Source organism: Cryptomeria japonica, chromosome 9, assembly GCF_030272615.1.
Source record: "Cryptomeria japonica chromosome 9, Sugi_1.0, whole genome shotgun sequence".
Lineage (NCBI taxonomy): Eukaryota > Viridiplantae > Streptophyta > Pinopsida > Cupressales > Cupressaceae > Cryptomeria > Cryptomeria japonica.
Genome location: NC_081413.1, coordinates 663,546,762 through 663,690,940, shown reverse-complemented (window position 1 = coordinate 663,690,940; position 144,179 = coordinate 663,546,762). Strand labels below are relative to the sequence as shown.

The following is a 144,179-nucleotide window of genomic DNA, read 5'->3' as shown; positions in this document are numbered from 1 at the left end:
CTCATATGATGTTGGGAGAATGTCAAGCCTTCCATCTTCGGGTGCCTCAGAGAGGTTTTCGCCCTCAAATATGTCCTTTCTTTTTACTTTTTCAGAATCAGATAGCGCCACAGTGTGGTTTTCGCCATAAGACCCTTGTTTTGTTCTTATTTTCACATTTTTGCGACTAGAAGGCCCGACACCCTCACCGAAGTATGACATGTTGTTGAGTTCTATGGTGTATCCTGCCTTATGGTCTCCAGGGGGAAGATCATCTCGAATTCCAAGATAGTCGACAATAGCTTCGTCATTTTGAAATGTATCAAATTGTGCTGGTCCTTCATGATCCCAGTCAATGAGTTGGGGGTGAACAAGGGGAAGGTCATTAGTGTTTTCAGAATTTGCTGGACAAAGAGTGAAGATGTGGTTATACTCGAGTATGTCAAGGCAATCGTCGAGGTCATCGATGGCACTTTCCTCATCAGTTTCGATCGTGAGCGAATCCAAATTGTCATCACTAGTAGCGCCTTCTGGGACAGGTGTCCTCATCCTATGCGATTTCAACCTAGGACCTTGAAACGAAGACTGTGCGGGATCCTTATGGGTTGGTTCTTGACCAACTCTGAACTTTTTGTAAAATTCCTCCTCTTTTGTAGGTTCATCTGGCTCTCTAAATGTCTCGGTGAGCTCATAGTCACTGGAGGATTTGTTTGAACCCCATTCCCATTCATTGGAATCTGTAGAATAATAATCCTCTTGTTGAACTTCGGCAACTTTGATTCGCCATGCCTCTTTTGTTCTTTTATTGTGTTTCTTAGAAGTTAGAAAACCAAGTCCCTTTGAGCATTCCCTTCTTGTAGTTAGCTCAGGTTGTAAGGGCTCCATGACACCTTCTTTGCGTAACCCGAGAGGGCTTTTTCCATCATACCCGAATCTTTGTAGAATTTTGAAACCTTTGCCATAGTTCTCACAGGGTATAATAATCTGATTATGTGTGTCCTCTTCAATGTCTTTATAAAGCATTTTATATAAATTTTCCTCTTCTAGTTCGCCCCACCTTTGAAAGATGGTAGGATCCCATTTGAGTATCATGATGGATATTTGCTTGTTAGGATGTGGCCTCCCATATTCTTTTGGAGAGCTCATGACTTGTCATAAAAACATTGTCTGATTCAAAGTGTATTCTCCCATGCCTTTGTCTTGAAACTTGCCTCTAAGTTCACCTTGTTTGGATGTCGAGGGTTTTAATGACTCAGGATCAATGTAAGCCGAAGAAGGAGTAGCCTCACGATTACTAGGAATGATAGTCTTAGTATGTGACCTCAAGTTATTGCAATATATGAACGGATTTGGATCACCGTTGACCGTTACCTCGACTCCATTATGAGGAAAATTAATGCATTGATGGTATGTCGATGGGACTACCCTCATTTCATGAATCCAAGGACGTCCTAGCAATATGTTATATGTGAGATCCAGATCTAGGACTTGACAAACCACATCCTTTGTGACTAGCCCAATTCTTAGCGGTAAGGTAACTGTGCCCTTGGATGAACGCTCTTCATCATCATAGGCCTTGATGGTGATTTGGTTTGTAGAATTCACAGCTTTGTCAGAATATCCCAATTGTCTAATGGTGCTCAAAGTACAAATGTTTAGACCTGCTCCTCCATCTATCAGGACTCGCTTTATTCGATGTTTATGTATAAAGGCTTCAATGTGTAAAGTGCATTATGTGGCTGACTTATGGAGGCATCATCAGCTTCTGTGAATGTGAGGGAGTGTGGAACAGATAGGTATCCCACCATGGCTTGGAACTGGTCCACATTCAGATCAGTAGGGACGGCAGTGTCTCTCAAGATTTTGTCAAGGATAGCTTTATGAGCAGGGGATATGCGTAGAAGCTCAAGAATGGAGATGAGCGCGGGTGTCTTCCCTAACTGTTCTACAAGGTCGTATTCAGGCTTGATTGATAAAGGATTGGTATTCTTAGTGGAGGCACCTGGCAACGTGATCTTACCTTGACGGGTTGTAACATGACATTCAGAGGTAGATTCGGAGGAGGATCCTACACCCTTTAGGACAATCTTGGGTCTCTGAGAAGGATTCTCAGGATTTTTGTTCTTGATAGTAATAGTAGAAATATGATTGTCCATCGAGATGTGATTGATAGTAGAATCATAATTGTAAGGTGCTCTAGTGTAATTGGCTTGATCATCTGTGACTTTGCCTTTTCCTTTGTCGTGTTTTGGGAACGGTTCCTTAAACATCTCATGCTCTTGATTAGATGAATGTCCCTCAATCTCAATGTCGCCTCTATCAATGAGATCTTGCACAGTGTTCTTCAATCGATGGCAATTACCTGTCTTGTGACCCTTGCTCTTATGAAACTCACAATACTCATCATCATTCCACCAATTTGGTTTGACTTTTGGTTCATATGGAGGAAAATCTGGAACTGTGATCACTTTGTTTGCCACAAGCTTTTTGAAGACTGATTCAAGTGGTTCTCCCAATGGGGTGTACTTCCTTCGTGGTTTAGAAGTTGTTTGATTGTTCACCTGATTGTTGGTAGAACTTGATCCAGAAAAGACGAACTTTGGTCTCACTGTATTGGCATCAACAACGCCATCATTGACTGTATTCTTGTTCTTGTTCCAAAATTTTGGTTTGTCCTTTCCTTTAAAGTCCTCTTTGTTTTCCTTGAATAGCTTGATAACTCCTTGTTCAATTAAGACTTTTTCTGTTGCTAGGCCCTTTTCAATAACATCCTTGAATGTAGACAAACAAGCTTTCCTGAGATCATATCCAATAGCCTTGTTAACATTTTGTGTGAACATTTCTACCATTTGTTTTTGCGGGATTTCGCAAGAGCATCTGCTAGCTAGGTTTCTCCATCTTTGTAAAAATGTTGCAAAAGATTCTCCTTCCTTTTGTTTCGTATTGCACAAGGTAGTAACTGAGACATCTGTTTCAATGTTGTAAGAGAAATGCTGAATGAATGCCTCTGCCAAGTCGCCCCATGACTTAATACCAGGAGGTAATTGAGAAAACCATTCCATAGCTTGATCGCCTAAGCTCTGTGGGAATAACCTCATCAAGTATGTTTCTTCTGCCGCTACCTCAATGCAAGCTGTGAAGAATTGTCTTATGTGTGCCTTGGGGTCTCCTTTCCCTCTATACTTGTCAAATTTTGGTGTCACAAAGTGTGTAGGAAACGGAGGCATTGGAATGCTCTTATCGAAGGGATAAGGACATATATCTCTCATAGTGTATGTTGGTTTTGATGTACTCATGTCCTCCATTTTCTTTTGTAAATCTCTTATTTGTTGCTCCAAATTATTTTTGGGAGGAGATTGATTTCTTGTAGCATACCCCATGTTTGAAATGCCCATTTGAGGAGGAGCTTGTTGCATGTATGGATGATACTGATCGTAGACATGTCCATATGGAGGTCTATATTGTTGCGACATGTATGGAGCACTTGGCATAACTTCTTGTTGAGGGACCCCATATCTATTTTGTGCATATATACCATATTCAATAGGCCTTTCATTTTCCATTGTGTTGCCCCCAATTTTGACATGAGGTCTCCATGTGTCAAAATTTTGAGGATGTCCTTGAGTATCCACTTGTTTTGATTGATCCATTCCTTGAGCATGTAATTGTGCATAAGGCCTCCATGATGGTCTTTGAGTGTAAGTATCATATGTTTGAGCTTGTGTATGTGGGATTGCTGGCTTTTGAAGCAAAACTGATGGTGACTCAGGCATCACATTCGGTCCTCTATTTCCTCCACTATTTGGTCTCCTTTGATCCATGTTGGGTTGAATTTGTTGTGAGGGTCGACTTTCTATAAGTTGAGATAAGTCAAAATCATGCGGTATTTTAGCTCCACTTTGTGCCATCATGTGTAAAAAGTATTGACGATCTCTCCTCATTATCTCTTCAACCAATCTATTGAAATGAGGATTCATTATGGATTCTTCTATGTCTGCCGATAGTATTGAAGAGTTGTCCACATTGTCATTGTGCGTAGTATTGTTGTTTATAGTGTTTGTGCTTTCCACATTTGGATTGTGTCTATAAACATTCATGTCTGGTAATGTAGTGTGCTCAGGATTGTAGAATAGATCATTGTCATACTCATAAGAACTCATGTTTACGGATTCTTGAGCTTCTTTAGCTATTCTCCTAGATTTTTGAAGGCAGGTTTCAACCATGAACTAGGTGTTTGACCAATATGTGAGAGACTAGATGAAAAATGACAAGAGTATGGAAGACCAAGAATTGTATGGAGTGTAAATGAATCTTGAGGTGTACTTGCAATGTCCAAAGTGTAAGACCAAGTATGTAAGTAGTAGAGTAGGTATGACTTCCAAAGAGAGGATCGTTTCTCTTGATGAGGTAAGCTGACCTTGACTCTAAGTAAGACCAAATGAGACCCAAAGGTAAGAAACCTTGATGAGGGACCACTTAGCAAAGTGTAGTAGTATGTAGTGTGTTGAAAGAGTATAGTGAGGACAAGCAAGTGATCCTTTTGACTCAAGTTTTTAGACAAGTATGAATGTAAAATGAGATGTAAAGCAATGATGGACTGTATGAGACCTTAGGACAGGTTGAATGCTAGATGAAACCTGAAGAGACAACCTAGGAAGCTCAAGTATGCCGAAACCGATTTCCTTTGTTTGTTGGACTGCTAAAGTTTTCAAGTCCTGACACAGACGCCTCTGTATACTTCACAGACGCGATTACCAGACACAGACGCTTCTTTGTTTGTCACAGACGCTTCTAAAAACATAGACGCTATTCTGCCCCTCACAGACGCGCTTAGATGACGCAGATGCGGTTAAAACAGACACAGACGCGTTTCTGTAAACTTCGTGCAATTTTTCCAATCTGTGAAGTTGTTTTGTTGTGACCAAATCTGAATTGTTTGACTGTTTTTTGTGACAAGAGGACACAATGTTGATGACTCAATGTTTGCAAGTGTTTAGACTCCAAAATGACTCCAAGAAAAGTATGTTGTTTGATGTAAAATGTTTTGCATACACTTGAAAACACAAAAGACACAATGTTTTGTTGTTTGGTCTTGAATGTTTTGAATGTTTAAAATAAGTCAAGCACAATTCTTATGGCTGGCCAAGACAATAGTTGTTGATCCCACATAGGGTTTTACCCCCGAGGCTACGCTATTCAGAGTGGATACTTAGATGCTTGACCTCACTGGCTCCACCCTCGGCACTCACTTCTCGGGTCAGCCAAGCATCAGTCCCCATGAAAACTCCCCATGGTGAACTTTGTATCTCTACTAAGAACCGTATGTGTGTGGGCCGCTACCAGAGGTCCGACCTCCTGCCCCAACAACTAGAAGGATTTGGGCTTCTAAGACAAAAAGGTTCTAGTAAGGGCATCCGCTCATGTGGCCATACATGTGGCACTTTCAGCTCTGTAAATACAGAAGGCTCCTAGCCGGTAGGGGTTACGCCCTACAAATGATCAAATAAATTTGATCAAACGGATTTATGGGGAGACATAGTGTCGGTATGAACTAATCAGCACACGTTATCCATAGTTTTCACCATGAATACATTTGATTATAGTGGTTCGGAAGAGGTGGGTTTTCCTCACTACCACTTGGGTCGTTCTCTTCTCACTAGTAGTCCTAATGACCACACGGGAAGACAGGCCCTCTAAAGATTGAACAAAAAGAGCCTATTGCTCAAGACACAAAAGACAATGATTCAATTTTAGTGCACCAATGGAAGTGTTTGCTAATCTATGAAAACAAGGCACACAACAAAACTACAAAACCCTAGCTAAGGCCCTGCAACAAAATTATTAGTAGTTTGGGTTGTTTCAAATGATAACCCCTTCCTGCAAGCACACAAGTTAGGTAAATTTTAGAAAACCCAAAAGACTTTGTGAAAAGGGGCCTTCAACAAAAACGTTTTTTTTTTTGCCTCCAAAGCAAGCTGCACAAACCAGGTTAGCTAGATCTGCAAGGGTTAGCCGAAAATAAACCAGATCTGAAACCCTAAGTACAAAATCCGAAAACCCGAATCAAAGAAAAATTAAAATTTGCAAAATAGAAAGCACAGATGCAGTTATACCAGACACAGACGCGTCTGTACGACACAAACGCGGTTCTATAATGCACAGACGCGCTTGGATACCGCAGACGCGTTTCCCGAACATAGACGCGATAAGATCAAGCACAGACGCGATTTAAATTCACAGACGCGGTTCCAGAAACCTGCAAAAATAAAATCTGGCAAAGACACAGGCGTGATTCACGATATTGCAGACGCTTCTGAAACACAAAAACGCGATCCGAATGCTCGCAGACGCGGAAAAACCTAAAATGTCGTCGAAATTTGTTCGATCTGCAACTTCAAAACTGCAAAATCTGCAACAAAAATGTTAAATGCAAAGGGACAAGTGTCCCACCGGGCGTGCCAAAATGTTCATGGTGAAAATGGATAACAATAATAACAATATTGAAAGGCTAAATGAATTCAACCACAAAACCCTAGCCTAACAATCAATAAAGATCCACCATAACATATGAAGATTACCTAAGACAATGCAAATCAAATGAAATCACAAAGATTATACCATCACATGTCCAATAGAGTTTTGATCTCCATTGATCTTGCTTGATATATATTTGCTCTCAGATTTTTATATGCACAAGAGCTCAACAAAGAACAGAATGTGGTTGCAAGTAGGATTGTAGTGTAGTTGAGTCCTCCAAATTGTTGATTAGGCTGAGTGATTAGGTCATTAGGGTTTGATAATGAAGAAAGCATCTTCTTAAATAGAAGACATAATAGGAAATGGAGGGTTAAGATTGAGAGGTGTAAAAAGAGAGGTCGGCTAGGATTAGAGGGTAGGTAAAGGAAATAATAAAATAATGAAAGGGGTAGGTAGTGTAGGAATTAAGAGATGAATGCCATGTGTCATAGGTGGAAAAGGTTAATGAATTAATTAAATAAATAAAGATTTATTTAATTAATAGAAGAATAAGATAATTAAATAAATAAAAATATTTATTTAATTTAGGAAAGGGATAATTTAAATAAATAAATGTATTTATTTAAATGAGAAATAAGGCTAGAAGAGGATAAATGAATTAATTAAATAAATAAAAATTTATTTAATTAATAGAAGAATTAGGCTTAGATAATTAAATAAATAAAATATTTATTTAATTAGACATGACAATTTTGGGTGTCTACAATATATTATTATTATAAATATATTAAGTAGCAATTGTCACCTTGCTAAAAAAAAAAATAGTTAAAAGTATTCCCAATATTTATAATAGTCATATTCAAAGTAGTGACTATAAATTAATCTGTTTAAACAAAAACAGATTAAAAAGATTTAGAATAAAGCAATATACTTCAAAATAAATATAAAATAAATTAATATATTTATTTATTTATCATTAATTAAATTAAATATAATTTTAATTATAAATTACAAGCATCATATGATATAAATATTTTAAACGCATTTATGTATAAGATATTAAATATATTTTCATCTTTAAAATTTTACATTTAATAAAATTTTAACTTTTATTTAACAAACTATTTTATTCTATTTAAGAAGTGTATTATTTAATTCTAGATATTTATTAATGTATAACATTTATATCAAAATTTAAAAAACTTATATTAAAATATGTAAATTAAATTTTTATAATCTTTAACATTTTTTTTTTTTAATTCTGCAATTCAAAGACTACAAAAAATTGTCCCCAAACTTCAACATGTAAGCTCTCTACCTATATAGTAGAGGTAAACAACCTACCAAAATAGAAGCAAACAAAATAATCACAAATCCAACATGATATTTATAACAGAATTGTAACAGCCAACTCTTTATAGTTAAAAAAATCAGTATCACTTACACCTAAATACTGACAAAACTTAAATTTAATCTTCATCCTCTGCCTCATTCTCAACAATTTTGAAATATTGTATCTCATAAACATTGCATTTGAGATCCTCATTGGATGCTATCACTCAGAGCCAATCCCTGACATTATGCTTTTTCAAATACTTATTTGTCAAGCACTTCAAATATCTTTTAGAAAAGGTCGTCTCAGAAGTGACCCTAAGTTTGTTCTTTAACTTTAGATAAGAAATTAGAATAGACCTACTATGTTCGACACTATCTTCCCTCCTTTAATTAATATCCCATATCTGGAATCTTCTAATTCTAACTTTTGTTCAAAATGGAGTTTCCCTTTCTCTCTGCTTGAGATTTAATTTAATGAGATTTGACATTTTTAAAAAAAAATTATATTTTTTAATGGTGAAAATTAAATTTAATATCTACACAAATTAATAACTATTTAAAGTATTTTAGAACTTAATGATTATGCTAAGTATGATGTATCTTGCCATGGCAAAAACTAATAATACAATGAAATAGAAAGCATTTTTAAATCCATAAAAGGTGAACTGAAACGAACTAGAATTTGCAAAATTTTCGTTATTATATTACGCAAATTTACAATTTTTGACTGTCGGAGTCTCTGTCCCTCCAAAATTTTACAGCCAAAATGAGGGAGGTTACGAGGAAATAGCCAAAAAGCAAAACTACTAGGGGCTAGGGCACTGGTAGTGGACGGTGGACCAGTGGTATACAAAAAACAAGACAAAAAACTGAAACCCTTCATGGGTAACCCTAAGGATAATTTGTTCTAACAATACGCTAAATTGGGTTTCATGTGCAATATGATACTCTATTTTTGCAATGTGTTAATCTAGGCTCTAGGTGTAGTATTTTGTGATCTGAATATGCTAGTATGTGACAACATAATGCTAATATGTGGTATCTATGCACTAAAATTGGGTCTGTATACGCTATTGTTTAGTCTCAATGCACTAACATGTGGTATCAATGTGCTAAACTATGATTTGAATACACTAGTTCTTGGTTTCAATGCGTTGTTCTCTCTCTATGATACGCTAAACCGTTATGTATAGTCCCATGTCAAATATTTTGATAGTTTGAAGTTTAGTTTTGGCTGAATTTGAGTGTGTTTCAATGGATGATATTTTTGATTAATGATTTTGAAAACACAAAAGACAATGTTCAAGAAGTTGTTTTTGTTGTGTCCTAAATTCTAAACACCAAGTCTATGTTCAAGGCTTCAATAGAGCACAAATTTCCACAGGTTTGCACAAAGAAGACACTTCAAGAAGTTCTATCCTAAGGAGAATTGGCTTCACTACTATTTCTCAACCCACACCTTGGTACCCTTTCGGCTCAAACAACCTTGTCACCCCCTAAAGGGCGCTCATTTTTTTTCCTTTGCGAGAGCTAGTGGAATCCCATTAGGAGCCTTGCAACAAGTACTCAAAAGGAGAGTTCACACATACACTCAAGAGGGACATATGGTGAGTGTCTTCGGGAGATATTCTTCCCTCTCCCTGTACTAAGAGAATAGAAGTGTTCGAAGGTGAACTAGGTAGCTTCTACCTAAAAGAGGTGCTAGTAAGGACATTCGTTCGACACATCGGGGTATAAACTCAATTAAGAGGTCTCAAACCAAGGTTTGATATACTTGAAGGTACGAAGGAGAGTTATTACCAAGCACTATCGTTGACCTTATTTTTCATTGAAATCACTTTTATTTTAGAGTGGGTTAGATGAATTTGGCGTTAGTTGTTCCCACTTGAGTCGTTCCCCTCTCACCCAACCTTATGAGCTACTCAGGAGGGCAGGCCCGCTAAAGTTATTGCACTATTTGAAATTAAAAATTTGATGAGTCGGGTTTTCTCATCACCCAATGAAGGGGAAAGCATACTCACCTATCATCTCAGGCACATAAGACATGGTGCTTATTGATCCCTTAATTAGACTATGTGCCTTAATTAAACAAAGAAATGTAATACTCCCACAATTGCAAACAATATTAGTAGTTTCACATAGAGATCTTTGACTGTGTAATGTTTTTCAATCTTAGTCTTTGACAATGTAAATGTACCTGCAAAACAAAAGGGTTTAAATTAATCTCTGGATGTTAAAATTTTGCAAGAAGAAGTGAAAGCGCTAAAACAACTCATCTAAGTGCTAATATGTGCTATTATTGTGTTATTTTCTAAAACTGAAATGCTATTCTATAAAAGAGAAGCGTTAATCTGTGAAAGCTAAACACTAATCTATTAGAGAAAAGTGCTTATCTATGAAGCCATAACACTAGTCTGTCTATTAAGATAACCGGTGAACAACTGAGAGGGGGGAGGGGTGAATCAGTTGTTAACAGATTATGTGAATTAAAGAACATAAAACCTTATACTGGAATAACTGATAAAGGATTAAAGCATAATTGAAAACTAGAGAATCAATACCATGCAACCCTAACACATAACACCATGATTTGTACATGGAAAACCCAGAAAGGGAAAAACCACGGTGGGAAATCCTACCCACAGTTAGATGATACTTCTACATAAAGTATATGATTACAATAGGGGTCTGCACATGAAGGAAGGTACACTACCTAGAGCGCATTGTTCATCACAATGGAGTCTCACTGACTACAGAGATGTCAACCACCTCAAAATATTTGGACAACAATTCAAAAAGAAGAACTCTCGGTGATAGCATCAAACATGTCATATTACAGTTCCAGTTAAGCTTAATACCGGAGGTCTAGAACCTCTTATATAAACCCAACTCAATCACCTATGATCGACCAAATCCTCTGCACAAATGATCACTACATCATTTTCTCCTTCCCATGATCTACAATGAGATCTTACATATATTTACACAAACTCGGGACCTAACCAATTAGATCGGCCACCCAAATGATATTTCAATAGATCCATTACATGATCCTGAAATAAAATCATAAAATATGTCGGTCTAAGGCCAAACAAACATCATCCAATCAATAAAACATCCTGGAAGCGCATCTGAGGATCCACCGACACATTACATGAAAACTAGTCCATAACCTAGATAGCAACAGACCTAAATTAGATCAACACACACCAAAGCAATGACACCAATCAGTCGATTCACCAACACAATCACCATCAGCACCCTGAATCCCTTCTAGAAGTTGTTGGCATTTTGATGATGTTGTGATTGTCATTGATGGACACACACTTTCTTTGTGTACACTTTCTTGATGTATGAGTTATGCTCAACCAGTATTTGTTCCAACCGGTATTATGTATTATAGTCTTTAGACTATCGGTGTTTTGCAGAAGATGTTTACCAATCCCAAATTGACTAAAGACCTCAAGCAGTATGAAGACCTCAAGCGGTTCGAGAATCTCAAGCGGAACGAAGGAACAAAGCGATAGTTAACATTTTTCCAGTCTTCATTTTGGACAATCAGTAATCAGTAAATTGTATGAACTAGTATTACTCTATGATGAGTTACAAACCAGTATTTCTGTGATGAGTTATCCTCCACCGACACTTTGGCGGTGATTTTGTGTCGTGTTACCAAATGTGTCTAGATGCACTGAACCTAGGAACTTGTAATTCAATCCTATTGGACCAACATGAAATCAAACTCCTTTATAAGGACATCATGTCTAGGGTTTTAGATGATGATAAGGTTTTGTATGTGCGATCATAGAAGAGAAGATTAGGTCTGTGTGAAGAGTAGGAGTGTGGAGATATTGAAGACTAAAGTAATGCTGAAATGCATTAACAATGAGCTATCAAGGATCTAACCAAGCATACTGTGCTAGTATCTAGATCACTCACTTGTTGATTACTCACATTTTCGACAAGTATGAAACCCTTAACTGGGTAGGCCTAGCAAAGCCTTTGTAAATCCTCTAACAAGGTGGTTCACATCTGTGAATCTGAAATCCTCTCACAAGGTACTCTTTAACAGGACTTATCTCCTAATAGAGATCTAGATTCCTAACATGATCTGTTCTGGTGAAGAACAGTGTATGACCTTAACCGATCTGGTTTCTATTCTGCAGATAGTTACTTGTGAGTTTCTGCTCACCATGGTTTTTCCCATTTGTGTTTCCATGTCAAATATATTGTGTTATGGTAATTGTGCTTTTGTGGGTAAATGCTTTGTTTTCTATTTGGTTTGCATTTATCTTAACCGATTTATTTGTAAATTTGTCATACCGGTTATCTGCTAAATTGTTTAAATGTTTGAGTTCAACATTTTTTGGTATACTAATTCACCCCCCTTCTTAGTATTCATCAATTGGTATCAAATCCAATCTTTCTATAAGTCTAACCACTTGGAAGGAGATATGGGTGAATACACTATGAGGGAACTTACTCATCGTCTCACTCAGACTGAGAGAGCCTATGATGAACTAAAAGTCAAGTATAAAGGCTCTCTGGCAAAAAGAAGAGAGCATGCTGAGAAACTAATGGAGCTTACTGAAAATAGTTCTTCTGATGAAGCAGACATGGATGCCCTAGTTGAAGAAGTTGAAAAACTGAATCAATCTAATGCCAACCTGAAAAGGGAACTGGAAGGATTGACTATCAGAATGTGTCAAGAGCTTGAGAACCGAAGGAAAGCTGAAGATCTGGTAAAAGACAAAGATCATAAGATCTCCAAGCTGAAGCAAGAAATCAGTGCCCTTACCGCTCATCTCCAAGAAAGTAAAGTGGAAAAAGAAGAAATGCAAGGTGAACTAAACATGGTTATTTCTGAGAAAGCAACCTTGAAGGAATCCAATGCTTCTATTTCCAAACAACTTACTGAGACAAAGGAGATACTTGCCAAATTCAATCAAAGTACTTCTAAGCTAGAGCAAAAGCTTGAATCAGAAAAACCAGTAAAGAATACCAGTGGACTTGGTTTCTCCGGTTATGAGGAAGGTGAAACCTCTGGAACAAAAGATGTAGCATCAAAGAAGCAACCAACATCAAACGATAAAGGTAAGCAAAAGTTTAAACCTGTTTGCTTTAATTGTCTCAAGGAAGGACATACTACTAATGTGTGTAGAAATAAGGCCTACAATAATTTTCCTTATTTTCTAAACAATACGCCTAGATCCAATAGATTCAATGGAAACTGCTATGCATGCAACAAGTTTGGGAATATAGCATTTGAATGCAGGTCTGTTTTGCACAACACTGGGAGGTACCCTCCTAGGACTCAAGAAGTTATCCCGGAACCCATTGTGAACCGGAATCCAAACTAGTACAATGCCTATGACCATCAGTCAGGTGGTGGTGGCTATCAAGCGGCAACTGGTTGGAGAGCAACCTATTTGATCTATCATGGTAGTGATCACACTACTGCAACATGTAGAAGGAAGAATGGTAGTATGAATGATGGACCATGGAGAACACCTAGAATGGTATGCTATCATTGCAACAAACCGGGACACACTGCCAGAACCTGCAGAATGAGAAAGAACCTATCGAATAATATATTGATCACTCCAGAAGGGAAGATTTATGTTGAAACCATTCAAGTGGGAATGAGTAAAACATGGAAAAAGAAACCTGAAGAAGTGTCACAAGATGAACCGATTTCTACACCTAGTGTGGAAGTCTCTAAATCGGCAAACTGAGATTCAGAAAAGCTTAGGGGGAGCATATCGGTGAAATATTTGAACCCTCAGTTTATATTGGTAAAAGACCTTAACCGGTGTACATTACCTATCAATCAGTAGAAGATTTTGAAGCGGTAAAAGGCAAAAATAAGGTTTGTACCCTAGCGGTGGAGCATTTATTATGGTAGGTGAAAGATCGTTTAAAAAGGATTTTTGATGCCATTTTCACTTATCTGTTTTCGAGTGAAGAATTTTCAAGTGCAGAGCGATAAAGAGCAATTCATCAAGCGATTCAAAGTGAATTCAAAATCTTGCAGAAGACTCCAGAGATCATTTTTAATCAATCAGGTGAAGAACATCAAAGCGGTAATCCTGCAACTGAAGTGGTCTGTTGTGAGCAACATTGCAAAACCCTAAATTTCAAAGTGTGAAGGTATTTCTCGAAATTTTTGTCTATCATTTAATCATGGCTTTTGCATCGCACTCCAGTTCTAGTGCACCTATAGACTCAGCGGATTTTATCCAAAAGAAGATGAAATACAATGCCCTATCCGAGATACCTGTTGGAGTCATAGTTAAGGAAGATATTTCAGCTTATATTGATTGAAAATTGGAAGATCTAAAATCCCTAGTGATCCATTCCTAGCTAGATCTATTCTGTGGGGATGACAAGAAAATCAAACTGGAATACAACATCCTAGAGAGGAAGAAACTACACAATGCAGTTTATTTTCTTGAAGAGTTCACAGAAGATCACATCCGCATCAGCTTGAGGAGAGTACACGGTGATAAAATGTACCTCGAGCGGACGCATGATATCACACCAGAAGAAATTCATGTCATCACCGGTTTCTGTAACAGTGGTGAGGTGCCAGCTTTAAGGAAGTTCATCAAGACTAAAATGACTAAGCTCACCGGTTCTCTGAGTGACCAACGGGGAATGACTCTCAATCCCATCAAAGATGATTTGGTTAAGTATGCTTGCATGGTTATCGGCTACCGGGTGTTTTATGCCAGCAGAATAAACTTTGTCCCCGATGTTGTAGTGAATGTCGCATACAGAATGATTCAAGAAGACGCCTCATTTGATTTGTGTAACTATTTGCAGAAGCAGCTGCTATTGAACCTAAAGTCCATTAAATAGGATAATGCTTTAAGGTTCAGGTTCGGACAACTCTTAGTTGGCCTATTTTTCTACTTTCAAGGCTATTTTCCTGGAGTAGGTGATATTCAATGGTCTGTTGACAAACCGGTCACTAAGCAAATTAAGGAAAGTCTCCAAGTGGTGGGAACCGGATATCTTGAGGTTCTGAATAAATATTTTGATGAATTTAGACGGAAAATGAGCCAAAGGATGAGGATTTTTGGAGATATTGTAAAGAAATATGAAGATGACATTTGCTTTATCATAAAGGTAGATGAATGCGTAATGGAAGCGATAGAGCCAAGAAAGGAAGCAGTAGAACCTATGGGGTATGAAGTAATGTATGACATGTTGGATGGGTATGCCTCTACCCTGATTGCCACACCTTTAGAGGCAAAGAAAAAGCGAACCAACACCTACTTGGAAAGGGTAACACCGGTTGAAGATCCTACAGTGAAAAAGGGCAAGGTAGTGCCATTGGTATCAGCACCGATTACCTCAGCCAGCCCAAAAATGACCAAGCGGTCACCTGCCAAGAAGAAATCAGAAGTTGCACCCGATAAAGTATTTGAGAGGAAGTGGAAGACCAAAGACAACTCACCGGAGTTAGAGGATACTGTACCAGAAGTGCAGCCTAAGAAAACCAGGCAATCAAGCAAAAAGACTAAATCCACCGGTAATGCACTTGCATCGTCAGCATCGGTAAATATAGACATCTCTTCTTATAAGCCTCTGACACATTGTCAAAGGACCTTAAATAATATCAAGAGAAAGGTGTTTGATGACTTAAAAGAGTATTTTGATGATTTTTCTGATAATGAGAACGAAGGAGTAGAGCAGGAAATGATAAAATATATGTGTGTTAATGATCGATCGCCATCTGAAATTAGATCGGTGACACTTGATTCTTTATACAATTCTTTGGACAATAAATGGTCCATTGCCATTGAGAAAGAACAGGAAATAAGGGAGAAAATATTTGCTCAGTACTTTCCTGATGCCTCCAATTCTGAATTATTTGAAATTATAGACAAGAATAAAGGTCTCTTCTTCATGAGAAAAAGAAGACTCGGGCTGCTAGAAGGCAGAACCTCTAAAGTGGAGAAGGACACTCATCTACATGCCAAAGCCATTGTCCGACTACATCAAGTGTTTGAGGCAAACAAGAAGGCCGAACAAGAACCTGACCTATCCTCAGCCAAACCGGATGAGGCATTTGATGGTGAGGGAGAAAGAATTACATAACAGGTTGACACTATTGATTTTGATGCATTGGATGTTGAAGATGTCACTCCAGATGCAGAGAAGGAAAAGGCTAATAAGGAAAAAGCAGAAAAGGAGAAACTGGAAAAGGAAAAGGCTATTAAGGAGAAAGTGGAGAAAGAGGAAGACAAAAAGAAAGAGGAAGACAAAAAGAAAGCGGAAGATAAGAGGAAACAAGAAGAAGAGAAGAGAAAAGAAGAGGAGAAGAGAAAAGAAGAGGAGAAGAGGAGAAGAGAAAAGAAGAGGAGAAGAGGAAAGAAGAAGAGAAGAAGAAAGAAGAGGAGAAAAAGGAGGAAGAAGATAAGAAGAAGGAAGAATTGAAGTAAAAACAAGGAGAGGAACAAAAGAAGAAAGAAGAAAAAAATAGAAAAGCAGCAGAAGAGAAGGAAGTAGATCAAGCCAAACAAGCGGAGACTCCCAAGTCAACCTACGGTCAAGACAAACCAGTTGACATCGCTAGTTCTATTGATCTCCAATCTGCAGATGAATCTGAGCTCCTTCAAAGCATAAAGCTTGCATAGGAACGATTGGAAGCATTGAGGAGGAAAAAGGAACAAGATGTCATTCAAACTGTGGTTGATACTCTTACTAGTTTGATTCCCGGTACTAACCTCCCTAGTACCAATTCCTCTTTATCAATTATTAAACTTCTATGTACTATTGTATAGGACCAGGTCCAATACCTGGAAGAAGTTGTTGAAGCAAATGCAAAGAAGAAGCATGAAAAGGCACTCAACGCTGCCTTAGTCAAGAAACTGAATGAGCTCTAGTCTCAACTTTAGAAACAACAGAAGGATGTAAGTGTTGCTATGGATGAGGGGAAACTCCTGTTGAACAAAATCAGCCAACCCCATCTATTCTGCAATGATGTGCTCACCCAAAGAGAGAAACTTCAATCAGATTTAAAGGCATACATAAGCAACTTCAAGACGCCATATAATTCCTTCACTACATATGGGCAAACAGTTCATCATTTTCAGCTTCAGTCTGCCATGATAGAGTTAGAGATCAGCAACCGATCAAGAGATTTGCAAGACCTCCAACTGGTCTTATAACCCAGACTGCAAATTCTTTAGAGGTTCTTTCTCAATATGGAAGCCCTAACGGTAACTCAAGAGATGATTACCATTGATGCCATAGAAGAACAGGTATCTCAGATGCAGACCGAAAGTGAGGTTGCTACCTCATTACTTGAGTCATGGTCATTAGCCATGAAGACTTTTTTGCAGGATTTTAAATCTATTTTTGACAAGTTTCATTCCTTATTGTCATAAACATTAACTCAATTTTAATGATAATGAAAAATAGGGGTTATTTTGCAGTACTTTGTCATTGTTGGCAAAGGAGGAGTAGTATTTAAAATTTTGGTGAATGTTACCATTTCATGTATACTTTCATGTTACCTCTTTAAGGGAGTAGTATACGTTGTAATTTCTGCAAAAGGGATAGTGTATATGCTTAGGGGGAGTAATTTTGAATATGGCATATTTTTGTTTTAAAAACACTTAGATGTCAAAATTTTCCTAGGTGTTACCATCAATGCCAAAGGGGGAGATTGTTGGCATTTTGATAATGTTGTGATTGTCATTGATGGACACACACTTGCTTTGTGTACACTTTCTTGATGTATGAGTTATGCTCAACCAGTATTTGTTCCAACCGGTATTATGTATTATAGTCTTTAGACTATCGGTGTTTTGCAGAAGATGTTTACCGGTCCCAAATTGACTAAAGACTTCAAGCGGTTCGAGAATCTCAAGAGAAATGAAGGAACAAAGCGGTAGTTAACATTTTTCCAGTCTTCATTTTTGACAACTGGTAATCGGTAAATTGTATGAACCAGTATTACTCTGTGATGAGTTACCAACCGATATTTCTGTGCTGAGTTATCATCCAACAACACTTTGGTGATGATTTTGTGTCATGTTACCAAATGTGTCTAGATGCACTGAACCTAGGAACTTGTAATTCAATCCTATTGGACCAACATGAAATCAGACTCCTTTATAAGGACGTCATGTCTAGGGTTTTAGATGATGATGAGGTTTTGTATGTGCGATCATAGAAGAGAAGATTAGGTTTATGTGAAGAGTAGGAGTGTGGAGATATTGAAGACTAAAATAATGTTGAAATGCATTAGCAATGAGCTATCAAGGATCTAACCAAGAATGTTGTGCTAGTATCTAGATCACTTGTTGATTACACACATCTTCGACAAGTCTGAAACCCTTAATCGGGTAGGCCTAGCAAAGCCTTTGTAAATCCTCTAACAAGGTGGTTCACAACTGTGAATCTGAAATCCTCTCACAAGGTAGTCTTTAACAGGACTTATCTCCTAACAGAGATCTAGATTCCTAACAGGATATGTTCTAGTGAAGAACAGTGTATGACCTTAACTGGTCTGGTTTCTATTCTACAAATAGTTACTTGTGAGTTTCTGCTCACCGTGGTTTTTCCCATTTGGGTTTCCACGTCAAATATCTTGTGTTATGGTGATTGTGTTTTTGTGGGTGAATTCTTTGTTTGCTATTTGGTTTGCATTTATCTTAACCGGTTTTTTTGTAAATCTGGCATACTGGTTATCTGCTAAACTATTTAAGTGTTTGAGTTCAGCATTTTTTGGTATACTAATTCACCCCCCCTCTTAGTATTCATCAGAAGTTTCACTAACACCACTTATGCATTACATCAAAGATCTTCAATAAAGCTTTGTCGGTGAAACCCTTACCAGACCTACAAAGCAAGCTTACTAGAACATGAGATAGCATATGATCATCAAGTCAATACCAACTGACTAAAACATACTTCAGAGGCATATGAACCATCCATACAAACATATTCCATCATCCAGATCATACCAATGACAATCAATTGATAGTCTTCCCAATCCAATCCTTCTACCAGAAGTCGGTAAACAACCATAACAGCTAGTGTTGACATCAATGCAACACATAATCAATTTCATCATATGGCCAACAATTTCCCCCTTTGGAATTGATGGCAACACTAGATGTGAAAAAAAATCTAAGTGCCAAGAACATTCCAAACAAGTCTCCCCCAATGGAAGACTGCCAACAATCTCCCAAAAAAATGATATAGCAATGAAGCTCTAAACCAAAACTGAATCAAAAGACCAAATACCGCCAAACTCCCCCTAAGGAGTGCAATCAATCTGAAAAATAAATAGCAATGGTTTTTCACATATATTCCTCCCCCTTTGACAGCAATACCAAAGAATCAAACAGAATTAAAAAACTCTAAATCTAAAGGCTGACTACTCCCCCTGAGTAGTAGCAATATTTCATCAATCTGTAGAAAAATATAGCTCTAATAATTCATATCGGACTGATGCACATCTGCATCATTTAAGTCTCTATCGGAGGGGTAGAAACCCCCAATCTGTCTCTCCAATACTCAAATAATTCCCGGGACAAGGGTTTAGTGAAGGTGTTTTCTATCTATTCTTTAGTGTTCACATAAACCAATCTGACTACCAACTATCCTACACTCAAAAGATTATGCTTCAAACCTTCAACATAATAGACATTATCAGTGTTATTCTTACCATCCAATGAAATGGTTCCTCTTCTTTTGATCATGCATGCCTTGTTATTACCAAATCTGACTTGACCACCATCAAATTCTTGCAAGGTCGGAAACTTTCTTTTATCACCTGTCATATGATGAGAACATCCACTATCTATTACCCATTCATCTTTGTCTTCAACTTTTGTTGCAAGGGCCTTTTTCTCATTTATGACAATTCGTTTCGGATCATCTTCCTTCATAGCATAAAATACCCAGTCTTTTCCATTGTCAGATCCACTAGCTGAATCTCTCGTCGGTTCTTCCTCTGAGTCATCAGTTACTCCTTCCTCATCAGCATAGTAGCCTGATTTGTTTTTGTTTCTCCTGTACTTATGCTTGATCTGATATTCTGGGTTAGGCTTAAAATATCTTCTTGCTCTTTCTTCCAATTTTGAATTCCTTTCAGGACATCTAGATGCAAAATGACCTATCTTATTACATGCAAAACATTTGAAAGGAGATTGTCCTTCATACTTACTTCCTAACGAACCTCTAGTTATCCTTCTAGCAAATAAGGCTTCAAGTTTCTCAAGCTCTTCATCTTTTTTCCTAATCTCTTCCAATTCCTTTGCATATAAAACTTTCTAATCTTTCTTGTTGGTTGATGATGTAGATGCCTTAAATGCAGTATCAATCTTTGTAGCTCCAGGAGGACCAAATTCCTCAATCTCAAAAGAAGATATCTTCCCAACAAGAGTATCTATGTTTACAGAAGAATTGGGCATGGTTCTTAGCTCATTAATTCCAGTTATCTTCATCTTATATGTCGGTGGAAAAATCGTTAATACTTTTGAAACAATCTCTTCCTCGCTCAGAGATCCACCACAGCACTGAATTCCTAATACAATTCCATTTACCCTTTCCATGAATGCAGAAATTCTTTCATTTTCCTCCATCTTCAAGCTTTCATATCTTACCCGGTAACATTCAAGTTTTGCAATTTTAACAATAGGATCACCTTCATTCAGATTCTCCAACTTATCCCATATAGATTTTGCCGATGATTTATCTGATAGTCTCATGATTTGTTGATTTGATAAGGCGCTTAAGAGGGCTTCTCTAGTTCTGCAGTCATTTTCAATGTTCTTATCCAAGTCTGTCGGTGCAGGAATGCTAGATGTCGAATCATGAGGAGTGTAACCATTCTGAGTTATTTCCCAAATTTCTTTTCCATTGCATCACAAATGAGTCTCCATCTGAATCTTCCATACTCCATAGTTTGTTCCATCAAGCCTACAGTTGTCCTTCTAGAAAATAGCAATTGAATTATTAGTCGCCATAGGATCTTCCTCAAGCGGTTAAGCTTCTGCAAAAAGAGAACCAGGCTCTGATACCAATTGTTAGGATAACTGATGAGAAACTGAGAGGGGGGGAGTGAATCAATTGTTAACAGATTATGTGAATTAAAGCACTTAAAACCTTATACCGGAATAACTGATAAAGCATTAAAGAATAATTGAAAACCAAAGAATCAATACCTTGCAACCATAGCACATAACACCATGATCTGTACGTGGAAAACTCGGAAAGGGAAAAACCATGGTGGGAAATCCTACCCACAGTCAGATGATACTTCTACAGAAAGTATATGATTACAATAGAGGCTTGCACATGCAGGAAGGCACACTGCCTAGAGCGCACTGCTCATCACAAAGGAGTCTCACAGACTACAGATATGTCAACCACCTCAAAATATTTGGACAACAATCCAGAAAGAATAATTGTTGATGATAGCATCAAACATGCCAGATTACAGTTCTGGTTAAGCTCAATATCGGAGGTCTAAAACCTCTTACATAAACCCAACTCGATCACCTATGATCGACTGCAAAAATAATTATTACATTATTCGCTCCTTGGCATGATCTAAAATGAGATCTTACATATATTTATACAAACTCAGGACCTAACCAATTAGGTCGGCCACCCAAATGATAATTCAATAGATCCATTACATAATCTTGAAATGAATCAATAAACATATCGGCCTAAAGCCAAACAAACATCATCCAATCAATTAAACATCCGAGAAGCGCATCCAAGGATCCCCCACCAAGTTACATGAAAATCGGTCCATAACCAAGATAGCACTAGACCTAAATTAGATCCACACATGCCAAAGAAATGACACCAATCAGTTGAGGCACAAACACAATCACCATCAATGCCCTAAATCCCTTCTAGAAGTTGCACCAACACCACTTATGCATTACATCAAAGATCTTCAATAAAGCTCTGTCAGTGAAACCCTTACCGGACCTACAAAGCAAGCTTACTAGAACATGAGATAGCATATGATCATCAAGTCAATACCAACTAACTGAAACATACTTCAGAAGCATATGAACCATCCATACAAACTTATTCTATCATCCAGATCATATCGGTGACAATCAACTAATAGTCTTCCCAATCCAATCCTTCTACCGGAAGCCGATAAAAAACCATAACAGCTAGTGTTGACATCAATGACAAAACATCAATGCAACATAATCAATTACATCATATGGCAAACAGTCAAACTAGAACACTAATCTATCAAAGAAAAATGCCAATCTATCAAAGCAAAATGTTAATCTATCAAACAAAAATGCTAATCTGGATGACATATGCACTGGAACGGAAGTTCAATATGCCAATCTTAGTTGCCAAGACGCTAGACTAGGTCTCCGGATGTACCTGTCAAGGAAAACCTGCCAAGAAAGATATTAAAATTTGGGGCAGGGCCCCACGGTGGGCGTCAAAATGTATGCGGTGTAAAATATATGGATCAATCCATTTAACAATTGAACACAACATTCAACATAACATTACAAGAGAGATTAAAATTAACAAACTAATTAGAGAACTCCCTCAAATCGTCTCATTGTTCTCTATTCTTAAGGACCTTGTAGGTTTAGATGTTGGCTCTCAGATACATGATCTCAAGATGACTACCTAAAAAACAAGAGTGAAATGATGCAATTCTATAATCTGTTGGCAATTTGGAGGAGTTGATTATGTGTTGCATTGATGTTTTGTCATTGATGTCACCACTAGTTGTTTTAGCTATTTTCCGGTATCCATTTGGTCCCGGTAGGATGTTTGGTTTCTAGTTGGTAAGATCATGTTGATCTGATATACTTCGATATGCTTTGGTTTATGGAATTGGTTTAGATCTGCTATTCATGATACTCGAATATATGTTCAGTCAATTGGTATTGATTTGGTGATCAGATGCTATCGTATATGTTGGTAACCCTGGTTTGTTGATCTGGTGAGGGATTCATCGGTAGAGCTTTGTTGAAGATCTTTTGATACGATCAATAAGTGGTGTTGGTGCGGCTTCTAGTAGGGATTTGAGATGTTGATGGTGATCGTATTAAAGCCTTGGCTGATTGGGATCATTTCTTTAGTGTGTGTGGACCTAAATTGGGTTTGGTACTATCTAGGTTATGGACCAGCTTAATGTAACGTGTTATTGGGACTCCTTGATCTGTTTCTGGGATGACTTATGGTTGGATGGTATTTGTTTGGTCTCAGGCCAACATGTTTTATAATTATGTAATAGGTTTTATTTTTTGGTGGCCGACCTAATTGTTTAAGGTCGAGGGTTTGTATATATATGATATAAGATCTCTTTGTAGATCACGAGAATATGGTATGAAAACGAATAATGTAATAATCATTCATGTCGAGGATTTGGTTGATTATAGGTGATCGAGTTGGGTTTATGCAAGAAGTTTAAGACCTTTGGTATTGAGCTTAACCGAAACTATACTCAGACATAGGAGATATTATTATTGCATTTCATTCTTCCTTCTGGATTGTAGTCTGGATTTTTATGTAGTCAGTGAGACTCCTTTTGTAATGAGCAATGTGCTCTAGGATGTTGGCCTTCCTGCAAGTACAAGCCCCTCAATTTGTAACCACATACTTACTGCAAAAGTATTATCTGATTGTGTGTAGGCTTCCCACCATGGTTTTTCCCTTTACCAGGTTTTCCACGTACAAATCTTGGTGTCATGTGGTTGGTATCTATTCTCTAATTGTTGCTTGTGCTTAATTGGTACATCTACTATTTTGGTAATTCGTTTAAGTATTCTGGTATTGATCTTACGTGTTCTAGTAATAAAGTTTTAATTGCTTAATGTTCTGGTAATCTGGTGACAACTGATTCACCCCCCCCTTTCAGTTGTCCTCTAATTATTTGAATTGTCTAACAATTGGTATTAGAGCTCTGGTCCTCTTTACATAAGCTTAACCGCTTGAGGAAGATCATATGGCGTCTAACAATTCAAGTTCATCTAGTTCATCTGCAGCTGTCTTTCGGAGAGAAATTCCTAGGATTGATGGAACAAATTATAGAGTATGGAAGATTGAGATGGAGACTCATCTGAGATGTCTTGGTAAGGAAATTTGGGAGGTCACAGAGAATGGAGTTACGCCTTTTAATCCGGCATCTCGCAATCCTCCTCTGGCAAACTTGGATAAGGAGCTTGAGAATGATTGTAGAGCTAGAGAAGCCCTCTTATGTGCACTTTCTAATCAACAAATAATGGGATTGACTGACAATCAATACCAAAAGCTATATGGGACAAGTTAGAGACTCTAAATGAAGGTGACCCTACTATTAAGATTGCTAAACTTGATGGTTAGCGGATGAGATACGAAAATTTGAAGATGGAAGAAGATGAAAGGATTATTGCATTCATGGAAAGGGTAAATGAAATTGTCATGGGAATTCAATGTTGTGGTGGATCTCTGAGTAAAGTTTCTAAAGTTCTGAGAGCTTTACCACTGACTTATAATATGATGACTACTACAATTAATGAATTGACAAAAATGGCTAATACCTTTCTCAATAGGGATACCTTGGTTGGGAAATTGTCTGCTTTAGAGATTGAAGAATTTGGACCTTCTGGAGTTGTGAAGTCTGAACCTAGTTTTCATGCATTTACATCATCAACTACCAAGCCAGATTGGAAATCTTTGTATGAAAAGGCATTGGATGATATGAAGAGAGAAGATGAAGAATTTGAGCAACTTGAAGCCCTATTTGCTAGAAAGAGTACCTAAAGGACCGATAGGAAGTAAGTATGAAGGAAAATCACCCTTTAAATGTTTTGCATGTAATAAGATAGGTCATTTTGCATCTAGATGTCCTAAAAGGAATTCAAGATTTGAAGAAAGAGCTAGAATATCTTTTAAGCCTAACCATGGATATTAGAACAAGCATAAGTACAGGAGAAATAAAGATAAATCATGTTACTTTGTGGATGAGGAAGGTGTGATTGATTCTGATGATTAACCAACAAAAGACTCTGCTAGTGGTTTCGACAATGGAAAGGAAAGGGTGTTCCTAGCTATCAAGGAAGATAATCCGGTACTAGAAGAGAATATACCTGAAGTAAAGGCCCTTGCTACTAAAATTGAAGATAAGGATGAATGGGTAATAGACAGTGGATGTTCACATCATATGACTGGAGATAAAAGGAAGTTTATATCTTTGCAAGAATTTGATGACCATCTGGTTATATTTGGCGATGACAAAGCATGCATGACCAAAGGAAGAGGAACCATATCATTAGACGGTAAGCACAATATTGATAACGTTTGTTATGTTGAAGGTTTGAGGCATAATATTTTGAGTGTAGGATAATTGGTGGATAAGGGATTTCAATTACAATTCAAGGATGGAAAATGCAAGATCATTAATAGATATGAATTGGAGATTGCAACCGGTACTCAGACAAAAGGTAATATATTTCATTTGAATTCCGGTGAGAAGACATGTTTAATTGCACAAATTGATGAGAGTTGGCTTTGGCATAAAAGGCTATGTCATGTGAATTTTGATTGCATGGTAAAGATTAGTTCAACTAATGTAGATAGAGATATACCTAAGATTGTGAAGCCCTATAATCTGGTATGTAAAGAATGTCAAATGGGAAAACAAGTCAGAACTTATTTTAAGAGTATACAGGACAAATATAATGATGTTCTTGATCTTATTCATACTGATTTGTGTGGCCCTGCTAGAATCAAAAGTTTCCAAGGTGGTAGATATTTTATGCTAATCATTGATGATTATTCTAGAATGATGTGGGTTAGTTTTCTAAGGGAAAAATCTGAGGCTTTTGAAAAGTTTAAAATCTTTAAAGCTAAGGTTGAAACTGAGAAAGGATATAAGATTAAGTGCTTAAGGTCAGATCATGGTGGAGAATTCACATCCGATGATTTTAGTAACTTTTGTGAGAAGCATGGCATAAGGAGAATTTTCTGCTCCCTGAACACCTCAGCAGAATGGAGTTGTGGAAAGAAAGAACTTAACTATCTTGAATGCTACTAGAACCATGATGATGGAAGCTAATCTACTAGAGAGAAGCAGTGAGCACAACAGTTTATACATTCAACAGAGTTCATATCAAAGGAGAAACCGGTAAGACACCTTATGAGTTATGGTTTGGCAATACACGTACAATTAAGTACTTCAGAATCTTTGGTAGTAAATGTTATATCAAGATAGATGATTTCATTGGCAAGTTTAATCCTAGATTTGATGAAGGAATATTTATTGGTTTCTAATGAAAGAAAATCATATAGATGTCATAACAAAAGATTGCAGAGAATTGTGGAGAGCACTAATGTCAAGGTGGATGAGCAGAATAGAAGTCAAATCAGAATTTATGAGCAAGAACTGACAATAGGAATGATCATAACTGAACCGGTAACACCTTTACTGGAACAAAATGTTGAACTAGTTACTCTAGCAGTATCAAAAAATTCAACAGTAACTGAAGAACAGGGAAGAGAAACAGAGAGTCCGAAGACTCCTAGGTATGTAAGGTTGAATCATTCAGAAGATCAAATCATTGGGGATAAGAACAAAGGAGTGATGACAAGAAGAAGATTGACAGTTGATGAGGTATGTTTAATTTCTCAAGTTGAACCGATATTAGTAATTGAAGCATGTAATGATGAATGTTGGATGAAAGCTATGGAAGAAGAATTAGATCAGATAGAAAAGAATAACACATGAATTTTAGTTCCCGGCCTAAAAATAAGAATGTTATTGGAACTAAATGGGTTTTTTAGGAATAAATTAAATGAAGATGGACAAGTTATGAGGAATAAAGCTAGATTGGTTTGTAAAGGATATTCTCATAATGAAGGAATTGATTATGGTGAAACATTTGCACCTGTAGCTAGGATTGAAGCTGTAAGATTATTTCTTGCCTATGTTGCACATAAAAACTATAAGGTTTAACAGATGGATGAAAAGTGTGCTTTTCTGAATGAGGATCTTGATGAGGAAGTTTATATTGAGCAACCTGATGGCTTTTCACTTTCAGATGATAAAAACATGGTTTGCAAGTTAAAGAAAGTCTTATATGGATTGAAACAGGCACCTAGAGCTTGGTATGCAAGGTTGGACAAATATATTTTAAAACTTGGTTTCACTAAATGTAATGCTGACAGTAATCTATATTATAAAGTCATTGATGATGATATACTGATTATTGAAGTCTTTGTCGATGACATCATTTTTGGAGGTGAAGATAAGTTGTGCATGAAATTTTCTAACAATATGGAGAATGAATTTGAAATGTTTGTGATTGGGGAAATGAATTTGTTCTTAGGTTTACAGATTACTCGGACTGATAAAGGTATTTTCATCTATCATTCTAAGTATTCTAGAGAGATGTTGAAAAAAAAACTGGTATTGAAAATTCTAAACCAGTTAGTACTCCTCTGGTTACAAGTGATAAATTGACAAAGAAAGATGAATCAGCACCCATAAATCCTACAAGATACAAGTTTATGATTAGAGGTCTGCTATATTTGACTTGGACTAGACCAAATATAATGAATGCAATTTGCATTGCATCAAGATATCAAAGTGATCCTAGAGAAAATCATGAGAGTGCGGTGAAAAGGATTTTTAGATACTTACAAGGAACATCTGAATATGGTTTGTGGTATCCTAAAGATGATGACTTTACTTTATGTGCATATGCAGATGCAAATTGGGCAGGTGATATTGATGACCGAAAAAGTACTTCTAGTGGAGCTTTCTTTCTTGGAAAGAAACTTATTTCATGGATCAGCAAGAAACAGTCATGTACCTCTTTATCTAATGTTGAAGTTGAGTATGTTGTTGTTGCTACTAACTGTACACAAATTCTATGGATGAAGCAAATGTTGAAGGACATAAAAGTGCAATGCAATGAACCGGTAGTTATTCACTATGATAACTTTGTTGCTATAGACATGTCAAAGAATCTGGTATTTCACTCTAAGACAAAGCACATATATATCAAGTACAAATTTTTTAAGGAAAAGGTGGAAGAAAATGAATTTAGATTGGTTTATGTGAACACTAAAGAGAAGATTGTAGACATCTTCACTAAACCTTTGCCTAAATAATCATTTGAGTACCTCAGAGATAGATTAGGGGTTTCTGCCCCTCCGACAAAAAACTGATTGATGCTATTTGGCATCAGCCCGGTATGCATTATCAGAGCTATTATTCATTCTGGATTGATGTGGTGATGCTACTACTCAAGGGGAGTAGTTAGTCATGTGATTCAGTGGTTTATGATTTTTCTTAGATATTTATGTCATATCTTTGGCATTGATGTCAAAGGGGGAGAGATATTCATGTGAAAAACTTAAGGAGTTAAATACATTAGGGGTAGAAATTTGCAGAACTTAATTGTGATATCATCTAAATGGAGAGTATGGATCAGAACTTCATTGCTATATTCTTGTGTGGGAGATTTGGTTCACATTTCTTGGCACTTGGATGTTTTTCACATCTAGTGTTGCCATCAATGCCAAAGGGGGAGATTGTTGGCAATTTGGAGGAATTGATTATGTGTTGCATTGATGTTTTATCATTGATGTTAACACCAGTTATTTTGGCTGTTTATCGGTATCCTTTTGGTCCAGATAGGATGTTTGGTTTTTGGTTGGTAAGATCATGTTGATCCGGCATGCTTTGGCTTATGGAATTGGCTTAGGTCTGCTATTCATGCTACTCAGATATATGTTCAGTTAGTTGGTATTGATTTGGTGATTGGATGCTATCTTATATGCTGGTAAGCCTGGTTTATTGATCTGGTGAGGGTTTCACCAGCAGAGCTTTGTTGAAGATCTTTTGATACTACGCATAAGTGGTGTTGGTGCGGCTTCTAGTAAGGATTCAGGATGTTGATGGTGATCGTGTTTGAGTCTTGACTGATTGGGATCATTGCTTTAGCGTGTGTGGACCTAAATTGGGTTCGGTACTATCTAGGTTATGGGCCGACTTAATGTAACATGTTGTTGGGACTCCTCGATGTGTTTCTGGGATGACTTATGGGTTGGATGATATTTGTTTGGTCTCAGGCCGACATGTTTTATAATTATGTAATAGGTTTTATTGTCTGGTGGCCGACCCAATTGTTTAAGGTCGAGGGTTTGTATATATATATGATGTAAGATCTCTTTGTAGATCATGAGAATATGGTATGCAAGCGAATAATGTAATAATCATTCATGCAGAGGATTTGGTCAATCATAGGTGATTGAGTTGGGTTTATGCAAGAGGTTTAAGACCTCTGGTATTGAGCTTAACTGGAATTGTACTCAGGTATAGGAGATTCTATTATTGTAGTTCATTATTCCTTCTGGATTGTCATCTGGATTTTTCTGTAGTCAGTGAGACTCCTTTTGTAATGAGTAGTATTCTTTAGGTTGTTGGCCTTCCTGCAAGTGCAGGCCCCTCAATTTGTAATCACATACTTACTGCAAAATTATTATCTGACTGTGGGTAGGCTTCCCACCATAGTTTTTCCTTTTACCGGGTTTTCCGCGTACAAATCTTGGTGTCATGTGGTTGGTATCTATTCTCTAATTGTTGCTTGTGCTTAATTGGTATATCTACTATTTCGGTAATTGGTTTAAGTATTCCGGTATTGATCTTATGTGTTTTGGTAATAAAGTTTTAATTGCTTAATGTTTCGGCAATCTGGTGACAACGGATTCACCCCCCCCTTCTCAATTGTCCTCCGATTATTTGAATTGTCTAACATAATCTATATGATGATGTGCAATTCTAAATTATCATTATGACTATGTTATGAATGCAATGAATGTCATTGATAAGTGTAATGATTCTATTGATATGCTAAATTATGATGCTAAGAACTATGAGAATGTTGCTAATGATGCTAAGATTGCTAAAATTGCTAAGAATCCTAAGGGGGCTCTCATGGCTGAAAAGAGAGCTATTTATAGATTTTCCAAAGCCAAAGTTGAGGTGGCATGAATCAATGGTGAAGATTTGATCTGGAGATATCAACGGTCGAAAATGAAGGAGTTGGGGAGGAGGTTGAAAGATAGGACATTTGTCATCCCTAGAGGGACAAGTGTCAAGGAATCTCCAACAAGTTCCAACAAGGAAGCAAGTGGCAAGGAGATGAAGGACATGTAGCAAAGATGTCATGTGTCCTCAAGAGAGGCTAACCAACCCACAAGAGGTTAGGATGAGGAAATTGGAGGAGATAGGGTTATTTAAACCCATGGTTAGGTGGGATGGGTTAGGCTAGAATGTGGTTAGGTTAGGTAGTTAAAGGTTAGGACACATGCCCAAATTTTAATTTAAAATTCAAATTTAATGATAATGAATAATTAAATAAATGAACTAATTAAATTTGCCTATTTAATTAGGAAAATAGAAGAATGAAATAAGGTGGGATTAATTAGAAATAATGAACTATATAAATAAATTATTAAATTCATTTATATAGTAGAGGAATAAAAGAATTTAATTAATTAAATAAGTTCGCATTTTATTAATTATCTCTAGACCAATTTTTAGTGTATTAAAGACCAATATTTGATTCATGAATTTTATATGATTAAATGACCAATGGATAATAACCTTTCTTTCACTAATTAAAACAACATGAAAAAGAAGAGTAGCAATACAACAAGACAAAAAAGAAGATTACTGCAATTGAATGGAAGGTGGAAGGAAGCATCTAGAAGTGGAAGAGGGAAAGCAATCATTGTCATAACTTCAAATTACATCTTCATGAGCTTGAGAAAAACTATTACAATAATTAATCATCCAAATGTCTCAACTTACTATTAGATTTCATGACATGGTGGCCCTTCAAACAAGGGACACAATGCGTCAAGTTCTTGCCTATAGTGTTAGTAGAATAGGGGAGAGAGAGAGAGGGAGAGAGAGAGAGAGAGAGAGAGAGAGAGAGAGAGAGAGAGAGAGATGTCCAAAAGGGGAGAAAAAGAAAGATATGGAGAAATGGAGATAGAAAGAGGGAGATAATGAGAGAGAGAGAGAGAGAGGGGGGGGTAAGGATATAGGAGGTGATATATAGAGAGAAGTAGAGAAAAGGACATAGAAAGAGAGACAGAGAATAAGGGAGAGATATCTAGATAATGAATATAGATAGAGGGAGAGGGGAGATTTTAAGAGAGAGATAGAGGGGGGAAGAGTAAGAAATAAAGATAAAAAATGTTAGGTAGAGATAGAGATAGGGAGGGAGAAATAAAGAGTTTGTGTGTGAGTGAGCGAGATAAAGAGATATAAATAAGGAGGGAGAAACATGGTGTGTGTGTGTGTGTGCGAGCACGCGCGCGTGCACACGTGTGTGATAGGGAGGGAGAAACATGGAAAGAGAACAAGATGGAAGACAGAAAGATGGAGAGAGATAGAAACATGGAAGGATAGAGGAAGGAGAGACGAGGAGACATAGAGAGATGGTGCATAAATAATATAATTATAGTGAATGTGATTATTGCACTCTCACTATTATAGAATATAATAAATATAAATATAATATTATTGTTAAAATAAAGTTACATTATAAAAATAGAAATAAAATATAGAACCAAAAGTTCTTTATATAAAATTAAATCAAACTTTTTTTATTTAAACAATAAGACATTTTTTAAAAATATATAAATAATAAAATAAATAATAAAAAGATTTAAATGTTACTATTAAAATGTATATTTTGAAATCAACATTATTTGTGAGAAATTATTAAATAATTTATAAAATTATTATTTTAAATTTTAACATCTATACAACCTTGTCTTAAAATTTTGATTGTATTTTATGTTCCAATTATATTTTACATATAAAATATTTCATGACCATCATATTTAGATCTTATTTCTTCTTCCAATAAAAATTTAGGCCCACTTCATTATCACAATTCTCTTACAACGATATCATTAAAAGGGTCATATCTAAATATAATGATATAGCAATAACTTGTGATCTAATAATAGTAAAGTATCAAAGTAGAATATAGGTATTATAGGGATGGGATCATGGGTATATAGACCAAAAAAAAAGAACTATTATAATAAAATCAATTATAGATGCATAAATAAGGGAAAAATTAACAAACAAATGTAACAAAGATAAAACTATTAAAAAACAATATAAACATTTAAAAAATAGTCAAGAAAAATGAAAAGTGTTGTGTATACATTTAATTTAATCAACCTAAATAACATAAAAAAAAATTGCCATTAAAATGTAACTTTTTATTAAAAGCAAATATTAACTTCTTTTTTTTTTAAAAGGGGGTAAAGATTTATTCAATCAAATACAAGAGAACAAAACAAAGGCCTCAGACCCAATAACAAAAAGGATCTCAACACAAACCGCCAACAACACCTCTACATAATCTTGTCATCCTGCATTAACCTCTCTAAGGTCTCAAGATAATTAGAAGGTAAATCAGTCCTCCCTCCAATATCCCAACCATCTGCATTCTCTGAAGCCCCCTTTGCCAAACAGTTAGCCACTCTACTCCACTCTATGGAGATATGCCAAAAGGAAACAAAATCCAAGAGACTACACAGGATTAAAATATGTTTAACCAAGGAGGCTATATGCCAACTAACATCATCCAATTTCTGCTTGTTCACCCTATCCACAACAATCTGAGAATCTGACTCATAAATAATCCTCCTCCAACCTAGAGAGTAACCTTTCTCAAAAGCAATCTTAATAGCAAGGGCCTCCATCAAATTATTAGAATGTTGACATTTATAAACAGAGAAGAACAAAACATCCACTCCACAATTACCTCTACCAATACCATCGATACCTGCATGTCCTGGGTTCCCACGAGATGATCCATCTGTATTAATCTTCAAGACACCAACAAGAGGAGGTATCTACCTCCCGTCTCTACAAATCCTCTGTTTAACATGACAGGGTCTTTTGCTAGCAAAGTCGCCCAATATATTGACCCCCAAGTTCAAATTCCTCACAATAGTATAATCATCAAGATCAACATTCTCAGACATATCACACTTAGCAGAGATAGTCTCTTGAAGCATGTTAACTATCTTCTGCCACACCTGAACACTCCGCAGTTTGGAGTCACCAAAAATCCTATGGTTTCTTTCCAACCATAGATTCTAGATAATAAAAGCAAGCTCAATAGCCCAAGCCACCTGAAGAAAAGAAGTCTCCATTAAAGGTTTGGCCATACTTTCCCAAAATTCAAATAAAGAAGTAGCATGAATAAAGGCATGTTGCCATGCCTCCCACCACTTGTGCCACATCTCGAAAGAAAACAGGCACTGAAAAAACAAATAGGATCTGCACTTTGCGCTACTTAAACAAAGAACACAAATGGAGGGTCCCTAAAAGCATCTCTTGTGAAGGTTCTCCCACATAAGGCACTTCCTCTGAGCAACCAACCATAAGAAAAAATTATACTTAGGCCAAGAATAACTATTCCATACCTTCTTCCACCAAGGCACATCAGCCAAACCATGCAAATGCCTGTCCAACAAAGCATAAGCTTCAGCAACTGTAAACTTTATTTTTGGATTGGGACCCCAAGACAGAGTGTCTCTCTCATTAAGGGGAACTGCAAAGCCTTCCTTCCAAGATTCTAGCCAACTCAATACAATCCTTGACAGAACCACCCAAGGGCCACTTGTGTGGATCCTTCCAACAAATCATCTCTAACTAACTATTACACTTAATTGTTTTAAAATTCTCCACATTAACCCACCTAGCATTAGTTAAAATATTACAAAGAGATTGAAGCTGAGGGAAGCTAGAAAGAATAGGGGGGTGTCCATCCCAAGATTCTTGCTAGAAAAGAGCATTAGAGCCCTTACTACAAATCCAGAAAAGGCCCTCCTTATAAGTTGTGCTCCTTTTTTAAGAGTTTCCCAAATACAATATCCCCTACCCGTCAAACCAAGACACGACACATCATTGCTATCTACACCTGGAAAGTACTTTTAGGTAAGAATCTTGGCCCAATCTTGATCCTGACCAGTGCACCACCTCCAATACAACTTGGCCGCTAAGGCCTTACCAGCCAAACCAATAGACTAAAGACCAAGGCCCCCAACATGCATCACTCTCTAGACAAAATCTCATTTGACTAAGCCCCACTTAGAAGAAAGAAGATTTCTAGACCATAAAAATTGACGGGAAAGAGCATCAAACTCCCTTACAAAGCTCGAGGGAGTAACCTGCACAAAACACCTATATATGGGAAGAGCTAGCACCATAGACTTCAAGAACATCACTCTTCCAGCAGAACAGAACCATCTATAAGTCCATTGACTAACCTTGCTCTGAAACTTCTCCAAAATCCCTTGCCAAAATTCTCTACGCTAAGATCCCAAGGCCAAAGGAATCCCAAGATACATCAGGGGAAGAGAACCAATCTGAAATCTAAGGATCCCAACAATCCTGCTCTAAATAAGTCGAGGAGTGTCAAAGAAATAAATAGAAGATTTAGCTTCATTAATGCTCTGACCTAAGGCTTTCAAATAGACGTCCAAAGCTTTCCTAAAATTCACAACCTCATTGATTCTAGTCATGCCCATCAAAGCAGTGTCATCCACAAACTAAAGATGAGAATAGGGAGGTAGATCACAATTCCAACTCCAACCCTAAATAAGACCTTGCCTCACCTCAGATTTAATGAATCTGCCAAGTCCCTTAGCCCTGATGATGAAAAGATAGGGGGATAGAGGATCCCCTTGTCGAAGTCCATGAGAGGCGCTGAACAACAGAAGGTACCCCAATAATAAGAACTGAAAAGGAAGTAGAAGACACACAATTGAGAACCCAACTCACCCACTCTTCAAACTCGAAAGCTAGGAGAATTTTTTGTAAGAACTTCCAATTCACCCGATCATAAGCTTTAGCCATGTCAAACTTAATAAACATAGCCTTCTCCTTAGAGGTTGTCATAGAAAGAATAACCTCCATCGCAATCACAACACCATCTAGAATTTGTCTCCCTCCAACAAAACCACCTTGCTCTTTTGAGATCAAGGCACTAAGAAATGGCTTGAGTCTTTTCGCAATTAGTTTAGTAATAATCTTGTAAATCACATTACACAAAGCAATAGGCCTGAATCGATCCAAACTATTAGCCCCATCCTTTTTAGGAATGAGAGCCAGAAAAGTAGCGTTCATGGACCTTAGCATTTGTTTATTCCTATAAGATTCTTAGACCACTTCTAGAAGATCAAATTTTACAATCTCTCAAAACTCTTGAAAGAATTCAATTAGAAACCCATCTGGGCCAAGAGCCTTACCTTTTTTCATATGAAACACACTTTCTTCTGATTCAAGCAACATAATGGGGCGCAAGAGGACACCATTCATCTCAGCAGAGACCAGTTGGGGAATACAATTCAAAATGGCCCTTTCCTCCTCCACAACAGTGGGAGAATCCTTAGTGAACAAATTTGAAAAATAACTAACAAGTTCCCTAGAAATTTCCTTGCTTGAAAAGAGCTAAACCCCTTCCGAAGAGATGAGAGAAGTAATAGAGTTACCAAACCTTTGAGCTTTAACAGAATTATGAAAAAATGTTGTGTTTCTATCTCCTTCCTGAAGCCAATCGACTCTAGACTTCTGCTTCCAAAAAATCTCCTCACGCAACTCCCACTCTTCCAAATCCTTGAGGGCTAAGGATTCAACTTTACTAAGATCAGGAGTCATCCCTTGATCTCGAATTTGACGTGTAACATTATCCAACTCTGACTAAGTAACCATCCTCTGATAGTGCAAATTCCCAAAACATCACTTCACATGTTGAAGCCTCTTCCCAAAAGCATACATGGCCCTTCCATGAGCAGGCTTCCCTTCATTCCACCAATCAATCATAAGATCCTAGAGAGACAAATCCCATAGCCACATCAACTAAAATTTGAAAGAAGGGTTTTTGGAAATTCTATATGAGATAGCTGAGAACTTTATAGGCCAATGATCGGAACCCCTCCAGTCAAGATTTTTTGAGCTGGTAGACCACATGTCATCCACCCAATAGCAGGAGACCAGAAACCTATCAAGCCTCTCTGAAATAGCCTCTTCACCACTTCTATCATTCCATGTGAGAACACCATTAAATGATTTTACATGAATTAGGTTCAAAAGGGCAATATTATCCCTGAGCAAATTTGAAGAGGGGTCCAACCTGGCAATCCCACCACGCTTTTCCTCTAGACTAGTAACAACATTAAAATCACCAGCCACAATCCAAGGAAGAAAAGGAACCACGGATTGAACAAAATTGATTGGAGACCACGAACAAGACTTATCCAAGAGATCAGTGGGAGCATATATGTTGGAAAAAATGCACAGTTCTCCTATCTCAAAGCTAGAAGCACCCATAGAAATGGAAGAGCAGCTAGAAATCCACCACAAGGGAACCATCTTCTTTGGGTTCTAGAAGCAAGCAACCCCTCCTCAACTACCATGAGCACCTACTCCTTGCTAGTGGCCATGGGGCCAAACACGAGGAGCATAATTGAACAAACCATCCATTGTAAGCTTGGTTTCTTGAATAAAAACTATATCAGAAGAATGAGATTCAATCAATGTGCGAATAGCTTTTTGTCTAGGGATGCTATTCATACCCCTCACATTCCAAGAGATAACAATCATTTATGGGGTTGGGAGAAATGAGAATCAATGGTCTTAACAAAATCAGATTCCACCAATGTCTCACCAATCAATTTCACTTTTACCTAATCTATCTTCTACCCATTCTTTGAGGATTTCTCAAGGGGTTTTTTAAGTAGGCCCAAGCCCTATGAAACATTACCACCTTTGTTGAATGAGAACCAGAATCTATCACTGCACTACTAACCATCTAAACATTAGGACCACCTAAGGCAAGATCAACTCAATTTTGAGCAAGAACATGAGAATCTAGCTACCTCCCTTGTCCATCCTCCATAAGCATACTTAAGGTTTCTTGTCCTCCATCATCTAGCATTCGTGCATCCTTTGACCCATCCCCCGGGGAAAGATCAACGAGGATGCCTTCCTCCTGAATGAAACCCTCTAAAGCTTCAAATTTGTTAAATGTATCATTTTGTCCATCTCTCCAAGTCCTTTTCTGCCCTCTCCCCTTATTATGAGGCTTCATAAGAATAAATCCTTCCTTATCCGCAATCCCTTCGGCCATAGGTGCCTTCCCCTTATCCTCCTAGGAGTAGAACCAAAAGGGGCCTTTGAATCTAGAGTGGAAGAAACAAATCGACATTTCCTTTGCAAATGTCCATAATCATGGCATATACGACATCCGAAAAGGAGCATCTCGTAATCCAACTATTGGATCCAAGAGAAGGTTCCCAGACAAATCTTCACAAAGTCTAGTAAAGGGTTTATTCAAATCCACTTCAACACAAATTCGAGCAAAAGAAATTACCTTTCTTTCCAAAGTTTGCAAAGCCAAACCAACTGGTTTACCAATCAAGAGAGCAATCGAATGAAGAATATCACTCTTCCAGAATTCAAGCGGAAGCCTGGGAAGACGAATCCAAACAAAACTCTAGACAGAAGCTCCTCTACTAAATTGAACCCCGCATTCCATGGTTTGACAAATGATCCAATCTTGTTGAAAAAACATGGGCCTCCCTCGAAAGCCTAATGTCTATCTTATATGAATGAGAAGACAGCTATAAAGTAATTATCAGCTGTCAGCAAGATCTCCATATCTTCTTCAGGGTTCCAGACACGTCGTGCCCACACCTCCAAGACTGGTAGAGAGCCTAAGACCCATGAATTTACAGATTAAGATCTGACCAATATGATATATCATCTGAAACAATATTGGGCTGTATAACTAAGACAAGCCAATCTTGGCTCCTAGCCAAGTATCCATTCACTTTCTTGATGCGAGAAGAGCCAATAGCATTCAGACTCCTCCCCCAAACCCTTAGTTGCACACTCGGAAGAAAAAGGTACAGAAACCAGCATACGCTCGGATCTGGATTTGATGATTGAAACGATTTGCAAACATATATTTATTGCAAAATAGCATAAAGATAGGTCAAAATTGTTGTCAGTATTTAATCATTAAATCTGCTTCATTTTACTGGAATTATAAAGACAACACTTGTATACAAAAATTGTCAGGTTAGTAAGCAAGGGAGATAGGGGCAAGAGAAAGACACAATCAAACAACCCTAAGACAGGTTTCCACCATAACTTAGAAACATAAAATTGAAACAAATCTCCATTTGTAAATGGGCGTTGCATTCGAAAGAACATAAGAACGGAACATTATCTACCAGTGTCACAATTTGTCAGCTTTATTCAAGCCTCAAAAATAATCAAAATATGAATGTTACTTGTAACAGTATTGATGAAACATCATCAACATGCAGCTTTCTTGAGCTACTGATACTACAATTTCTAAGCTTCAATTATCAATATATCACATACTGTATGCGTCTGTGAGAACACCTGTTTTAGTATAACTTAACCATATCATGTTGGGTAGCACATCAATTGATGTAATGGCAAATCCTGTATAAGATGCTGTATCGATATGCTCCACTATAAGATGATGCACATGCACAATTGGGACAATCTCGCGTAGAGATGATAAAAGGGTAGTGTTGCTGACAGTAAAAAACATAGACAACAAATTATGCAGAAACCATGGTGGATATGAACCAACATATGAAGAAAGGAAATCTGATGTAAACAAATGCTCAAGCTAAATGCTGCAACAGCATTTTGTATATATATGACTGAATATGTGTAACGTAACAATGACACTGAATAATGTTATATATTCAATTGCATTTAACACGAGCATAGATCCCCCAATTTGTGTTTGAAATATTAACCATCTGATTTTTTTTTAACTGTAATTAATTGTCTCAGACATTCTTCTTCAAAGAAAACAAATGAACAAAATGTATAACCATCTAAAACCTCCAGCGTTCCCAAGAAAGCTTGTTAATGCTATACTAAACTAATATAATCATAGTGCTGATTCATTGCCCACATTTGTTTTGAGAAGTGTAAGCTACAGTTCTATAATGATTTACAATATGAATTTCAATCAAAAACAGCTCAAGACAAAGAAACAAAGAAGCCACTAAGGTGCAGCTTTGACAACTCAGGTTTTTATACTAACATCACCTAGCCTAAGAAGTAATCCTGGTGGTCTTGAAAGATGGTAAATAAGCCATTGCGAATCTAATCACCCAGTTAGTTTAGCAGAAATGTACTCCACAAATAAGCATTCCCCCCTTCTGAAAGAAACCGTATTGTGACATCACTAAACAGTAGCACATTATATATAGATAAGCAATACATAATTGATAATACAAACAGTGTTCCAACACAATAGAACCAGATACATGCAAGACTTCAGATTCAATATCATCGTACCCCTCCAAATAACAGATGCCCTGCTTTAGATGTAAAAATAAGAATATACATGTTCAACAAATTATGTGACATCAATTTTCAAAACTGCCTTCGTAGGAAACAATCATGCTCCATAATTCTTTCAGGATCTTGATCGCTTCAAAGGTGATCGGCTGTTCAAGTGAATATAAAAACAAAATTAGACACTGAAGATGGTATAAAAGACGATTGCCATTTTTGCATAAATCTTCAAAATAGATTCATAATCACCTTCGGTATCGTTCATGGATAGGGCTAGAAGCTCTGGCATAGCCTGGACTAACCCTCCCATAGCGTCGCGGATAAACAGGACTTGCAGCCCTACCATAATCAGGACTACCACTCTCTGCACGTCGCGCATTAATAGGACTTACAGCCCTACCATAATCAGGACTGTCCCTCTCTGGGCGTCGTGCATTAACAGGACTTGCAGCCCTCCCATAATCAGGACTGTCCCTCTCTGGGCGTCGTGCATTAACAGGACTTGTAGCCCTACCATAATCAGGGCTGCCCCTCACTGGACGTCTATCATATTTAGGACTTAAAGATCGATCACGATTTTCTGCAGAGCGCCCATAACTTCCCCTATCACCATCATCACGCTGAGCATACTCCACAGATATAACCTTATCTAACACCTTGCTGCTCAAGCCCAATAATAAGGTTATTCAAAGACAAACCAAATACTTCAAATTTTCACATTAATATCCTTTCTTTAACAATACTTAAGAAGCCAGAAAGCAAATAGCAGAAACTAAGCAAACTGTCTGAGAACATGACCTTCATAGCATTAATAGCAACCATCTAGAGGAGACATTAGACATTCTTAATTAAATCTCCTTATCACCCAAGTAATTCAATGCAAAAAAGATCTTGTCAATGAATATTCAGTAGCATGCATCTAACCAAATACCACAATTGCAAAAGATTTAGTTTACAAACTATAATGAGATGGTTTAACTAACCTGTTGTCAGTGGAATTCAAAGCCTTTGTTGCTTCTTTTTGTGATTCATATTGAATGAAAGCAAAATTCCTCCTCATCCTTACATTGAGCACCTTTCCATATGGCTCAAAATGTCTTTCAAGGTCCCTAACCATAGTATTAGCAGGATCAAAATTTATCACAAACAATGTCTTTGCTGGTTTCAAATTTCTTGAAGATCGTTTGCCATTTTCAGAGCGATGACTACCTCGGTCTGCTTGCTGTGAGGTACAAAATCAAATAAAAATGTGAGTAAATCAGTATTTAAATAGGAATAAATATTTCCTTACTTCATGTATCTAAAAATGTAATAAACAAATTCAATGAAAGACAACAGAGTGCTACAAGAATACATAAGGTTGAAGCTTTGTGCAGGAAACATCACACCTCTAAGGCAATCAAAAATGAAAATAACTATAAAAAAAGCAAATAAAACAAAAGAAACGCTAAGAACATATAGAGTGGCAAAGTTAATAGCTGATTATTCCTTACATAAGAAATACGAAGACTGTCACTTCCTAAATATCTAAATGAAACAACAAAGCAAAAAGAGAAAGAAACCTTGGTTCATAATAACTAATTTAAACCTGTGCAGGATATAACAAGACTATCAGATCAAATAAACCCAAAAGAAAAAACAAATGAGGAACCTTTGTCCACTCCACACACAGTCGACGTCTCTGCCTGCCAAATTCTGTTTTGTCCAGCCCTCTGATGGCATCCTCTGCATCACGCTCATCATCCATGTAGATAAAAGCAAAGCCTGTGAGAACACAAAACACTCAGAAAGGAAACAAAAATGAAAGCAATGACAGACATGGGAGTGATTGCTAATAAGCAATAAGAACATAGGCTTTGTAAAACAAAATACAATACCTGTTACTCATTTGAGCACAGATCTGCTGTGTTAAAGGACATCGGGAACATGCATTGCATGCTGTACTAAATGATCTCATTAAGCCTAGTCCATAAGTAAAGAAAATGCCATCCATCGGATAATTTCTTTTGATGGTTATGCCCCTTTCTGGATGCAATGCTCTCTCAAAGGGACCTATCAAATAACATATGCTTGGAACGGAGAGTTAACATGGCAAAAGAGGGATGGGAAGCAATGATCTCGTGAGGAAATGCAGGACATGTTTTGCATATCAACTTGGTTGATCAAGACTAGAAGCTTATGCTCTGGCACAAATGCATGATTAAAAGTTATGCACAGGGATCCATGAGCCAGGAAGAGCTTCGATGCTCTTTGATATTCCTGCGCCAAAGAAATTTTTAAGTACAAAGGCCTGCATTTCACAAATCATTTTTCTGCTAAAAGTTACATTTGTGACCGTGGTTTCAACATTCCCAAGCAATTTCATATATCTCTATATATAATATTCACATATTCCTCTGCTGCCCCTTCAAGGAAACTTCAATGCTGAGTCTATCTTCTACATAAGCTTAAACTAGAAGGAAAACTTCTACTTAAATTTTATTTTAAGGGTTAACATTTAAGATTCTAATAGAATGTATAGAATATGATGAAAATGGCATGGATCTTTTCTGCCTTTAACAAAGGTTAACAGTAGCTAAAAGCTTGGAACACATCAATAAGACATTTGAAATTTTAAAGGCTCACAAAAATATTGCTAGTCGTTCTCATACCATTACATTAGAACTCAAAGGATGTCATCTACAGTTATCTCCAGCCTGAATAACAGAATTTTGTGGAACCTGATGATCCTTGGTGACTTGGTGAATGACTTTCTATCAGTAAAAAGCTCAGAGATATTAAGAAAGAAAATGTTTACCTGACTTGACATCTACCCTGTCAACTCTTCCATATCTGGAAAACAAACGCTCAACCTCTGAATGCCGAGCCCCATACTCCAAGTTCCCACAATACACAGGCTTCATCTCTGTTACTCACTGTCTTCCTAAAGAAACACTTAAAGGTGTTCCCTGCAAACAAAGAACATCGCCAATATCAGTCATACCAGTTTATCTTCAGCTTGCACATGATACAAAATTCAAATTTTCAGCTCAAACAAGCTACCATAAGATTTAAGTACTCAAGAATTGGGGTTCCTGCATATATAGGTACTATGAATTTGTTTTTGCTAATTGAGTAAAATAAGGTGATATGCAACATCAGAAGCCCACAAATTTATCTTTGTAAAGACAACAATGACAAGCTAACGCTGGGGTCCCATGGGGGGCCTTCAAGGTCTATTTTGAAGGAGCAGAGGGTCTCATGAAGCCAAAAAAAATGCTTGAGGAAAAATAAGAATCTATTCCTCAACAATAACAGCCCCTACATTTTAGTTCAAAAATTTAAGCGGCTACAGTTGAGGTGGGGTTAGAAATTGCCCCACTAGCTCAAGCCTTTTCCCTGCCACTTGTCAATCATGTAGAATTTTTATATTCCCACCAATTAATTGTTTACAATTTTATATTTATTTACTCTGTTGAATTGAATATGCAAAATAATAAAATTCATGAGACCACCAGCTTCCATAAATTTAAAAGCTTAAACTAGATTACAAGATTCATGGGACCACTCACTTTAAATAATCCTAAAAAATCTAAGCAGCACCCACTGAAATTTTTTAGGAAACCCCAATCCATGGGACCCCACCCTAAGAAAGTTTCATGTAAACAACTACCAGAAGGCACCAGGATAGGCAACAATGAGAAAGAGGTTCACAAAACATGGACAGGCACCATTAAGAAAAATTAACAAATCACCAACTAGGAGTCTGCATCCAAAAGTTTGCTTCGAAACTGGCAAATAGGAGTTACTCAAAAATTTGCTTTGGAACTGACCTATCTTTTGGTATATCAAATGCCTAATAAACCTTGACTGTCTAATTGCTATTAATGCAGACTTATTATGTTAACCAACCATGCAAACCTAGATGAAAAAGTATATAAAATAAAAGTGCCATTTATCATGCTGCATGCATTCCAAACAGACTCACAAAAACAAAAAATGGCATAAGCACATGCAAAACTTAATACTTAATTTCAATATATTGCATAGAAGTATAAAGGAGATTAGGTATCAAAATTGCATGTGAATGAAATGCTTGATTCTTTAATGAGAACTATCATAGAATTCTGTATTGAAACTAAGTTGTAAAAACACAACTTTGTAGATTCAACAATCACCATATTATCTAATCTTTTAAATGTCAATCCAAGTATATATTATGCCAAAACATTTTCAAATTTTGTACAAGCTATTATTTTAATCATTTAGTTTTTAACTACACATATCACTTTGTATTAGTACACTTGGATTATATTAGTAATAACATATAGGCTATAGGAAAAACAGTTTCTTTTTTCCTTTTCCTAGATTTTATAAAAATCATTTTTTTTAATTTTTACAAATTGTTTGCTTTTCCATTTTTTTCTCTACATGACTTCAATTAACTCCACACAGTCAAACAAAGCCTGATTTCAAAGCTCTTCTTTGGAGAATCTACAACCAGAAATTACACACCACATCAGTCTCCAAAAGATCAAATTGTCAGAGAAGTCACCCTATCCCTCCGAATAGTGAGAGCCAGATAGCTCACCTCTGAATACGCTATAAAAGATTTAGCCTTGTCCAATATAAAACCAGTTCAAAACTAATACAAAACTACATAAAAACAAAAAACAAAAAGGGCAGAGTATATCCAAAAAACTCGAAGTGCCAATCCCTACACCCTTACACTTGTGGGAGACTTACCACCAAGACTCTTTTGGATAACTTCCCATGCATATCCCATCCATGTAGAAATGGATCTGTGATACAAATAGAACTTTTCTCTCCTTCATTCTCGCAGACTTGTTATCTTATTTTTGCAAAGTTACACAAGTTACTACTTCCTTAGAAAAGTTTGATTTACATCACTGGGTGCATGCGTCATGTTTGTTTCCTATTAATTTATTATTATTATTAAGATTACATATCAATAAAACAACTCCCCACGCACCTAGTGACCCACAAACACCCCAGTCTCGAGAAGTCCAGTTGATGGGTGGTGCGAATCGGGGCCCTATCATACCTAGAAGCCCTCATGAAAAACGGAAGAAATCCACAGAAGCCAAAGAAATCAAAATGAAAACCCTATATATCCATCATATAGCCCTCGAAATTACAGGATTATAAACTACTAAAACCACAGAAAGGCAAATTTTAAAAAAAAATCTGTACAGCCCATGAGCCATCATGGAAAAGGGTAAAACCCACTGAAGGCTCGGAAAGAGAGTCTAATAAATTAAGAAACATATAAATCTCGTCTGCAGACCGTCATGGAAAGGGAAGAAATCAAAGAAAAACTATGTAATGGAATAAAACTAGCCAAAAATTTTAAAAAACAAAGAAAACCCACAAAAGAGGCTTTCAGACAGAAAATTGCAAAATGTTTTAGGATTCATGTTTTAATTAGTTCTGCACTCCTAATGATTTTGCAGAAAATTCACTCAAACAATAAGAATAACATTAAGATGTATATAGTTAAATGGGATAAACTCAAATGGTAGTTCAGTGAAGTTTAATAGGGAAAATGATCAACAAATGCTTAAGAAACATTCAATGTTAAATTAGATAAACTATCAAATACAATTGAGAGTGCGGAATACCCCGATCCCCAGCCAACGAAGCCAACCTGAGTGACTTTAATTGTAGAAATACCCTTCGATCTGGCAAAAGGAATTTACCAATAAATAAAACATTTAAGAAACGTATCCATGCAGTAGATAAATTCTCACAAGAATCAAATTCAGAGATAATTTTATCAGATTACAGTCTCGCTATTCAAGCAACATGTTATAGGGAAAACCCAAAAAAAGAAACCCTAAACGAGAAAATTAAACACAAAAGCTTACTCACCTGGAGAAAACACAGCAATAAAATTGATCTCTGTGAAAAAATTTAAAACCCAGTTCTGTCCTTCGTAGTACAATTACAAGTTCGCCTGTAAACGATACAAAGAAACCATCTAAAATAATCAAATACAAGATTTGGAGTATATGGATAAAGCCTTTTGATATTCCGTAATTGAATGGAACGCCGTAACATACAGCTGCTCGTACAATTGTATGTATTTACCGCGTACGTCGCGTATATTCTATTTAAGTAAAATGGTTAGAGTATTGTTTTTTATTAGAGGGAAAGTAGGTTTTGAAGAAGGATCTGAAATCTTTTACAAAAAAGTTCATTTAGGGGAAGAGCATCAATAGTCGTCATAGCTAATTTCATGCACCCACAGATCTTAAATGGTACATCGGATTTTGATTTATTTTGTTTAGTTGTCTTTGTATGCGACTTAACTGCTTATAGCTATTGATTTGGCTTCTAGGTAATAACGATGTACGTTGTGGAATCAGTTGTGCGCACAAAGGTCAAAAAGTACACATTTCAAAGTGTCATTTGATACCTAACTAAAGATGTTTCAGTAACCGTCAACTAAAAATCACTAGTACTTGTTGACAAATGTGCCAATAGTTTTGCACAAATGTTCCAATAGTGGTGCACAAATGGGCCAATTATGAACAAAAAATTGCAAAAAATGATCGGCTATTGGTACAAAACAAACTTATTAATGGTGTCTTCACTATGACGACTATTGGGGGATCAACATGACAATAAGGTGACGGTTATTGGAACTATGTTATCTATTGGTGCTCTTTCCCTAGGACTTAACAAGATATTAAGCCAAAACATATCACTAAAAATAAACAGCCCCATAGAAACATATTTAGTAAACATCAATGGGGTAGAGACAAAACAGACCTCAAAAAGGGACACAGAGAGAGTTTAACCAACAAGCGCCCACAACCTGAACAAAACATGCACAAAAAACCAGCAAGCAATCAAAAACCAAAGAAAGGGCCAGAAAAAACTCCAGCCCAATCACCCACAGTCAGGGACCATCAAGATTTACCTTTAGTACTACCCTTTTGGGAACAAAGAGTCGTGTTAAAAGAGGGCGTAGGCATCTTAGATTTATTTTCCTTAACAGTTATCCAACCCTCATTGTTAGGCCCAATATGGAAAGCTAATGTACTGAGAGGGGAGGGGTGAATTAGTACTCCAAAACTTTTCTTGAATAATAACTTTACTCTTATGCATAAACAGAATAGTGCAGTAACATAAAATAAAGCTAAAACAAATAGATAACAATCATACATGATTCACTCCATAACACATATTTTGGTTACGCAGAAACTCTTGGTTAGAGAGAAAAACTGTGGTGGGGATGGCACCCACAACTTCACTACTGTAATAATAAAGAGTGCTCGGTTAGAGCTACATATTAGCTATTTCTGATAGCTTACCCTGTTAGGAGTAACAAGATCTGTTAGATCTACCTTGCTAAAGGATTTTACAACACTTAATCTAAATGTTGCACTTGGTTAGAGGCTTTACAATTTATAGACTTGATTAGAGTCTTTTACCCTGTTAAAGGTTTCTCTTTCTACTTCACAATATTACAATAAAATCATTACAAATATCTGCAACTTTACATCTGAAATGTTATAGCAGATTCTATTTGCTCAGAATAGATTACCTTGCATATTGCATACCTCAGTAGCCCATATAGTAACTCGGTAAACCCTTCTGTTTACTCTGTTCTTCGACTATTCTCTAAAAACCTTCTCGGTGACCTCTGTGTCTCTGTAACAGTCTTTTTTACGCACATGTACACACCCTTAACTCATGTTGTATAAATAGATCTCTTAAGACGGTGATCCAATTCATTGCTTCAATCTTACAAACATGATTTATTGAATGAATAACTATACAAAATATTTCATTGGTTAGATTGATTTCAAAATCATACACAATCTTCTGGTGCAATTTTCAATGTGATAATGGTTAGATGTGTCTTGATCTTGTAACACGTTTTCATATGCATGTCCAGGTTCAATGTATCTGGTAACATGTTTCACTCGGTGTATATCAACTCAGTGTGTCATCTTTGCTGCTCAGTAGACATGAAAAGATACTTGGTAGACAGCTCGGTGTATACTGCATTCTATGACTGCTTTCCTCTGTAACCGACTAGACTGTGCATACCGACTTCTCTGTGTATACCGACTGCATGATTCGATAGTGTTAACCGACTAGAGTATATAGTATGACTTTGAACATAAAACTAATGGCAATTTGATAAGTAGTAACAATCTCCCCTTTTGACATTAGTTGAGATGTTTGACAAAAACTACTTCCAAAGTCATAACTCAAAAAATCTATATACTTTGCAAAATGACTATACTTGACAGTATATACAATAGTCAATGAAAAAGTATATTCAGATATACTCCCCTTATCATTATACTGTACATAACTCTGATTTTTCATGCTCGGTTATGTGCTTGTGTGCTCTGCTTACTGTCCTTGGATACTTTGCATACTCTGCTCGGTATACTCCCCCTGTATACAATACTCCGAATACTATATCAAAACTGTATCACCAAAATTGTATTACTCCCCAAATATATAGTATCACTCCCCCTTTTTGACAAACATCAAAAAAAACTTAATTTCCATCCGGGGGTGGTAACTGGTCAAAAATGGATTTGTACTTTTTCCGGGCATCGGTGAGAGCAATAGAGAGTGCATCCTTTACACTTTCCATTAAAAATTTTGTGCTTGAATATCAACCAATGGTGATATTAAGCCATCAAGAGTGCTTCCCTCTTGTGTAGTAGATAGGCGTGTGGCTCGGTTAATATGTTCTTGAATTGATGAAAGATGAGGAAGGAATAATGTATGGAGTGTCATTATATCCATCCTGATCTTATGTTCTTCATTTCTTGGTTCCAATTGTTGAGCCATGAGCTGTTGAAGCTTGGTATAAAAATTCTGAACTGAATTGGGCTCAGGGGTCAACTTATTTGAGAGATTAGTGGTTTCTTTCTCAATTGCATCAGTTTTATTCTTGATATCTTTAATGAATAAAGAAAATGTACAGAGTTTCTGAAATAAATAAAGAATGAGCTTGAGTTGAGGGGACAACTCAGCAATGAATTTGACAAGTTTGACTTTGCCAATAGCTAGAGCTTTTTGTACTTCTTCTATCATTTTTGCAGTAAGCTCCTTGTCTTTTAGCTTGCTCAAGTACTCAGATGCATCAACTCTAGATGTTTCTATTTGATTAAGGAGTTCATCCAGTTGAATGTGGATGGCTGCATCGGTTGACACTGTAGTTGTAGGTAGCATATCTGATAGCAGTGTCTTCACCTTCTAAAGTACTTTATTCTTCTTTTGTATGGCCATTTGTTTTTCTTGTTCGGCCTTTGCTTTGCATAGTTCACTGAAATCAATGAGTGCTTGCCCCTTTAATTTTGATATATCCACATTGGGCAACACTATTGGTTTAGATAAATCAACTTTGAAACTATGTTTTTTCACTTTCTTCTCTTTACCTTTGGTCGGTTGGACCAAGACAATAGCTTGAGAGGCTTGCTGACCCTTGGTAGGTTGCTCGGTAGAGGCAACACTTTGGTCGGTTCCTGTAGCCGTTGTGGTGTCTTTTGGTGTCTCGGTACTAGGTGTCTCAGCTGCTACATTTTCAGTGCTCGACGGTGCTTGAGAGGTCTGTTCTTGAGTAGTATCTTCTCCTGTTGTAGATTTGTGACCTTCGGTGCCTTGTGATGTATCTTGAGGAGCTTCGGTAGAGACAGGTTGAGTGATCGGTGGATAAGGTTGAACTTGTTCTAATACGGATTCACTAGATACAAGTTGTGCATATGTAGTGCCTTCTATCATTTCCTGCTCTGGTTCCTCTATATCCATGACATCTTCATCAATTTGAATAGTGTCAGTTGGGTCTTGTTCGGTAGCATCAAGACCGTGCTCAGTGACATCGTGCTCGTTCTCGGTGACATCAACGATTTCAACTGTAGATTGTTCACCGGCAACTTTGATTTTGAAGATTTCTTGCCATTCTGCTTTTGTCTCATTCTCTACATCAATATATAGCCCATTCATTAGTTTTAAGGCTCTCTGTTTGACAAGAAATTTTGAATTGTAGGTTGTCAAATGTTCCTTTATTTCTGCTACTGACATATCAGGAAATAGATGGACTAGACTTCTTTCTCTGATTTGTTTCTCTGAGTCCATTGCATACTTCCACCTGTTATCAATATGTAAGTAAAGTTCATTTGGAAGTGACTTTACTAGTTCCAATGGAGCTAACCAGAACTTTAGAAGTGTGCAAATGACAGCTTCTTCAATTTGTCTCTTCTCATCATTATTTCTAGTTTCATACTTGACATATCTAAAGGAACCAAATCCGCCATATTCTTTCAGATTGGCATAGAAATTTTCAAGACTATGTATATTTACCTTCTTGCTCTTGACAATCTGGAATTTGTTTGCATCTTCAGATTCTGTATCACTAGACTCTTTTGTCAAAATGAGTCTCCGAGTAGATTTCTTGTAGGTCTTGGTTACCTTGGGAGTAGTAACACTCTTTTGTTTCTTACTCGATGATGCAATGGATGCTCTAGTGTTAGGTCTCTTTGTTGGAGGAGTCGGTAGGGCCTTTGAAGTGTCATGTTTCTTTCTTTTTAACACTTTGCCCTTAGGCAATTTGGTGCTTAGTGTTATAGTTGCCTCTTGAGCTTCTGATTCCTCTTCGGTGATGGCAAGAGTGCCTTTGACAGGTGTGGAGGAAGAATCTTCTCTGAATTTCTCCGTTAAAACCTTTATCATCTTTGTTGTTTTTCTTGTAGCTTTGGGTACTACAATGCTCATTTTTACTTTTCCCTTCACTTCTTCATAGGTTCCATACCTCAGCTCGGTAGAATGCCTTGATAATGTAAGAAATGCATCAATTTGTTGTTGTGTGATGTCAAAGTCAATCTCATAACCCATAGGTGGCAAAGATTGAGTCCTCGGTTCCACAGCATTCACATAACAGTAATCAATGTCTACCTCAAAACATATATCATCTTTATATTTCTCCACTAGCTAGGGTGGAATTCGGTACCTGTTGTGCATCTTCTCTTGAAATTTACTGAAATAATCATCCATTATGTCATTGAAATTATCACTTAGTTTCTTGATAAAGTCATTAATCTAATGGGTGATTGGTCAGTGTAGCTCCCAAACTACTTTACCGACTGGTGGAAAGAATTTTTCAAAGTAGAAAAACATGCATACAAAAAGTGAACCAAACTTTAGTGTATTTGCCGAGTTGTTCTTCTTCGGCTTCCTTATTGTGTTCAGATTCTCAAACAGGTTTTTCAGTAACACTTCACATAAGTCAATTTTCATTCCCTTTTTCACAATTTTATAGGCTATGTCAATTGTTGCACAGGGTACACTGTTTTCCCTTGCTGATTGGAAGAAACAGTAACCAATTACTCTAATGGCAAACTAAAGTTCTACATCAGTGACATTGTTTAGTTTTAATCCTCTGTAATCAGATTCAACTCCAGTTAAACTGATCAATTCCTTTTGTGATATCATCTTTTGTGTAGGATAACCGGTGATCACATATATGATTTCCTTGGTGATTTTAAATGGTTGCTCTTCTAGCCACATGAAATCATCATGAACTCTGCTCAAAACAAACTTGACCCATTGGGGATTGAACACACGAGGATAGGTTAGGGCTTCAGTCAATCCTTTGATTCTGATGTGTTCATACTTGTTGTTTAATACACCATCGGTACATAGTTCATCATAGGTGTCTCTTATCTCAACATGACCGAGTTCTTCAACACGGCATTTGGTGAAGAATCTAACATCTTCGACTAACAAGACTCGATCCGGGATGAGTGAAAAGGCGGTTTTGTCATTTGGTTCGGAGGCGACTTTAGGAGTCAAAGAGTAATTCAATGAGGGCTTCTCTACATTCTTAACAACAATGGGATCTTGGATCTTGGGTGCCATTAAAGATTTCAGGTAAAAACTCAGCAAACTATCCTTAGGGTTTGATGGTTTACAAACGGCAGACACTTCACACTCAGCAGATAATAACAATTTGATAAGATCGGTAAGCTAGCTTAACAGTGCGATGAGATTTGATGTAAATACCTTGAATTCGCTTTGAATGAGGTTTGATCGCCTTGGAATAGCTCTGCTCTGCTCTTTCAAAAACTTGGTAAGTGTAAATGACCGTGAAAATGCTTTTAAGTACACAAAATACCTTATCAGGCTCCGTGCAGGTTAGGTCAAAAACATTAAATGCACTCGGTTCACCTTTAACCGATTTACTCTCCTTTTTGTTTTAACTGAGTAACCAAATTTCCTTCATTTACCGACTTGATAGGCTTCTTGTATTTACCGACTTGACAGGTTTCTTGTAAAGTACTTTTGATAGAACTTACTAATGCATCTTAACTATGCAGATTTTGAATTTAGTACATAATAGAATAAGAACTGTTATAATTTTAATATTCAGAGAATGCAGTCCCTTAATACCTTTATTGATTAATTTGGAATAGGTGCACCTAACTTGGTAGGTAAGGTGCTTTCTTCATTTGACACAATTTCCTACTTTTTCCAAATCATCTTTAATTTTTCTTTTATTTCTTCAGTGTCTTTTCTAGGTTGATCTCTGCAATCTCCAGCCAAGTGTCCAACTTTGTGACAATGAAAACATGCCATACCATGATTTCTCCATGATCTTCGGTTGTTCATTCCAAACCTTATAAAACAATTGGCACTAATATGTCCATATCTTCCACAACATTCACACCATATCCTTGTATTGTAATCCCCTGGTACTACTACATATTGTCGGTAAGGATCTGTGTGAGTTCAATAACCTCTAGTGTTTGCTCGGTGTGCAGACCACATGTAGTTCTTTTGCTTAAGCAAACACATCTCAGTACTATGTCCATATCTATTGTAGTTTCTACAAAACCCTTTGAATTTTGCCTTCTAATAGTTGTTAATAGACTTTGTCCTACATTGATTAGATGTGTGACCATATTTTTTGCAATTGTAACAATAACCATTGGACTTAGTGATATTCGGTTGCTTACCTTTTCTGATTTGGCACATGTTGGCAGTATGACCTTGATTTCCATAGTAGTAGCAAATAGGCTTCTTTCTTTTGATGTTATTCCTATTTCCAGCTTCCTTTGATGATTCTCCTCTCTCGGTAGTATGAATTCCTTTCTCGGTAGAGTCTTTTCCTTCGTAACCGAGTCCTGCATCTTTGTTGGGTCTTCTTGTATTCAGTTGCTCATCCAACATCTTTGATGCTTCATAACTCTTCTTCAATGTTTCTCTGGATTTCTTCTTTGTTTCAAGTTCATCGGTCAACCTTGATACTTCAAGTTTCAATGCTTGATTTTCAACATTCTTCAGAATTGCTTCATGATGTGCATAACCTAGTTGATCTGTCATATTTTGTTGAAACCTAGTCAACCTTATGATTTCATCATTTTTATCAGATACTAAGACTTCAAGTTGTTGTTTCTCTCTTTCTAGATCTCTTGCTTTATCCTTAGCTATCCTTAATGCATCTAGATTTTCAATCATTTGTGTGTTGAAATGTTCATGTTCTCTTTTCATTGCTTTTAGTTGATCAACTAGTGCTTTGTTCTTTTCTTTCAATACTCCAATCATTTCTTCAATCTCTTCAGATATACTGTTCTCAGATGATGTCTCAATTTGTTCCACTAATTCTTGAGAATCCTACAAATCATCAGATAATCTTTTTCTTACTTTCAGAGATTTTTGCATTTGCCTTTGCATGTCTGCAATCACTTGATTAGCATGATCCAGCTCTTCTTGTAGATACACAATCCTCCGAGATTTTTTGTAGCCTTCCATTGATAAGATCTTTATTTTTAGGTAGTTAAACCTTTTTTCCAAGATTCAAGCTTTGATACCAATTGTTAGGCCCAATATGGAAAGCTAATGTACTGAGAGGGGAGGGGTGAATCAATACTCCAAAACTTTTCTTGAATAATAACTTTACTCTTATGCATAAACAAAATAGTGCAGTAACATAAAATAAAGCTAAAACAAATAGATAACAATCATACATGATTCACTCCATAACACATATATTTTGGTTACGCAGAAACTCTTGGTTAGAGAGAAAAACTGCGGTGGGGATGGCACCCACAACTTCACTACTGTAATAATAAAGAGTGCTCGGTTAGAGCTACATATTAGCTATTTCTGATAGCTTACCCTGTTAGGAGTAACAAGATGTGTTAGATCTACCTTGCTAAAGGATTTTACAACACTTAATCTAAATGTTGCACCTGGTTAGAGGCTTTACAATTTATAGACTTGATTAGAGTCTTTTACCCTGTTAAAGGTTTCTCTTTCTACTTCACAATATTACAATAAAATCATTACAAATATCTGCAACTTTACATCTGAAATGTTATAGCAGATTCTATGTGCTCAGAATAAATTACCTTGCTTATAGCATACCTCGGTAACCCATATAGTAACTCGGTAAACCCTTATGTTTACTCTGTTCTTCGACTGTTCTCTGAAAACCTTCTCGGTGACCTCTGTGTCTCTGTAACAGTCTTTTTACATACATGTACACACCCTTAACTCATGCTGTATAAATAGATCTCTTAAGATGGTGATCCAATTCATTGCTTCGATATTACAAACATGATTTATCGAATGAATAACTATACAAAATATTTCATTGGTTAGATTGATCTCAAAATCATACACAATCTTCTGGTGCAATTTCCAATGTGATAACAGTTAGATGTGCCTCGATCTTGTAACACGTTTTCATATGCATGTCCAGGTTCAATGTATCTGGTAACACGTTTCACTCGGTGTATATCAACTCGGTGTGTCATCTTTGCTGCTCGGTAGACATGAAAAGATACTTGGTAGACAACTCGGTGTATACTGCATTCTGTGACTGCTTTCCTCTGTAACCGACTAGACTGTACATACCTACTTCTCTGTGTATACCGACTGCATGATTTGGTAGTGTTAACCGACTAGAGTATATAGTATGACTTTGAATATAAAACTAATGGCAATTTGATAAGTAGTAACAAAAAGAGGGCATAGGCATCTTAAATTTATTTCCCTTAACAGTTATCCAACCCTCTTCCACCTTAGCAGCTGCATCAAACCAATCTGATGAACCCAACGTTGAACCCCCAAAAGTCTGAGGAGCAGCAACAACACTTCCCTTCTCAAAGGCGTAGATACTCCCTCCAAGAAAAGCATCATCATGAACACTACCAGAGTTGACAACCAAAGCACAATCACCAGACGTAGACACTTGGGGCACAATTCCACCTAAGGAATCAGCATAAGGGACATGAGACTATAGACTAGTCTCAACAGCCACACCACCGTAAGCCAGATCAGTTTGAGAAGAAACAACAATCCTGCACTACCATTTGAGAGCCCATATGAATATCAGATTTCTTCTCAACCGTGTGATGCTAATTTGAAGCACCCTTCCACCATGAGGCTGACAAAGTCTTCTTTTCAAGCCCGCAACGCTCAATTGCATGACCCATTTTGAAACATCTTCAACACCTAAAGGGTATCCCTTCATAATCCAAAGATTGAACCTAGCTGCCCATAGAAGAATTGATAACGATCTTAGCAAGCAATCATTTTCAACCATCTAGCTCAACCAAAATACGAGCAAAGGTGGAGTGAAGAACGTCAGGCAAATCATCATCCACCAACAGAAAATCACCAAGAGCATTGACAACTTCCTCAAAAAGAGAATCAGCCCACAAATGAAGAGGGAGATAAGGAAGCCTAACCCAAACCGAAATCTTATTAAACGTTTCAGAAAAAGGATTGAAATTAGAGTGTCAGGGTTTAACCATTAAAGGGAAGTTGTCCTTCCAACAAAAATAATTATCACACAAGATTTTCTTTCTATCCTTAGCATTCTCAAAGTTTACAATAAAAAGGCCTTTAGCCATAGGGTAAATATGAACAGTACCAGAAATAAGAGGCTCCCAATAATGGGAGATCCAAGCATGCAGCTCAGGGAGGCTAGGCCAAAAACCCCTGAACCGACAGATAACACCATGATTGGAAAAAATAGACACATTATATTCTTTATCCAACTCAATCTCCTTATTCACCTTCACTGAGATAGCACACGAGACATGGACAAAACCTCTATCACCAGATTGTCGCTTGAGCACTTGCTTAAAACCAGCAAAAAGGCCTCTCGAGGCCGCCGCCGCATCCCCAAGACCAGGAACCCTAGCCGCCACAGCCGCAGTTGAGGAGGAAACAGGGACATCCAAAGAAGGGCGAGTTGATCCCTTACTGCCCACTACAAAGGCCGCACCCAGGAGGGAATGCGTAGCTGCAAGGGAAGCAGCACGCACAGCAGAGGCGGGAGCCAAAACCATAGAGGGAGAAGACGGGTTGGTTTATTGGTTAGAGTATTTGTTAGGACTTACAATTTTTAAATTTGATAATTATTTATAAATCATTATTACTAATTTTTAAATCAAAAGTTAAAAAGTGATAAAGTAAAGTAAATTATGTAGTAATAAAATATTTGCAAATTAAAATTAAAATAATGATTTTGAATTGTAAATAAAATAATTGAAAGTAAAATATGGATTGGGGTCTAGTTAAATAATGTCAAGATAGTCCATATGGGTAAAGGAGTTGGCTTGGGCATGGAATTGGGCATGGGTTTTCTCTTCATAGGTCACAGGTTCGACTCCAAGGCCTCGACAATTATCTCAATCATATGATAATAATAATAATTATTATAATAATAATATAGTGTTAATAAAAATATCAAAAAAATAATATAATAATTTGATAATTATCTTAATTTAATATTATAATAATATTATAATGATATGATAATATAATAATAATAGTGCATGCCCATATGTCTTCGGACATGTAGTGGTGTGGTTAAAACACTTCGTTGGTGAAGCAGCCACCATGGTTCAAATCCCTGTTGGGCCTCAAGTGAAGTGTGGGGATGAGGTCCCTCGTTTGTGGCCTCATTAGTTCATAGCTCCAGGTCAAAAGCATTTACCCCTTATTTAAAAATAAATAAAAAAGCAGTGCATGCCCAAATAATAATTATAAAATTTTATATAAATAAATAAAGTTATGTACCATTAGAAATGTCCATATTTATCATGCTCATAATTAATATCTTTTTCAAATAAAGTTACTTAATATTTCACAACATCAAATTAAATGAAATTTATAGCCTCAATTTTGAAGTAAAACAAACATATATTTATAAAATTCAGCGAAATGAAATAAATTTAGACAAATTTAGATAAGATAAGATCTTACCTTATTTTGGTTAATTTTTGTTATTATACAATATATTAAACATATTAATGATAGTTTTTTTGTCTTCAATTTAATAATTTCAATCAAAATAATCAAAAAAGGTAATAAAAGCTCTTATATTAATTTTATTAAATATATGTAATACTTTTATTTTTCATTAAGTTTATTATTTATTATTATTAATTTTATAAGTATTCGTTGTTTAAATTTAAAATGTTTAAAACTTTAGTATTTATTATTAATAAAATTGTAATATTTAAGTATAAAATAATAAATTATATTAATCTTTAAAATGAAAAAAAAATATGTTGTGTTTAACAATGATGAATAATTATTTTTTATTTAAAAAATATTAATAATAAAAAATGTATCTAAATTGAATGTTGACTATTTTTGCAAGTTAAAAAATAACTAAAAATAGAATGTTTATTTTTATTTTTGAGAATATTTAATTAGTTTTATGTTGTTTTTAGTTGTTAGAGCAGTGTAATTGTGATGGGCAATGCCCACACTAAATAGCCTATGAGATAATTATGTCTAACTACAAAGATTTATTTTATCTATTTACATAATAGAAAGCTTGAAATAGCATGGATTGGGGGATTCAAGATTATGTATTATTTGAGGCATTTGAAGTTTTAAATAATAAACAATGTATCTACCATTTATTTTCAAATGTACCTATTGTAATGTCCCCTACCTAAATAATAATCCAAATTCAATTGTTAACCTTCCACAAACATATATTATTTGAATAGCAAACTAGTGACCCTAACATTTACTTAAATCTTAGACAACTCAATTAAAATTATTATATGTATTAGTAATATCATTACAATACAAATAGAAAATGCTAGAAATAACTCAATCTTCTTATCATAATGAACAACAAATAATAGGTGTAATCCCTAATCCTTTTATTTTACAATAGAATCTGAAAAATTCATGCAAAATAGACAATAACTTCAACAAATATAACAACAATAAACTATCACAGACATATTCACAATAAACAACAAGCAACACCAATGCAATGCAACTAAATCTATAAACAAGGAAGCTTTGATGTGGCATTCGAATGAGATCATCCTTTAGCCAAAGAGGTATCATCTTCTAACCTTTAAAATCAAATGGATTTTGTCCACCGATCTCTAATAGCTCTACAGGTTTTCTACCTCAAATCCACACACTCAAACATAAATGATTAAAATCAATTTTGAAAAGAATTTGATTAAAGTGTGTATGATCATATAAATAAAACATTTCATTATTTTATATCCTCCACAAATAGAACAAATAAGCCACCATGTACACCCACAACTTCAAATTCGACTTATGGTCATGGGCAAAAATGTTCCACTTTGGAAAAAATGGCACCAAGAATAGACTATTGGAAACAATATGATGCATGTTGGGAAGTTAAGGGGGAAACACAAACATAGGCAAAAAATTTAGGGATCAAGGGTCAACCACAACATAAGACTCAACTAAAGGATGAGTCATTAAGGGTTGAGCAACATGGGTGACAAGATGGAAAGTCTAACAAATACAACAACGATGGAAGGTGACAAATAAAAGGCATGACAAAATGGAGAAGTTGAAAAATCCAAAAGAAGGAAGAGAAAAGTGAAATTGGAAGAAAATGTTAGAGCAATTAGGTTCTCTATACTCTATTACACTTAAGGTAAACTTAGAAGTGCTTTTCTTATTCTTGGGTTATCTTATTTTTAGCTTATTGTTCCTATATAAGAGCACATTATAACATTATTGTTAATTCAATTAATTTTCACTCTCGAGCTGGTATCTTTTTGCTACTTTTACTGTTTTCCATGATTCTTGTGAAGTTGGAAAGGTCTCTTAGAGCTCTTCACATCTATCCATGCACCTTTTCCAAATTTTGTCCCAAGTTTTTTTCATTTAGTCTTTTGTGTTTTCACATTTTGGATGAGTACTTGGACATTTTAATTCCTAGAAACTTTTTCTTTGCAATGGATGACTTCATTTGGATTGTTCTCCATGTATTTCAAGCATTTTGTCCTATCTGGACATTTTGAGCATCTTTTGCATGCACTTCTCTATTTGTAGATGCACTAAAATAAAGTGTCACTCTTGTGTATGTTTTTTTATAGATTTTGCACATTCTATTGTGTCTTATTTTGAACATGCACTATATTATAAAGTGTCATAGGGTGTTGTGTAGTACTTTTTATTTTTCCATCACACATTTGTCCAATGAGTGTCCCTCTATGACAACATTGAATCCTAGTAATTCTTGTCTCATGTGTGTGTGCATTGGTTTGCATACTTATTTTTCAATTGCATGTACTCTTTTCACCACATTCAAATTCTCTTTCATACATTACATGGCGACACACAATTTCAATGGACCTGTTATGCATCTCCCTTGTCAACATTTATGTGGGGTTTCTACTGTTGATGTTAATGTTTCATTGGTTTTGCTTTGGAGTGAGTTATGTATCTAATATTTGTTCCTATGTACTCTTTTCAGCAGATTCATGTGCTCTTTCATACATTAAATGGTAACACACAATTTCAATGGACCTATCATGCATCTCCCTTGTCAACATTTATGTGGGTTTTCTACTGTTGATGTTAATGTTTCATTAGTTTTGCTTTGGAGTGAGCTATGTATCTAAATTTGTTCCTATGTACTAGATGGATACAGTGACTGATCACCCATACACTTTGGTGAGATTGAATATTTACCATATAGACACTCTTACATTACAGTTTTGTGGATGCTACTTATCCTCGATTGATTAGTTCTTAAAACTACTAGCGCTTGCATTTTTGACTTGGAGTTTACTCTTGCATGGATAAGTAGTGTCGTTGGGGTCACTCGTGCAAATTCATGTGCCATCTATTTTTTGACTAACATATGTTTTCCTTTGTTTGTCATTTGTTCATTGTTTGAGTAGTCTCATTAGGGGCATTCATGCAAATTATTGTCTTTAGAATATTAACATTTGTATAATTGATAATTAGATGTTTGCCTTTTGTTTGCCATTTGATCATTGTTCGAAATGTCATTGGGGGCAATCATGCAATTTGTTGCCTTCTCAAACTTGACCATCATCCTAGTTTCAAAGGAGGTTCATCACTTAGCATTATAGCAATCTTTTTTTGATAGTGGTTTGCAGCTCCATTGTGCTTCAGAGGAGGTTCTTCATGTTCCTATTTGGACATTATTTTGGAGGCTTCTTAATCCTTCGTTTCTTTTTTCTCTCTTCTGGAGAGGAGTTTTTCTCCTTTTCTCTAATTGTAAGAGATCTTTGCATTCATTCATGGGTACCTGTTGTGACCTTTTCACACATCGCCCCATTGCTAACGGGGACCCCTTTTTCTTGCTTTATGTATTGTTAGGTTAGGGTTTTGGCTGCTTAGTGGGCAATTTTGTGTTTCTCAAGCCCGAGTCTCGAAGTTTTGATCATGCCTAGCGTCATTTAGGGTTTTTGAAGTTATAGGATCAAGCGCACAAAATTGAGATTTTAATGATCTTAGTTTTATCTAAGTGTTGACCCTTTTGGAGCGTTAACGTGTTTTTAAACATCCATGTCGGTGATTTTAAGTGCTAAGGTATTTTCAGACCTTTTGGAGTTGTTTTCTCGCTCCTAGAGAATTATTCAAGTTGATTTTGCACTTTATCCCGATAGGTTTCCTTGTGTTACACTCCAATTTTTGATAAATTTGCGTAATTCCAGTTGAGTTTTATTAGGTTTTGAAGTTTCTAAGTGATTCTGAGTGGAAAAATCATCATTTTCCGGATGAAAGTCCATATTCTAAGGGTTAAAAGGTCAAAATACCATACTAGAGGTGTTTTTCCCCTCATATTCCTGACTACCCATGGTTTTCCCCTCTCGGAATCCAAACTGGGAGTGGATTTCCCCTGAAATCCATACTTACTCCATTTTTCCACCACTGTGAATCCATACTAGGGTCCTTTTTCCCCTGAAGTAATAAAATTTGACTTAAGTGTCGAGATTTATCCTGACTACCCACGTTTTTCCACCAGGGAGGTATGGATAGGTTGTGGATGACGTTTGCATTGATTCCACACCTAGGTCAATTTTCTACCAGGTCTTTTGTGACAAGTTTTTGAGGATTTTTGTCTGGATTTTCATCCAGACTCATCGATTTTCCACTAAGAGTATTTTTCATGATTTTTGAGTCCGGTTTTTCATCCAAACTGGGGTTGTTTTTCCACCAAAGGGGTATTTTGTGTGATGACTTAACTTTAAGTGGAATTTTTCATTGCACACTTATATCGATTTTCCCCTAGCCCCATTTTTATGCACGTTTGATAATTTTGAGTCTGGATTTTCATCCAGACTGGGATCGATTTTCCCCTAAGGGGATATTTGATGATTTTTAAAGTGATTTTTGTGAGGATTTTTAATCCTTACTAGGATCGATTTTCCCCAATTGGCCCATTTTTTATTTAAATTAAAATATTTTAATAAATGAGTCCCATTTAATTGTTTTTTTAATAAAAGGCGATAATTATTTAAAAGATGAAAAATAATTAATAAATGATTTGCAATAAGCATTTAATGTTTTCAACCTTGTAGAAGCAAATCAGTTTTACCCAAGAAGGTATAAGAGCAAGTGTTTTCCCACATTGCTTGTGTGGTGAAGTTGATGATGAAAGCATGTTTAAAAGGGAGGAGTCCAGCATTAATGTATTATTTGAGTTTGCCAAGTGTGTTTGTGCAAAGGGCGATTTTCTCCATAGTTGGCGATTTTCGAGCAAGTGTTCAAGTAAAGTGATTGATTGAAGACTCTTCTTACTACCATTTTTTCCCATTGTCATTCCATTTTCCAGCTAGGCAACATGATTAGTGGTTGCCATTCTTGATCAAGTGCCACGATTTTTTATGAAGATAGCGATTTTGTGCAAAGGCGATTTTTGTGTTTGGAGCTTCTACCTCCAACTTGGACGATTTTTTATTGATGTCACCATCCTTGCTTGATGTTCTCAAACCTAAGTTGGCAAATTTGAGGGTCATTGATGACGTTTTCAGACTTGTGTGAGGTGACGCCATAGCTGGAAAATTTTGATTTTTGTTTGGTGCCATATTTTGGTGGATCCCTTCACACTTGGTGGCTGCCATTGTTCCTACTTGTTGAGGTTACTGCAGATCTGAATTATGGTGCCATTGCTTCAACTAGTTCGACCTCCATTGTTGGCCAATCATCAATTTTTAGACCTAACCATTATTGCCCAGCCAACCACAACTATAGCAATTTGCATTTGGAGGACATTTGGAGGCATTTTGAGATCAATTTTCAGACCATTGGAGGGTTGTCTCAGGTTTGCAACTGTGTTATTGGTTGCTTGTCCTCACAAACTTATCTTTTACCAGCCATACCTATACTCCCGAGTTTGATTGTTTTCGTCATCAAGACTGATTTTTATCAAGTTTGTGCATATTTTTGAATGATTGCAACTTGTTTTGAGAAGTTAATTTATTAGTTGCAAATGTCTTTAGATTTGTGACCTCCATTGTTGACTGCGGAAGGTGTCTTTAGACACAATTTTTTGTGAAAACACAACCTTTCACACCTTTCCCTAGTCACTCTTGAACCGATATACTCCTTTGCACTGTAATTTACGTGAAATTTCTAAGTATAGGGAGGTGTTGATTTCATGAGGGTTTTGTACCCTAATCTTGTCACGTTTTGTATTTAAATTGTTAAAATCTACCTAGAGTGTGGACTATTTTCCTGATTTCATACCTTAAGTAGCCTAAATCATTGAGAAGTTAGGAATTCTATTAAGAATATTATAATTTTCCCAAGTTCTAACTTCAAGCTTCGTACAAGTGCGATGTCGAAGTCCGGATTTAAGGAAAGAAGAGAACAAAAGAAGATACTAGAGATTGGATCCTATCCATATCCAGAATCCAAGATATCATCCAGATGGAAGGAGATTATGGATACAAACATACATTTCTTGATCCTGAACCAGATGCGACAGTGGATGTTCGGAGTCGAAAATCAGATTCCTTCCCCAGCATATGTAAACATTATGAAGAGTGGTATTTTTCAAGCCGCTAGATTTCCACAATCCATACGATGCAATGAGCTTATCATGGAGTGTGCACAATGTTATGATCCTCGCTCGCGAATGATCAAGACTCCTAAGGGCGTTGTCATTGCCTACCTTGCTGAGGATGCGATTGCTGAAGTGTTTGGAATCCCACATGGAGCAAATATGAAGAATGCAACTAAAGATGAGAATAAAGAGCAGTACACGAAGAAGATGGATGTGTGTAACAATATAATAAATAAAGAGTGGATGATTGAGCCTAGGCTTCATCATTCCAAGGCTCCCAAGACACTCACGTGCACAGACTTCAAAGAGGAATATAGTGACTTAGTATTCCTGCTTAACAAAGTGATGGGGATGTCACAGGATGCAATATACGATGGATGCATGGTCTACTTCATCCAGGATTGTCTTACAGGGACATTGATAAAGTGGTCTAGAATCATAAGTGACAATCTGGATTTTCAACTGAGGAAGGTAGAGCGGTCCAAGTCATTCACCATGACTTCCTACCTAGTATACCTGCTTGCACAGTTTGTTACATACAAAGGATTGATATGCAGAGGTGAAGTCGAGAATGAGCAAGGACAATCCAGGAGTCATGAGTGCTATCCCCAATTGAACATGTATAGAATTGAAGACTATAAGAGAGTGAATGATGTATTCACAATGTACATCACACGGATGCTGCAAGGTGAAATCCACAGGAGGTTATCCAAGGAGGCAACAAAGATAATAGAGAAATATGGATTGTGGATATTCAGTTTTCCACTTTCACGTACCTTAGGATTCATGGGTTTCAATCCGAACCCTACAGGCTTCCTAGGTATCCTTCCGACAAAATGATCTTGTTGGAAGTGGTGAGACAACTTCGAGAGTTTGATTCCATTCAGAGAGAGAAGCATAGGACAGGCATGACATTCCCTATTTCAGTTGGGAAGACGTTGGAGGTTTGTCAGTTTGCCTTAGCCGCCAGCACTGCGAGTAAGGATCTTGCATTCTATCGATTTGCAACCTTCAAGAAAAGAGAAAGATTTGATCTAGATAAGAAAGTTGGAAGGATCAGGGGAGAGAAGTTCATCCACAAGGTAGACATAGAAGATTATTGGGCCAACCTGATGGATGAGCAGGCAGTGAAGAGATGAATGTGGTCCAGAATGTCAGTGGATTTCATGAGGAAGTGTGGACTTTTCCTCATTCCTGATCATGTGTTAGATGACCGAGATCATACGCATCCACAATATGAAAATGAAATGAAGAAGGCGATCTTATTACCTAATTGGTCAAAATCAGAAGAGAATGATCTAAATGTATTGATGAGAGAGGTCTTGAGTTTCTCTTGTACATGGGTAGATATTCAGATGAATATGTTAGTTGATATGAGTGTTTCCTTCACTTATGAAAAGATGAAGTCGGAAGAATCTACTTTCGAAGATGATCATAGGACTTTCAGTGATGCCAGGATTCATGCAGATGAAGAGAGTCAAGCTCCTAAGAGAAGAAAAAACATGCCAGGAGGAGTCAAGGCCAAAGGGAAGAAGATTGAGGAGGTCGAGAAAAGAAACAAAAGACTATCATTCCTTCACCTATCATTCCTTCACCACCTCTCAGTGTCTCATCAATTAAGGAAATTGAAATAACAGAACAAAATAAGGAGACCCAACAATGTTCCAACACAGTGATACTACCAGAGAATATTCAGGAGTTACATACCACAACGACATCTGCTCCACCAAATGAGAATGGTGATCAGTCGGGATCCCCTACTATCCTCTTGGAGGTTAGTTTGGGAAATGAGATATATGATTTGACCAGGAGTAATCCTGATGATGATGATGAAGTTATCTCGGCATTGAGAGGACTTAATCGAGATATGTGTCTTGATGATGGTATGGAGATATCCGCTATTCCTGATTGGCTAATGAAAAGTATGGAAAAAAGTAAGAAAATGATAGAGGTACAACCTATTGATAACATTGATGACTACCTAGCTATGAGCAATAAGGAGAAGGAACTCAAGAGAGCTGTGATTTTGTCGCACATAGCTAGAGATGAGATGGGAATGCAGATTGCGCAGGTGGTTGTTCCTATTGGAGGTGTGACGACGGACATTGCTACTCCTATGGATTTCCATATTACTTTAGTTACCCTTGGCCATACTACAAGAGAGCAAGAGTTTCAAGAGGTTGGTAATAACCATTAGGCGATCAACGCAAGGTTAAATAGAGAAATTGAGGAGAAAGAGAAGTACAGAGAAGAGATTATTAGACTTAGAGAGTATATTGCGGGGATAAGGCATGAGAATCTCATCCTTGTTTCCCCTATTGCGGTTGATCATGGACTACATTCACACTATGAGGCGGTGAGAGATATGCTCTCAAAGGTGTTGAAGTGGATTGAGAGTGCAAGAAAATAGGCGTATGATTTCCTTACTCGGTTTGTCCAGGCATATGATAGGACAATAGGGCTCATGTTTAGAATCCAGTAATTGGAGGGAGTTTGGGAAGAATTCCGACCTATTCAGGAGAAGACTATTCCACGCCTCGGAGCTTTGAAGAAGATTCCCAAGTCCACATTGATCAGTGAGAGCACTGTGCACAGTGGAGACAAGTATGATTTCCATGGCTGGTATTGTTCATTGGCCGTGAAGAAATCAACTTATGAGAACGCCCAGTTGAGTTGTACAGAGATGGAAGGATTGATTCAGGACATTCAGTTGAAGATCCTTGTCTCAATTGAGGAGTTATTGGGTGTTGATGTTAGTGATGCTAGTGGTTTACACTTAGCCGAAATAAGAGACAAGATGAAACCTATGTATTTTTGTCAATTGGACTCTTTGAAGAAAAGTCAGATAGATGATTTGGTCTCTTTGATGATTCATGTTCATAGTTCATTGAAGCTCATGTTAGATTGGGAGAACACTTTGAATGCTTGCTCAGATTCATTGGACGTGATTGATTTGTAGCAGGATACCTTGCTTAGCATTTCCATGGAGGAGTTAGATTTTGTATTGGATAGATTCTTGTGGTATGCTAGGAGAGAGAGAGAGATCTTTTTATTGGGCCATATGTTGATGGCACCATTTTTAATGTAAACCCTAATTAGGGCGATTCTAGGGTTTTGTTGGCATGATTTTGGCCGTTGATCTTGAATCAATCTTGGCCATCCATTTTTGTAAGAGACTATATATATACCTCCTTGTCTCTCATTTGTAAGAGAGTTTTTGTAGAATTGTTGGTATATGTTGCACCTGTTTGAATCTAAATCATTGTTCAATTGTTGGTGATTTTCCTCTTCAAATGTTGTCTTTGCATTCATGGTTCTCAATTCCTCCAAGTCAGATTAGAATTTATTTTTATGTTTATTAGATTGAGTGAAAGATTTGTTGAATATATTTGTGTGGAATTCTTAATCCATACCACTAGCATCTTGATGTTGGTAAGTGCACCTTGTGTGGTCGACTGGAAATTTGAGTAAGGTTAACTTCAACTATTATGCGTCCCTTGACAAGCATCAACTTGGATGGTGTCAACATTTGATGGTGATAATCTGAAAATCCTCGAGTATACCTTAGACGATTGCACTAAGCTTGTGTCAATGCCTGTTTGTGAGACCTTGCCTAGTTTGATTCCACTAAATTTGTCCATCATTCCCTACATTCCTAGGCCTGGAATAGATTTCCAGAACCCTATTCCTTTTGCCCATTTTTTAGTAAGAGCTAAGTCTGGAACTACATTGCTAAATCCTAAGTTGTCAGCATACCTATTCCGCATATTTCATGATCAAAGAAGATAATCCTAACATTTGTGTAAGTCCCCAAGTGAACACAACAATTCACACCGACGATTGAATTACCCACTCGTCAAGACCTGACATGTAGAAACCTTGGAATCATTTTAGTTGATCTTACCCTTAGCATCTGAGGTGATTTTGTTCAAGAGAGGGTAAATTACCTTGGCATTTTATTCTGAAATGTTATGTGCATAAAACACACATTAGCAGTACCTCATTAGGCCTTTTGTTGTTGAGGCCCATCTTTTGTATTTCATGCATTTGCATTTAGAGTTTTTTAGCTACTCCCTAAGTTGTACTTAAGGGGGGATGTTAGAGTAATTAGTTTTTCTACACCATGTACACTTAGGCTAAAATTACTAGTGTTTTTCCTTTTTTCAGGTTATGCTATTTTTAGCTTATGGTTCCTTTATAAGGAGACACTGTAACATTATTTTTAATTTTATTCCCTACTGCTAAAGGTTTCTTTGTTGCTAAATTTGAGGATGCTAATGACAAAAGAAAAATCATGTGTGAAAGTTTTTTCTATGAGAAAGATAATATGCTGCTTTTGACCAAACCTCGGCACTCTGATTTTAACCCCCTTTCAGAGATGTTCAACAAAATTCCGATCTGGGTTAAGCTTCCTTACCTTCCTCTACACATGTGGGTTGATTATGTCTTTGAGGAAATTGGTGATGCTATTGAGAGCTTCATTATGGTGGATAATGACTCCTATGGGCTTTATCATACTACTTTTGCTCGCATTCTGGTTGAGCTAGATGTTTCTAAGGGTCTGCCAGCAAAAATTGCCATTAATTCCTCTTTTGGTAGCTGGGTCCAGACCTTGGATTGTGAGGGTATTTCTTTCAGGGGTCGTAGATGCTTCAAAACCAGCCATGCGGCAGGGAATTGTGGGCTTGAGAAGAAAAATTATTCGACCTCATGGTGTTCGGGGGCCTCTCACCAGCATTATACGATTAGGAAATCTCTGGACACTCCTAAAGAATCATTGGATGTTGGGGTTTCTACTTTGGTTGGATCGAATTTGACAATGAAAGATTCTTTGGATGCCACTAAGGATTCTTCTAAGATTAAAGATGTTGTGATACAGGATGTTGTTGTCCCCTCTATCGAAAATAGATTGTTGTCTCTTACCCTACCGGTTTCACTGTGTGTTGACACAACTTTTGCCCCTCCTGTTGGTTGCGGTCATGTGTTCGCGATGGTATCTCTTACCCCACCGGCCGCTTCACATGGTGTTGGAACAACTTTTGCCCCATCTGCTGGTCGTGATCCTGTGCCCACGACGGTTGTTGCTCCCTCTTCTGACACTCTTTCTTCCAGTCCGGAAAGATCGGTGATGGGCCCTTCGAATTGGTCAATTGCAGCAGCTAAAGTTGATGATGGATTATTGTTAAGGGGAAGCATTAAAGACATCCAAGCCTTCTTTTGATATGACTCTTCGTTCTCACAAGGCCAATTGCAAATCTTGAGGGCCCTTGCAGTTGGTTGTTTGGGCTGGTTTTACTGGCCCTTTCTTTGTTTGGGTTGCCTACTGTCTTTAGGGGCAGTCCTTGTTTTTTTGGTTGTTCTATCAAGTTGGGCTTTCAATGCTTTATATATTTTATACTATGATGTAAAGGGTTTCGAGGCCCCTTCACAACTTACTTTTCACTTAATCAAAAACATTATTGTTAATTCAATTAGTGAGATAGTCAATATAGTTCATCCTTTTTAATCAATCTTTTAAACTCCATAGCCTATCTCTCTTTGTGTGTCGCAGGTGTTTGATTGCAAGTGATCTTTGGGAGTTGTGAGGTTGAGGATCAACTCCAACAAAAAAGACGTACTCAAAAGGGGAAAAGATAGAGCAAATGGAACAAGGAAGACACAAAATACATACGGAACATGGAACAACTGAAACTGACTAGAAATGGGACATGTATGCTTCAAACAATTTATGTGCCTCATGTATGCTTCCACATCTTGTATACATTTCTTCTAAGGCAATTGCAACTACAACATTTGATAAAATTCTTCTATTGTTTATGCTTTGATGGATGTCCATGCTCGAGTCCTAAGCTCCCATGTCCACATCATTATTTTTCAAAAAAGTCACCCATCAAATTTTGGATTATTGTAAAAATACAAACTTGATTTAGTTAACTAGATATTATGTGTATCGCATACTTCATCATATCATGACAAAGCTTAGACAAGCTATAAAATGATTCTCCGCATCCTTTATGTTTCAATATTTATATATTGTACAATATATGCAAAGTGTCAATAAATTCAAGGACAAATTAAATAGTTGATGCAATGCATTTCTATATTTCACTTTATTTATGAATGAGCACATGTCACTTTAAAAATGTGCAAGGCCGTATTTCTATTTATATTTTGGTTAACTGGGATTTGGTTGCATAATAAACAATGGTTTATGTAGTTGAAATTGAATCGGAGGCAAACGCATATAAAACATTGAGCAAAAAGTTGTTTCAGGCATAATAAACAATGGTTTATGCAGTTGAAATTGAATCGAAGACAAAAGCATATGAAAATTTGCAGCCAAATGTTGATTCTAATGAAGCATGAATTTCATTAGCTAGCCAGGCATGCAGGTAAAGGATTCTCTCTAGGCATTGGAACTAGTCACTCTCTTTTTAGTGGTCTCATAGCCAAGTATGCATGTAGAGGATTCTATGTATGCATTGAAACTAGCCACTCACTTTTTAATGGCCTCAATGTGATAAAATTTCTCAAGGTGTTGGCTTCAATTGCTAATTATACAAACTTGTTAAAGCAGTTCCAGCTACTCCATAAGCAAACTAGGTTGTTGGTAACAAAAGCAACATACATCACAAGCACTTCTAAGCCAAATAGTGTAGTCTTAAAGCCAAATTCTTCCTCTCCAAATTCTTACATCTTCCAAGTCTTAAAGCTTTAATTTTTTGTAATGTTAAAACACTAACTACAGCACATTCAAGTGTAAAATTTCCATTGCAACAATTGTAATATGTAATAAAATATTATGTAGACTTACTTCACACCCAATCTTACAGCCTGTACCAATTGTTTTTTAAGAAATTCATGTCATTTTCAAAGCCCTATTACTATTTATGAAAATTTGTTTGATGTTATGAAAAAAAACAGCAAGCTATTTTCTAGAAGACAAGATCATTATACAGTATGTTTCAAAAGATGAGAATATATCAATTTGATATGGAAAAGTATATAAAGAAATGCAAACCTTTAAATACACAATAATCCATCTAGCTCACTTATTATTTAAAATTATTATGATAATATTATTTGCAAGTTTTTAACATGATTAATATCTATATTTCTTGAAACAGATTGAAATGACGTGAGCTTTCTTTTTATATTAAAAAGTCCTAACTATATGTTTGCGATCCTTCAAAATTTGTTGTTTTATTGCTATATCGGTATATCTTAAATTAAATAACTGTCATTAACTAACCATGTATATAAATAATCATTTTAGGAATGGTTCTACATCTTTTTAAGTTATTTAAAAAAAAATTTAAGTTCACAACCACAACACACCAAATACTGTAGGTCATCCTCAATAAAATTTGGTTTTACAAAATTCAGACTCATCTAACTTTTCTTTGAAGCTGTCAAATAGCAAGAGATTAATTCCCTTCCATGTACTGAAACCATTGTTGCAAGAAGAAGCAGCAACATCGATCTCCTAATTAATTTGGGAGGCTCTTTAATAATATATTTTTCTACTTCATTCCTTTTTAACAATGTATTTTTCTACTTCATTCCTCTTAAACAATATTGCGTATTAAATGCATTTTCCAGTTTGTTCATTTAATCACTGAGCTTTTGCTTACATGTGTTCAATAATCTAAGGGAATAACTCATTGAAAATATTGAACTCGCTTATCAAGAGATGCTCCCAAAGAAAATTCTTCCATCCTCGTTGTATTTGTTTTATTTATTTCCATACCATGTGTTAGTAGTTTCCATTTCCTCGGCTGTACCATGTGCACCCGTTTAGACCTCAAAGCACAGCATGACATTGTTGGCATGCTGGTACACTGGAACCAATAGTTAAAGTGAAAATATATACACAACTGTATATTGCATAAGCATTAGTAAGCATTAATTGAAATTTCTACCATCAAATGATTGTAAATAGTAGTGTGATGTCCCATATCATTAAATGCCTAGAAGAGGGGTGGCCAGAGCATCATTAAATTTAACTATTTTGTTCTCAAAAGTTTTCTTTGATTATATTCATCCATTCATCCAGCTTACTCAAATAGTGGAAATGAAATGGAGTATGCAAGTCACGGAGAATCTTATATACCTCTTCAAAACATAATATCATTTTCTGAATGGAGCGCATCATACAATACTGATATCCAAAGCACAAGTTAATAAATAGCTTTTGCTATGATCATCAAATTCATTCTGTAGCCTTGTGGGAATATGTTGGCTAAATCAATGATCCCATATTCATTGACAGGATGATCAAAAAGTAAAAAGATAGGGCAATATAATTAAGGAAACCAACCAAAATGGCAATCCTTAATAGATGCAGAGTAATGAATGCAAAACAGTAAAACAAGAATCCAATACAAAGAAAAATTAGCAATTTAAGGTGCAAAAAGTAACCACATGAACAAAAAACATGTGAACCTCAATAAATTAACTTAAAAACAGAACTAGATGGTAGAATATAAGTACAAAGAATAAGTTACTGTATTTTCTAACATGTATACATTACCAAACATGTGAACCTCAGAACAATAACTTAAAAGACACAGAATTAGATGGTAGAATATAAGCAAAACGAATAAGTTACTGTATTTTCTAACATGTATGCATTACAAAGTTAATTTGCTAATTATGAGCAAATTTGCATCAGAAAGTCTACTGAAAGTAGTCCAAACAAAATACCATGGAATACCAATGCAACCTCTCTGTTAACTGATATCACCAATACATAGATATGGAATTCATTCATGGAAACTGGCATGCATGCTTTCTCAGTCCACTGAAACAATGAATTCTGACAAAATCCATCCATTCTGAATCTGTAGATTAATATAACAACACGTCGAACAAAACTATACTCCTCTGGCAAGGTGGTCAAAGACCAGCATTTACATTTACCAATTCAGACATCTACAGTATATAGAATAGTTAAACTGCAAATATCTAGACACAATCATTCTACTTAATGACCCTTATCTAGTGCATGTTACAATGGGCAAAAAATAATGTTATTTATAATAAATTGCCCTCCACCACAATTCAAAGTCAACATGATCCCGTAATCAATGCAAGCCCATAACATGATTGCAGAACTAGGACAACAGAAGAACCCATACCACTCTTTATGCTTTCCGACTGATGAACATGAACATGATTTGGAAGTTGTTCCCAGATCTTTCTTGGGGCAGGCAAGTCAGTTCATCTGCACATGGTACTTCCGGAAGAGAGTTGAAGTTTTAAATCAAGCTACCATGAACCTGACCTCTAGAACCCTGCTTAAAGCTTTTTCAATCCATCTCTAGAAGAGCTCTTCTGAATTGAATTTGTTCCAAGCCTCCTACATTACATGTGCACAAAATAAAAGGTTAGAACAGGAAAGCTAATTTGAGTGTTCAATGTGATAAACGCAAAAATCACTAGTTAGAAGTACAAATGCAGGCATACCAGAAAAAGCTGGCTGTAGCATTTATTTGTGGAAAATTGCGACACTACAAACAAATAAGCCTAGCAAGAAATTGAAAGAAATGGATCGTACTCAATCTTTAATACTAAATAGCATTCTGTTCTTTCTTGCAAAAGTCCGTCTAAAATTGTTGTAATGCTAAAAAAACCAACAGCACAAATTTAGAAAATGTGTAGGAATAATATCTTTTACTACTCTGAAATTTCAGATCTTAACGCAAATTAGATTTTAAGGGAAGTACATAACAGGATGGCAAATGGCAAGGAAAAGAGACACTTAATCATGCACTCAAGCCATTAAACAAAACCAAAGCAGATAAGAAATGACCGTAAAGAAAGAACCATGTTCAACTTGTAAAACAAACCATTAAGTACCACAACTAAACTTTTTGCCAATATGGTAAAAAAGGCGACACATGTAAATGCTTGCAAGAGCTATCAAGAGAAATTATGAAGGCAGAGAAAAAAAAAATACCAGTAAAATGCACTTTTTCAGTTTTGACAAAAGTGATTTAAGGATTTCTACATCATTTTGTAAATGAGAAGTGTTCAGTTACTGGATGTATGTGCATAATATTTGATAAAAGAGATTTGCTATCACTCGTTGTATTCAAAATAAAGGTAGAGAACCCAAAACCAGTGGATTGCACTTTTTCAGTTTTTGCAAGAGTGATTAAAATTTAAGATTTCTACATCATTATTGTTAATGGAGGTGTTTACTTACAAGACTTCAGTAAATATTGAAGTGAATACAAGGAAAGATAAGCTATCAAGTATTAGGTAAACAACAATCTAGGGAAAATATTGGAACTCCCAACATACATTAAGTCATTATTATAATAATTGCTGGATTACTAAAATTTAAGGATTGATTCTATACTGTCCTTGTGCCAAATTGTTAAGGGTTGTATGGCTATTTAATAAAGATATATTTCAAATGTGAGGATGAGAAAATATATTTAACATCTTGTTTGACTCTTCAAAACTTTGATCATGTATGTATCTGGGCCATGTAGAGGTCTTAAAACTAGGCCTGAGTTTGTTATATCAAGCACAGTTCTTGCTTTATTGATAGACACTCTGGCAATGAATTTTTTTTCCTACTGCCTGCTAGATGGATTTACAACCACAGATCTGCAATCTGTTGTTAACGAGGGCAAAGTCTGCTATTACCATTGATAAAGATGGAAAGGAAAAAGTAATTCCATATTTCTGAAGTTTCAAAGGTTTCTACTCAAGTAAGATCCCTTCGAATATTTTTGTAGCCATTTTCCAAGCTGGAAAAATATTTAGAAGGCACCTCTTTTTCCAAAGGCTCCCTTGGATATCCTTTTAAAATGTTGTTTTTTCCCTTCATAAGTGCACCTCTTTTTCCATAAGAGCATTTCTTTTCCTGTTCTTAAGATATATGAAAATGTTGAAATCATATTATATACTTCTTTTGTTCACTTCAGTCTTCATGCCAAAGTGAGTTGTTGGAACATGTCATTGTCATCGGGAATCATAACTGAATATTATTTCAGTTCATTACCATCAGTCCTTTTCAAGGTCTTCTTCCTGATGGTAAGCTTTTTTTGACAAATTCATCATCAAAGTTTTTTTATAGCCTTGGGCAATTTCTTCTGTATAGGAAGCTCTTAACAGAATTCTCTCACTGCAAATTTTACTTTCCTCAAAATTATGAATGGTGAAAATATACGTCCAAGCTCTAACTTGAAACACCAACTTGGTCCAGTTGCTTACGCGAGCTTTTTGACCAATGGAAACCACAAAATGCATCTCAACTTAAACTTATGTAGCAAATAACAAGCATATTAAAACATCTCATGGGTTAACAACAGAGCACCATTTTTATTCCCTTGACCAACCTGATCTCTCAACCCTCCTTCAAGTTGGAAACAAAGATATTCACTCCCCATTTTGATGGCATAATTGATTGGAATATGATGATAGATGCTTGGGTACATAATCTGCAATTGTATTTTGGGACAATCAAATCTTATGGACCAACACAAAACAATGATAGCTAAGGTAGACAAAAAACGATTATAGCTAAGGTAAACACAAATGTACAACCCTACACTGGTGGCAATTTTCACATCCAAATTCTTGAGGTAACAAAGAAACAGAAACATATAAAATTGACAGATTTCTAAGAGACTGTGCAAGCGCATGATTTTATCTTCAGGGTACAAGAGCTATTGGCATGATAACTCCATTTTCCCCAAACATCTGGCCAATTGATCCAGCAATGCATTAAGCATTTGAATCCTCACCCTAATGAAATCAGTAAACATAACATTAATGGTGTCTATGTATAAACTTCATCTCGGGATAGTTTCCTACTCTAAGTAGGAACTAGAGCTCTCGAACTTTCTTTAAAGGTGGATGCTAAGCAACAAAAGGCACTCTCAAAACCAAATAAATCTTATTATTTTCAGAAAAAGAGACATTCTTTATATTTTGCCCAAACTAGTTCCTTTCAGATTGTCTGCTCATCACCAAGGAATAGGTATTCCTCACCAAACAAATCCATTGAGGACTCTAACTCTATCTACAATGAGTATTGTATTTATCCCAGTAACACTAAACATTCTACCAATGAATTTTGTTTCCTCAAATCAAAGATGAAGACCCTTCTTGCTGAGCAGCCTTCACATCTTTGAGATTGGGACATTCAGGGAACTAATCCTAATGCTTCTAATGCCTAGCTCAATATCACTGGTCAATGACTCTTTTTCAATGACAACTATTTTCATTCACACATCTCAATTCAAAATAGAGTAATATAGCTAACACTTGGCAATGGCAACCTGCCAACCTGGACTTGATTTCAAAGATGTTGGTAGATGATCTTCAGTTGCCAACAACAATACGTTCACACCCATTCTACACTTGTCTCTACTAATTCTTCTATCACATTTGGAATTAATAAATTCCAAAATACAATTAATAGTGATGTTACTCCGATTAACTGTTGTAGTATGATAGTTAAAGAGCCTGATTATTATGATTGCAAGGTTTCCACAAGGCCTACCCACTAAAACGGTTAATTGTCCAAAGTCACTTTTCTACTAAAATGGTTAAACTAGTCAATTTGAATAGGCATTACACTGTCTACAATTCAAGAAACAAAGACAAATAATGCTAAAAAGCTCCAACCTAAAGCAATCATATCTCTTGTTGATCAAGAGCATTAAGAACTTCCTCAAGTTTGACAACTATGCATCCATCTATTGAGTTTAAGTCGGGTCTCAGTGGCCCTCAGCCCAATAAAACCTATTTGCTCATATAGAGTGCCAATCAAATTTCTTCAAGCAGAATGCCACGGTAGATAAGAGTGCCCCTCTTCCTGTCATCCCTATCAGAGCTATCTTATGCCAAAGTGCAGAATCAATTCAGATATGTGACATCAGCTTTATTGATTTTGAGATTCAAATCCTAGGTCTCCGAGCTCTCAAAAAATCATAGGTCCTATCATCCTGATCTGCTAAAACTTGGCACTTCCATACATCTTATCATGAAAAGACACCATAAACATCTCCTCCAAAAATCTATAATGGCACTTTGTGTAACTGCAAATGCAGATCCTTCACCATCCTAGCTGGTGCAGGAGCATCTTGCAGATTTTGAAGACCACTTGAGCAATGAAGGCTCTTAGAAGTGTTTATAGGTTCTTTGAATGTTTTTGAGTTGTAAATAGGTCTTTCGAGACCATTCATTTTGTTTTGATCAGCCATGTAAGGCTTTGATACCATTTTTTTGTAGTGTGAACTTCCTAGGATCTATTTGGTCAACCATGGTCAAATGACATCCAACATGCCTAAATGAGGCAAGCAATGTGTTTTGGCTTCTATGTGGCCTATTTGTCAGGTTTATGATGTGTCCTAATAGGTTACATAGGCAAAAGTCATCGATTGTGAAGTTTGTGCAAAGTTGTCAAGTTTGACGACAACTTTTGTTGTCAATTTGTTGTCACTTTGTAACTAATCTCCCTCCGACGGCTACCTAATTCAAATTTCAGTTGGAGTCGGTTGAGGAGGTTGGAGAAACCTTTTTTAAAGCCTTGGAGGTCGAGAAGAATGATGATGATGAAGTTTGGATGTAAGACAATGATCAAATTTCAATAAACACTCGGAAATTTCCATAAATTTGTTGTAACAATGTCTTGTACGGTTATTGTGCGGACTCCATGTGTAGTCTAAACCATTGATTTGAATAGGCCTCTGAGTTGGTGATCATTTCGTTTTGATTTGGCAGGAAAAGACTGAATAACAAGCAAGTTATCTGCATTTTAGTGACAGGCGGTCTGAAAACCCTCCAAAACCAGGGTTTCTAAGGAAATGCACACTTAACCTGCACCCTCGGCGACGCGACGCGACCTACAAACGCATCGCGACCTGCACCCTTGGCGACGCGACGCGATCTGCAAACGCGACGCAATCTGCACCTTCAGCGACGCAATTTTTTTTTTTTCTGAGCAAATCATGGCTTCCACGACCCTCTGTTTTTTCGATTAAGGTGTTTACCTTCAAGTTTTTATCGAAAATAAATTTTTCTTGCAGATTCATGGTGGGTTTTTCGAAACCTAATCTGGGTAGTTGCCCGATTTTTCTAGGTGCATCATTTTTCGTGCCTCGATTTTCGAGCCAACGGATTTGAATTTGGTTTTCAGATTCCTTCTGGGTTTTCTCTCATCTTTCAGTACATTGGGAAACGTGCAAATGGCTTCTCTCACCAATCTGATGTTAGAAGGCAGTCAACGCTTTAATGGCCACAATTACAACATCTGGAAACAGCGTATGTTGACCATTTTTGAATATAGGCGTCTTGACCAGCTTGTTTTGGGAAAAGAGCTCAGTCCTGGTACACCTGGTGTAGATCAAGATAAGTTTGATGAACGCAATCGGGAGGCAGTTATGCTTCTCAAACTCTCAGTGACTGATGATCAGTTACCGCAGATTCCTTCCGGCAAGACAGCTTCCGACATCTGGAAGCATCTAAAGAAATTGCATGAGACATCCGACAAGAGCCGAGCATACTTTCTAAAGAATCCGTTGTTCTCCATTATGATGGATGAACGTATGTCCTTACAGGAACACCTCACGAGGATTAAGGGCATTCGAGATCAGCTCGAAACTATTGGTCGGACTATGGAGGAAGAAGACATGGTAGTAATCACTCTGAAAAGTCTTCCGAAATCGTATGAACACTTCATTGAGACCCTCAATATTACTTCCACTAATGTTGATCTGAAGTTTTTAGAATTGTGCACCAAACTTCTACAGCAGGATCGTTGGAAACAACAGTTTGGTAGTGGTACTACATCAACCTCCTCGGAAAATGCTTTCACAGCCCAATCCTTTCACAAGGATATAGGCAAATTTCAGTCCTCTCAGTCTTCTCAACAGAAAGGCTCTTCTCAGACACAAGATGGAGCTAAGAAGAAGAATGTGCAGTGCAATTATTGTCACAAGTACGGCCATATGAAGAAAGATTGCCGTCAAAGGCTCGCTTCTGAACAAAAAAAGCAGGGAGGGTCACACCAGAAGGCGCATGTTGCTGAACATTCCGAGCAGAAGGAGTCTACCTTTTATACCTTTATGGCTAAGAGGTCTTCAGATCATGCCAGGTCTTCTGCTTGGTACATCGACTCTGGTGCATCACGTCACTTTTCTCATCGGCGTGATTGGTTTACAGACTTCTCACCTTTCAGTGATTCCGTTGTATTTGGCGGAGGTGAGGAGTATATAGTTGTTGGCAGAGGCACTGTTCAGATACAGTCTGGTGGCAGGACTCTCCTTTTTCTGAATGTGTACCATGTTCCTGGAATGGAACTTAATCTGCTCTCTGTCAACCAGATTATGAGGAATTCTCCTCAGCTAGATGTGGTGTTCAGTGCTCACAAGTGTTCCATCATTGATCGGGAGACTCGTCTTACTGTTGTTGTTGGTCTAGAGGATCATGGCCTATATAGGCTTCTTGACACTGGTGATTCTCCTGAAGTGGCTCTGGCAGCTCGTGTTTCTCCTCTCAGCACTTTGTGGCATCAGAGATATGGACATCTCAACATTCAGTATCTCTCTCAGCTATCTCGGGAGGGACTTGTTTCAGGGTTACCTGATATTCAGACTCAGCATCTTGGAGTATGTGGCGCCTGTCAAGCTGGCAAACAGCATCGGACTTCATTCACACATGGAAAGTCTTGGCGCGCATCTAAGGTACTTCAATTACTTCATGCTGATATTTGTGGTCCTATGAATACATCTTCTGTTAATGGTTGCAAATACTTTTTGCTTATTGTAGATGATTTTAGTAGAAAGATGTGGGTGTACTTTCTTAAACATAAATCAGATGTATTTAGTATCCTTCAGAAGTTTAAATCCTTTGTTGAAAAAGAGTCTGGACATAGCATCATTACTCTTAGGATAGATAACGGGGGGGAATTTTGTTCTTCTACATTCTCCAACTTTTGTGATACCCATGGCATCAAACGCCAATTGACTACACCCTACACTCCTTAGCAAAACAGTGTTGTCGAGCGTCGCAATCGTACGGTTGTTGAGATGGCTCGCTCTATGTTACAACACAGGAGTGTTCCGAATAAGTATTGGGCTGAAGCAGTGTTTACTGCTGTCTACCTCCTTAACCGTTCTCCTACTCAGGCTGTTAAGGGGAAGACTCCAAAAGAGGTTTGGTCTGCTTGGAAGCCTAAGATCAGCCACCTGAAGGTTTTTGGCTCTATTGCCTATGTTTGGATTCCAGATGCTAAGCGCTCCAAGTTGGATTCCAAAAGTCAGAAACTCATGATGACAGGTTACAATGATCACCATAAGGCCTACAGACTGATACATATAGACACTGAACGTCTTATCTTCAGTCGTGATGTTGTATTTGATGAAGACAGACGATTCTTTCAATCCCCTTCTTCTGAGCAGAGTTCTGAGGATCAGCCTCACAGTGGTCTTATTCCATTAGGTTCGCCTAATGGGAGGGATGATGCAGAATCTATTTTCGATGATGCACTACCTGAGTTCCCTCCGGAGAATAATCCTCCTCCTGCTGCTCCTGATCCTGATCCTGAGCCTCTTCCAGCTCCTCCAGATGTTAGCACGTCTACTTTCCGGCCTAAATGGTGGGCCAAGACCATTGGTGATCTCAAGGATACTGAGCTCATTGAGGGTAGAACCTCCCGTAATAAGAGCAAACAACAGCATACAGTCAATTTTGCTCTCATGGCTAACATACACAGTGTTTTTGAGCCTTAGACATACTCAGAGGCTAAAGGTATACCTGAGTGGGAACAGGCTATGGAAGCTGAGTTCCAGAGTCTTCAGAAGAATCACACTTGGGCCCTTTCTGATCTTCCTTCAGGGAAGAAACCCATTAGCTGCAAATGGGTGTACAAAGTAAAATACAAAGCTGATGGAACCCTAGACAAGTATAAGGCTCGTCTTGTTGCTCGTGGGTTCTCACATAAAGAAGGCATTGACTACGAGGAGACTTTTGCTCCTACAACCAAAATGAGTACCATACGGCTCGTTCTTGCCTTGGCAGCCCAATTCAGTTGGAAAGTCCATCAGATGGACGTCAAGAGTGCCTTTTTGAATGGTGACTTACAAGAAGAAGTCTACATGACGCAACCCCCAAGATTCAAGGTTGCTGGTCAAGAACAGAAGGTCTGTAGACTAGTCAAAGCACTCTATGGTCTGAAACAAGCTCCTCGGGCTTGGTACATGAAAATTGATAAGTACCTAACAGATCATGGTTTTCAACGGAGTCCATCTGATGCAAACCTGTATATCAAGCATACTAGTAATGATGTTCTATTTGTGGTTGTCTATGTGGATGACTTAATCATTACTGGCAGTTCAGCACATTTGATCACTGGGATCAAACAGGATTTGTGCCGCGCCTTTGATATGACAGATTTGGGACTTCTACATTACTGCTTAGGAGTTGAAGTTTGACAGACTGAGAACGGTATCTTTCTCTCTCAGTCCAAGTATGCCAGAAGTCTTGTGGACAGGTTCAGAATGCAGGATTGCAAACCTGCCTCTACTCCTATGGAACCCGGGCTCAAACTTTCAGCTCAGTCATCTTCACCAGTTGTGGATGAATCTCTGTTCAGGCAACTAGTGGGCAGCCTCATCTATCTTACTGCCACTAGACCTGACATCAATTTTGCAGTGAGCTACATTTCACGCTTCATGATAGCTCCCAAGGCTGATCATTGGATAGCAGCGAAGCGTGTGCTGCGTTATGTGAGTGGCACTCCTGATTATGGACTTCTCTACACTTGGAGTTCTGATCCTATACTCAGTGGCTACACAGATTCTGACTGGGCAAGTTCGGTTGATGATCGAAAGTCTACAGCAGGGTATGTGTTTAGTTTGGGATCTGGTGTTGTCACATGGACTAGTAAGAAGCAGCAGGCAGTGGCTCTCTCCTCGACAGAAGTAGAGTATCAGGGAGCAGTTAAGGCATCTTGTGAGGCGGTTTGGCTTCGACGAATGCTTGGGGATATGCATGTCTCCCAGGCAAGTTCTACTCCCTTGTTCTGTGATAATCAGGGAGTGCTCAAACTCGCCAAGAATCCAGTCTTCCATGAAAGAACCAAGCATGTGGAAACTCATTGTCACTATATTCGACAGCTGGTTGAAGACGGATCCATCCAGTTGCTGTATGTTCCTACCTCGGAGCAGCCAGCAGACATCTTCACCAAGCCCCTTGGTCCTGATAAATTTGTAAAATTCAAGGGGTCTATAGGTGTAGTTAATAGATTGAGCATTAAGGGAGGGTATTAGAATATTAAAATAATGTTATTTTAGTATTAATGCTCAATAGTGTATATTCTATTTTAGTTAAATCGTCTACGATCTTCTCAGCAGTTTCTTATTAGAAACTTGCTATTCTTGTAAATATTCTTGTATTATTTATGAGCGTCTTGCTCATTCTGTTATTGAATCAATTCTTTGAAATCCATATGCTTCTGCATTTGTTTTAAAATTGGCTCAAAATCTAAGGAATGGTAGGGGAGACAATGCATTTTAGGATTTTCAAAGTTTCTTAGTGGGCCGTTGAACAAGCGGAGTTTGGGACCAAGCCCTAGGCTAGGCATCTTCATGTGACTAAGTGTGTTGGACCCTATATGACTGTGGATTTGATGTTTTGGGATGTGTGCAGACCCTTTTCATCCATTGGTGTCATTGGATCAGGCCATTGGTGTGTGGTTGCTTTGTAAAAGTGGCCTAAAAGCCCTATTAGGCCTCCTGTAGCAGCAGTGTTTGACCCAAGACATGCAAGAGTTGGGGTCTGAGTTTTGGTAGTGCTTTGTGTCACTAAAGAAGGCATCAGAAAGTGTCGAGTCTGTGGTACCATTAGAAGGATTTCCAAGTTTTGCCTTAAAAGTTCAAAACAGGGCTATTAGGAGTAGGCATCTTGTAGAGAGCAGTCACCTTGATTGCATCTGTACAAACAAAAGGGTGTTGTCTTGATTGTGGTCAACATTTCTAGGGTTAGACAAGAGGTTCTATAGGGTCCATACCTGCTCTGCAATGGTGGATGTGTTGTAATCCAAGTTAGCCATAGGTGGCTAAAGGAGAGTTAGTGTCAAGAATAGACTTGATGTGAGAAGTTGTATCTCTATGAGTTGTTCATGGAAATAGTGGGGCCCCATTGAGCAAAGGGGCGTGTAGAGGAGTCCTTTCATGTTGTTGTCAGGATTGTCCAAGAATCCATGTGAATGTTGAGATCTTAGTTGAGGGTCTAGTGGATTGAGTTTGTGTGAGAAGCCTTTGTTCCTTGGGGCTCTGCATCATATTGGTATAAGAGCAAGTCTGATCATTGGGAGGACAGATTTTGGTGTATATCAGCAGAGGAGAGCCAAGCAAAGGCTAGCATAATGCCTCCAAAGGGGATGTCCGCAGAGGTGGCTAAGAAATTCCAAGAGATGGAAGAGATGATCAAGTCTGGGGTCAAAGAGGCACTCAAGGCTGAACTAAAGGCAACGAAGAAAGGAAAAGGGCCAAGTGAGGAGACTGATGAAGAAGGGGAACAAGAGGAAGAAGAAGAAGAACCCCAAAGGCAGGAGCCAAAGATACCTATTGATCAAAGACCATTCATTGAAGCCCTCAAGACAATAGGCAAAGACTCTTCTGAAACAAAGATGGAGATTCCTACCTATAGTGGGAAGATGAATGCTGAAGAACTTGTAGATTGGATAGATGCCCTGAATAATTATTTTGAATACAAGGAAGTGGCTGAGGAGAAGAAAGTGAAGTTTGAAAAGACTAAACTAAAGGGTGCAGCCTTAACCTGGTGGAACTATACTCAAGGTGAAAGGGTGAAGGTGGGCAAGAGTATGATTCATTCTTGGGACAAGATGGTGTCCAAACTCAAGGCCCAATTCATGCCTGCTTATTATGAAGTGCAGCTGTATAGGAGAATGCAAAACTTGAAGCAGAAGGATTTGGATGTGGCTTCCTACACAAAGGAATTCCACAAATTGAGTTTGAGATCAGGGCACCGTGAAGATGAAAAGGAGAAGGTTGCTAAGTACTTGAATGGGCTCAAGTTCAACATTCAAGATGAGATGAGGTCTGATGACTCCTAAAACAGTAGATGAATGCTTTCAAATGGCTTTCAGGGCGGAAGATAAGTTGAGAAGAAAAAGCGAACAGCATGGTAGGGGAAGAGAAGGCAAGAACTTTAGAGGAAAAGGAAATTTTGGGGGAAGAGGACAATCTCAAAAACCCCAAGGTTAGTCTATCCAGCAAGAACAAAGTGGAGACTTAGGTTCAAGAGGAGGCTTTAGAGGAAGAAGACCCAATGGAAGGGGTAGATTTGGTGGACCAGGGAGAGGTCCTAGTGTCTTCACAGGGCGATGCTTTAATTGCAACCAAGTAGGGCACACTGCAAGCATCTTGAGAAAGCCTCAAACTCTCATGGACGAGAGAGAAGGAACCAACTGAGAAGGAACTACTTTAAGTCGCAGCAAAAACTCCGCGAGTTTCTATAAAAAACTCGGCTAGACTATAAACAGAGGCCCAAACATGTCAAAAAATTATCATTTTTTGTTTTTTCAGGTCAGTTTCATTCTCTTCATCAGAAATATACATGAAATATAACATTTAAGTATAAGTGGCATTTCAATATGTCTTTTTCCTTTCTTATACTTTTAAGTTATATTTCATGTATATATTGGCAGGATGTGTTTGAGAGTGGTTTCAGATCTCTAGGAGTTATAATGCAAATTCTAGGTTTTAGAAGATCTTTTAATTTTTCAGACTTAGTCAAATTTTAGTAATCATTATGCTCCTATCAACATTCTCTCGCTCTCTCTATCTCACTCACTTTATCTGCCTCGAATTTTAGACTTATCTATCTCCCTATCACTCTTCCTCTATCCCCCTCTCTACCACACTCCATCTCACTCTCTCCTCTCTCCCCCAAGATCTAGACCTATCTCTCTACCCCTCTTTTTCTCACCCTCGGACCCTGACGAGGGGTGCTACTCTCAACCTAATTTTAATTTGCAGATGCTTGGTGGCAAAGTTCGGGTGGAAATACCCCAAATCTCAAAAAATTTGCCCTCAGAATCTTATGTCAACCTTGTAGTTCATCCAGTTGTGAGCGCAATTAGAGCTTGTTTGAAGCCATCAACACGAAGAAGAGGAGCAAGTTAGCTCAAAAACGCCTCAATGACCTTGTCTTTGTGCAATATAATCTTCGATTGCCTGTAAGGAACGTAGAGGAAGTAGTAGGTGGTCCACTTGACTTGGATGATATAGATCCTTACAGTTATTGAACATCACAAGAGCAGCCTCCATTGTTTTCCGAGGATGGCATCACTGATTTGGAGAGACAGGCTATGGAGGAGGAGGGGGTGGATTTGGTTTCACGCTAGATGACATTGAAGAGGATGAGGATGAGGATGAGGAGTCATTGCCAATGCCACAAGCAGGTGGAGACATATTTTCATCCAGGAGGGAGGATGAGCCAGCCATACCGAGCGAGGAGGCACAGTCACGCCCACTGCAGACTTATAGGACTAGACCCTCTAGTTTTACCTCTCCCCTAGTTTTTGCTAGAGCTGGGAAGAGGAAGTTGTAATTGTAATTTGTAATGATGTATTTACTTTTGGTTTTACAAAAACTATTTACTATTTTGCTTCCAAGCTTCCAGCCATCAGCATTCCTCATGAGGATGTGATTTTGTAGACACTTTGCATTTAAATATATCTAGAATCAGCTTGTTTCTTTTGTGTTATCATTTATTGACTCATTGGATGCATCTTCTTTTTAGATTTTGCAAAAAAAAATGCATTTTTTATTAAATTTAAACGTGTTTTTAAGTTGCCGAGTTTTTGCCGAGTTTTTTTCCCAAGGGCTTGGCGAGTCGAGTCGAGTCGCAAGTAGTCCAACTATGCCTAATACCTTACCACCCATTGGGGACATAAGCCATCAGATTGACTTCATACAAGGTTCTACATTACCAAACAAACCAGCCTATAACATGACTCCATCTCAGAATGAGGAGATTGCCAAGCAAGTACAAGAGTTGTTGGATAAGGGGTTGGTGAGAAAGAGTCTCAGTCCAGGTGTTGTCCCAACAGTCCAAGCAACTAAGAAGGATAGTAAATGGAGACTTTGTACTAATTCTAGGGCCATCAATTGGATTACCATTAGATATAAGTTTCCTATGCCTAGAATTGAAGATTTAATGGACTGTTTGGGAGGAGCTTGCTACTACTACAAAATTGATCTCAAAAGTGGGTATCATCAAATCAGAATAAGGCAAGGGGATGAATGGAAGACAGTGTTCATAACAAATGAAAGTCTCTATGAGTGGATGGTGATGCCTTTTGGGCCATCCAATGCTCCAAGCACCTTTATGCGCCTCATGAATGAGGTATTGAAAGACTTCATTGGCAAATTTGTTTTTGTTTATCTTGATGATATTCTTGTGTTTAGCAAGACAAAGGAGGAGCATTTGGATCACTTGAACTTGGTTTTGAAGAAATTGCATGATGAAAAGTTGATGATCAACATGGAGAAGAGTATCTTCATGAAAGAGAGGTTTGTCTACCTTGGCTTTGTAATCTCCAAGGGGAATTTGAAGATGGATCCAGCAAAGGTGGAGGCTATCTTGACATGGCCAATACCTAAGACAATAGGTGATGTGAGGAGTTTCCATGGGTTGGCAACATTTTATAGAAAGTTCATCAAAAATTTCAATCATATATGTGCACCTATCCTAGACACAATCAAGGGAGGTCAAAAATGTAAATTTTCTTGGACAAATGAAGCAAATGAATCTTTTGAGTATCTGAAAAAGAGAGTAGCACAGCAGCCTATTCTAGTTTTGCCCAATTTTAACAAGTTGTTCACAGTGGAGTGGGATGCTAGTAATCTTGCCATAGGAGTTGTCTTGAGTCAAGAGGGCAGACTGGTGGCTTTCTTTAGTGAGAAACTCAATGATGCTAAAAGGAAGTATTCTACATATGATTTGGAGTTGTATGCAATGGTACAAGCCTTGAAGAAATGGCGGCATTACCTTTTACCCAAAGAATTCATTGTGTATACTAACAATCATGCTCCCAGTTTTTTGAATGGACAGGAGAAACGTAGTCATAAGCATATGAAGTGGGTTGAACACCTTCAAGCATACACATTTACCATCAAACACAAGAAGGGGCAGGCCAATAAAGTGGTAGATGCATCGAGGAGGAGGGTATGCATGGTGCAAGAAATTCAGTTGCAAAGTGTGGGAATTGATTCCCTCAAGCAAATGTACAAATGATGAAGATTTCAATGAGATATATGAGGTTTGCACTCGATTTTCAGATTCCTATCATTCTGATTTTTCTGAGTTTTCGTTGCAGCAGGGGTTGTTGTTCAAAGGGAGTCAGTTGTATGTCCCTAGGTGCTCCATGAGGGAGAATATTATCAAAAAGAAGCATTGTGGCAGTTTGGGAGGTCACTTTGGGCTTGACAAAACCTTGGAACAGGTGGAGAGGTATTATTTTTGGCCAAAGTTGCAATCAGATGTCAGGAAGTTTGTTGAAAGTTACAGCATATGCCAAAGGGCTAAGGGAACATCATCAAATGCAGGTTTATATCAACCACTCCCTATTCCTAATAGGCCATGGGAAAGTATCAGCATGGATTTTGTTTTGAGTCTTCCTAGGACTCAAAGAGGTTTTGATAGCATCTTTGTTGTAGTAGACAGATTTAGTAAGATGGCTCATTTTTTGTCGTGTAAATGTACTAATGATGCTTCCCATATTGTTGGCTTGTTCTTCAAAGAAATTGTTAGAACACATTGTTTGCCTCTCAATATTGTGACTGACGGGGACTCTAAGTTTGTGGGTCACTTTTGGCGTACATTGTGGAAGAAGTTGGGGACTCAATTGTCTTTCACATCAGCCTATCACCCTCAGACTGAAGGCCAAACTGAGGTGGTGAATAGATCAATGGGAAATTTGCTTAGATGTCTCACAAAACAAAATGGAGAAGCATGGGAGAAGCGAGGAAAGAGCCACGGCCTGTTGCTTCTTGTTGCTCCAAGTGACGGCACCAGTACCCAAACTGAATACGTACCCATAAGTGGATTTTATGTCATCCACTGATCCTGCCCAATCTGAGTCAGTATAACCAATCGGCTTTGGATCGTTTCACCTGCCATAGCCTGAAGTGCCTTTCACATATCGCAGCACTCGCTTTGCTGCAATCCAATGATCAGCTTTTGGAGCTGTCATGAAGCGAGAGATGTAGTTGATAGCAAAACAGATGTCAGGTCTAGTGGTAGTGAGATAGATGAGGTTGCCTACTAGTTGCTTGAATTTGGTTTCATCTACTGCAGGTGAATTAGACTTGGCTTATAACTTCAGCCCTTTCTCCATAGGTGTGGAAGCAGGTTTACAATCCTGCATTCGAAACTTGTCAAGCAAACTGCAGGCATACTTGGACTGTGAAATAAAGATACTGTCATCAGTCTGTCACACTTCGACACCTAAGCAATAATGGAGAAGCCCCAAATCTGTCCTGTCAAAAGCTTGGCACAAGTCATGTTTGATGGTTGTAATCAAATGTGCTGAATTGCCAGTAATGATCAAGTCATCCACGTAGACAACAAGAAAAAGGATATCATCATCGGAAAGTTTGACATACAGATTAGTGTCAGAGGGACTATGCTGAAAACCATGTTCAGCCAAATACTGATCAATCTGCAAACCTGATGTTCCTTACCAGGAACCTTGAAACCAGGAGGTTGAGTCATATAAACTTCTTCTTGAAACTCACCATTGAGGAATGCACTCTTAACATCCATTTGGTGAAGTTTCCATCCAAACTGAGCTGCAATGGCAAGAAAAAGACGAATTATGCTCATCTTGGCAGTAGGAGCAAAATTCTCCTCGTAATCAATGCCCTCCCACTATGTAAAACCCCGAGCAACCAATCTAGCCTTGTACTTATCCAAAGTACCATTTGCATGATACTTGACTTTGTAAACCCATTTACTGCTGATAGGTTTCTTCCCAGGAGGCAAATCGGAAAGAACCCAAGTGTTATTCTTCAGAAGACTCTGGTATTTTGTCTCCATAGCCTGTTCCCACTAAGGAATGCCTTTAGCCTCGGAATATGTCTAGGGCTCATGAATGTTGTGGATGTTGACCATAAGTGCAAAGTTGACTGTATTTTGTTGCTTTCTCTTGCGTCGAACTGATCTATCCTCATCTGACATTGGAGAAACAACATCCCATGGGGTTTCCGAAACAAAGTCATCTGGATGTGAATCCTGTGGAAAATCAAGTGGGGTTGGATCGGTAGATTCGTCATCTTCAGAGTCAAAATGCTCTAAAGCCCTCCCATCATGGGAACCAAGAGGAAGATGAACACCAACATCAAGAGTCGCAGGACTAGTAGTAGTAGAAGGCATAAATGAACCAGTAGTCTCATCAACCACAACATCACGATTGAAAAAGAAATGATCTGTCTCCACATCAATCAACCTGTAGGCCTTGTGGTTGTCGTTGTAACCAGTAAAGATAAGTGTTTGTCTCTTTGAGTCCAGCTTAGCACGTTTGGCGTCTGGAATCCATACATGAGTGGTAGAACCGAAGACTTTCAAATGGCCCACTTTAGGCTTGCGTCCTGACCAAGCTTCTTCAGGAGTCATCTTCTTAACGGCATGTGTAGGTGACTGATTCAGGAGATAGACTACAGTGTAAACTGCTTCAGCCCAGTATTTCTTAGGAACATTGCGATGCTCTATCATAGAACGAGCCATTTCAGTAATTATGTGATTTCTACATTCAACTACACCATTCTGCTGAGGGGTGTATGGTGTGGTGAGTTGGCGCTTAATGCCATGTGTAGCACAAAATGTAGAGAAGTCATTGGAACAAAACTCCCCCCCATTATCTGACCTTAGAGTGACAATCTGAGAACCGGATTCTTTCTCTACCAAGGCCTTAAACTGCTAAAATGTACTGAACACATCTGATTTATTTTTCAAAAAATACACCCACATTTTATGACTGAAATCGTCAACAAATAACAAGTACCTGCAACCAGTAACAAATGGAGTGTTCATTGGCCCACATACATCAGCATGAACCAACTGAAGGACCTTGGAGGCTTGCCAAGAATCACCATCCGAGAATGATGTTTGATGTTGTTTCCCAGCTTGACAGGCTCCACAAACTCCATGATTTTGGGGTTGGATCTCAGGTGGACCAGTAACCAAACCCTCTCGATATAACTGAGAGAGATAGTGCACGTTTAAGTTCCCATAACGCTGATGCCAAAGTGTTCTGATGAATATACTCCTAGCAACCAAAGCGTGCTCCTGAGAATCATCGGAATCAACAAGTTTATACAAACCATGATCCTCAAGTCCCATAGCAATTGTAGTACGAGTCTCCCTATAAATAATGTTGCAGATGGAGGAACTGAAAACAACATCTAATTGAGGAGAATGCCTCATGATCTAACTAACGAAGAGGAGATTATGTTCCATGCCTGGAACATAGTAAGACATCAAGAAAAATTAAATTTCTACCTCATGAGTGAATCTGGACAGTGCCCTTACCAACAACTGTGTACTCTTCTCCTCCTCTAAAGATGACTGAATCTGAGAATGGTTCAAATTTCGTTAACCAATCCCGACGATGAGTAAAATGCCACGAAGCTCTTGAATCAATATACCAAGCAGAAGAGTGGACTGGATCTGTTGTTCTCTTGGCCATAAAAGCATAGAATGCAAATTCTTTCTGCTCAGAGTGCTCTGTGACGTTTGCCTTTTGTTGAGAGCCTCCCTGCTTCTCCTGTTCAGAAGCCAATCGAATTCGACACTCGGCCTTCATGTGACCAAACTTATGACAATAATTGCACTGAACGTTCTTCTTCTTCTTGCTGTCCTGAGAAGAATCAGAGCCTTTTGGCTGACAAGATTGAGTCTTCCCTTTGTTCTTAGCAGAAGATTTGGCAGAGAACGCTTGCTCGGTGGAGGTGGAACTGGTACTGCTTCCAAACTGTTGGCGCCACCGATCTTGCTGTGAAAGCTTGTTACAAAGATCGGAAAACTTCAAATCAACGACAGTGGAATTGATATTGAGCGTTTCAATGAAATGCTCATAAGATTGGGGCAAACTCTTCAGTGTGATGACCATGTCCTCTTCCTCCATTGTACGACCAATCGCCTCAAGTTGGTCACAGATGTCCTTGAGCTTGGTCAAGTGATCCTGCAGAGGTGTCCTTTCGTCCATCATAATCGAAAAGAGCATGTTCTTCAAAAAGAATGCTCTGCTCTTGTCAGAGGTTTCATGGAGACTCTTCAAATGATCCCATATCTCCTTCACAGTTTTGTCGAACGATACTGTTGTGACGTTTTCACACATCGCCCCATTGCAAATGGGGACCCTTGCTTTTTTGCTTTTTAGGGTTTGTTTTTTGGTCTTTTAGGGTTTTGTTAGTTAGCCTTTGCATTTTGAGTGTTGTCGGGGAGATCAATAGGATAGCAGGTCCTGCTGGAGGAAAGTCCTGATCCTGAAATTTGGCTAAGTCTGAAAGTCCTGATCCTGAAATTTGGCTAAGTCTGGAATGTCCTGATCCTGAAATTTGACTAAGTCTGGAAACTGAAAAACCTCAAAAAACTAGATTTTGCAATATAACTCCTGGAGGTCTGAAACCACTCTCAAACATCCTGAAAGTATATATGGAATATAACTTAAAGTATAAGTGACATTTACTTAAATGTTATATTCCATAAAAATTATCCTGATAGAGAGTTCAAAAGGTCAAATTTCGCTCCTATCCTTCACTGAGGATCCAGAGCGAATTTCGCTCCTGTCCCTCTCCAGGGGTCCAAGGCGAAGCGCTCCTGTCCCTCGCCAAGGGACCAGGGCGAAAATACTTATTTGAGCCATTCCTCGCCTTGTTTGGTTAAATTGAGACATCAAAAGCATGGTGAAGGACGAAATGAGCATGATAGAGCATCCAGACTTGATCAAAGACAATGAAATGATGGAGTTTTTGTCTACAAAGGTAAAAGCGCTCCTGTCCCTCACCAAGGGACCAGAGCGATTTTCTTTATATACACATTTTTAGACCTTTCTTAGACTTGAACTCTTATTCATGGCGTGTAACAAGATGATATCTTCCTTAGCCAAGACATTTCATGGTGAAAAGTGAAGCATTTTGGCCTAGAAGGTCAAATTCGCTCCTATCCCTCACTGAAGGACCAGAGCGCTTTTCTTTATATGCACAATTTTTAGACCTTTTTTGGACATTAACTTTTATTCATAGCATGAAGTAAGGTGAAATCTTCCCTAGCTAAGGAATTTCGAGATGAAAAGTGAAAAGATTTGGCCTGGATTTGCAAAATTCGCTCCTGTCCCTCACTGAAGGACCAGAGCTTGATTTTCAAATTTGCACTGTCCTTGCAGGATCAGGACAATTTTATGATTGGAAGAGATCAAGGAGGGCATGTTTTGTCCATTGAATATAATTTGAGTGGTCCACAAGCAAGGAAATATACCAAGATGACAAAAGGCGCTCCTGTCCCTTGCTGAAGGTCCAAAGCGATTTTCTAAAAAGTGCAATTTTCTTGCAAGGACGAAGCAAGTTTTGTGATTGAAACGAATGAAAGAAGGCATTTTTAGCCCGTTGAAGATAGTTTGGAAGCCTAACAAAGGACGGATAAGCTTGGATTTGCAAAATCGCTCCTGTCCCTCACTGAAGGACTGGAGCTTGAATTTCAAATTTGCATTATCCTTGCAAGATTTAAGTGATTTCGCAATTTGAAGAGGTCAAGGGAAGTATGTTTTGCCCGTTGAATATAACTTGAGTAGGCTACAAAGAAGAGAATCAACCCAAATGGCAATAGGCGCTCCTGTCCCTCTCCAAGGGACCAGAGCGATTTTCTCACAAGACAAATTTCTGGCAAAGGTAAAACAAGTTTCATGTTTGAGATGAATGAAGGGAGGCATAATCAGTCCATTGAAGATAATTTTGAAAATTAGCAAAACATAAGTGAGCTCATAATTGCCAAGGCGCTCCTATCCCTCTCCAAGGGACCAGAGCGAAGTTATCAACATTCATTACTTTTTGCCTTATTTTAGCAAATCGCACTAGATGCCAAGTTCGCTAAAAAGCTTCGAAATATTTTAAAAATTTTAATTAAATTGGCATTTAATGAAAAACGCATAACATTTAATAATTAATTTGAGCCTTAGAAAATCGATTTTTCTTATTAATTGAGGCATTTGAAAATTAAAAAAGGGAGCGCTTGAGGTATCATTTTTATTATTTTATTAAGTCGGCCTCTTCTTTTTTTAATTTTATTTATTTTTTTGCCTTTATTTATAAGGTCGGCCTCATGGGTAAGTGGAAGGTGAGCGCTCTATATATTGGAAGGTGTTTTTTCACAATTTAAATCATTCAATCATCCTTTCAAGTGCGAAATTGGAGAGCAATTTGAGGAGCGAAATCCAGAGGAGTGGAGCGAATTTCTACTAAATGTGGAGAAGCTAGTAGAGGGCGAAATTCATATTGAAGGCTATTGGAGAGGCGAATTTCTTGCTAGATTGGAGGATAATTTCCAGATTTTTGAAGACATTTGAAGGCGAATTTCCAGATCTTGAAGAAGCTAGTGGAAGGTGGAGTTCTTTTCCAAGCTAAAGGAGGCGCAATTTGTTCAAGAGAAGGCTTTGATCTACACTTTGCCTAGCCAAATATTTTTTTTTTTACATCATTTCTTAGAGTTTAAAACTCAAGAGGAGGTATGGCGAAATCATCTTGACACCCTTGTTGAAGGTTTGATTTTTTAGACATTTGTTTTGGAAAATCTAAGTATTGCGTAGTTAATTAGGAAATGATAATTCAAAGATTTATCATAAAGTTTCCTAATTAAAATTTTGAGTCTTCCTTTTAAAAGTTTAATTTTTAGATTTCAAGATATATTACTAATTTTGAAATGTTGTGTAGGTATCAAGATGGCGACTCCAAAGCCCGGAGGATCTACAAGTCGGCAGGTTCTCATCAAGGACGATCAAGCAAGGACAAGGACGACCTTCTTCGATCCAACCTAGCATCGACAAGGGCGACCTTCTCCAATCCAGTATTCCAAGGCGAGGTACATCAATCACCCTGCCAATCAAGGACACAAGAAGTTAGAACAAGGGTTCGTTGAAGAAGCAGATAGTTCCAGATGAATTAATTAAGGCTAGCTTCTCAACAACATCAAGTTGAATATTTACCAAGTTACGAGTGTCAGACGAGGTGGCATCCTAGTCATCACTTCTCCAGTCAGTGTGGTCCACCTCAGCATGTCCAGATTCAATGTACCTAACTCATGGAAGGTGGCACAATCTCCGATGTACCTACCCCGGCTATCCATTGGTCGATTTTTCCAGAGAGGACATGTGTCCAAGCAATACAATTTTATCATTGGTCAAGCATTAAATGTTATGTAATGGTTGTAACAAACCCTAATTAGGGTTTTCATTGTAAAATCTTGGCCATTGATCTTGAATTGATCTCAGCCATCGAATTGTATTATGGGCACTATATAAACCCCGACTCTTCATTTTGTAAAGGCAATAGTTAAAAATAGTTGGAAGCAGTTAGTAGATAGAGAGTAGTTAGAAGGTGATTAGCTAGTTGATAGAATAGCAATTAGAGTAGAGTAGAGAGAGAAGGCAAAGATTGTTGCCAAGATGTTGTTGTAAAAGACTTGTAACTTCATTGAAGAAATGGTGAAATTTATGGGTCGATTCGTGTTATTAGATGAGTGGAAGAAATGTGCTTGATTGATGGTGAAATTCGTATATCCATACTACTAGCAGTTTGTTGATTGCAGACTTGCCTTGTGTAGTCAACTGGAATCGTTCAGCTTAAGCTTAACTTCAATTGTCGCTTCTTCATTGATATGCATCAACTTGATGGTGTCTATGCCTGTAGTGATGATTTGAACATCATAAAGCTTTCCTTCGAAGATCGCATTAACCTTGTGGAGATGTTCCTGTGATGTCAAAACAAGACTTAGTTAGAATTTCATCAAAGATCATTCATTGCTCTTACATTCTTAGTGTTAGGATTAGATCCTTTTCCTCACCCTCATCTTTTTTCCTTTTTTCAAATCTAAGCTAGTGAAAATCCTGTGTTCCAGCAATATTCAAAGCAAATCAGAAGTTCAGGCATCAAATGTAAGTCCCCTTGTGATTCCAGCAAATCACATCATACCACAGAGAGCTTATCCACACGTAGAGACCCTACATACAAGAACCTTGAAGTCATCCCGATTGAACCTTTTCGCGACATCTTCAGCATTCGGAGGCTTTATTCAAGAGAGGATAAGGTACCCTTAGGTATTTTATTCTGTGTTTGATAGTGTACAAAATACACGTCAACAGGTACCTAAGGTAGTTGTTCATCGGTGACAGAGAGTTTGATGAGCACGACTACTTCTCGGGTCTGAGTTTTAATAGTGCTTTGTGTCACTAAAGAAGAAATCAGAAAATGTCAAGAGTCTGTGGTACTATTCTGACGTCTTCACACATCGCCCCATTGCAAATGGGGACCCCACTTTTCGATTTTTAGAGTAGAAGTTTTGCCTAATTTCCTAGTGTTTGCCTTTGCTGATGAGAGGGTTTTTGAATTTTGAATAGGATCATGTGTTTAAAATGTCAAAATGTTAGAGTGAACCTGAGTTTTGCCTAAGTCTAGGGGTCGCCTTAGGGTTTTGATTTGATCTTGCTAAGTGTTGACCTTCTTAAGCGTTAACGTGTTGGTGATTTTAAAGTGCCAAGGTATTCCCATACATTTTTGGTTTCTTGCTCCTAAGTATTATTTAAGTTGATTTCGCACTTTATCTTGACAAATTTCCTAGTGTTTCGCTCAATTTTTTGGAAAATTTGCCTAAGCCCAATCTGATTTTGAAGTTTCTAAGTGATTTTGAGTGGTTAAAATGTCAAATTCATAAGGGAAATCCATATTCCAAGGGTTAGAAGGTCAAATTCCATGCTAGAGGTGCTTTTCCCCCTCATATTCCAGACTACCCTCCCTTTTCCCCCACTCAAAATCCACACTACACATGGGTTTCCCCTGAAATCCATACTGGCTATGATTTTCCACCATTGTTTATCCATGCCTCAATCGTTTTTCCCCTCGAAGCTTCAAATTTGACTAAGTGTTAGGATTTTGTCCTAACTGCCTTTGTTTTTTCACCAGGAGTGCAAACTGGAGTGCGGACAAGAATGCAAATGAAAATGAGGAAGATTCCACGCCTGGGTCGATTTTCCACTAGGTATTTGTGACAAGTTAATGTGGATTTTTGTGCAGACTCTCAGTCCATACCCAAGTCGATTTTCCACTGAAAGCAATATGATGAATTTTGAGTCTGGATTTTTATCCAAACTGAGGTCGTTTTTCCACCAGAGGGGTATTTTTGGGTGATGACTTAATTTTCAATGGAGTTTTTCACTCCACACTCGTATCGATTTTCCCCTGGCCTATTTTATGTGCAAGTTTGATGAAATTTTGTCGGGATTTTTATCCCAACATGGGGCGATTTTCCCCCAAGAACATTTTAATGATTTTTAATGAATTTTTATTGGGATTTTTATCCCAACATAGGGCGATTTTCCCCCAAGGGTTAATTTTGACCTAAATTTTGGAATATTTTAAATAAATTGACCCCAAATTTAATTGTTTTTACAAGTGTTGACGATTATTTAAAAATTAAAAAACGATTATTAATGACTTGCAATATTTTAAAAAATAAAAAAATATTATTTCCCAGGCAAGTTGATTTTTCCAACACAAGTGTAAAAGAGCAAAAGTTTTATCCCACATTGCTTGTGTGGTGAAAACTCAAGGTGAAAACATGTTTAAAGAGAAGTGACCAACATTACAATATCATTATATTTGCCGAGTGTGATTGCTAAGTTGCTGATTTGGGTGATTTTCTCCAGCTGGGCGATTTTGGTTAAGTGTCTTCTTGACACATTTGGAGCTAAAAGTTAGTTTTGTTGTTCATTTTCTGCCTATTCCCAGCTGGGCAATATTTCTTGGCAGCCATTGGAGCAAGTTTTATAGAGTAATTTTCAGATTTGGGATGTGGCGCCATGGCTGAAGTTGGGCAAATTTATTTGGGAGGCTGATTCCCCCATATCTTGATGAATTTTGGTGATATTTTGAGTGTTAAGGGACTGCCATTATTTTCAGACCTTGTTGGGCACCATTGCTAGGAGTGAATTGACTTCCATTGTTGGTTGGAAACACATTTTTAGAATTATTCTTCATTGCCCAGCCCATCCATACTAAGGTGATTTTGGTTAAGCGTTGTGTGGAGGAGTTTTCAGTGCATTATCAAGGGATGCCATTGTTGTTACAGTCTGAAACTCCATAGTTGCAAGTTGTCTTCAGACTGATTTTCATTTCCAGCCACTTGATTTTCATTTCCAGCCACTTGCCAACTTGGAAAATTTTACTTGGGCGTCATTTCTTATGAGGTTTTTGGGCATATGGTGGAGCTTCCATTGCTGATCTAAGTCTGAAACTTCATTTTTAGATTTGTCTTCAGACAGATATTTTTTACCAGCCCTTTGTTTGTCCCCAGATTTGACAAACTTCACTTTGGGAAGGTGAAATTCATCAAATACAAGTATTTCTTATGACTGTGACAAGTTTAAATGACTGATTTATTGAAGTTGTGGGTTGTCTTCAAACATTGGGCAGCCATTGTTGGACCTTAGAAGGGTGTCTTCAGATTTTAAGAACTCAAAATCAGACTTTTCCACACCCTTTTCCAAGCATTTTCAGAATTGTGGTATACTTATTGGCACTAATTTTGATATTTTTTCTGAGTATACCAGGTTGTCTTCAGACTGAAACTTCATTTCCAGCCACATAGTTGTCCCAAAGGTGACCATTTCTGAGTTTTAAAGGTAAAAATAATTCAAATGCAAGCATGTGACATGGCTGTGACCACTTCCAGCCATTGATATTTATCATTTTCAGAGTCTTCAAGCTTTTTGGAGCCATTTTCAGAGGGTGTATTCAGACTTAAGAATCAGAAAATCAGACTTCAATACACCATTTTCTAAGTATTTTCAGACATTGGAGGGCGTATTCAAACTCAGTCCTCAGAAAATCAGACTTTTAATACAACTTTGATATCAAAAATCAGTCTCTTTCTGAGTGTTTTCAGAGCTCCAGGTTATATTTTCAGACCTGGACATTCATTTTTGGGTTCCAAGTACTTGATTTTCTGAGTTTACATAGGTGTCTTCAGACTTGGCAATTGTGATCAGACTTATCCTAAGTCTGAAAATCAGGTTTTCTTGAGGAGAATTTTCCAGATTTCAATCCGGACCTTCATATTTACCAAAGTTGGTGTTACAATTTTCTAAGACTACCTATCACATGTTGGGACAAATGTCAGGAACAAAGTCCTGATGGTGTCCGGATTTCCACTCCATGGAATGATGATCTAGTCAACACAAGATTTTCAAGAACAATGAGTCCGGATGAGGGTCGGATTTCCACTACAGGGCGGAATTACAAAAGAAGGAAGTTGTCCAGATAGGCATCAAATTTCCACCAAGTGAAGAATGGACAAGGATAATGCGGATGGTTTTGAAGAATGATCAGTCCATACATGGATGGATTTCCCACCAAGGTTGAAATCAAGTTTATCACATGGGTGTTTGATTCAATGCTTGTTTGTTTTGCAGGACTGTTACGAGGAAAGGAAGCACGATGATCAAGGCTTGAGGTGAAGGAGGATGCACGCAATGCGGATAAGGAAGATCAATACTTCAAAGATTGGATGGGGATTTCCGGATAGAGATTCCAGAAGGTGAAGATGAAGACTAGATCAATCATGAAGAAGAATTCACTTTGATGGTGAACAAATCAAAGGAAGCAAGTTCAAGAAATGAACACAAAGGATTTTACATCAAGAAATTCATAACTACATCAAGGAATTCCAATATCAAAGTGCGTCAAGGAAATATTTCAAGATTCCAAGATTGGGAAATTTTCCAAACATAAGGAGGGAACGATTCATGGAATTCCTTAACATAAGGATGGAATGCAAAGTATCATAAAGGATTCCAAACATTGTGAAGATGAAGAATGTACAAGGCAAATTGATTAAGTGTGCAAGGCAAGCTGAGGTGGCATCCTACTCACCATTCGTTCAATCAAAGGGTACCAAGTCAACATTCATTGAAGGAGGGAATAGGTGACACATAGCGCTACATCAAATATTATTTATCTTACCTACCCTCGTTTCTTATTGGCCAATGTAATGGTGGTTGTACAAACCCTAATTAGGGTTTTATCTTGTAATCTTGGCCGTTGATCTCAAATCAATCTGAGCCATTCATTTCTTTTGAGGCTCTCTATAAACCTCATTGTCTCTCATTTGTAAGAGAGAGTTTTTGTAGAATTGTTGGTATATGTTGCAGCTATTTAAATCATAATCATTGTTCAATTGTTGGTGATTGTGCTCTTCAAGTGTTGTATTTACATTCATGGTTCTCAATTCCTCCAAGTTAGATTAGAAAGTTAGATTAGAATTTATTTTCATGTATGTTAGATTGAGTGAAAGATTTGTTGAATTTATTTGTGTGGAATCCTTAATCCATACCACTAGCCTCTTACCGCTGGTAAGTGCACCTTGTGTGGTCAACTAGAATTTTAAGTAAGCTTAACTTCAACTATTACGCATCCTTTGACAAGCATCAACTTGGATGGTGTCAACATTTGATGGTGATAGCCTGAAAATCTTTAAGTATACCTTAGACGATTGCACTAAGCTTGTGTCAATACCTGTTTGTGAGACCTTGCCTAGTTTGATTCCACTAGATCCATTCATCATTTCCGACATTCCTAAGATTAGAATAGATTTCCTGAACCCTATTCCTTTTGCCCATTTTTTTAGTAAGAAGAAAATCCAGAGCCATATTGATAAATCTTAAGTTGTCAGCACACCTATTCTGCATCATTCATGATAATCCAAACATTTGCGTATGTCCCCAAGTGAACACAACAATTCACATCAACCATTGAGTTGCCCACTCATCAAGCCCTGACATGTAGAAACCTTGGAATCATTTTAGTTGATCTCATTCTTAGCATCTGAGGTGATTTTGTTCAAGAGAGGGTAAATTACCTTGGTATTTTATTCTGAAATGTTATGTGCATAAAACACACATCAACAAGTACCATTAGAAGGATTTCCAAGTTTTGCCTTAAAAGTTCAAAACGGGGCTATTAGGAGTAGGCGTCTTGTAGAGGCCAGTCACCTTGATTGCATCTGTACAAACAAAAGGGTGTTGTCTTGGTTGTGGTCAACATTTCTAGGGTTAGACAAGAGGTTCTATAGGGTCCATACCTGCTCTACAATGGTGGATGTGTTGTAATCCAAGTTAGCCATAGGTGGCTATAGGAGAGTTAGAGTCAAGAATAGACTTGATATGAGAAGTTGTATCTCTATGAGTTGTTCATGGAAATAGTGGGGTCCCATTGAACAAAGGGGAGTGTAGAGGAGTCTTTCCATGTTGCTGTCAAGATTGTCCAAGAATCCATGTGAATGTTGAGACCTTAGTTGAGGGTCTAGTGGATTATGTTTGTGTGAGAAGCCTTTGTTCCTTGGGGCTCTGCATCACTAGCTCACCTTGAAAGTGTATAAAAGGACTACCACTAAAGCCAACAAGATGCAATCTCTCAATAAAAAAACTAAATCTGCAAGTGTAAGAATCAATGCTCCAAATTTCAATGTCCAAGAGGAACCCTACACACTAGGTAGTTCATAGATAAAGGCATTCTTCTATGGTTCAGGTAATAGTCTACCTTCTTCCATTCAGCACAACTACACTTCATATAATGCCTTCATAGTGAAGAAGATTTCATTAGGCATGCACTCAAGTTTTCTCTTGGATCTTCACATAATCTTTTACAGAGCCTGTCAACAAAAATCTGCAAAATAGTTCTGCTTCTCACCTGAACCCTCATTTCATCTTCAAATTCCATAAGCATCATCCTGCCATGGTAATTCATGACAATCATGCTATGTGTTACTTGCTAAACCATGAATGTCAAAGACAAGTATATGTCGAACCCAGATGTATCAAACCTGGGGCAAAAAAATCAAGGAACTGCCAAACCCAAATCCTGAAAATTAATGAGCAACATTGAATGTCTTTTGTAAGATGTTTAGCTCATAAATACATACTTCTCTCATGAAACTAAGACATCAGATATAGAACTCATACAATTGTGTAATGTCCCCACTTGGGATTTCCCTTGATTTAAACCTGAGACATCCATTCTAACCTCAAATTAGAATAGTAATATATTAATAAATACAATTTTATCAGAATTAGATATATTTTACTATAAAATTCTGAGATTAATTCGAATAATGGAACTTATCTTGATCAGCTTTCCGGATTTTGACAATTGAGGATATCTTATGACTGATAGAGTTAATGATACCAGCAGTTCTGAAGGTGTCATTCATTGATATGAGTATGCAATTTGTGTCTATGACTGATTTTGTAATGGCAACTGTACTGTCGTGGTTTGTGTTGTAGTTCTTTGTCACTATGCTATGTATATACTGTCATCCCTGACACCAGTCCATGTATTCATGCAATCTGGTTTACTGACTCTGTGCATATAGAACCACCCAACTGGGCAATGATGGTGGTGTTCTTCCGGCTTTCTATCCATAAGTATATATAACCACTTTATGCCAAAATGTGAATGAACAACTCAGCTCATCCCCATGCATACCACCAAGAACAAAGATGTTACTGCTTGTAACATAATAACAGTTCTGATATTATCAATCCATGGTGATGTTATTGGATGCTTTGATTCCTTTCCCTTATATCTCTCAATGTGAGGGAGAGGTCACACCACTTCATCATGTATACCCTTTGGCAAGAGACACGCCCTTTCAACATTAGCACCCTTTGAAAGAGTGCAACTCTTCATTATTTCTGCCCTTTGAAAGGGACACAACCTCTCATAATCATATCTGCACTTATTATTTAAATCAGATCTGCACTTCTCATTTTCAAATTATTCCCCCCTCTCAAATGAGGTTCTCTTCTCCCTTTTATATCTCATTGTTGAGGGAGACACAACTTTTCCTTTCATGTCTTTTGACTTTTCATTTACTTAATTAATCATATTTAATTATATTATTTTATATTTTAATTTAATTTTAAATATTTAATTTTATTATTATCATTTATTATTAAATTTTATTTCAAAGTGGTGACATTACAAATTGATGCAAAATAAAATCCCCAAAATCTGTTTTTCTGTGAATAGTGAAGTTGATTTCTATTTATAATATCATTTGACTGCCCGTCTACATGTTTGTGAACCAACCAAATTCAGGCATATCATATATTATCGAAAACATATTAAGATCTTCTATCTAGTTACATACTTTACACTCAATAATTCTATCTTCTATACTGAGTTTTCATAGTAGTCCGGACGCTTGATTGACAAAATTTGTCTAACGATCTACATGGGCCAATGATGTCCTAGAGAAGCTTTTGCAATGACCAATACAAAGAGTCTGAACTATTCTTGAGTTATCAAGGTTCTTCAGCCATAATATAAGCTTATGTAGTTAGAAAAGGAATACGATTCTTCTACTTGAAAAGTCAATATCAAGTTCTGGACTTTTAGGGATAAGCTGATAGATCCCAATTCGAAAACCGTAGATGCTAATTTACTTCCCGTATCAAAGCAAACCCACAGTGACTTCAGAGATGATCTATACTAGCAGGTTTTTTGTTCCATGGGCACCAGTGACTTGAATGTCCCTAGTTTTGGAAGAAACCATGTGACTCTAGGCAAACCTCTTGTAACAATATGTTCTCCTCCAACCAATCCAAGAATTAATTTAATGGATACCCCTAAATATTGTCATGCAAGGGATCCATGGTAAATCATGCTAAATTTTAAGGGCATCTGCATGCAAAAAGAGGGTGTTGGTCTCATGTGGAAGAAATAAGTAACAGCCTAGAACCTTCACTAATATTGTTGTTTGTAACTAGGTAAAAATGGGTTCGGATTGCCTTAAGGCAACATCCGAACCCATATAGGACTGGGTCCTATCCTAAAGGGGTAACATGCCCCCAAGTTGAGCCCAGCCCTATACCTCCACGCCACAATAAATAAATTGGCGCCAAAAGAGGGAGGCCGACTTGGATTTAATAAAGGCTAAGGACTCATATAAATAAAGGTTAAATTGCAAATGCAAATACAATTCAGTTATCCATGAAATCAGCAAATTAGCTCTGCAAACAAGAGGTGCGAAATCACCAAAGAAAGTTGTGCGAATTTGTCCAAGGATTGGGCGAACTTATTCAAGAGGATATAGGGCATTTTGGTGCAGTCTTGAAGCATGCAAAAAGGGCAGATCTGATATATAAAGATCAGATTCAGAAAAGCAAGCTAAGTATTGTATTTGTGCAATAAGAGTGAATACATAATCTGACCTGTGGGTCTTTAATGCTGGGTTTTTCCTCCTTGGAGGTTTTCCCAGGGTATTTGTGTTTGTCTCTTGGTTCCTTGTTTCATTCTTGAATTTACTTGATTATAGTTTACTAAATTACAAATCTGATTAATAAACTAGGGCATGATTAAATGTTACAAATCTGATTACTAATCTAGGGCACGAATTTAACATGGTATCAGAGCTAAGGTTATACTAACCCTCAGATTTCAGTAAGCTCTTACCTTCAGGTTGTTGTTCATCTTTTATTAAGATAATGACAGGGGTGAAGTTAGAGGGCATCATCGGGTCCTCATCAAGGAGTAATTCTTTAATTCATTAAAGATTGTGGAGATTCGAGTGAAGAATCAAAGAAGGAAGTAACTAATATTTCTCCTTTCAGATTTTCAGATCTCTGGAATGCAAAGTGTATACTGTGGAGTTAATACCTTATTTAGACCTTCAGAGTTGTTGATTTTCAGAATTGGTCTAAACCCTAGACTGGTATATATTTCATGATTCTTAACCCTTGATGTGATCCGATCCAATTTTAATAATGATTGAATCTTTGATGGTATGGTAGATTTATTTTGCTACTAGACATGCAACTACTATTTTGTATTGCTAACAAAATCAGTTGTATTCCCACCAATCTTCAAACCCTAGCTGACTGTGCTAAGGCACATCAAGAGGAGATTGTGAATTATGGCCTTTTGAAGATAGACTACAAAGATAGTTTCTTCTGGGGAAACTTTCGGTTCCAGTGTCAGTGATATCTAAACATCAACAGGTGTATTTTTCTTAATTCTTTATTAACTTTGTGATGAGAGACTTTATGATAATTGAAGGTTAAGTATTCCTATTGAATAACTTTGTCAATTTGTTTATATGGGGTTTCTTTGTCAAGTTGTAATAATAAGGGTTTCATTATCAATATTTGCTTGTTATGGGTTTGTGCTTACTTAGTTTTGTAAAAACCCCTGTTGGGTTGTGTGAAAGGAAAATGATATTCTCTTTGAATTAACCCGTGTTGGGCCAATCATGTTTTGAGGTTCCCTGTGTCAAGTGTTTATCCTTGTAGGTATACAAACAAGTTTGTGCCTGTGTTATCCCAAGTTACCATCCTTATATCATGCCTGTTGCATTCAACCTCATGTCATTAAATGTTGTGACAAATGCAGTTTTATTATGTGTCAGTTATCTGTTAAAATAACTGCATGACAGGTTGCTTTCAGTTAATTGGTTATGATGATGCTCTTTCCTACATAGTAGAAGTTAGAATGTATTGTTGTAAATAGCACCTTCTGTGATTAGCATTGAGATCTCTTTAGGCTAAGGTAAGCATTTTACTCATTAACTTCTTCTACTTCCACCAAAGCTGAATATAATTAGGATCTTGTTCAGCAAAGTATGAAGATTCTGTTCTACTTGATATTATCAATCATATGTATGTAGTCATCCTATATCTTGTGATTGGGTTTCTAAGAAATCTCAATTTCAGTTGTTCAGTTTGAAAGACGATTTGGCTTATGTATTTTGCTTGCTTGAATAAGTATATAAGGATCCTTTTAGGCATGGTTATTTGGATGGGAACTAGGTTGTATCTCAGCCTCTCAAGGTTAAAGATGAAGGTTTTCTGAAAATTCACCTTGCAGAAGGTGAAAGTAAGAGAAAAGCAAGTAGCATCTTCAGTGTTATATTATTTCTGGTTCCTTTATTGATTCTTATTTGATTAAGGATTAAGAGGGAGTCCTATCTTCAATAAAGACTTAGTATTTAAAGAATTGACAATCATTTGTTAAGTCTAGGGTTTGTAAAGTTCTAACTTCCTTTCTTAAAGTATTTTGGTTTTTGATGTGATGATTTAATTCTATTCTCATCATTGGAATATAAGGAATAATTAGCGCAAGGATTTAAATTTATTGTCTTCTAGGATTAGAAATATGCCAAAGATCTAACCAAATTATTCCAAGTCAAGTATACTTTTGATATTTAGAATAATGGATTGTAAACCTTTATGAAAAATAACATAAAGATTGAGGATGTCTGTAGCAAAGTCTGATTTTGCAGATTCATCTGAAGACAAGCAGCTGATTGGTGGATGCCTCAGCTAATTCATGATCAAGGTTGAAGCATGTTGTTGCTGCCAAGCATATCTTGCTGCATTTTGAAAATCTCAAATGATTGTGAGCAGAAGACTGTAATCACCTCAGAAGGCTAACTCAAATTCTGAAGTGTCTCAGATAAGGGAAGTCACTTCAATCTCTTGTTGTAACTTGGATACCCTATGATCTCCTAGGACTACAGCAAAACAGTCCTCAGTCACACTGAGTACTGCTGAAGCTGAATTCATTGGAGCATGAACTGTATCAAGGAAATTGTGTGGTTTTTCAAATTCTTGTTGAATGCTTTCTTATAATTATTTATTATCAGTCATATAGAGATACCTGAAAATTCAGTGTCTTATGGCAGGATAATCTTGTGTTGCAAATGTTCTCACCAGGTCTTTTGAAGCTTGAGTACTTCAGAAGATAGACTTGGAGCTGTGAAGAACACCGCCTTGATTGAGAAGGAGTCTCAACCTCAATGATGCATTATGTTTCATCAACTACCCTCTGCGGCTAATGTAAGGTGGTAGTGTAATATTCTTAGGGAGAAGAGTAATTGTTACCATCCTCTGCACGCAATGTAAGATGGTAGAAAAGATGGATTTTCATCCTATGCTTGTGTGCAGGATTGAAAGTGTACTAGATAGAAGATTATGTTTATTCATTCTTTGCTTGTGTGCAAAATGGAGGACTATGGCTTATGTAACTTCATTCTATGCTTGTGAGCAAGATGAAAGATTATGATTTTCTGATGTTACATTTTTCTTCGGGAGAAGATTGAGGTAAAGGTAATGCATTTTTCTCTGGGAGAAGATTAAGGAGAATACTTGTGTGCAAATAAAGTTGGTACTGCAATCTTCTCTGAGAGAAGATTGAAATGGAAGCTCTTCATCATTCTTAGCAGGCAATGAATGGTGTATATGCGTGATAGATATCATGAAAAGAGTCCATGATGAGCATATATATACTTGTGTTTGTATTCATGTCTTGCAAGTGTACATGATAAAGTTCAGGATTCATCCTCTACAGGCAAGGCAAGATGAATATTATAAAAGGATCCATGATGAGTTACCATTATGTGATTTGGTTACTTATTACTTATGGTTACTAGCTACTTGTTGTGATCCTCTCTAAGGAGTGTTGGCTGAGTTCAGATTACAGATTGCACAATGAATGTATCAGGAAAAGTACTTCGGGTATCTGCTTCAACTTGGGCTCTGCAGTGATCTCTTGGGCATGTAGAAAGCAATCTTCCGTAGCATTGAACACTGCAGAAGCTGAGTACATTGCAGCATTTGTTGCATCCAGAGAAGCAGTGTGGCTTCGCAAACTCCTCGTTGGATTATTTGGTCAACCTAGTGGTCCTACCACCATTCATTGTGATAATCAAAGATGTATAAAGATGTCAGTAAATCCTGTGTTCCATAACCGGTCCAAACATGTGGAAACACACTATCACTTCATTCGAGATATGGTGCAAAGAGGCGCCATTCAACTAAAGTACATTAGCACGGATGAACAGGTTGCGGACATCCTTACCAAACCCTTATCCAGAGTGAAGTTCGAATACTTCAGAGACAAACTTGGTATTGTGGAAAATGGAACTTTGATTGAGAGGGACCTCCAATCTCAGTGACTATCTGCAGCACTTTTATCATTCTTTGCTTGTGTGCAAGAATGAATTGTGTCCAATCTATGCTTGTGTGCTAGATGGAAAATTGTAATTATGTAAAGACCCACTTGTGTATTACACTTTCTATGCTTGTGTGCTAGAACCATCCTATGCTTGTGTGCTAGGTGGAAGATGTAATTCTATGCTTATGTGCTAGATCCATTCTATGCTTGTGTGCTAGATGGAACTCTAAAGGTTCAGATTATGTATTCTCTTCTTCCCTAGTTATGAGGGAGTGTTGTTTGTAACTAGGTAAAAATGGGTTCAGATTGCCTTAAGGCAACATCCGAACCCATATAGGACTGGGTCCTATCCTAAAGGGGTAACGTGCCCCCAAGTTGAGCCCAGCCCAATACTAATAGAATATTAAAATAATGTTAATTTTAGTATTAATGCTCAATAGTGTATATTCTATTTTAGTTAGATCGTCTACGATCTTCTCAGCAGTTTCTTATTAGAAACTTGCTATTCTTGTAAATATTCTTGTATTATTTATGAGCGTGTTGATCATTTTGTTAATCAATCAATTCTTTGAAATCCATATGCTTCTGCATTTGTTTTATGGTATCAGAGCGGTAGTGATTTTGGGCAGATTTTTTTCCTGTAATTCACATTTTCGTGTGAGGACCTGTAATACACGTTTGTGTGTGAGGACCTATAATTCACGTTTTTGTGTGGGGGCTATCGCAAGGTTTTCTTTTCTGTGTGTTTGTGCCCGCACTGTAACTCCCGCGTGACCTCTGCTTCAGTGTCCGCGACGTCACCCGACCTGCAACCCTCGGCGTCACACGACCTGCAACCCTCGGCGTCGCGACCTCAACCCTCGGCAACGCGACGCGACCTGCAAACGCGACGTCACGCGACCTGCAGACTCGTCGCGATCTTTGTCCGGCGGCGTCCGTGGCTCTGTGCGCAACCTGCAGACATCGCACTGTTTTATGCTCGCTGCTGTGGGTTATAAAACCCGCGTGGACATCTCTACTCACGCGGCTCCCGTACCAAGTTCCCTTCGCCTGCAAATTTTCTATGAATTCCATGGCTCCCACGACCTTCGGAATTTTTTTTCGATTAAGGTGTTTACCTTCCAATTTTCATCGATAATAAATTTTTCTTGCAGATTCTTGGTGGGTTTTTCGAAACCTAATCTGGGTAGTTGCCCGATTTTTCTGGGTGCATCATTTTTCGTGCCTCGATTTTCGAGCCAACGGATTTGAATTTGGTTTTCAGATTCCTTCTAGGTTTTCTCTCATCTTTCAGTACATTGGGAAACGTGCAAATGGCTTCTCTCACCAATCTGATGTTAGAAGGCAGTCAACGCTTTAATGGCCACAATTACAACATCTGGAAACAGCGTATGTTGACCATTTTTGAATATAGGCATCTTGACCAGCTTGTTTTGGGAAAAGAGCTCAGTCCTGGTACACTTGGTGCAGATCAAGATAAGTTTGATGAACGCAATCGGGAGGCAATTATGCTTCTCAAACTCTCAATGACTGATGATCAGTTACCGCAGATTCCTTCCGACAAGACAGCTTCCGACATCTGGAAGCATCTGAAGGAATTGCATGAGACATCCAACAAGAGCCAAGCATTCTTTCTAAAGAATCAGTTGTTCTCCATTATGATGGACGAACGTATGTCCTTACAGGAACACCTCACGAGGATTAAGGATATTCGAGATCAGCTCGAAGCTATTGGTCAGACTGTGGAGGAAGAAGACATGGTAGTGATCACTCTGAAAAGTCTTCTGAAATCGTATGAACACTTCATTGAGACCCTCAATATTACTTCCACTAATGTTGATCTGAAGTTTTCAGAATTATGCACCAAACTTCTACAGCAGGATCGCTGGAAACAACAATTTGGTAGTGGTACTACATCAGCCTCCTCGGAAAATGCCTTCTCAGCCCAATCCTTTCACAAGGATAAAGGCAAATTTCAGTCCTCTCAGTCTTCTCAGCAAAAAGGCTCTTCTCAGACACAAGATGGAGCTAAGAAGAAGAATGTGCAGTGCAATTACTGTCACAAGTACGGCCATATGAAGAAAGATTGCCGTCAGAGGCTCGCTTCTGAACAAAAGAAGCAGGGAGGGTCACACCAGAAGGCGCATGTTGCTGAACATTCCGAGCAGAAGGAGTCTGTCTTTTATGCCTTTATGGCTAAAAGGTCTTCAGATCATGCCAGGTCTTCTGCTTGGTACATCGACTCTGGTGCATCACGTCACTTTTCTCATCGGCGTGACTGGTTTACAGACTTCTCATCTTTCAGTGATTCCGTTGTATTTGGCGGAGGTGAGGAGTATATAGTTGTTGGCAGAGGCACTGTTCAGATACAGTCTGGTGGCAGGACTCTCATTTTCCTGAATGTGTACTATGTTCATGGTATGGAACTTAATGTGTACTCATGATGACAGGATACAGTGATCACCATAAGGCCTACAGACTGATAGATATAGACACTGAACGTCTTATCTTCAGTCGTGATGTTGTATTTGATTAAGACAGAGGATTCTTTCAATCCCCTTCTTCTGAGCAGAGTTCTGAGGATTAGCCTCACAGTGTTCTTATTCCATTAGGTTCGCCTGATGGGAGGGATGATGCGGAATCTATTTTCGATGATGCACTACCTGAGTTCCCTCCGGAGAATAATCCTCCTCCTGCTGCTCCTGTTCCTGATCCTGAGCCTCTTCCAGCTCCTCCAGATGTTAGCACTTCTACTCTTCGGCCTAAATGGTGGGCCAAGACCATTGGTGATCTCAGGGATACTGAGCTCATTGAGGGTAGAACCTCCCGTAATAAGAGCAAACAGCAGCATACAGTCAATTTTGCTCTCATGGCTAACATACACAATGTTTTTGAGCCTCAGACATATTCAGAGGCTAAAGGTATACCTGAGTGGGAACAGGCTATGGAAGCTGAGTTCCAGAGTCTTCAGAAGAATCACACTTGGGCCCTTTCTGATCTTCCTTCAAGGAAGAAGCCCATTAGCTGCAAATGGGTGTACAAAGTAAAATACAAAGCTGATGGAACCCTAGACAAGTATAAGGCTTGTCTTGTTGCTCGTGGGTTCTCACAGAAAGAAGGCATTGACTACGAGGAGACTTTTGCTCCTACAGCCAAAATGAGTACCATACGACTCATTCTTGCCTTGGCAGCCCAGTTCAGTTGGAAAGTCCATCAGATGGACGTCAAGAGGGCTTTTTTGAATGGTGACTTACAGGAAGAAGTCTACATGACGCAACCCCCAGGATTCAAGGTTGCTAGTCAAGAACAGAAGGTCTATAGACTAGTCAAAGCACTCTATGGTCTGAAACAAGCTCCTCGGGCTTGGTACATGAAAATTGATAAGTACCTAACAGATCATGGTTTTTAGCGGAGTCCATCTAATGCAAACCTGTATATCAAGCATACTAGTAATGATGTTCTGTTTGTGGTTGTCTATGTGGATGACTTAATCATTACTGGCAGTTCAGCACATTTGATCACTGGGATCAAACAGGATTTGTGCCACACCTTTGATATGACAGATTTGGGACTTCTACATTACTGCTTAGGAGTTGAAGTTTGGCAGACTGAGAACAGTATCTTTCTCTCTCAGTCCAAGTATGTCAGAAGTCTTGTGGACAAGTTCAGAATGCAAGATTGCAAACCTGCCTCTACTCCTATGTAACCCGGGCTCAAACTTTCAGCTCAATCATCTTCACCAGTTGTGGATGAATCTTTGTTCAAGCAACTAGTGGGCAGCCTTATCTATCTTACTGCCACTAGACCTGACATCAGTTTTGCAGTAAGCTACATTTCACGCTTCATGACAGCTCCCAAGGTTGATCATTGGATAGCAGCGAAGCGTGTGCTGCATTATGTGAGTGGCACTCCTGATTATGGACTTCTGTACACTCGGAGTTCTAATCCTATACTCAGTGGCTACACAGATTCTGACTGGGTAGGTTCGGTTGATGACCGTAAGTCTACAGTAGGGTATGTGTTTAGTTTGGGATCTGGTGCTGTCACATGGACTAGTACGAAGCAGCAAGCAGTGGCTCTCTCCTTGACAGAAGCAGAGTATCGAGGAGCAGTTAAGGCATCTTGTGAGGCGGTTTGGCTTCGACGAATGCTTACGGATATGCATGTCTCCCAGGCAAGTCCTACTCCCTTGTTCTGTGATAATCAGAGAGTGCTCAAACTCGCCAAGAATCCAGTCTTCTATGAAAGAACCAAGCATGTGGAAACTCATTGTCACTATATTCGCCAGCTGGTTGAAGACGGATCCATCCAGTTGCTGTATGTTCCTACCTCGGAGCAGCCAGCAGACATCTTCTCCAAGCCCCTTGGTCCTAATAAATTTGTAAAATTCAGGGGGTCTATAGGTGTAGTTAATAGATTGAGCATTAAGGGAGGGTAATAGAATATTAAAATAATGTTAATTTTAGTATTAATGCTCAATAGTGTATATTCTATTTTAGTTAGATCGTCTACGATCTTGTCAGCAGTTTCTTATTAGAAACTTTCTATTCTTGTAAATATTCTTGTATTATTTATGAGCGTGTTGCTCATTCTATTAATCAATCAATTCTTTGAAATCCATATGCTTCTGCATTTGTTTTAAATACTTCCACGCCACCCTAAATACTCCACGCCACAATAAATAAATTGGCGCCAAAAGAGGGAGGCCGACTTGGATTTAATAAAGGCTAAGGACTCATATAAATTAAGGTTAAATTGCAAATGCAAATACAATTCAGTTATCCATGAAATCAGCAAATTAGCTCTGCAAACAAGATGTGCGAAATCACCAAAGAAAGTTGTGCGAATTTGTCCAAGGATTGGGCGAACTTATTCAAGAGGATATAGGGCATTTTGGTGCAGTCTTGAAGCATGCAAAAAGGGCAGATCTGATATATAAAGATCAGATTCAGAAAAGCAAGCTAAGTATTGTATTTGTGCAATAAGAGTGAATACATAATCTGACCTGTGGGTCTTTAATGCTGGGTTTTTCCTCCTTGGAGGTTTTCCCAGGGTATTTGTGTTTGTCTCTTGGTTCCTTGTTTCATTCTTGAATTTACTTGATTATAGTTTACTAAATTACAAATCTGATTAATAAACTAGGGCATGATTAAATGTTACAAATCTGATTACTGATCTAGGGCACAAATATTGTCATGCAAGGGATCCATGGTAAATCATGCTAAATTTTAAAGGCATCTGCATGCAAAAAGAGGGTGTTGGTCTCATGTGGAAGAAATAAGTAACAGCCTAGAACCTTCACCAATATCCCTAAACAATAAATAAATCTAAGCAACAGTCTTGACAAATGGTCTGAAACTACAAATAAAGCAATAAAGAAACTTCTTTTTGTATGGAATATATCTTATAAAACAAGATTAGCTTCAACTTGAGAACTTGAGGTTTGAAAATTTACCAGGATTTGCAATACATAGCTTACGTTTCAAAGATGACTAGTCATTGAGTGAAAGAATAGTACTATGATCCCCAAATCAAATTCTTCCTGATAAAATAGTTTCTAAAGCTGATATTTCAATGAGGCAACTACTCAACATCTATATTGCCTAGCAACAAATAATAAATATAGAAAAGGAGAAAGACTGTTGTTGTCTATCCTTAGGTAGAAACTTAAATGCTTTGAGAGGACTAAATGGTCTGTATGAAATTATGAATGCCTACATTGATTACAATTCTAAAAGGAAAAATACAACACAAAGATTACAAATTGAAAGGAGCAATTATACTAGCAACCCATTTACCATAATGATAAGAAAACAACCACAACATGTAACTGAGAGGCGTGTGTTTCTGAATAGCCACAAGCAAGCAGTCTACCAGATAATGCTGTCTTCTAAATAACAGATGTTGAAGCTTTGATAAGAATTCCCATTGCAATGGCAATCAACATGAAATACTGACAATGGGTTCAATTAAAGACAAAAATGTTTAAAGCTCCCATTCAATTTCTCAAAATATGTCTTGCTTCAACTTCAATATTGAGCAAAAGGTGTCTGCAGATTTCTGCTCTAGCATTTGAAGGAAAGCATAAACATCTTGCATATGTGGGTATTTTAAATGTAATCATAAAGATGTGCAATGATCAAAGCATTTGAAAAAATATAGAAATTAAACAAGCATCAAGGCCTGTGAGAAATGTGCATCCAACAATTACTCCTAGGTCACCAGATCATAACAGAAGTGCATTGCTCTTGATGTTATGAGGTTGATGAACAGATAGAATTAGGCTCAAGTTCAAGGAGAGAAGTGCATTGCTTTTGATGTTCTGAGGTTGGTGAACAATTCTGGGTCTCAGATAAGAAGTAACCATGGACTGGGCTTTCCAAAAATGGATATGGTTAATTTGAAAAAAGGCAAAATAAAGATTTCTTCCACTGCATTTTGTAACATTGAAGGATCGTGAATCATCTTCAAATAGAGGAGATGTACACCACCATCTAAAGAACATATCACTGTATTATCAGAAAATGCCATCTGTAACAAAAAGTGCATATTGTGGCTCACATTCCCAAGTTGGACTTATCTACCCATACAATTATTTAAAGAATGATTAGATAAATATGTGTTACTGGTGAACAAAATCCTCATACAAAATCTAAGACCTCAAGAACAATAACAAAATGTTCCTGAACATTTTCAGAATTTCCAACAACACACTATGACATAGATCAGAGCTGACAATGGACCAAGATTGCAAAAATGGATATGGTTAAACTAGAAAGTGGCGTAAAATTGAAACTTTAGCTTTACTAGCTTGCGATATTAAAAGGCCAAATTTCACAAATACTTGCCCTTTTACGAAATGTCAGACAGAAAACTTTATCTAGCAACAGATTCCTCGATAAGACACCGGATGGTGACTAATTACCTTTAACAGATCAAAAACTTTTTCAGCAATATATTTCTGTTGGATAGTTGCCCCTTTTTGCTGCACTTTATCTGGATGTACACACAGAGTAGCTTTCCTATAAACTTTCTTGACAGAAGCACCAGTAATAACATCTGTCAGTGATACTGGCTGCCAACCAGCCTCAGGCCAAAGTACCTGCCCATATCAAACAAGGAAAGTAAATTAAAATTGTCAATGACAGCATCATGCTAGTTAATGCATCAGCATCACAAAATAATATCAAACATCCTTGATTGTTTTGGTAAGCACGTACAGAGTTGAATTAATCACAAATATGATACAACCTAACTGCAGGAATAATGACAAGGATACTTGATAAGAGCACAGCAAATAGAGCACAATACTACAAAACTTATGACTACTTTGTTGCCACCAAGATAAACATTTTACAGAAAATCATCAAAATTGGTTACTTGTTCAGCATATATCTATATAGACGGGATGACTTTCCATACCAAGAACACAAAAAGTATGCATAGGATAATATATAGAAATATAAAAATTAGGTGTGGGGACATAACTGATTAACATACAAGTCAAGTGACACATACGATAGATCATTTCACTACAAGATGAAAGTGACCAAAAGGAATAATTAGGTATATAACACACTCGACCATGTTGAAAAGCCTTCACCCTGAATGCTTAGGTGGAATACAAGTGTCGAAATGATTTTACTAGATTTCCACAATAGTGATGCAGTGAATCTGGATCCATCCATTCCAAATTAATATGAATAAGAATTCTGAATTACATATCATTGAAATTGTACGTAACTTTGTCAACTAATGTAATACTTGTACGATTTCACAAATATTTGAATATTAGTTTGAAATTTTGAATTCCTTTATCTATTGAATTTAAAACATACCTAATATCAGTCAGGTTCCATTATTGACCAATATCAAATATTGTTTTTGCAAGCTATGTTGTGACTGTTTAATTTAGATTTTAACCTGTAAATTTCCAATATCTGGCCTAAAACTTTGTAGAATGCCTAACTAGGAAAATTCACTCGAGTTTATAGCAGTTAATTTCTGTTAATAACCAACGCTAACAGTCATGATTTGGATTGTCAACCAGATATGACTATGCCCGCAAGGACAATGACCATTCATTTGTTCTCAATAAATTTTTTACCTATCAAATGAATCTTCTTTCCCTAAAAGGTTGTAGGGAAAATAAGTTTTCTAGAAGTATTAAATGAGCCATGACCATGATAATTTATGATTTTTAATGAAGGTGCAGTCAAGCAGTTAGGGATCCAGTTCAGTTTTGAATATAGGGTTCACTTATGTGGCAACAAAAAAAGAGTTTGGTGCATCTGTACAAAAAACATATAAAAATCCTAAATATAAAAATTTTAGCTTTAAAATATTAAGTTCAATTAAAAAAAAAAAAATTGTGTGCGCACGCATGTGTGTGTGACTCAAAACAATGAAGCATGTTCCAATTGGCATCCTCCAAATGCTTTTTACATAAGACATCATCCAATATATGTGCCAACCATATTGTTCATATCCCTTAAATGTATGACTTTAACTTTCAAATGTGTTTATCATCGGAGCTCAATTTTGATTTTAAATTTTTAATATACAGGAGCTAATTGCTAATGTTGGCAAGCCCATATAAAAATCTAAAGATATGTACCCTGTTAATGTTGAGGGTCAATCAAGACCAACTGACCAATAGGCAGATAGCAAGTGATGAGTGTTTTTCAATGGCAAGCAGAGGGACCAATTGAGACCAGTTTTCATCGACCATGTTTTTGTTTTCAAATCAAACATCCTACAGAATCAATATGGGATCTTACCATGACAAGACCCAGTTTCATTTGAAGATTCTCCAGTTCAATTGCAGCAGTAAAACATCAGAATTTTCTCCTCTTCATCACACAAAATTAAGACGAACAAAAAAACACCATGGTTTGCAGAACATTTGCTCTAGGCACAAATTTTGGGCCCTAGATTGACCCAGGTACATTCATGAACATAAAACAGAAGGCCATAATTTTCTCCTCCTCGTCGCATAAATTAAGATGAACAAAAAGACTATAGATCGTAGTAAGTTTTCTCTAGATATGCAAGTACCCAGGTGAATCCTAGGCCCACAATCCATGCCCTGTCCACACCTACAACGGACTGGATCAGTAACAAACCGGACCTGGATTTGGCCTTTTTTGTGAGGGAGCCAGTAATGTAGCATTTGTTAACAAGAGTAATGTTAGGAGATAACATGCATAATGTTAGGAGTCACAATTAGGTGTTATGGCAAGATGGTGGTGAATGAATCATCGATAGTGATGTTCTAGTTTGCTATGAAACAGCTTAGTGATGTTTCATTCTTAAAATATCTTGATATACTCCTGTTAGGCCAATGAGCTAAGCCTTCAAGGTCATGAGCCCTCTTTGATTACCCTATTTATTTCAGTTAAGTTTCATTTACTTGTTTCTAAACTCTATTGTATCTGAACTTGATGTGATTAGTTGGTGAATAAGTAGTGAACAGGCAGGCACAGAAACTGTGTGGCAGATTTTGTTTTGATTGCATCAAGTCATGCAAAGGGAAGTTGTTTGATGCACTAGGGGCAGCATTAGATATCAGTTGTGTGTAAAGAGACCAGTCAAAGAGCTGCTAGACTCACTGGCCGCTTGAGGTGTGTTGGTAAGTGAATCAACAGTCGTTAGGGTAAAAACCCCTCATCAATAAGAATGAGACTGCCTTATTGAAAATCACTGATTCACCAACAGTTGTTGGGGCAAAAGCCCCTCCTCAAGATGGAGGGGCCACCTTATTGAAAACCAAAATTGAAAACTACTCAAAAACTGTATACTTTACAAGACTGTATTGTGCTTTTTAGGGTTTTGCAAAATGGGTAAAGAAATGCTTTAAAATTGAAGAATAAAATGAAAGTGCAGTTCCAACAAATAGAATGTAGAGTTCAATTAACCCACACCAAGAAATGGTTTTTATAAAGTATAAATTGGAGTGTAATGATTATGCTTGCAAATTGTAGATGAAGCATTCAAGAAAATCAACCATTGCATTTAACAGTGGAGAACTGATGCAAAGTCCAGGTTTGCAGAATTTATTTATCTTCTGATAATTAAAGAGCCCAGAGTCTTCTTTCTCTTCCTATACAACATTTGCAAAATAAGTCTCAACTTTATAACCGTTGGGCAGTAATGAAACAAAATAATAATATTTCAATCTTATACATAAATATTAACTTTTAATACTTACAAAACAAGTAACAGATTAAAATATTACTTCTTGAATTTGATATGCATAATGCATATGATTGTCAACATATAGTTATGGAATTAAGAAATGGCTTAAGTTGTCTTTTCCGATGATGATTGTGTATTCCTTTGCCTTCTCTCAAACCATTAGTTAATAATAGCTGAATGCAATTTAATTTTTCTTTGATCGCATTCTAGTCTTTGCCTTCAAAATACCTTTGTTTACAAGTACCTCATAATCAGTTTGTATTATCTCTCTAATTTGGATGAAGTTATGCTAGTGAATTTGCAATTCTTCCTCAAATCTAAATTGATTTGTCTAGTAAATCTAAAATCTTCTGACTCTATTGAGCAGAACCATTGCATCATCAACAATTTTTTACCCTTCTGATAGAAGGTCATCTATCCATTGTTTTGTTGCTTGGGCGATGCATTTCATCTCTTCAATAGCAAATGCATCTTTAATGATATAGAGGTGGGTGGAGCAACTGCTATAAAGATTTAAGTGGCCAACCAAATATTTTATATACAAAGCTAGATGTTTAATTTGCACCTCTAGCTATTGCTTGTTCTTAAAGTCGTCATCCATTCTAGAAACGATGGTGGTAATAGATGATTCACATTTTCCATCTCAATTTCCCTTGTCTGTTTATCCGAGTCAACCCTAGAAACTTGATAATCTATATAAAACTTCCATCTTCATCCACAATAAGAGTTGCATGTTCTGCAAATCTAGATCCTTGTGCAACTGTAAAAATGGAAGAGATAACTCTCCTAGCTTTCTTGGATTGAGAGGATTTCTTGATTAGTGATACTCTTCATTTCCTTTATGGTGATATCTAGTCATGTAGGAACCTCTAGAAGATATGATCATTTCAATGATTGCCATTGCTCGAGCATCCTAAACATCATGTGTATGAGTTTGCCAAGGGGAGAAGGAAGTGGAGGCAATAGAGGAGTTCTCTCAGGAGAAATGGAAGAGGGAAGAGGAACTTCGAGAATAATATTTTCAGAAACCTGCTCTTTGTGCTCTTTTGGGAGAAACAACATCTTGCAAATGAGGATATTCATATGAAAGAGCAATGGGAGTATGTACCTAAGACGAATTCCCAAGAGGTGAAGGAGTGATGAATTGTGAAGAGATAGAAGCTTCAGAAGATATTTTTTCCACATTCTCTCCAATTTCTCTCCCACATTATAAATGCACATTGGTTTTTTGTTCTTCCAAAGTGGCTCTTCTTCTTCTGATTGCTTTTTTTATCAGGGGTCAATATATTTGCAGCTGGAAGAGGAGGCTGCTGTGTTGCTGGTTGTGATTGATTTGGTGTACCATTCTTTTTCTTAGGAGGGGATTTAACAACTTTATCTTTCTCTGGCCCCTTCTTTTAGCTAAGATTAGAATCCTTGATCTTATTACTCAACCATGTCAAGCTCCTGTCAATAGTATGGAGCTAACTTCTTCAATAGACCAATTCATTTGAAGGATAGGCAGATTGCAAATTCTCCTTTCACTGAAACTGATCTAACACATCTCCATCATCAGAAACACTTTTGGGAACTTCACTAATTCCAAATGCATTGATCTAGAAAGAAATGAATGTAGAACAATATTTCCACATAATTTACCATTAACCCTTTTAGGTTCAAATGTTGTTCTTTTATGACAAAGATACAGATTCAATTTTGACATCTCAACTTTAGAGTACTTGCATGAAGCAAAGAAGCACAAGAATATGAACCACGATACGAAACTAAACACTTGGTTTTATGCTTGCTAGACAAGACTCTTTGCACTTCACAAAGTTGCCTATAGAATTCAAGTAAATATCAATTTGTTACTCACATACATAGGCAGCTTATAGGGTTAGCTTGTGAAACCACCCACTCTAATGTATGTGAAAGACGAGAATTCAATAAACCAATTTTCCCATTCAACGATGACTATTGTGGCTTCAAGAGGCAGGCATTATTCAAGTCATTCTCCATCAACCTAATCAAATAAAAAAGAAGAGCAACATTGACTTTTTTGAAATGTTTTTGGCACTCTGTGAGTTCCAATTGAGGATAATGATCATATACTTCCTTTTGTCCTAGAGCTATTATGCCATCTCTATTTTGTCAGAATATAAGGCTTACCTTTTGTAACAAAATCACAATAGTAACTTAATGGTATGTAAAGATGTTAGCTATTATTAGTTTCTAGAATTTTGGACAAGCATTATGTTTGTTTATATCTTGTTACATCTCTAAAACTCTATATGGAATTGAACCTATTGGTAATTCTCACTCCAAATTTTATAATAATACATCATGTTATTAGCTGTGCTTATTACTCATTTTTTAATATGGCATCAAAGCAAGGGTTTTAGCCCAGTCACATTGCAGACGAAGCAAGAAATCAGCATCACCATCTTGAAGGAGTCAAATGAGATGAACATGAGGGCATAGTCAAGACCAGTGTTACAAGACTCCAACTCAGCCCAGACTCGACAAATTGAAAAACCCAAGAAATTCAGAGATTTTTAACGATTTAAAACTTGTTTCATGAACCCTTTAATAAATAAACCTTAAAGACACAATAACAGTATAACCTCATCAAATAGAAGCTACTTTGATCACATACACAAGAATATATTGATCGCATAAATATAAATGCAAATTTTAGCCAAATGAAATGGCACATTTAGAGATAAAAATATTGTCAAAAAGTATACAAATCTCATGGAACATGAAAACAAATATCCAAAAAAAAATGTAAATCTATGGCTTAGAGGAGCCTACATTCCTCATCCCCCCATCACAGCAAGTCATGCGCTAGCATCCCAGATGGGTCCTAGATGATGATATAGCCGTGATATTTTCTTGTGTCTTGGTGATCGGTGTGTATATTCAAGTGAGGAATTTATTATTAAAGTTTTCTTGAAACCTTGAAGACTGCATGTTTTGTTGTCAAGCTCATTAGCAAAGAGGAAAGGTTAAATAAAAAGATAAATGATTATGTTCTAGTTTGACCTTAACTAGGATACTAATAGATGAAATTGTTCAACGAGCAGTTCACTCAGGGCATGATGATACATTTTTGCATTATAAATATGGTGTTTCTTGCCAACTATGACTCCAGTACAATGACTGTAGCATGCCAACTTTGCCTATGGCAGTCCTTGTATACTAAAAAAGTTGTCCAATGTATGAACCAAGATAATCGTTGATTGTGGCTTTGACTATGAAGATGCAGAAATTTGCAACAGGGGATATGTACTTCATAGATTTTATGATCATGATTCATTATTGGCCTATTACCAATAGCCCAAATTTTCTTGGTATTTAATTCAAAAACAAGTTCACAGTCTTGGAAGCATCAATCTATTTAATGCAAGGTATGAAATTAAGCATCTTTGAGAACCAAAAATAATGACAAAGGTACAATCATGTTGTTGACCATCAGGAAAACCTCTGATAATCTCCATACAATTGGATTCCAATCGGGGCAAAGGAAGCAGTAGCAATTGGTATGATCCAAGCTTCTAACTGGAAGGCTTAGGTCAATGCAAAAAGAAAATTGTCAAATGACATCCATGAAATGTTTTGCACAGACAATCTATGAATATAGAGCTGATGATATTGTGCTAAGTTGCTGGATTAGGTTTGCAGTCACAAAAATTTTCCCAAGCTCATTCTACATACGTCACCCTATTGCTCTTCAGCAGAGCATCAATGTCATCTATTGGTTCATCAGAAGAGCAAGGGATGCAAGTGTCACACCCACTAGCTGCCTTTGTCTTCTGTGTTGTTAGTGACTTAGAAGTCACATAATATATGTGTGTGTGTGTGTGTGTATAAATAATACAAATCATCATATTGCTCTTCATCAAGAGCATCAACATCATCCACTGGTTCACTACAAGAGCAAGCAAGACTAGTGTTACACCGCTAGCTGTTTTTGTTTTGTGTGTTATTAGTGACTTCGAAATCATATATTTTAGGTCGGTCAGGATCTTTCTTTTTTTTAACAAAAATGATTTTTTGTATTTTGTTAAGCAGGTTCTCCTTAGGTCAGCCTGGGTTTTGCCAGGATTCTGCCCCTGGACTGGTTTCAGGGCAGCTCCAAACCCTGGCTGAACCCAGGCTGCGGTCCGTACCAAGTCCAATGTTAGAGTTTTTACCTGGTTGCTGAGTCTGTAATCTTCTCAGCAGCAGTGTACCGCAGCAGAGCCAGACTCATGTATATTCTACTGATAGGAAAGTAGATTTAACCTGAGATGGGTATCTGACTTATCAAATGAGTGTGATGCCTATAAGTCTGCAATGACTAAAGAGATCCAAACCTATAAGAGGTCATAGGGTGGGATGTCCTAAATGCTCTAGTGATTGGAGTGTTGATCCACACCTGTGATAGGTGGCTAACTTATTTCAATGGGTGTGATCCCTAAAGAGATCCAGACCTATATGAGGTCATAGGGTGGGATGCCCTACATGCTCTAGTGATTGGACTGTTCAATCACACATATGATAGGCTGCTGATTTGAGTTATTCCTGGCTACTATGTTTGGTTGTAGCATGTTCCAAGAGCTGCATACATGACTGGCCTGAATTTCAAAATGTGTGACCATCTAGAGGGTACTTCTAGCTTTACATTTTGGAAGGATAGATCGTAGATGCGATTGAAAGAGGTTGAGTTAGGAGTTTGTGGATGACAAATGGGGACCCTTGTTTTAGGCTTGTTTAGTTTAGTTTAACATAGTTTTGCTTAGCTTGGCAGTAATTTGGGTCTCTTAGCCTTTAGAAGGGTAGAGAGTTCTTGTTAATCCAGAACAAATATTGATCAATCCATGAATGAGCAACCTCCAAGATGAGGTATTGAAAGCAAAGTCATGAGGAAATCGTTCACTCACAAATGCAACAAAATGAAGAATGATTCAATAAGGAGTGAGTAATGGAGTAATTTTAGTTCTTGTTGAATGACTTACAAAATGGGAAAATTTGACCTTAACATGTGAAGAGATTGAAAATGAAAGGAGGAGGGTTTGAGCAAGGGGGTAAGGTGAAATTCCAAAATAAAGTTTTTCAACACTGTGAGAGGTGGTTGAAAGCATTAGGGAATTTCCACCCCTGAGTTCTTTCACAATTCAATTTTCCACCATGTGTAGGGTTGTTCTGTTCTTGCACTAGCCAAATCTCAGCCCTACATCATGCGTGTTGTTCTTTCACAATGTCAAATTCCCCCTAGCACTTGGGTCTTAAGTTCCTACGCAAGTGAAAATTCCGCTCAAGCAATGGGTGTGTTGTTCCTTCACACTGGAAATTTCCGCCAAGGGGGAGGGTTCCTGAGTTCATTCACAATGCAAATCTCCATCAAGGATTCAGGTCTTGAGTAGTGAACTCCAAAATGTCAATGTCCAAAAATTCTGTCTCAGTTTTTCTGAGAAGTAATTACAATAATTGTTAAGTGTGAAGCTTGACATTTCAAAAGCTTAACGTTTTCCAAACTTTCAGTGACTGCCATTTAGGCAATTTGAACTTAGACCATAGACATCCTTGATCAGTAAGCTAAATTGATATTTTCTTTCTTGCCTAAATTGTATAGATGAACAAACAGACGTATAAAATACTGGCAGAAAATATCTTGATTCAATATAAGGGGAACCTTCTCAGAAATAGATCTAAATAAAATTGGAAGAGTAAACCAAACATATGTTCTCAAAAGAGGCATTTGAATCCCCGTGCAACTCATATGAACACCTTCAATCTCTAAGAAGAATCAACAAATCAGAGAATGGAGAGCTCTAATAACCTCATTCAAATCAAAACAAATGGTATATAAATATATACAGATATGTTTTACAAATATCAAAATAGGTTAACACAGCAACTAGTCATTTGAGTGCATAAATGTAGTTGGGAAGAAAAAAAATATCCATTGAAATATAGCTTAAACTTTTTCCCTCATCGAGGGTGCAAGAGAAATCATGAGAAGGAACACTTATATAACTCCCATATGCTTTGTCACCATACAATTTTAAAAAAATAGAAGGAAGAATTTTGAATTTGAGTCATTAATAAAACCTACATATTGCAATGTTGAAAGCAAAGCTCTTAAATTTCCCTCCTTCCCTGCCGCCCATCGTTTGATCTCAGCATCCAAAGTTTCAGAAAATCTCTGCAATGTAAAGAAAGTAACATGTTCATTTTCAAGTGTGTCACGAATTAAGATACAGTTGTACATTTTTTTTTTCAAATAACCAAGATCACTTATAAGTTTCTTTTTTTGGAAATCTCTTCCATACCCAAGGCATTCACTATTATTTCTACTTTCGAGAATTCATTTCCACACCAAATTCTTATGTCTTTCTGCAGCTTAATGGAAAAAACATCTACGGCTTCTATTATTTACAGAAGGCACTGGAATCTGAATCGTTTAAGTAGTAGTGCAGAATGAAGTCATCTACTATACAAAAATTAGCATTAACCTGCTGTTGAACTCTACCATAAGAAGGTGAGGAATACTTGGGAAAGAAGTTAGTGCTGCCATTTATCTTAAATTGATACCAAATAAGTTAAAATTAGTCATCATCTCATAGAATGTTGGAGAGAAATCAAGACTTTACATTTCTCTCAGCTTGATCTCTTTGAACTTGCATATCACGTTCATTCTTTTCAGCTAATGCTTTGACCTGAAAATGTAGGAAATAAGTATCAGATAAATAGCCAAACTAAATACACAATCGGTAAACAAATAATTTTCTTGAGCAAGTTGACATGCCAGAACATCATCTTTCATATGCAGTATTATAATTAAAGATCCTTAAAACAAATGCATATCTTCATGCTAATAGCCAGAATGTCATACAGTTCGTTCAAGGGTGCGTTGATGCCGTTCCAACCTAGCTCTCCTCCTCTCCTCGGTTTCTCCTTCAACCTCCTGAAACTCATCAGCTGATGGAGTGCCTTGAGAAGCAAACATTTATCTTGATAAGCATTCCAATATGGTAAGAGATAAAACCTGCTTTGGGTAAAGCTACAATATTGCAAACTGTAAATTCTTGGCACAAACAAATAAAATAAAGCAGCCATTCAAATCTTTTGTCTTACCAAAAAGAGATGTCCAATCATCAGTCATGTTTGCTGCAGAAGAAGCTTTCCTAATACCGGATGGAACCCCTGCAGATGTTTTCTGGGGTGCTTCACTAGAAAATCCTTTGTTTTGAGTTTGTGCATTAAAAAAAGCATCCTGCCAAAGAGTAAATCTCAGTCAAAGACTCGATGATGTACACGTTATTTTATTAACTACTTTAGTGAAAGCAACCACTATAGACTACAAAACAGTTACGTAATCACATAAATTATTTTAAGACATCTCACCGGAGTGGCTGGTCTTTGCCTAGGGGCACTACTAGGCCGAGCACCCATACTAAAGAAAGATTCAAGATCATTGTCATTTCTCATTTGCCTCTCTTTTGCTGCAGCAGCCCTCTCAGCTGATGCTCTTTCTGCAGCACGCTCTCGAACTTCGGCAGTGGCCCTCTCTACAGCAGCACGCTCTGCTCTAAGTCTCACCTCTGCTGTAGCTCTCTCTACAGCTGCTCTCTCTGCTCTTTCCTTTGCCTCTGCAGCTGCTCTTTCCCTTGCCTCTGCAGCTGCTCTTTCTGCCCGTTCTCTTGCCTCTGCAGCTGCCCTTTCCCTAGCCTCAGCCGCTGCCCTTTCCCTTGCCTCTGCAGCTGCTTTCTCTACAACTGCTCTCTGTGCTCTTTCTCGTGCTTCAGTAGCTGCCCTCTCACGAGCCTCTCTGGTTGCCCTCTCAACTGCAGCTCTTTGTGCTTTTTCACGAGCTTCAATACCTGCTCTCTCACGAGCCTCCTTTGTTGCCCTTTCCACAGCAATTTTGTTTCTCTCTCTCTCCTTTTCTGTTCTAAGCCTTTCTCTTTCTCGTTCCTCCTTTTCTCTCTCCTCTCTCTCACGAGCCTCCCGAGCTACCCTTGCCACCCTTTCCTTTTCTTCACGCTCGGCAACCTCTTCCACTGGTCTTTCTTCTCTCTCTTGCCTTTCACTTTGCCTGGCCTTGACCATATCTTCTTCCTTTTCCTTCTCTCTCACTTTCTTGGCCGTTTTTAGTTTTGCTTCAGCCTTGTCCATGGCTTCCTTCATTGCAGCTGCTGCTGAATTGCTGCCAATGTCTTCTTCAAATGATGATATACCTTCTTTCTGTTGAGCATAACCTTGAGACCTACCCATGGCAAACTCTTCGAGTTCGTCAATTGAAGAAATCACAGATGGTTTCTCAGAACCAAATGCTTCTCTATATGATTTTGAGGGTCCCTGCTTGATCACTAAAGGAGGAGGTAACCTTGATGGTGGTGGGGCTGATGTAGGTTGTGTAAAAAGTTGAATGTCATCTACAGTGATCCATCTATCATAGACAATCTCTGAACTGTCATTAGGCTTTCCAGGTGAAGAAGCCTCCTTCGAATTCAGGTTACTAGAAAATGTAGAATCTTCATGCAAAGAATGTTTATTGGTATCTGAAGTAGATTTTATAGAAGCATCAGCAATGCCACTTGGTATATCAAAATCTGCCATAGGGTCACTTGAATATATCTTGGCATGATTTTTCTCTAGGTTATTTGCTGAGGCTATCTTTGGAGATTTGCTTTCCACAGCCTCTCTGCTATCCTTAGTTCGAGGAGGACTCGAGATTCGATCTGTCTTCAATGGGCTTTGGTCTTTGCCAAAATTATTGATGGGAGATGAGGCTAGGGGAACTGATTGAGAAAAGCCATCAAAGATATCATCAATTCCAATAGTTCCATTGGTGGAACTTTTTCTGTCATTCATACTAGCAGACTCAGTTGGCATACCAAATTCTTCAAGAGGATCATGAAATGTAGCTGAAGATGCATTTGAGGAAAAAGAATCTGCTTCTAAAACTACAAAAGGATCAGTTGCAGGCTTCTGGGAAGAATCAGAGGGCTGTTGGAACTTAGTCTTGGCTGTGCCCCTGCAACAAAGACCAAAGTTATTTGCCTAAGATGACTTCTTTCATCAAAACATTCTATGAGTGTCCTACACACAGGCATTAAACCAGCATATGTTAAATCCATGATTAAACATTTAAAATATAAACGAACTCTGCTCAAATTATGTACCAATAGGATCCCTGTTATAACCTTTAATTTGAAGTAGCCATCATCGACTGGAAAAAGGGTAAACTAGAGAAAATTATACTTGACTCGGAAACTGGAATATTGAAAATGAAAATTAGATCAACAATATTGACAAAATCAAATCTTAAATCTTTATTAAGTTCAAATAAAAAATCGAAGTTATTAATAAGAGTAAGTCCAAGTATTACAAAGAATTTATTGAGTCTACTCTGATTATTTTCCAACATTGTGAGCTTGAAAAACCAAATGCATATTGTTAAAACAAGCACTTATGCCCGTAACCTGCACAGTAACACTGGTTGTTGGACTAGCCCAAAAACACACTAACAAAGTTGAAGATGAATATCATAATTTACCCCACACAATAATGTAAGAAACAAATTCATCTAACTCGATAACTCAAACAATATTCAAGAACTTCTAGCAAACAAGAACCAAATGGATATTGTTAAAACAAGCACTTATGCCCGTGACCTACACAGTAACACTGGTTGTTGGACTAGCCCAAAAACACACTAATAAAGTTGAAGATGAACATCATAATTTACCCCACACAAAATAATGTAAGATACAAATTCATCTAACTTGATAACTCAAACAATATTCAATAACTTCTCGATACAAGAACCAAGTCAACTTGGGTACTTTATTCATTTCCACCATGTTCAAATATAGAAATGACAGTCAAAAGGAATTAGTCTCATTTCTATTTAATCCATCTAAATATGAATGACTACTATCTTATATTTCTTCTTCCTTTGTAGGCCATTCCTGACACATAATAGCCCAAAAGGATCAAGGACAAACGTAAATATAAAGACCAATTACAAAGATGACATTTCCAACTATGCAGAGTTGCACAACGTGGGTGATTGGTGGGATGGCAATAACAGCAATTCTAATGACACATTGTATAATTAAGTCAAAAGTCATACCAAATTCATCAACTGAATGATTATTTCACTAGGTCCTATAGACCGTATATAGCATCTTATATTTGTTTACAGGTCCATGGATCATAGTTTTTGTGCTGCATATTATGGGTTTGTACTTACAATAGTCACACTATTCTGCCTATAGGACTCTTCTGCATTTATTCCAATTTGATATTAGAGACATTTTCATTGCTTTCATTTCTTGGAATTTCCAAGCTATCTTGAGATCTATCTATGGCATTCCACAAATAGACCGAGCTGAAAAGATGCACCTATTTCATAGACCTCAAATATAAGCAATTAAATTAAACAACACAGCAATCACTGCATAACTGCATGAATGATGTACTTTACGAGATGAATGAACACCGTGAATATAAATGTTGTAAATTTGTAATAGCATCTACTGGCTAGTGCATGAATAATTTGAGAAAAAAAGTAGAGTAGCTCATTGAAATAAAAGCTATAAGTGGTACTTTCTGCATCAAGGTTCCTCAAATCGAAATAGAGAATAAAACAAAAACCAAGAGTCTATATCTATTCTACATAACTGCAAGAAAATTCTTGATTCCAGAACCCTGACAACTATTTCTTCAAGTATATTCAAATATTTGATCTATGTATTCTATTCTGATTGACAAAATTCACATTCATCAACTTATGTAGCTACCACAGATACATAGATGGAAAATATATTACATATTCAGCTCAAAAGTATGGAAGAGAACTAATATTTCAGTGAAATTAATTTTCTGAAACTAATTTGGCAACCAAAATGTGATCAAAAGTGATTTTCTAATACAAATATAAATTAGAATTCATTTATCTGAAGAGATGATAATTGGTTTCAAGAAAAAAAATTGTTCACGAGTACCATCAAACATATCTAGAAGAAAAAAACGGAGATCACATTTTCCTCTTCAATTCTATTAATATTATTTTACCTGTCAAAAAAATGGTGGGAATTTGTGTCCATAACTGTAGCGAGCTTCCAACTATTCAGCATTTTGAACTAAATTTTAGTTGAGAAGATTGAAGCAAATTTATAATTTATAAAAAAATATTGTCCAGATTTGAGAGTTTATTTGTTCATTACTGTCAACATGCCTTGCTTTCTCAAAACATTTGGGCTAAAGCTCAATTCAAATGAGAATTTAAACAACTTTAGAAGTAACAAAATAAAATGTTAAATTTTGGGAGAGTATTTGTCCATACTGTCAGAAGGCATAATTGATCAAAATCTTAGAACCAAATTTCAATGACTTGAACAAATTCCAAATCTCACCAAAAGAAATTGTTCAGATATGGCAACATGTCTATCCATAACCATCTCCACTGTCCAGGCTTGATTTGTCAAAACAATTTATCAAAATTTGACACAGAGGAAGATCAAAAAGATTTTCAAAGTTTGATAAAACATCCTTCAAATTCTGGAGATTATTTGTCCATAACTGTCAAAATGATTGATTGATGATAATATATGACACAAAAGTTCACAAATTCTACAGCACATTTGTTTCAAAAGCTGTTTATTTCTGTGCTTATAAAACTTGAATTATCAAACAAAAAAAGTGGATAAAACATTCACTTTAAAATAAGATCAACTCAAATTTGTTTTCGTCTTATTTTAAATTGAAAGTCAAATCAAATTTTAACTAAAATCTTGATCAAACTCGAAAGGTCATTTCTCCATGGCTGTCCCAAAGCTCTAAATTTTTTAAAATATTGATTCGACTTTCATTTTAAAATAAGACTGAAAATAAATCTAGAAGTAAGAAAGAAAAAAATTGCTCGAATTTGTGAGCTAAATATTGGAATTAATTCAGCAGGAAGATTGGGAAAAAAAAAAATATTTAACAAAATTGAAAAAAAAAATCAAGTTTACAGGCATCAACATTGTTCAAACCTTGGAGTTTATTAGTCTATAATAGTCATATAGCTAAATTTGTCAAGAAAAATTATCCAAATTAGATGTCACCTAAAAGTTTGATCAAATCTGAGAGTTTCTTGACCATATCTGTCATAAAACTTTGATTTGTCAAAAAAAAATGCAACTTCCATGTAATAGAAGATTGAGCTGAATTCTAGATGTCAGAATTAAGAAAGTTGCCTAAATTGGTGAGCAGGGAATTTTAGGTAATATTTATTTCAGCAAATATATTTAGTAGGAACGATTTTTCTATTAAATTACGAACTGGTCGTACATTTGTCCATAACCATGATAATGCTTGTCTTAACAAAAGTTTTAAGCTGAATTGCAATTCAGAGGAAGAAGAAGAGGTATTTTAAAGCTTAGAAACAAATATTTACAAATTTCACCATTAATCTGTTCACAGCTATTAAAGATTTGAAAGTTTCACAATCCATGTACAGAAAAGAAAAGAACATCTAAAATGAAATGTGTAAAGAGGGGCAATATATCAATGCTTCAGATCACACTTAGTAGACCAAAATCCTATCCAAAATAAAATTGCGACGGATTTTGAATCTACAGATACATTTGCTCGATTATAGTGTGTATTTGACTCCGACAGCGATAAGACTTTAATTCATAAGGCAGTTTGATCCAATTTCGAATCTTATGCCGATTGCAGCAGATTTTATACTTCACAAGAGAAAAAAGGTCAAAGAAGAAAAGCGCTTGTCTATTATCGAGTATGACTACCCATTATTTCTCTGAAAATTTGAACCGATTTTTGATCCAGAAGAATTGTAGAAAGTATGAAATATCCAAAATAAGAAATGAAAGAGCTAAAATAATGTTGGGGACAGCATATGTATCTGCATACCGTGGTTCAGCAGGCTCACTCTTCCCAAACCCTGGCAGCAAATCATCAAATGCCGAATTTCCCTTCGCAGGAGGGGAAGGACTACGAGGTTTAGCAGCCGGTTCCTTGGCGCTGAACCCACCGAGCAGATCATCAAACGAATCACGCCCAGGGCTAGCAGCAGATCCTCCAACGCTGGCAAAAACATCATCGTATGGCATCGTATTTGAGCTCTTCACTCCCTGTACGCCGCCAAAGATATCATCGTCATAACGCGGGGCACCAGATAGAGGGGCCGATGAGGGTTTTGTGGGAGAAGAAAAGCTCTGAAAAATGTCATTGTAGCCCATGGTCGAATGGCTGGTTTTCGGCTGTGCAGGCCCGCTAAAGACATCATCGTAGACCGCACTAAAATCGGTGTCACTGCTATTGTACGTACTTGTGCCCTGATTTGCTGTCGTGCTGAAAATATCATCGACAGGGTTTAATGAGGGAGAAGATTTTTTGTTGTTATAATTGTTCAACCCTCCGACTGTGTTAAAATTGAAACTAAAACTGCTGGTGGTTGTGTTTAGGCTCTTGCTTGATCCCATTGGAGCGGATTTGCCCTGCGGCCTGAGGCCATAGTCGCGCAATATGTCTTCCATGCGTTATTTTCCTAGATCTGGCGCTCCGATGGCCTCAACAGGTCTCCAGATCGAACCCCTTTGTTGCAGCGATTTTGAGCTGCAGAACGGCTCAAATTCAACGAAATCGAAGTCGTTGGGAAGAGGAAAACGAAAAGAATCGGAGAAAATTGGAAAATCTGCAGGATTTCGAAAAATTCCCTGAAAATTTTGTCCGATTCAAGACTCGATTTAAATCGTGCTGTCGTCTGGAATGGCCTTTTTTTTAATTAAAGCCCAGGCCGAATTCCACTTTGAAAGCAAGATCGACAAAAGAAAATATAAAAAGTTTAATTATAATGTTTTTTTAAATGGATAAAAAAAACAAATATATTTGCCCAGTATTTTCTGATATTCAATAATTGATTTTTACTGTAGTAAACGCGTGAATTTTCAGGGGAAAAGTTGGGTGAACGTAGAAGACATTTTCACTGACAAACGAGTGGGACTTCACGGCGTGGGGCCCAGCGCTTGTTGAGCTGTGAAAATTAAAAATTTTATTTAATTATTTCGTTTGAACAGTGTTCAAAAGTCGCTTTAGGTTGGGTGATTTTAATTTTAAATAGTGGTAACCATGGTTGAACTCAACGTGTAGCTTGGTGACCAGGTCTAATCTTGGGTGGAAATTAGTTTATGTGGGGTTCTTTGGTTAAAGCATACTTGTCTAGACAATTTAAGGAATTTAATGGGTCTATTCCTTCACATTTCAATTAAAAATCAAAATATCTTTATAAAAAATTTATGTATATTCTTATCTATATGGTATTTTTAAAGTAAGAAGTGTATACTTTACATTTTTCCTTTTATATTCTTTTGTGGAGATGATTTAAGTATATAATTTTAACAAATGATTTTAATAAAGTTGGTGTTTTTATTAACATTGAATTTAGATTGGCTCTCAAAATTATCATTGTATCCTAGCAAAAAGCATTTTTAGGTATCAAGTTATAGTTTCCTCTCTTTTGGGATCAAAATCGTTGTTATGGTGTTGACATAACCAAAACTACATATGCGGTTTTTGACTCACTTTTTTAATATTCAAATTTAATAATGGACTCAAATTAACCCCTTCCAACAGGTCATTATTCATTGTATCACACACAAAAGCATTTGAATTGTGCACTAGAATAAGAATAAAACTACAATGCCCTTATGTCACATAATCATCAATCAATATGGAATCCACCCATCATCAAGACAACCTCGAGAGATCTATCTATCATGAGGTATCAACTTGAATTCATTGCTTGGTCACTTACATCAACCATATTAGCTTTTGGGTCAACAAACAACACAACCCTAGTCCTTGCAATATTCATTGAATTGCATTCTGTTGCATCAAGTTTCAAGTCTCAATCACCTAGCAACATCAATGATATCAGATTTCCACGATCCATAATTGATTTGCTACAAGATTTATGGATTAGATTGTGTAATAGTTTTTGCATCAAGATTTCGGATCACACTCTGTGATCCATCATCGGGATGAAAGAGAGTTAAGGAACATCACAATTGCATCATTGTCATTTGTATTTGTCGGTTGTTGTTACCTTATATTGTTATTAAAACTATTAAATTGATCAACAAGGCTTAACTAACGTAAAAATCGTAACATAGCAAGTTCTAACACTATTGCTCAACTACCGAGTTCTTCATCATAAGTGTGGGTAAAAATGAAGCTTTATTGCAAGTGTTAAAGATGTAATGACCTTAGCTTCAAAATTGCACAAAATGTTAGATACCACATATATTAGGTAAAAACTACAATTATGGGAATCAAGGTTGTAAATGTAAAACTAACCCAATTTTATCCATAGTTTCAAAATCAGTAGACCACAATTATCTCAAATCTAGCATTAGATTTCAAGCAGCCATCATCAAGAGCATGTCTTTTGGTCTCCTCTTCATCGACATCAAGGTACGTGTTTACTTTTTATTGTTTTATTATTATTTCATATCTAATAAGGTATGTGCTTCAATCTCAACTTTTTATGTAGGTTTGTTTGCTTTTCTTTATTTATTTATTACTTTGTCGTGGATTTTCTATAGAGAATTATTATATTTTCATACATAAAATGGCTAGCTTGACCATTGAATTATTATAGGGTTTTAAATTTCATCCTATTTCTAAAATGATAGCTCTAAGTGCTTGCATCTTTTGTTTCATATATAATTGGCATTGATTAGGGTTTGGACTCACTCTCCTATCATTTCTTGTTTTGCCTCTTATCATAGCTTTCACTATAGATTTTATTATTCTTTGTTTTAGGGTTTTCATCATGTATTCATTGTGGATTACATATATAACGGATGGAAATGGAATAGGTGCATTCACAAGTTAAGCCTTGTAAACTAGGAAATAACCTAACTTTCCAACCAAAACATTGAAAGGAAGGGAGATCTCAGTTGATCCAGTGTAAAGGATTGAATGTAAATCAAGTTCTTCTTCCTTGGTGGAGTTGAAATTGATTTGAATGTATTTTAATGCTAGATCTAGGGTTAATGATGAAGAGTTGACATGAAACAATAGCAAGCTATAGATATGGAATGCAGACACAAGGTTAAGTAGAAGCAGAAGAGATAGAAGAGCGCTTGTGACAGCATGTTTGGCCTAAAAATGTGAGACCGTGTGGCAATTTTTGTCCCAATCCCTTATGTCAGATATGGATATCCATAGACTGGAATATTTCAAAATCAAGATGTCACATAGAATGTTCTCAGAAGCTCATTGAAAATTCCTAGGATCATGGCAAATTTTTCATCCTGGTCCTTTGATTTTCACCCCTACAAAACTCATATCTAATTGTTGTCGTCTCCTCCATCAGAATCTCCATTTATCGCTCTTGAATTTATTGCTTGCACACAAAAAGAAGGAAAATGTTGTTGTTGATGGGGGTTTGCCTTAGGCCAAACTAAAAGTTTGGACTTAACCCTTGAATTGAATTGAGATGTAATGGAAATGTTGAAGTAAAAACTTATCTTTTGAGGATAAGGCTAGATCTAAACTTAAAATGTTTGAATTGGAATGTGATACCTTGATGAATCTTGTACTGGATTCTTTGTGCCAAGGTTGAAAATGTCATGTAGGATGCCTTCGTAAAGCCTTGATCATGGATGCCATCGTAAATGCTCGAAATTTGAACTTTGACCTGTCCTTCACTACCTTGATGATGCTTGATTGCTTGCTCACTTGAATTTGCAAAACTACAATTGAGAGATCGATAAAGGTTGATAATAGAGAGACCCCAACGAGGGGGGTTAGGCTTGCTTTTACACCTAACTACACAACATATGTTTGAAATTTTGGGGCAGGCCAACACCAGGAAAATGTTTCCCTGCCTCCAAGATGTGATTGTTGTGGGGTCTAAATTTGGGCCCCTTTTGGGAGGACCATGGTGCCTAGGGTGTCTTGGTCATAGGACTGGAGCGCCCAAGGCATCCTGGTCCTACCATTAGGATCTAGATTTGAACAAAGTCCCACTCAAGTGTAGAAATGTTTAATTTAGGTGGGTGTGAACAGAATCAAAATATTATCAGTGCATAGGAGGACAAAACATAAAAATGAGACCTAGGTGCAGATGAAATTGTGCAAGGATACAATTTATGATGCTACATCTAGCCCCCACTTTAGCAAGAGTATGAGCCTACACTCAAACTCTTGGTAAAGTACAAAGTAGCATTGAAAAACTTTCATCAAGACATTAAAGAGGCAAGACACGGCAAACCCTCGAGGACTTAGGATCTTATCAATTTAATATCAAGATAAAAGGAACAACACATGAAGAGAAAATAAATCATGACTATGTTGGCCTACTAAGGCTTATGCTTACTATGAGTCATGTTGAGAAGAGAAAAATTGAATTGAAAAATTGGTGCAAAAAATCACAAAGCAAAAGGCTCAGTTTGCAAATTAATTTGGATAAGTGAATTGAATCAACTGCATAATGGGTACTACAACATGTACCAAACACATCATAGTGTGTGATCAAAAGTTTACAAACCAAATCTTGTGGTGTGTGCACAAATTGTGACAATGAGTAGAGAGTATGCCCCCATGTTAAAGCGGTTGTGTGTGCCTTATCAAGAGAAATTTCTTTAAGGTAGTATACAACCATTTGAAAGACAAGCATGTTGCCACAATTATATGCCCCCAAGCAAGGACAAGTCAAGGGAAATGGTAGCAAAAATAATGAGAAAGCACATAAGGAATCCACTAACTAGGGTCAATATGCACTTTTTCTAAATTATGTATATTAATTATAATTGAATTGAATTGACCTCATCCCCCAAAGGTAGTGGAACTATGAGCACAATGGAAGAAGAGCGCATAAGATGAGAAAACATATCTTTTTGGGTCAACATCGTAGAGACCAAAAAGAGATATCAATGCTTTGCATCGTCCCCAAGAAGACAACACGAAGACACATATATTAACAATAGCACATGTATGACATAACATTAATACAACATATAGAAGAACTGAAATACAAATAGAGGATTGTCATGAAAGATTATCGACTTCTTTATTACCTTATACTAACGAACAAGCAAGGGTCATCCAAAGAGAGCCTAACTTAACATAAAGACATATCAAGCAACACATCATGGAGGAAGTGCATTACATACAAGTAAATACATATAAGAATCTACAACATAGATGAAGCTAGTCAAGCGAATCATCAGCCTCCCAATCTTGCTTAACATTGCTCAAGGATGGTGGACAAGATGCAAGAGGAGAAACAACAGGCATGGTAGATGGAGCTACTACAAGTTCCAAACAAGGACCATACTCCGATGATGATTCACTTTGTCTGTCACTAGGAGCTAGGATTAATGCTTTTAAAAATCTCGAAGAAAGTTTGTGATTAATCTCAAAAACCTCACACATATCATCACAATCATTAGGATCAACATTGTTAGCATGAACAACATCATCATTCATATCATCATCTAAATTAATCATAATAGGATTTTTCACATGTAAAGGAAAAGAACCATCATTTTGCATAGACAATCTTAATTTCTGACATGGTGGATTGAGTTTAACTTCCTCCCTAGAGTTAGGCGAAGGTTGGAAAAATGGGAACAAGTCAACATTTGGTGTCTTCGGGGAGAAAATTGTTTGGGAAGCAAGTTCACAAGCCTTGGCACATCATCTATGTCAGTGTTCTCTCACACAACAATTTCTCTTAATTTGACTTGAAACTTGCAAAGGTTAGGGATCAATCAACGTAGGCTTCTTTTCTACCCTTGTAGGGGGGGGAACAAAAGGTACCTCGCTAGGTTGAGAGATACAAGATGTTGGGTGTTTTCCTTTGTATGATGTAGGGGGTGGAACCTAAAGATATAAGGGAGGAATAGAAGGTGTAGGAAGAAGTCCTTATCTAGGATGAGGAGGAGGAATATCCATAGGTGAAGGTATACTCAAGGCTAATATCATCTTTCTTTTCCATTTTTGGTAAGATAAGAAAAGAGCATCACTTCGAGGTTGTAAAGGTTCAAGTTCTTTAGGCTAAAAGTAATCAAGTGTGAAATTTCCATGTCTTGTTGTGGGTTGGTAAAGGCTATGATTGATTGTGATAATTTTCCCATTATGAGGGAACTTCTAATACTTATGGATGATAGAAGGGATAGCTTGCATGGAAGAGACCTGAGGTTGTTCCAACTTCACACAAAATTGATCATAGGTAGGGATGATATAAAAGGTGACACCTAAGTACTTAGTACCAACCTCAATCGAAAGAGAGATAGAACCAATAGTAGGACAAGTGAAACTATCATGTACCTTAATCATAACATCAATTTTTTCATATGTTTCTTGATGAAATTGTTAAATAAAGAGATGTTCTCCAGTGATAACATTCATCATACATATTGGATCAATGAGCACTCCACATGAAAGCTTTCCTTTAATCTTCACAATTATGTTCAATGGTCCATTAGGTGTCTTGATAGTCTCCCTAGAGTCAATGGTGATGAAAGTTTCAAGTTTAGGTTTGGATTTTTTAGTAAGGTTCACAACATCGTTAGATTCTATACCAAAATTATTAGAAGTAAACCTAAGTTTTCTAGACTCAACCACATTAGTAGAATGAGAAGGCAAAGTAATGGTAAAAAAATTCAAATTTTTATTAGGAGGTGCTATGGACTTGTTTCCTTTATCATTCACACTTGCCACGAATATGATATTAGAATCAATAAGATCTTGAATCTTATTTATCTTGAAATTAGTAACATTATTTTGTATCATGAATCGATTGATGATAGTATTGGCAAAAGGCTTTATGGTCAAAAGAAGGTGGTTGAGGCTTAGAGGTGTCTATAGGTTTGATGGGAAGAAGTTGCAACAGATTAGAATCCTTCAATCTAAGCATTGTATTGTGCAAAGATTCATAAAGAGGAGCTAATTATTTTCCAAAGTATTTGGATAAAGAGGCCACTTCTGGTGTTGTGGTTACCACTTGTGTGTTTATATGATTGGAAGAGTTATCATTTATCATGATGAAGCCTTCATTTTGTTTTTGAAACTTGTCGAATGATTGTTAAGCGCTCTCATTCTTATCAACCAGATTCATTGAAGAAATGGATTCAAACTGCCTCACTTGAAACTGATAGTTATGAAGCACGACACACAATTGTGTGAAATATGTAAATTTTGAAAACATAAGCTTATCTCTAATATCCTTTTACAAATTAGAAAAATAAAATTTCTTTGAACATCACCATTGGGCACATGATAAGAAATTTGTGAATCCAAATGTTTATATCTACTAATGAAATAAGTCACTTTTTTCTCTAACTCCTTGCTTAGAATGAATCAAATCAGTCAAACCTATTTGAGGACCGATGTTATTTTGACATTGTTGAATGAGTGCATTAAAAAATTGTGAAAAAGGAGTGATATAATAAGGAGGCAAAGAACAATATCATTGCAAAGTTTTATCTCTAAAAGTGTGAGCAAATATTTTTGCCATGAGTCTATTATCATGAGAGAAATCACTACACAAGGTTTGAAATGTTTTCATGTGAAGCAAGGGATCACCTTTTCCATTACATAACTCCAATTAGGGAATTTGCATATTCTTAGAAGCAACCATATAAACCACATCATGGGATAGTGGTCTAGCTAAATCATTGTGGGGATATTGAACTTAGATTGGGTCGAAGAAGCCAATTGTTGTTGTAACGATGAGACACTTTGAGCTATGTTATTGATAGTGGCTTGAGTAGATGAGTTGGAATTGGACATGTTGGATTGTGATGGAGGTGTAATGTTGTGATAGGTAGGTGGAGGTTGATAATAAGGAGGTGGAACATTATGATGTGTTGGTATAGGAGATGGGTGGGAAACAAATGGAAGGATAGCAAAAGGAGGTATGTAAGAGTATTGATTAATAAGATTACCCCCATGACTAAAATGTGTAGGATTGACATTTTGTATAGAGTTAATCAAGATAGAAGATGTATCTGTAGACACATTAGGAAAGGATGTGGGCATATGAATGAAATACTCAACTTGATTTGTAGGATTAGAGTAACCAAGATCTTCAATGCAACTCTTTATAGGTATAATATTGGTATCAACAATATGAGCAATGCCACATAGCACTTCCACACCTATCTTATCACTTTGAACCATTCTCTTCAACCCTTCAATCAAGGAGATTTCCTCACTATTTGGGTTATCTTGACCCATCCATTGTTTAATCTCATCCAACTCATTTTCAGGCTTCCCCAATTGTTCACTAGTAACCCTAGTTAGTGAGTCATCCTCATCAAGAGAAGTATGAGGGGAATTGTTCTCCATAATGTTAGGTATGTATTGTGTAGGGATTGAGGGTTTAACCAAATTCCCATGGAATAGGTTATTCAACATAGGGTCACACTCCTTAGTATTTAAACTTTGGGAAGACATAAGTCTATAACTTCTTCTCATCAAGACATTGGATGTAGGTGACAAGGTAGCAAAACTCGTGCACAAAGAAGGAGATGTTGAATGCAAAGGTTTGAAATCATAATATTTTTGACAATCCAAGCTATTTGCATGGTTAAACAATGCAATTCCTTTGTAAAATGATCGATTAACCAAATATATACTCTAAATAAATTAGAGATGTGATAACTAAATGCTTCTAAATCTGAAAATAGCATGCCATAATAGTCAAATCTAAGCATATAAATGAGAAATTATGCAACCCACAAATCAATTTTGTCAAAATAACTGAGGCTTTTAATGAATTGAACCTCTAAATTTGTATTATAAATTAAGTGCATAAATGATGTATGATTACAAATATGATTTGATTAAATGAATGCAAATCAGATCTAAGAATAAAAATCAGAATTAGCATAAGTACAATGTTGGGTTCACCAAAATGTAATCGATGGAAATGGAGTAGGGGCATTCACAAGTTAAGCGTTGTAAACTAGGAAATAATCTAACTTTCCAACCAAAACATTAAAGCAAGGGAGAAATCAATTGATCCAATGTAAAGGATCGAATGTAGATCAAGTTCTTCTTCCTTAGTTGAATTATATGTATTTTAATGTAGATCAAGTTCTTCTTCCTTAGTTTAAACAATGAAAACAACATGCTACATATACATAATGCAGATGCATGGCTAAGTCTAAGCAAAAGAGATAGAAGAGAACCCGTGACAACAATTTCAGCCTAAAAGTGCAAGGTCGCATGCCAATTTTTGTCCCAGCCCCTTATGTCAGATGTAAACATTTTGGTGAACTCGAAGTAAAAGCTTATCTTTTGAAGTTAAGGCTAGATCTCAACTTGAAATGCTTGAATTGGAACTTGATATCTTGATGAAACTTAAATTGAAGTCTTCATGCCAAGGTTCATAATGTCATGTGGGATGTCTTCATAAAATCTTGATCATGGATGACAACATAAATGCTTGAAATTTGAAATTTGACCTCTCCTTCACTGCCTTGATGATGTTTGATTGCTTGCTCACTTTAATTATCAAAAGTGTAATTGAGAGATTGATAAAGGTTGATAATAGAGAGATTCCAAAATAAGGGGAGCTAAGCTTGCTTTTATACCTAACTGCAGAGAATATGTGTAGAATTTTGAGGTAAGCCAAGACTGGGAATGTTTTCCCACCTTCAAGATGGGACAATTGCGAGGTCCAAATTTGGGCCCCTTTTGGGAGGACTGTGGTGCCTAAGGCATCCTAGTCATGGGACCAAGGTGCTTAGGATGTCGTAGACTTGTTGATCAGGATCCAAATTTGAACAAGGTCTCACTCAGGTGTAGAACATGTTGAATTTAGGTGGGTGTGAGTAGAATCAAAACATTATCAGGGCATAGGAGGTTAAAATGCAAAAGTGAGGCCTAGGTATGTACGGAATTATGCAAGGCTACAATTTATGATGCTACAATATCTATTTTCATGCTTTATTGATTCTTATTTTTTGGTCCTTGATGATCTTGCCTCCTTTATCACATGGATGATCCTACATACTCCATGTGTAACATTATTGAGTGCTTATATAACATTTCATCATGCATGGAATTTATGCACGCCCTTTCATCTACATTAGAGGATTTTACTTCCTTTATCTCCATTAAAATATGTGTATACACCTTGTGAGATAAATGATAACCATACTTTAGCCCTAGCATCTCACGATGCATATAATGCTCTTACTCCATCTAACGATTTTATATGTATAGAGCATATTACTTATACATCCCATGATAACTTCATTTTTTATTAATGATTATCCTTAATGTTTATGGTTGGCTTCATCTTTCTTTGATAAAACTTATGATGTGAAAGTACACATGTTTCACCTTTATGTGCCATTACTAGACTTTTTTTCATCTTTTGGCCCATAGTCAATAGACAATATATCTAGTGAGCATCTTATTACTACTTTTTTATCTTGTAATTATGAGATTGACCACTCTTTATCTTATCATGCTTTAGTTTGCATTACATATTCTTTTAAAACACGTGGAATTTTTATCCACGATGCCTATCAAGGAGTTAGCTTACTATTTTTGTTAAGTCCCCACTCGAGTTTGGTTTTCGACACTTTTGCATTTGCCACGTGTTAGCACAACTCGCATCATTCAAGCCTTTCTTTTCCCTTTGCTCAAAAGTCACGATCAGCTGACGCATGGCAGAGATCTTCTTTGTTTTTGCATCGTTGGGCTCACAATTATCAAGTTAGAATTTGTTGTGATACGTGGCAACTCTTAGTTGGGTTTCTAATTTGTAGTTTTTCTAGTTTACGAGTCTCTCCCTCCTGCTACCACATGTCTCTTATATGATAGTCGAGAGGTCTTTGCATGTGCTTTCCAAGTAGCGAAGCGTTTGCATTCCAATAATAAGCAGTTCAAGAAACAATCGCAAAGCTTTTTTTGGTTCGATTAACAAAATATTTAGAGGCGGTTGTGCTAGATGTCGAAAATGGTTTTCTCCTTCACTCTCCTTGTTGTTTCGTGAATAGTGGTGGTGCTACCTAGTGGAACCTAAAATTATCCGGGTTGGACAATCAAAAAATTATTCTACAGGGAGTATATCTTACCCAAGAATATTTTTTGCAATGTGATTATATTTTGCATATAAATGATTTAAAAATAAAATATATTTTTACAAAAGGGCAGGGAGAGGGAGTTGAACACTCAACCTCTCAACCTGACCTTCCTAACTACCCATACCTACCCTCCCCTTTTACCAATTGCTCTATTGTATCACTTGAAAATGTTTATTAGGGTAAGTTACTATGGATAATAATTTGCAAATATTTCCACAAGATTTTAATTTATTAAAGTAATCTTGAAATGTGGAAATACATTTTGAAATATGTGATTTAAATAAATTATTTTTACCCTAAAACATTGGTAAAATATATATTAGGGTAAAATGTTATTTCATATAAATGGATCTTATTTTGAAAAACATGTTAAAAAGGTGTGAAATGTACTAATGAAGAAAATTGAATTTTGATATTGTTATTACCTTTTTTACTCTCTTGTAAATTATTTTTACCCTTAATCACTAAATTAAATACTTTAGGGTGAATTTTATTTGTTAAGAGATTAATTAAAGGATAAATATTTATTACAATTTTGTTTTATGTGCAGAAAGCTAAAATTCTTGGGCAAACATTAAAAGAGAGTATTCTTCATCCAAGATTTCAATTTGACATTTTTTTGTGATATAATATTTCTAACTATTACTTGCGAAAGGTATTTTGATATTTATAGCATCTTGATATACTTATGCAAGTAGCATTTTCTTTTTGCCTTTTAAGAAATTATAATTGTAATATTTTTTATCAAAAGGGAAAATATATGAGGTATTAGATGACCTAAATAGGGTTTGATATATTACTATGTCATTTTTATATTCTCTTAATATTATTTTCACCCCAGGTAAATAATTTGAACATATTTTAATGCTTGATTGCTTTTTTGCAAAGGTTATTTCATATGATATAATATTTCCCACCCAAATTAAAGATTACCAAAAGGTGAGAAAGTATTGTAACATTATCGGAAGGGAAGTATTTTCTTTTACTTACTATACAAAATCTTTTACCTTATGTTATTTAATAAAAACTATTATTGGAATAAATATTTACAAGTGTTTAATACTTTGATTTAAGTGAATTATTGTAAATAAGTATTTTACATAGGGTAAAATGATTATTGCCTAATCTAAAGTGGAATATATTTAATCTTTAATTAATAAGGGATTTGATTGGTTTATTTTATGTGTAGGAGATATTGAATATTTACGGGAAGTATTATCAAAGCGGAGGATAAAGGATATATTATTGAAGCTTTATTTAGTGTGTATTTTAGGGATTCAAATGTAATTATCTCTGTAAACCAAAGGGTGTGTCCTTTGGAAACACAATTGTATGTAACTCCCTCCTGTATGCGAAAGGGTGTGTCCTTTCACGTATGTCTTTTGGATTAGGTATTTATAGGGAGCTTTTTTCAATTAAGAAAAGGGATCCAGAACAATTCACAATCTGTCAGGCTGCCAGTAGGGGCTGTGGGATGTTTGTATTGGAGAAGTTTGTAGGAATGGAAGTATCATTTTGAGCAATCACTGTGTAATGGAGTATCTGTAAGTGTAGCTATTGTATGCATTCACTCTCCAAAAATTAATATACAAGATTGGTTGTTTCAATTCCAGAATTCGTGTATACTTTTGTGTTGATGAATTTCATTTTGTCCTCTTGATAAATCTGATAAAGGGTTTAATACAGTGTGCCACCACAAGTTGTTATAATTGAATATAAGATTTGCTTCTTCATGTTCTTATAGCACTTAATGGAACCTCTGTATTGATAGTCTTGTGTTACAAGTTGCCTGAAAACTGTCTCAAGAGTTTAATTGAATTATTTGTCCACAAAGTATCATGCATATTCCTGGATAGAGGCACCAGTCTATTATTTATTTCTGAGATTTTGATTTGTATGCATAAGGTCCTTACAGAGAAACATTCTTCCATATCCTATTTGAACTAATCATTGCAGATTTCATTCAAGTCCTGAAAGCATTTCATTTTCAATATACAATATCTTTAACATACACTTTTATTCATATTTAGTTTTCAGTTTTCAGTTTTCAAAGTATTCAGCTAAAGCACATGATATAGCATAGTTGCAGAACACTAATTTGCCAGTTGTGTAAACTTGCTTAGAGGCTTAAATCCACATTTAAATAACTCTTTTGTGCTTGAGAGGGAAGGGCACACTTGCCTAGGTCTTGTGGAGCCTGAAGTGCGGAGGGATTTGGTCTTCGACCATCCCTGTTCGTTGGCCAAGGCTGATTGGATTTCCTAAGGAGTTGGCAAGTCTTTGGGTTTTCCAATCTACGGTTTTGGGCACCAACACTACCAACGACACATACTGGTGATGCCTTCTTTGTTTTTTTATCGTCGGTCCATTAGGTCGTGCTCTATAAGAAGATCAATTTTTGCCTTGCGAATGGTTTGAAACTTTTATTTTGAAAAAGATATAGATAAGTATTCTAGATAGGAATTTGGCCTTTAATCTATGATTGTATTCCTGAAGATGGGATAATCAAATTGTGCCTGCGGCCTCTATGATTACTATTGTTCAATATACATTAATAGTTTTTTGTGCATCTTTGAAATTTTGACATAACTTTAGGAATATATGCTTAAGACTCTGCCAATTAAACTATGCTTTTGCACTTGGTATCTAGTGGATGCATGTTGTATATTATTTTATGTTAAAAGGATCTTTGATTATATCTTCATCAATGTTCTGGGCATGTAGATTGTTGAGTGGGCCTCTGAATGACATGTATGTGAAGTTCTTTGTGCCTTTTAGTGCATTAAAATTAATTTAGTGTATCACTTTAGAATAGTTTTTGCTTTTAAAGTTTCTTCTTCCCCTTTTCTCCCCCAAATGAACGAAGAGTTGGCTTCTAAAATCCTGGAGGTCACTCAGTGAAAATGTGCAGGTCCCCATCAATGAGTTTCCCATAAGGTTATTACTAAAAGAAATTCCAGTGATCAACAATTTTTTTTCTAGCACGTCTGGTGGGACACATATTTTCTTAGTTTCAAAAGAGGGTGTATGAGCCATAAACCAGTTACTAGGAGCCAAACTACAATGAACCTGAGTTTATTACTACCACCCGTAGTAGCTGTCCAAACAACAACACAAGGAGGAACGCAAAACCCAGTCCAGTCAATCCTTGTACTAATGGCAGCCAAGCCCCAAAGAAATTCCGTTAATTGGAATAGTGGGAGCCCCCTTATTCCACCTGCCCCTCCTGCTCAGTGGGATGTTATCCCTACACCCACATTAAAAGCATTGTTGAAATTCACCGGGGAGGATTCTAAAACCTATGAGGAACACTTACAAGATGTAGCTAATGTATGCATTGTTCATAACATCACATAGCAAAATATGACATTATGATTGCTCGCAACTTCTTTTAAAGGAAAGGCCCAAGACTGGTATAGATCCCTCACACCAAGTTCAATAGGAGACTGGGACTAGATGGGAGATCATTTTTTTGAACGATTTACTGAAAAGGGAGATAGATATTCTATGTTACAACAACTGATAACGATAGAAGGGCTCCCTAGGAGGTTGCAATCGATTTCAATTCCAGATTCCAGAAGACCTGGCAAAGAATACCCATATATGCTCAACCTCTTGTAGATATGGTTTTCATGTTTTACCTGAAGGCTTTCAACTCCGACATATCTGTTATGACCCAGTATTTGGGAGGTAACACTCTTCCATATGCTTATCAAATGGCGGTTTGAGTAGAGAGCAACCTAATCAATGCAGGGAATCTCCCTCCAAGACCACCCATGTCATTTTTTCCTGAGTTGACAAGCTAAACACCCAAACCATCATCCCCGAGCACATTCACCGCACAATCTATGTATGTTTACCCAAATGCTTAGCAAGCAAGCACTTCCGCTCCTTTCGCTCTAGCTGCAAAAGTAGACAATATGAAAAATTTGCTTAAAACCTTTTCAAATGAAATTATCAACCTTAAGTGCCAATGAACGCCACCCGCCAGATCCCCTTTTCAAAAATAATGAGGGAGGCCCCCTTATTAGAAAAATCAATATCAAGGTGGTGCGAGAGCTAATCAAAGTCAACCGAATAACCATCTTGTACCC

The 144,179-nt window shown here is 37.1% G+C and overlaps 2 protein-coding genes across 5 annotated transcripts; both read right to left on the bottom strand.

The window, feature by feature from the left end:
• Positions 1-39,072: 39,072 nt before the first annotated feature.
• On the bottom strand, positions 39,073-45,275 carry LOC131039483 (serine/arginine-rich splicing factor RS31). 4 transcript variants are annotated; one of them, XM_057972266.2, is made up of 7 exons: positions 45,068-45,261; positions 44,799-44,877; positions 41,994-42,144; positions 40,848-40,960; positions 40,180-40,418; positions 39,446-39,856; positions 39,073-39,348 (listed from the first exon to the last, which is right to left on the bottom strand). In XM_057972266.2, exons 3-7 carry the CDS (start codon positions 42,097-42,099, stop codon positions 39,318-39,320), a joined length of 900 nt encoding a protein of 299 aa, XP_057828249.2. In that variant the 5' UTR covers positions 42,100-42,144; positions 44,799-44,877; positions 45,068-45,261; the 3' UTR covers positions 39,073-39,317. The 4 variants fall into 4 exon arrangements, with proteins under 4 accessions (XP_057828249.2, XP_057828246.2, XP_057828248.2 ...); XM_057972263.2 differs by having other exon boundaries at positions 44,818-44,877; XM_057972265.2 differs by having other exon boundaries at positions 44,844-44,877.
• Positions 45,276-71,112: 25,837 nt separating this feature from the next.
• On the bottom strand, positions 71,113-129,826 carry LOC131039489 (auxilin-related protein 1). The gene is made up of 8 exons (XM_057972273.2): positions 128,882-129,826; positions 123,359-124,991; positions 123,089-123,227; positions 122,847-122,944; positions 122,605-122,670; positions 122,067-122,156; positions 112,716-112,892; positions 71,113-71,883 (listed from the first exon to the last, which is right to left on the bottom strand). The coding sequence occupies exons 1-8, from the start codon at positions 129,505-129,507 to the stop codon at positions 71,845-71,847; spliced, it is 2,868 nt and encodes a 955-aa protein (XP_057828256.2). The 5' UTR covers positions 129,508-129,826; the 3' UTR covers positions 71,113-71,844.
• Between the last annotated feature and the right edge of the window lie 14,353 nt (positions 129,827-144,179).

Excerpts from the sequence above, each read along its gene's own strand:
- LOC131039483 (XM_057972264.2), bottom strand. The coding sequence starts at position 42,099 with ATGAAGCCTGTGTATTGTGGGAACTTGGAGTATGGGGCTCGGCATTCA. Across the intron at positions 39,857-40,179 it reads TTGAATTCCACTGACAACAG|CAAGGTGTTAGATAAGGTTA; the intron begins GTTAGTTAAACC and ends GGGCTTGAGCAG. Across the intron at positions 39,349-39,445 it reads ATCCATGAACGATACCGAAG|CCGATCACCTTTGAAGCGAT; the intron begins GTGATTATGAAT and ends TCACTTGAACAG.
- LOC131039489 (XM_057972273.2), bottom strand. The coding sequence starts at position 129,507 with ATGGAAGACATATTGCGCGACTATGGCCTCAGGCCGCAGGGCAAATCC. Across the intron at positions 112,893-122,066 it reads TGCTTTCAACATTGCAATAT|GTACTTTGGCCTGAGGCTGG; the intron begins GTAGGTTTTATT and ends TGATATGGGCAG. Across the intron at positions 71,884-112,715 it reads AAGTTTTTGATCTGTTAAAG|GAGGCTTGGAACAAATTCAA; the intron begins GTAATTAGTCAC and ends CATGTAATGTAG.